Here is a 144,179-nt window from a genome sequence, read left to right as displayed (position 1 = left end):
TGTATATTTGGCATCTTAATCCTTAATTAAGGTATGTTCTTTGCTCGGTTTTTGATGATTTTTATGTTTTTGTGATCGTTGGTTTGAGTACTAGCTAGCCCGTGCCTTAATTTTTGAATTTTTTGATGAAATTGTGAGTTTTCGTTGATGAATGCTTGAGCTTTGTGATAGATGATGATGAAAAATGAATAATTGTTGATAGTTTTACATGTTTTGTAAAGTGATTTTGAGTAAAAATGTCAATTAGGGATTAAATTGAGAAAATGTGAAATGTTGTGGTTGAAAGTGTGAAATAAATAAAAATATGGGCTCTTATGAAGCTATAGAGAATTCATCTAAGTATGGACCATATTGAATTTTTGTGAATTTTGTGTATTTATGACATAGGGACTAAATTGTAAGAAATGTGAAACTTTAAGGGCTAAAGTGAAAAATGCCCAAATAGGTATTTTAGGTTAAATTGAATGTGTAGTTGAATAAACAAGTTGAATTTGATATTATATAGATCAAGAAAAGTGGAACTCGGACTTAGATCGAGGCAAGAACAAAGTACTCGATTAATTGGCTAGTTTTGTTGTTACTACGGCAAAGGTAAGTTCGTAGGTGTTAATTTCATTATAGATGGATGTTATATGCATATTGCATAAAATGTGTTTATGAGATTACGGATAATGTTTGAATTGTGAATACGACTATACGGAAGTGTTCGATGATGAAATGGATAAGCGAAACTTCCCGGTTAAACCTTAGGTACAGTTATGACGCTAATATAATGTCATTAAGTTAATGCATTGGGTTCAGGCCATGATATTGACACTTCGGGTGTGAATAATACCTTGATGTGGCTATGGGCTATGATATAGGTATTTTGAGAGGAGTTACCTTGATTTGGTTACGGGCCATAGTATAGGTACTTAGGGATAAGTTACCTTGATTTGGATACGGGTCATGGTATAGGTACTTATCAATTGCGATTCTTGAGTATCCGGCTTCTAACCCTAATGGTTCAACTGATAAATGAATGTCGTGGTTGAGAAAGAGGTTAGTACAAGGTGATATGGGTATGTACGGAACCTATTCAAGTACTACATTGAGAAAGTTTAATGAAATGGTATTTAATCATGTTTGAGACATGAATAAGATTTGTGTTAATGTAATGTTGATTCGATAATGTGCAAAAGGTTGAACTATATTATTTGATGAATTGAGTTATTTACTTACGAACTTACTAAGTTATGAAGTTTACTGTGTGTTATTTGTCTATGTTTTATAGATAGTCAAAGCTAGCTTGGACTCGGGGATCGTCAGGAGCATCATCACACTAACGATCAATTTGTTGGTACTTTTAAAGTTTGTATATATGGTATATAGCATGTATAGACTAGTGTCATTTTGGTATGTTTTGAGCAATGATGTTAGCCATGTGATATGGCTTGTTAATGATGTAAATGTTGGTATGTTTTTAGCCATTTAAGTTGGCTTAAGTTATGTGCTTGATAAGTGAAATATGTGGTGCATATAATGCCTTATATGATAGCTTGTTTTGGTATGTTTGCTATAGTTGTGGATATAGCTAAAGGATGTTGATTTGGTTAATTATCAATGTTGGAGAAATAGTAAATTCTGGTATGATTTGTGGATAATAAATTGGTATGTTTGAGAAGCATGAATTGGTTGATGATAGATGGCATGATATGTGTATGAAATAGTATAAGTATGGTAAGGAAAAATATGCATATTAATGTGCCATATGGTATATTAATTAAGGATATATGATATTATGTAATAGGTATTTGTGATGTTAAAGTAGAGACTATGTTCATAATATGACAGTGAAGGAAAATAAAAGGGAGTGATAGGAAATATTGTAGTGAAAGAAAATAAAGGTGTTATAAACTTAGTCAGTAATGGTATTGGTATGTTTTGGCTACCTATAAGTATTTGGAAATGGTACCATTTTGGTTGCTAGGTGTGTTTGTAAGAAGGGTGGCAAATTGGCTTTGCAAATGGCCTATTTTTTTCCATATGGGCAGAGACACGGGCGTGTGTCTTAACCGTGTGCGACACACGGTCATGTTACACTGCTGTGTGTCCCTTGGGGTACCCTTTCGAATTAAGACAGTGTACCTTACAAGTTTGACACAGCCTAGACACACGGGCATGTCTACTGGCTGTGCGTGCTACACAGACTCACACATGGGCATGTTACTGACTATGCTACATAAGTCAGTATTCCCCTAAATGGCACATGGCCTAGCACACGGGCGTGTTTGGCCACTTCGAAGGGTACACGGGCTAGACACACGGGCGTATGGTCGGCCATGTGACCCAAGTAAGTAACCCCTCCAGATTTTAGTGGCCAAGGCACATGGGCGTGTCTTCAGCTGTGTGGTACAAGTCAGTATGTATGCCCTGTTTTCACACGGCCTGTGACACGGGCATGCCTGGTGATTGTGTGAGGCACACAGCCTGTTCATAGGGGCGTGTGACCCTTTAATGTTGAAAAATTTTCTAAATTTCTCAAAGTTTGCAAATGTTATAGGTTTAGTCTCGAACCACTTCTAAGCATGTTTTAAGGTTTCATAGAGCCTTATAAGGGACATTATGAATGAATTTTTATTATGAATATATTAATGTATGTGAATGAGGTGTATTATCCGGAAATGCTTCGTAACCCTATTCCGGCATCGAATACGGGTTAGGGGTGTTACAAAAACAATCATCAACTATATTAGGAAATTGCATAGACTTAAAAACATTAAATGTTACTTGATCATCCTGAACACTCATAGTAAGCTCGCCCTTCTGCACATCAATAAGGGTCCTTCCAGTTGCTAGGAAAGGCCTTTCTAGGATGATTGGCACCTCTTTATCTACTTGAAAGTCTAGAATAACAAATTCAGCAGGGAAAATAAATTTATCTACACATACTAATACATCCTCAATTTTTCCTTCTGGATGTGCTAAAGATTGATCTACTAATTGAAGTGCAGTCGTAGTAGGTTTAACATCACCTATCCCCAACTTTCTGAATATGAACATGGGCATCAAGTTGATGGTTGCACCCAAATCGCATAGTGTCTTACCATAATACGTTGCTTCAATCTTGTAAGGTATGGTAAAACATCCAGGGTCCTTCATCTTTGGGGTAGTTTATTTTGAAGATATGCACTGCACTCTGTTGTGAGGGATATCATTTCAAATTCTCCAAGTCTTCGTTTCTTGAACAGGATATCCTTCATGAATTTGACGTAGTTTGGCATCTATTTAAGTGCTTTTACCAATGGGATGTTGATATGAAGTTGCTTGCGTACTTCTAGTGTAACACCCATAACCCGTATCCGTCGCCAGAACAGGGTTATAAGATGTTACCGAAGTTTACAGAATAATTACACATAATTTCAAAAATTTTCCTATGTTCAAAACAAAACTGTCCACCTGATTCATAGACATTAAATTATTTATATCTTGAGCTACAGAATTGAAAATTGAGAACCTCTAATTTTCCCTAAAACTAGACTCATATATATTCTTACCATAAAATTTTCAGAATTTTTGGTCTAGCCAATAAGTGCAGTTTATTCTTTAAATTCACCAATGTTTCACTATCCAACAGTACTAACCCCTCTTCACAAAAAATTAATTATCTCTTAGTAAAAGATTCGAATGATGTTCTTGTTTATTTATTTTGAAAATAGACTTATCAAGTATTCTAAGAATATAAATTATAACTCATAATTATTTTTGTACAGTTTTTAATGATTTTATAAAATCAGAATAGGGGATTTCAAAATCATTCTGACTCTGTCTTACACAAATTCAAATATATCCTAATATTAAACTCTTTTGCTTACAAAGTTTCATTTATATGTAAATAGACTCAATAGGATTTAATTTTATATTTAATTCAACCTCTAATTCAATTTCCACAATTTTTGGTGGATTTTCAAAATCAGACTACAGCTATTATATAAGATTGTTTTAGTGCAAAATATTACTGACTAAGTTTATAACACCTTTATTTTCTTTCACTACAATATTTCCTATCACTCCCTTTTATTTTCCTTCACTGTCATATTATGAACATAGTCTCTACTTTAACATCACAAATACCTATTACATAATATCATATATCCTTAATTAATATACCATATGGCACATTAATATGCATATTTTTCCTTACCATACTTATACTATTTCATCCATGTGTGTATGAGAACCATTTATAACCTTATGAATTCATATTTATATATATATATATATATCATTGCTACCCATACCAGTGGCTAACTTCCAAACATTGTGTAACATTTATTATTTCACTAATTTAGCTATACATGCCGTTTTCAAAATATGTAAACCATTATACCAAAATTGACAGGATGATAGTGTGATGAAGTCTCCGACCCGTCTTCCAGTTCTTCCGAGCTTTCAAGTACTATAAGACAAGGAAAATAAAATCTAATAAGCATATTTATGCTTAGTAAGTTCATATAACATGAATCAAACTTACCAATCATATTTAATATTTAACTCATATAAAAGCATAATTTTGCATTCATTTTGGTTATTTGCCTATTCATAAACATTTCAATCAAACACGTTAGTAACAAACGTACAATAGGCATGGATGAGCTCATCATGCTATTGTCTCATTCCATCTCATATTTCTCATGTTTAGTTTTACTATCTCATCCGTTTAATCATTGGAATTATCGATGGATTTTCTAGTAGTACATACAAAGTGTACATTTTCATATTTCGTCAATTCATATCCAGGATTTAGCCCTTAGGATATTAAATCATCAAGCATCCTCTCGAGTTACATATCAAGTAACCGTAGCAAATCAGGATTACCATTTTAGGGAAAATCCTATTCACCTTGAGTTACCATAGTGAATTAGGAACAAATCCTATCCACTTTATATATTTCTAGTGAATCAGGAATAAATCCTATTCACTTTAGTTTCTTTTAGTGAATCAAGAATAGATCCTATTCACTTTTAATTCTCGAGAAGGCTTTTGTTAGATTTTTCCATCCGAGCTCAATCCATTTCTGCAACACATGCAAAACCTCATATATTTCGGGAAATTTCCGTTATCCATCGATCACCAATATTCAAACGGAATTTCACCCATTTATTAATTTCCAAACTTGTATCATTTCTTTCATTTCACATCTATATAATTCATATATTCAATTTCATACATCATATATAATACAATACAACATTTAAATTAACATATTTACATACTCATTCAAGTTATACGAACTTACCTCGATAGCAACTTGTAATCAAAATTCTTTAATCCGATATCTTTTCTTTTCCACGATCACTTTTGAATAAATAAATTTAACATCAATTCAACATATCTCATACTCATTTGAATTCAACTCATGTTCTAGAAAAAATTACTATTTTGCCCCCAAACTTTTTATAAATTCCATTTTTGTCCCTAGGCTCGGAAATCAACATCTATTCAAATTAATCCTTGTTCCAAACCTATTTGATTTTTACATCTCACATTTACAGCACTTATATTTCATAAAATTTAGAATTTTTCTTTAAATTTCACAAGTTTACAAATTAGTCCCTTTTTACACAACTTTTAATTTATTCTTCAATTTAATCCTTTACCTAATTCTAACTTGAAATTCTATCAATTTAACCCCTAATTCATCAATTAATTCAACATAAACCTTGTCCAAAAATCTACTAACTTTCAAAATTTCAACATGTACTAAGTAGTATTTTATTCTAGGATTCCAAAAACATCAAAATTATAAGAAAATGAACTAAATTGGCTTACCAATTGAACTTGAACCCTTAAACCCTAATTTCTCCCTTTTCTTTCTTTCCCTTTTTCCTTTCTTTCTTTCTCCCCTGTTTTTTTTTCGTTTTCATTCTGTTCTTCCTTTTTTTTTCTTTTGTTTCTTTTGTTTATTATATTTTAGTTATATTATTATATTATAATATCTATAATAAATAAATACATATATGTATTACAAATGTACATATGTATTTATTACACATTTACATTATTATTACCACACAATTGTCATAATTTAATTTAATTTAATTTATTTACTTTATTTAATTAATATAATATAATAATATAATAATATTTACTTAAATTATAAGTAAATATATAATAATTACTAATATATGTATATTATTTATACACATGGAAATTATTTTACCACACACATGTCAATTTATGGTGTAATTTCTTATTTAGTCCCTTAAATTTTCTCTATTCTATAATTCAACTTTTACCTTATGTTCAATCTAGTCCATCCACTCAATTGCTCCTAATTTAACAAATTCACCTATCCAAAATCTAATTAACCACACAACTAACTTCGTAAACATTTATTAAAAATATTTACTAATCCGGTTTACCGGAAGGAGTCCCGAAAATGCTTTTTTTTTTCAATTAACTACAAAATCAATAAAATTTTCTTATCAAAATTTTCATGCAACCGTTCTATCATAATATAGACCATGCTATAATTTTAAAATAAAATTTTCTTTTTAGCTCGGATTTGTGGTCACGAAACCACTGTTCCGATTTCACTGAAAATAGGCTGTTACATCTAGTAGCTTCTTGAACTGAACTTCTTGCTTCTGCTTCTAAAGTCTTTGAAGGTAAGGTGGTGGAGGATTCTTTACTAGAACTGGTTGATTCATCTTCTGTGGAAATTCTACATCTAACGAAGTTGTCAGTTTATCATAATTGACTGGTTTGGAAACTACCTTATCGGGTTTTGTAGATTTTGGTTCTGGTGAAGTAGGAATTTCAACACTTGGTTGAACATCCACTGAATCTTGAGCATTAGCTAGCTCCTCTTTAACTTCGACAGTGTTGGGCTCTAATGTCTTTCCACTCTCCAATATCAATGCTTTACAATGCTCTTTCCCCAGATTTCTTGGATTCTCCGTGTCATTAGGCAAAGCACCTTGTGGACGATTTCTGAGTTCAGTGGCAAGCTAGCCCATTTGGTTTTCTAGGTTTTTCAATGTGGTTGCTTGGCTTAGGGTTAAAGCATCATTTTTGTAACACCCCTAACCCGTATTCATCACCGAACTAGGGTTAAAGGCGTTGCCAAACAAATCAAAACATTTTACAAACAATTCATATACATCATTATCAATCATAGTCAAACATTACCATAGAGTCCCTTATTTATGTCATCGAGACCTTAAACATGCATTAGAAAGGGGTTGGAACTAAATGAGCTCATACAAGATTTTTCAAAACTTCAATTTTTTTTTCCAAAGCTCTACAGGTCACACGCCCGTGTGAACGGGCCGTGTGCCTCACATGGCTTTAGACACGCCTGTGTGTCTAGACCGTGTCAAAACAGGGCATATATACTGACTTATCCATACGGCCACAAGACACACCCGTGTGAAAATTAAAGAGGTTACTGACTTGGGTCACACAGCTGACTACACGCCCGTATGTCTAGCCCATGGTCGAAACTGACTTGGCCACATGGCCTAACACATGCCCATGTGTGCGACCGTGTGGTTTGCTCAAGCTCATTTCAAAATGGCCCTCGAGCAACACGGCTGAGACACACACTCGTGCCCCTACCCGTGTGGGCAAAAATAAGCCATTTACAAGGCCAATTTGCCGCTCCTTTAAAGGTTCTCCCTGTAAGCATCAAAACCACATGATTTTATACCAAATTCTCGACCATTTCTCAACCAAAACATATACCATTCATGCCATAACATTATTCATCAATTTCATACTCAATATATAAATCGAAACATACCCAAACCCTAAGCTAAAATCATACCAAAACATAGGTTTCACAATCAAATCTCATGCCAAATTCTTACCAAATTCCCTAATAGGCACATATCAAAACTTACCAAATTGACCAATTCTTTTGGCCATTCAAGAACATATCATAAAGACAACATTGCATCACATAATTCATACCAAAAACTCATTCATATTCATTACCAAAACCAAGCCAAATCACATGGATAGATATACACATTACCAAAGCATATACAATTACTTCTAGCCTATACATGCCATACATCATTATAAACATTTTCAAAAGGTACCAAAATGAAGTTTGATAGTGTGTTGATGATCCTCTATGATTCCTGAGCTCCCGGTAGCTACGATATCTATAAAATAGTTGAAAGACACACAAAGTAAGCTTTCAAAAGCTTAGTAAGCCAAATACAAATAAACTTAACAATATAAACATATAAGCATCATAATATCCATATACTCCTTGGCCAAATGCTATCACAAACCACACAGTTCAAATACATTTCATATATTCCCCATTCATTTGTGATACTCAATTTTAAACGTACCTAAATCGGATACACATTTCATAGAATCATTCATTTCTCGGAATGCCCGTTGAACCGTTCGAAATCATAAAGATACGCAGATAACTCAGAAAGCTCATACAATGCCAACGTCCCAGACGTGATCTTACATGTAATCAAATATCGATGCCACTGTCCTAGACAAGGTCTTACATGAAATCAAATACGATGCCAATGTCCTAGACATGGTCTTACACTTAAATCATAAGTCGATGCCAATGTCTCAAACGTGGTCTTACACGATAACACATATCAGATTCTATGTCTTGACATATGTATCCTAACTATTCCTGTGGCTCATACAGGGCTTTTCAATCGTTGTCACATTATCAGAGATTTTTTGGATAACACTTATTGAGCTCGAATAGTCATCCATCACAATTCAATACCATATAAGTAATAATAATTCAATTCAAACACATTTATTTGTATATTAACTTACCTCATACAGATTTGGGCGAACGGAGTCGACTACTCGACGACTTTCGACTTTCCCCGATCTAAATCCATTTTCTTTGGTTCTTGATCTAAACACATTCAAATTTAACCATTTTATTCACCAAACCATTCAATTCAATCAAAAAACACACATTTAGGGCATTTTACAAATTAGCCCTCACATTTTCACATTTTGACACTTTAGTCCCTAATTCACAAAATCACAAAATACACAAAATTTTCTTACACATATATTTAGCCGATTTTTCATAGTATTTGTAGCGACGTAAAAATTTTTTTCTTTTTATCGCTAATTGAGGTGACTTATTGGAAGTTTGAAAAAAACGACTTTCGATTTTGTTAAAAAAAGGGAGTCGCCACAGATCTTTTTTCTAGGTGTGATCGGACACCTAATAAATCATCTTTTTTGAAAAGAAAATTTATTCTTGAACAAAAATGAAGGCCAAATTTAGGTCTACGTCAAAAAACCAAAGTAAAGTTAGGTTCGGGAGTCGGTTACACACGAGGAAGGTATTAGCACCCTCGCGATGCCCAAAATTGGTATCTTTATTAAACTCGTGTTGTCTTGATTTTAAAAAGTACGAATTCAATTTGACATTTACTCGTGATCCAATTGAAAAATGAGAATTTTTAGTTTTCAATTTTTTTAGAAAGGGTGTCCCGTTTTTAACACGAGCCGACGAATTTCAACCAGCATGGCGATGAAATCGATGGCTTAATGTTAAATCGGTACATTGCCTTATTTTTGAAGTTAATTAAAACATGACAAAAAATATTTCTAAAGTGAGAATTTAAAAATAGATAAACAACACAAACAATGATATCATTAATGAAAAATATTAACATGGAATACTAGAATATTAGAATAACAATAATAATGATATTTAAAAAAAAAGAAAATAAAACAAATCATGTACTAATAATAAAATAAGAAAAATTGTTATGAAATAATTATATGGATGTCATTATCAACCCCATAGGTTATAAAACTCTTCCTATACCCCATAAGTTATGGGACTTTTCCTATACCCCATTAATATAGGAGATAAAAGGTCATGACCCTTTAGATGCCCTATAATAATTAGAGAGTTACTTTTAACCCCTATATATATGGGGCTCATGTACTCATGAAAAATAATATATAATATATAAAAAAGGAGATACACTCTCTCTTCTACATTATCTCTACACTCTTTCTTCTATCACATTTTAGTTTATTCTTTCTTTATTATTTCACAACACGTTATCATCACAAATCTCTAATACAAGAAATCAAGGCCAACAAATTTTTCCTTAAAGATTGCCGAAGGACGCTTAGGTGAAGTAAGGGTAACAAGTTGATCTATTTCATTTGCATTTGTGTTATTTCATTTGCATATTAACATGCTTTATTTTACATTATTGACTTGTATATTTTGTCTTATAATTTATAATGTCAAATCTTACAAAACTCGAATTTGTGGCTCTGGACATCACTGGAAATAACTATTTATCATGGGTACTAGATGCTGAAATTCACTTAGATGCAAAAGGTCTTCGTGAGACTATTAAGGAGGGAAATGAAGAAAGTACACAAGATAAGGCCAAGGCCATGATTTTCCTTCACCATCACCTCCATGAAGGTCTAAAGACCGAATATTTGACTGTTAAGGACCCTCAAATTCTTTGGGCCAATCTAAAGGAAAGATATGACCACCAGAAAACTGTGATTTTGTCTAAAGCTCGTTATGAGTGGCTGAATTTAAGATTGCAAGACTTTAAGTCTGTTAGTGATTATAACTCGGCCATGTTCAGAATCACTTCACAATTGAATTTATGTGGAGAGAAGATTACTGATGCAGAAATGTTAGAAAAAATATACTCAACTTTCCATGCAAATAATGTTGTCCTACAGACACAATATCATGAAAAAGGCTTCCAAAAATATTCTGAATTAATTTATTGTCTCCTAGTGGCGGAGCAAAACAATGAGCTGCTAATGAAAAACCATGAATTACGCCCAACTGGCTCTGGTCCATTTCCTGAAGCGAATGTGAGTTTACACAATGGGCAAGAATTAAAAGAAACACACCATGCAAATAGTAGTGTGCGTGGCCATGGTCGTGGCCGAGGGCGTGGCCGCGGACATAGATATGGATATGGTCGAGGTGGTCGTTTTAAAAATTCACATTCTTACCAGAAGTGGGATTGGAAAAATTGTAACAGGGAAGAGAAAGAAAAAGGTGAAAATGTGACTAATGTATGCTATCGTTGTGGATGAAAAGGACATTGGTCTCGTGTGTGTCGCACACAAAAGCATCTAGTTGATCTTTATCAGCAATCCATAAAACAGAAGGGAAAAAAAGTAGAAACCAATCTTGTATATAAAGATGGCGAAGGTGATTTTGATGATGGCAATGCAACCCACTTAGAAGTGGCTGATTTTCTTTCTACCCCTGAAGGAAATTATTAAGGCCGCAAATTTCGATAAATAATAAAATAAACATCTACTATTCTATGTTTCATTTAGCAACTTTAATAATGATGTTATGACCTTTACTAGTGCTATGTTTTATGTGATAATTTTGTTTTATAGACCTTTTAGTAATTTGAACTTTGAATACCTGTTTTCACCATTATTTGTGACATTTTGTGGTTATTTTGTTTCTTTGAAGAACATTATCTCGCAAAGGCAATCAGCTATGAATGGTGAAAATATATGTCTAGCAGACAGTGCAACTACTCACACCATATTGAAAGACAAGAGATATTTTTCTCATTTAATAATGAAAAGAGAAAGTGTGAGCACTATATCTGGTAGTACAACTATTATAGAAGGCTCCGGAAGAGCAATTATTTTATTACCAAGGAGAACAAAAATTGAAATTATTAATGCATTATACTCCTCTAAGTCTCAAAGAAATTTATTGAGTTTTAAAGATATTCGCCAAAATGGATATCATATTAAGACTTTAAACGGAGGAAATTGTGAATTCCTTCAAATTACGAGTATTGCTCAAGGAAATAAACAAATTGTTGAGAAATTGCCTACATTCTTTACTGGTTTGTACTACACAAAGATCAGTTCTATAGAAACACATGCTATAGTAAACCAGAAGTTTACTAATGTCTTTGTTCTTTGGCATGATCGGTTAAGCCATCCCGGTTCAATAATGATGCAAAAAATAATTGAAAATTCATGTGGACATTCATGAAAGAGTCAACAGATTCTTCAAAACATTATATGTGCTGCATGTTCACTGGGAAATTAATAATCTGACCATCACCAGCTAAGATAAATAACGAACCACTTACTTTTCTTGAGCGAATTCAAGGGGATATATGTGGGCCTATACATCCCCCATGTGGACCATTTAGGTACTTTATGGTTTTAATCGATGCATCGAGTAGATGGTCTCATGTATCTTTGTTATCAATTCGCAACCTGGCGTTTGCGAGATTGCTTGCTCAATTGATTCGATTACGAGCCCATTTCCCAGATTTTCCTATTAAGACCATCCGTCTTGTTAATGCTGGTGAATTTACTTCTCAGTCTTTTAACAACTATTGCATGTCCATTGGAATAAGTGTTGAACATCCTGTAGCTCATGTTCACACACGAAATGGTCTAGCAGAATCTTTAATAAAATGACTTCAATTGATAGCAAGGCCATTACTTATGAAGTCAAAACTCCCAATCACTGTTTGGGGGCATGCAATTTTACATGCAGCTGCATTAATTTGCATCAGGCCAACATGTTATCATAAAGTCTCCCCCTTACAAATAGTTCATGGTCAAGAACCAAATATTTCCCATCTAAGAACATTTGGATGTGCCGTATATGTTCCAATTGCTCCACCACATAGAACTAAGATGGGACCTCAAAGAAGGTTGGGTATATATGTTGGATTTGAATCCTTATCCATAATTAAATATCTAGAACCATCTACAGGGAATCTATTTACGGCTCGTTTTACAGATTGTCATTTTGACGAGTCAATTTTTCCAACATTACGGGGAGAAATCAAACAGCTGGATAAAAAAATTAGTTGGAAAGATTTGTCATTAGCTCATCTTGATCCTCGAACTAAGCAATGTGATTTAGAAGTTCAAAATATTATTCATTTACAAAGTTTAGCTAATGAATTGCCAAACATATTTTCTGACCCAAAGAAAGTGACTAAGTCACATATACCAGTTGTGAATGCTCCAACAAAACTTGATGTCCCAGAAGGACAAAATCTAGTTGCTACTGAGTCTAATACACGCCTGAAGCATGGTAGACCAATTGGTTCTAAAGATAAGAATCCTCGAAAAAAGAAAGGAGCAAAGATTAATGATGGCAAAATCAAAGAAAAAATGATTATACTGGGATCTCCTGAAGAGACTATAGACATGACTGGAAGAATATTTTCAGAAGAAAATCAGGTACCTGACAATGAAGAGATCTCTATTGATTATGTCATGTCCGGTATAAAATGGAACCGAAATCAAATCGACGTCGATGATATTTTTACATACAATGTAGCACTAGATGTTATAAATAATAAAGAGGATTATGAACCAAAATAGATTGAGGAATGTAAACAAAGAGATGATTGGCAAAATGGAAAGAAGCAATTGAAAATGAATTGAAATCGCTAGTGAAAAGAGAAGTGTTTGGACCTGTAGTCCGTATACCTACAGGTGTGAAACCAGTGGGATACAAATGGGTTTTTGTGCGTAAAAGAAATGAAAAGAGAGAAATTGTAAGGTATAAAGCATGTTTAGTTGCACAAGGATTCTCACAAAGACCTGGAATTGATTATGAGGAGACATATTCTCCTGTGGTGGATGCAACTACATTTAGATTTTTGATAAGTCTGGCTATAAGAGAAGGGCTTGATTTACGCCTAATGGATGTAGTAATGACTTATTTGTATGGCCCATGGATACTAACATTTATATGAAACTCCACGAAGGATTTAAAGCGCTCAAGCGGTGAGTTCAGGTTCTAGAGAACATTATTCGATCAAATTGCACAAATCCCTTTATGGATTGAAACAATCCGGACTCATATGGTATAATCGCCTAAACGAGTATTTGTTGAAAGAAGGATACAAGAATGATCCAATTTGCCCATGCATTTTCATTAAGAAGTTTGGATCTGGATATGTAATTATTGCAGTATATGTTGATGATTTTAATATCATCGAAACTCTTGAAGAGATCCAAAAGACTGTTGAGTGCTTAAAGAAAGAATTTGAAAGAAACACATTGGAAGAACGAAATTTTGTTTAGGGTTACAAATTGAGCACTTAAAAGAATGAATCCTTGTGCATCAATCAACGTATATTGAAAATGTGCTAAAGAGATTTTATATGGATAAGGCACATCCAATAACTACCCTGATGGTTGTAAGATCACTTGATCCAAATAAAGACCCTTTCCGTCCTCGGGAAGATAGTGAAGATTTTCTTGGTCCTGAAGTGTCTTACCTCAGTGCAATTGGGGCATTAATGTATCTTGCTAGCCATACCCGACCTGATATATCTTTTTCTGTAAATTTGCTAGCAAGATTTAGCTCATGCCCAACTCGGAGACATTGGACTGGAGTAAAACAGATATTTCGTTATCTCCAAGGCACAAAGAATATGGGTCTATTTTTCCCTAATAAATCCAAGACAAAGTTGATTGGTTTTGCAGATGCAGGATTTATGTTAGATCCTCATAATAGAAAATCACAAACTGGATATGTTTTTACATATGGAGGTACTGCAATCTCTTGGCGCTCAATGAAGCAAACAATTGTAGCAACCTTGTCTAATCATGCAGAAATCTTAGCAATCCATGAAGCAAGTCGTGAATATGTATGGCTAAGATCTATGATCCAGCATATAAGGAATAATTGTGGTTTATCATCTAGAAAGGAAGCTACAATTGTCTTGTTTGAAGACAACACAGCATGCATTGATCAGCTCGATAGTGGATACATCAAAGGTGACAGAACAAAACACATTGCACCAAAATTCTTCTTCACTCATGACCTCCAGAAGATTAAGGAGATAAAAGTTAAGCGATCGGTTCAAGTGAGAATTTAGCGATTTATTCACTAAGGCGCTTCCTACATCGTGTTTGAAGTGGTTTACTACATTGGAATCGTCACCTTGAGATCTCAAGTGATGTAGCCATTAGGGAGTTAATACGTGCTGTACTCTTTTTCCCTTAACCTTGGTTTTATCTCACTGGGTTTTCCACGTAAGGTTTTTAATGAGGCAGCATATCAAGTGTATAATTATGTACTCGTTTTCCTTCACTAAGTTTTTGTCCTACTGGGTTTTTCTTAGTAAGGTTTTAACGAGGCATAATTAGATAATAAACATCCAAGGGGGAGTGTTATGAAATATTTATGTGGATGCCATTATCAACCCCATAAGTTATAAAACTCTTTCTATACCCCATAAGTTATGAGACTTTTCCTATACCCCATTAATATGGGAGATAAAAGGTCATGACCCTTTACATGTCCTATAATAATTAGAAAGTTACTTTTAACCCCTATATATATGGGGCTCATGTACTCATGAAAAATAATATATAATATATAAAAAAGGTTTTTCTCGTTATATTTATATTATATATATATATAGAACGTATAAAGGAATAAACTTTGAAAAAAATATAAAAATAAAAGGCTAAGATCACCTTAAGCCTTCGATATCTTCAGTTGCTTGATTCTTATGCTACGATTTTGCTAGAATCGTTCTCTGGTAACACTGAAATTACTGTTTTGTATTTTAATCTATTGGTATTCATCAAAGAAAAAAAATCCCCTTTTACAATAGTTTCCATTCGGCTTTATAGCCCATTTGTTACACTGTCTATTTCCCATTTTTTTTGTTGCTGTTGCGTGTTCTGCTTGCTGTGCAGGTGGTGGTTGAAAGGTGGAGCAGAGGCTAGTATGGGGGTTGACAGAGATGATGGGACAGAGGCGGCGGCTAGGGTTTTTTCCTGATTTGTTTTTTTCTTTTTTGATGTTGGGCTAGTTGAGTATTGGACTGGTGGTACTTGGGCTGGTGGTACTTGGTTTGTTGGTTTGGGTTTAATGGGTCTTGTGTATTGGGTAGGTGGGCTTATGTTGTAAATATAACTGGGCCAAAATTGGCATATAACAGCTGCCCCTCTTTGCTCATTGTCGTGTAACGGGAATAGAGCAAAGACACAAAGAAAGGCCAATTTTGCCTAGTCTTGCCAAGTATTGACTTCTTTTGGTGCTCTTCTTGTTCAGGTAGTCTCCTTTCAGTCCACTGCATCTTGTAGCTTTAGTTCAATCAACTGCATCTTCTGATATACGCCTTGTAGCTTCAATCTACTCCAGTGTAACTTCAAGGATATGAAATTTGTGGCTTTGATCTGCTTCACTGTAACTTTAGAAAGGTGAGATCTACAACTTCAATCTGCTCTTCTATCGCTTCAGTGAGATAAGGTTTGTGGTCTTTTCTTCTGCAACTTCAGAAAAGGCAAGATCTGATATTCTCGATCAGCTCCACTATAACTTCAGGGAGACAAAATCTGGTGTCTTCAATCAGCTCCAATCTTTATTCTTTGCTCGGCATGTGATCCTGAGCTCAACTCATTTCTCGCAATATGAATTGACTCTTTAAAACTAGACATTAAAAACAGAAATTGAAAATAGCTCAGCACGTGAGCTAAGGCTCAACTCACTTCTCGCAATATGAGTTGATTTTTGAAAGCAGAATTCGCAAAATAGATTTTGAAAATACCTCTACATGTGACTCGAGGTTCAACTCACCTCTCGTAATATGAGTTGATTTTTGAAAAGCATAAACTGAAAAAACATCAATTGAAAATACCTCAGCATGTGAGCCAAGGCTCAACTTGTGACAGCCCTAAATTGACCCTAGTCGGAAAGTGGTTTCGGGACCACGAAATCGAGTCTTATAAGTAATTAAAAGTTATATTCTGTGTTTATGATGTGAGTAAATGCATGTGTGAAAGTTTCATGCATTAATTTGATCATTTTTATGTGAATTTATTAAAATGGACTTATATGAAGCATTGTTGGAAAGTGATAGGATAATCTTACAATGGTCTATTAGTACATGCATTGAAAAGAGTGGTTTTGCATGTCAATTTACCCAAAATAAACATAGTGGCCGGCCAAGAAATGATAATGCTTCACTAATTCAAATTTAAAATAATTTTATATTAACAAATGATTTAATAATTGTAATAAAATGAATTAAATAAAAGAGAAGAAAGAGGATGGTGTTCATCTTCTTCTCCTACCTCTCTCAAAGCCGAAACAAAGATGAAAAATAAGGGAAAATTTACCTAGAGCAATTCCGCATTCATCTTTAGCTATTAGGAGGTAAGCTTTGAATTTGTTGATTTGGTTTTATAATATGCTAAGTTAAATTGTGGATGCACTCTTGGTAATGTCAAGAAAGTTGAGATTTCTTATGGTGATTTGGGCAATATGCCGAATGATTAAGTGTTAGAATTAGGGGTTATTTTCATGTTGTATGGAACAATAGGGGAATGACTAGAATGGGGTAAAGATTTTTGGATGAGTAGTTTAGAGGCACCTTGTACATTCGGTCAAAAATTGAGTTTATTTAGAATGTTAATTTCTTCCTCTATGATTATTTTCCTTGCATGTTAAATGGTTCTTGATAGGGGCGAATGAGTTATGAAAGTTTTTATAAATGTATGAAGTTCAAGGTGCAAAATTTTAGTCTTGATGTTATGAATAATTCGGTTGAAATATGGAGAATGGGAGTTGTCATTTAGGTTAAGATCAAAGGAATGATAAATAGGCACTAAAAGGTTAAATGTGTGAAATTTAAGGTATAAGAACCCATAGGTAATTACATAGGTAATGTTAAAAAAATTAATGTGGTATATTCGGCCATGTAGAGTATATCCTATATTTAATTCCCTATAATCGGCTAAATGGGTGATAATGGTTTATAATGTTGAATTGAATTATGATTATGTACATTAGAATTAGATATAACAAAAACTATGTGAATTTGGATGTAATATTACATTCGACCTAGAGGCATTAGATGAACATTTGTGGAAATTTCAAAGTCTTGAATAATGGTGATTGTAAGATGATGTAAAAATCATTGAATTATATGTATAAGTATTTAGCAAAGTGATTAAACTACCGAATTTAATTATCCTAGATCAAGAACCCAAAGGAGGGGAGTTAAGCAAAGGCAAAAACAAAGAATATTGAGTAGACGGTTGGAAATCATTTCGAACTATATAAGGTAAGTCCATAACCTTTCATGAGATTGATTATATATATATATATATATGCATTTATAATTGTGGCCGTATGTGCCAATTGAGTTAATTATATTGTCTTACTTTAAGGAATCGATACTAGCACTACGTGTGCGTAGTTGAAAGGCACTATGTGTGCTGATTTGAATGTTAAATTCGTGATTAAATTTTCGGGGCACTAAGTGTGCGGTGTATCTCGGTACTATGTGTGCGAAAATCCTTGTGCACTATGTGTGTGAATTCGGTTGATGGTTTAAGTAGCATATGGAAAGCATATAGTGTTTGTGCTATTAATTGAAATATCAAAATGAGGCCTGAAACGAATATGCATGAGTGTATATAATTTGACTTTGTTTTATACATTGAGAGAAGGTTTTAAAGCATTTGGTTGGTTGATAGTTGATTTGATAGTAAGCCTTGGCCTGTGGTTGGGTCAGTAAAATATGTGAATGTAACATAATTCGACATGAATGAAATTGGTTGATTTTATATTATTTTTCTTGTAATCTCATATCAACGGTATGTATATTATTGCTTATGACTTACTGGGTTGAATACTCATTTTTTTGTTTGTTTGTGTTTGTTTGTTTTCTATTTAGATTTCCTTGACCCATTTTGCGTGTTTGGATCAACGTCAAAGTCATCACACCAGCTTGCAACGCTTTGGTATCTTTTCTTAGTTATATAGGTGAACATTACGGCATGTATAGGCTATTATGTTTTGTTTGAACTTTAATATGTATACTTTTAGCCATGCGAATATGGCTTAAATGTTGAGTTTGGATTTGGCTTATGGGTGCTTAGTTATAAGGTTTAGTAAGTTTGGTCTTGATAATTTGGTTATGATTGATAGTGGTTTTAAATTCGTTTTGGTTAAAGTGATCAGTACTACGAATGAATGATGTCTGTGGTAAGTATTTCATGCATTGAAAATGACTTTAATCCTAGGTTCGAATTTGGTTTTGATTGAGTAATAGTCTAAGTCTATTTGATTATCATGCCGTATGTTATGGCTGATTAATTTTGGTGTTACATTTATGATATGGTTATGGAGTAGTATGGAAATTCTTGGTAATGACTAGCCATTGAAATGGCTAATCATGATCATATTCGGTGTTATGTAGGTCAAATTACTAGCTAATCCATGGAAACCATGAAATAGGTAAATTTTACCATAAAACAGATTCAGACAGCAGTAGTGTGGTGAATTTGAAAAATCACTCAAAATAGTAGAAATGGAATTAAATAATGAATAAATTATGTAATCGAAGCTTGATGAGTCTATTTTCATGTGGAAGAAGCGAAACAGGTATATGAGCTATATTTTAGGAGATGTTTAAATTTTTGTGAAACAGGGCCAGAACGATTTCTAGATCCCCTGTTCTGAATTTGGAAATTCACCATAAATTATACAAAAATAATTAGAAGTCATGCATTATATGTACAGATTTATTATTGAGTATAGTTTTATTTGAAAGAAACGATATAGGCATTGAAGCCCTTTACATGGAGATATCTGATTCGTAATGCACAGAGGTCAGAGTAGTCGAACCCTAATATAGGGGAGACTTTAACTAATAAACTGTACTAATTGGCCTGACCAAATATTCTACAAAAATTTTACTAGATAAATATATGAGTTTAGTTTCAGGAAAAATTTACAGAATTGGATTTCGAGTTTCGTAACTCGAGATATGATTTTTAAAGTGACTATGATGCAATTAGCCAGCTTGTCTAGAAAATTTTAAAATGAATTAAGCCCGTTAACACCTTGTGTTCGACTTCGGCAACGGTCTCGGGTACGGGGTGTTACATTTTATTGGTATCAGAGCTATGGTTTAGTCAGTTCTAGGACTACCATAGCGCGTATGAGTCTAGCTATACATGCCTTAATGTTAGTATTTGATAGTGTGATGACTTCTGACGGTTGAAATTATTGTTTTGATTAGTAAATGGAACCCAATCTAGAGAGAACCTTAGCGGATGACGTTGAAAGTGTAGCGGCTGCTCCTGCGCAAGGGACACCGCCTGTTGAACCTCAATCATCCGCGAATAAACAAGATGATGGGGCAAAATAAGCCTTCTTTACCATGATGAATGAGTGGGTCGCACAATAGTCCGAACTAACCCGGCTGCTCAACCATTTTCGAATTTAAATAATTCGCCTCAGGTGCCTATAATACCATCAGATGCTGATCCTGTAAGGCCGAGTAAACCTCCTGTGGATTTGATTAGGAAGCGCGGGGCCGAGGAATTCGAGCCATAACTATCGATGATCTTTGAAAGGGCCAAGTTTTGGCTTGATAACACCATCCGGGTTTTGATGAGTGCCTTGTACACGATGAGTGTTTAAAGTGTGCCATATCTTTGTTACGAGACTCAGCCTACTATTGGTGGAGAACCTTGATTGCTATAGTCCCGAAGGAACGAGTTACTTGGGATTTCTTCTAGACGGAATTTCGAAAAAAGTATATTAGTCAGCGGTTCGTTGATCAAAAGCGTAAAGAATTTTTGGAACTTAAGCAAGGCCGTATGACAAGATGTCTGAATCTTAACGTGAGTTTGTAAGACTCAGTCAATATGCTCGGGAGTGTGTAGCTGATGAAATTGCTATGTGTAAAAGATTTGAAGAAGGATTGAATGAAGATTTAAAGCTACTAATGGGTATTTTAGAGATAAAGGAATTTGTAACACTTTTTGAACGAGCTTGCAAAGCAGAAGAACTTGGAAAGGAGAAAAGGAAGGCTGAAGTTGAAGCCAGAGACTTTCGTAAAAGATTGGCGGGTAAAACTTCATTCTCGACTGTAAAGAAGTTTAGGGAAGATACTAATAAATCGAAGACGACTGTAGGGATTTCTATTAGAGAGCGACCCTCAACGGACTCTCAAGCTACTTCGGTTGCTAGTGTGGGTAACAATAGCCAAGAAAGACCTAAATTTCCACAATGTGGAAGACGACACGTAGGTGAATGTTGGGGTAAGTCTACTAACAGGTCCTGTTATAGATGCGATTCGAAGGATCACTTCATTAGAGATTGCACGGAACTCGATGAGAAAAATAAGATGCAAGGTGCAAGACCTAGTGGAACAATGACTAGAGGTAGACCACCGAGAATTTCAGGAGGTAGAGGTGGTAGTCAGAGAGGGACTTCTGATACGGCTGTTCGATCTGAGACTCGTGCTCCTGCTAGAGCTTATGCCATCCGCGCACGAGAGGAGGCATCCTCCCCTGATGTTATCACTGGTACTTTCACTCTCTTTAATACTGATGTGATTTCATTGATTGACCCTGGTTCTACTTATTCATATGTATGTGAGACTTTAGCATCCAGTAAGACTCTACCAGTTGAGTTCGTAATTCGAGTGTCAAATCCCTTGGGTCGATATGTACTTGTTGACAAAGTGTGTAAGAAATGTCCTCTGATAATCCGAGATTCCTGTTTTTCGGCTGATTTGATGCTCTTACCGTTTGATGAATTTGATGTTATTCTCGGTATGGATTGGTTAACCGTGCATGATGCAGTGGTGAATTGCAAAAGAAAGACCATTGATTTGAGGTATGCAAATAATGAGATAGTCCGAATTGAGTCTACTGACTTGAACGGAGTGCCAGAAATAATATCCTCGATGATCGCTCAGAGATATATGAGAAAAGGGAGTGAAGCATATCTTGCGTATGTAATTAGTCACAAAGAGTCGGAAAAGAAACTTGAAAAGGTACCAATGGTTCGTGAGTATCCAGATATTTTTCCTGAGGAGTTACCGGGATTACCACCCGTTCGAGAAGTAGAATTTGGCATCGAACTTGTACCTGGGACTACACCAATTTTGATAGCGCCGTACCGCATGGCACCAACCGAATTAAAAGAATTGAAAGCTCAGTTGCAAGAGTTGACGGATAGAGGTTTCGCTCGACTGAGTTTTTCACCATGGGGTGCACCAGTATTGTTTGTGAAAAAGAAGGATGGAACCATGAGGTTGTGCATCGACTATCGTCAGTTGAATAAAGTGACAATAAAGAATAAATATCTGTTACCGCGTATTGATGATTTGTTTGATCAATTGAAGGGAGCCTCAGTGTTTTCAAAGATAGATTTGAGATCGGGTTATTATCAGCTGCGAGTTCGAGACTCAGATATACCTAAAAGCGCTTTCGGGACGAGATCTGATCACTACGAGTTTTTAGTGATGCCGTTTGGGCTCACTAATGCCCCTGCGGTATTTATGGATTTGATGAATCGAATCTTCAGGCAGTATTTGGACCGGTTTGTAGTTGTGTTCATAGATGACGTCTTGATTTATTCACATGATGAAACTGCGCACGCTGAGCACCTGAGATTAGTGTTACAGATTTTACGGGATAAGCAGTTGTATGCTAAGTTCAGTAAATGTGAGTTCTGGTTGAGACAAGTTAGCTTTTTAGGGCATATAGTATCTGCATCGGGAATTCGAGTTGAACCGAGCAAAATTTCAGCCATACTTGATTGGAAACCCCCGAGAAATGTTACCGAAGTTCAAAGCTTTTTGGGGCTTGTTGGTTACTATAGACGGTTTGTAAAGGGTTTCTCGATGATAGCCACACCAATAACGAGGCTACTTCAGAAAGATGTTAGGTTTGAATGGTCAGAAAAATGTCAGAAAAGTTTCGATCAGTTGAAAACTTATTTGACTGAAGCTCCAGTACTAGTGCAACCCGAATCAGGCAAAGAGTTTGTCATTTACAGTGATGCATCCTTACTTGGGTTGGGTTGTGTATTGATGCAAAAAGGTCGAGTTGTAGCTTATGCGTCGAGGCAATTGAAGTCACATGAGAAAAATTATCCAACCCATGATCTCGAATTAGCTGCCATCGTATTCGCTTTGAAAATATGGCAACATTACTTATTTGGTGAGAAGTGCCATGTATTTTCGGATCACAAAAGTCTCAAATATTTGATGACTCAAAGAGATTTGAATCTGCGACAAAGACGTTGGCTTGAGTTGTTAAAAGATTATGAGCTTGTCATTGACTATTACCCGGGAAAGGCTAATGTGGTTGCGGATGCTTTAAGTCGTAAATCACTGTCTACTTTACGAGTGATGAATGTACATTTGTCTGTTCTATTCGATAAAGTGTTAGTAGCAGAATTAAAGGCCAAACCATTGTTGATTCATCAAATTCGTGAAGCTCAGAAAGTCGATGATGAATTGGTTGCAAAACGGGCTGAATGTGTTTCGAATATGGAATCAGAGTTTCAAATTGATGATGACGATTGTTTGAGGTTCAGAAGTCGTTTATGTGTTCCAAGAAATTCAGAACTTATTTCGATGATTTTGAACGAAGCTCATTGTGACCGAATGTCAATTCACCCGTGGAGTACGAAAATGTACAACGATCTGAGACGTCAGTTTTGGTGGCATGGTATGAAACGAGACATTTCCGATTTTGTTTGGAAGTGTTTAATATGTCAAAAAGTGAAAGCGGAACATCAAGTGCCTACAGGTTTACTCCAGCCGATCATGATACCTGAATGGAAATGGGATCGAGTCACGATGGATTTTGTATCTGGGTTGCCATTGTCGGCAAGTAAGAAAGATGCAATTTGGATTGTTGTTGATAGACTGACTAAATCGACTTATTTTATTCCCGTATGTACGGATTATTCACTGGATAAACTAGCTGAATTGTATGTTTCTCAGATTGTAAGATTACACGGGGTACCTATTTCTATTGTGTCGGATAGAGATCCGAGGTTCACCTCGCAATTTTGGAAGAAATTGCAAGAAGCTTTGGGTACCAAGTTACATTTTAGCATCGCTTTTCATCCCCAGACTGATGGTCAATCCGAGCGGATAATTCAGATACTCGAGGATATGTTGAGATGTTGCATCCTTGAGTTTGGTGGTTCATGGGAGCGGTATTTACCTTTGATTGAATTCGCTTACAACAATAGTTTTCAGTCAAGCATTAAGATGGCACCTTATGAGGCCTTATATGATCGTAAATGTCGTACACCGCTGTTTTGGACCGAACTTAGCGAAAGTAAAATCTTTGGAGTCGATTTGATTAAAGATGCTGAGCAAAAAGTAAAAGTAATCAGTGAATGTTTGAAGGTAACTTCAGATCGTCAGAAGTCTTACGCGGATTTGAAAAGAAAAGACATTGAATATCAGGTCAGAGACAAGGTGTTTCTTAAAGTCTCACCTTGGAGAAAGGTACTCAGATTTGGCCGTAAAGGCAAATTGAGTCCAAGGTTTATCGGACCGTATGAGATATCTGAACAAATTGGACCAGTCGCATACAGATTGATTTTACCCCCTGAACTTGAAAAGATTCACAATGTTTTTCATGTCTCGATGCTTCGACGTTATAGATCCGATCCATCACACATAATTAATCCAGCAGAGGTTGAAATTAAATCCGATTTGAGTTATGAAAAAGAACTGATTCGTATCCTAGCTCGCGAGGTGAAAGAGTTGCGAAACAAAAAGGTTCCGTTAGTAAAGGTATTATGGCTCAAACATGGGATTGAAGAAGCTACTTGAGAAACCGAGAACTCTATGAAAGAACGATACCCAAACATTTTCACTGGTAAGATTTTCGGGGACGAAAAATTCCTTAAGTGGGGGAGAGTTGTGACAACCCTAAATTGACCCTAGTCGGAAAGTGGTTTCGGGACCACGAAACCGAGTCTTATAAGTAATTAAAAGTTATATTCTGTGTTTATGATGTGAGTAAATGCATGTGTGAAAGTTTCATGCATTAATTTGATGATTTTTATGTGAATTTATTAAAATGGACTTATATGAAACATTGTTGGAAAGTGATAGGATAATCTTACAATGGTCTATTAGTACATGCATTGAAAAGGGTGGTTTTGCATGTCAGTTTACCCATAATAAACATAGTGGCCGGCCAAGAAATGATAATGCTTCACTAATTCAAATTTAAAATAATTTTATATTAACAAATGATTTAATAATTGTAATAAAATGAATTAAATAAAAGAGAAGAAAGAGGATGGTGTTCATCTTCTTCTCCTACCTCTCTCAAAGTCGAAACAAAGATGAAAAATAAGGGAAAATTTACCTAGAGCAATTCGGCATTCATCTTTAGCTATTAGGAGGTAAGCTTTGAATTTATTGATTTGGTTTTATAATATGCTAAGTTAAATTGTGGATGCACTCTTGGTAATGTCAAGAAAGTTGAGATTTCTTATGGTGATTTGGGCAATATGCCGAATGATTAAGTGTTAGAATTAGGGGTTATTTTCATGTTGTGTGGAACAATAGGAGAATGACTAGAATGGGGTAAAGATTTTTGGATAAGTAGTTTAGAGGCACCTTGTACATTCGGTCAAAAATTGAGTTTATTTAGAATGTTAATTTCTTCCTCTATGATTATTTTCCTTGCATGTTAAATGGTTCTTGATAGGGGCGAATGAGTTATGAAAGTTTTTATAAATGTATGAAGTTCAAGGTGCAAAATTTTAGTCTTGATGTTATGAATAATTTGGTTGAAATATGGAGAATGGGAGTTGTCATTTAGGTTAAGATCAAAGGAATGATAAATAGGCACTAAAAGGTTAAACGTGTGAAATTTAAGGTATAAGAACCCATAGGTAATTACATAGGTAATGTTAAAAAAATTAATGTGGTATATTCGGCCATGTAGAGTATATCCTAGAGATATTATATTTAATTCCCCATAATCGGCTAAATGGGTGATAATGGTTTATAATGTTGAATTGAATTATGATTATGTACATTAGAATTAGATATAACAAAAACTATGTGAATTTGGATGGAATATTACATTCGACCTAGAGGCATTAGATGAACATTTGTGGAAATTTCAAAGTCTTGAATAATGGTGATTGTAAGATGATGTAAATATCATTGAATTATATGTATAAGTATTTAGCAAAGTGATTAAACTACCGAATTTAATTATCCTAGATCAAGAACCCAAAGCAGGGGAGTCAAGCAAAGGCAAAAACAAAGAATATTGAGTAGACGGTTGGAAATCATTTCGAACTATATAAGGTAAGTCCATAAGCTTTCATGAGATTGATTATATATATATATATATATGCATTTATAATTGTGGCCGTATGTGCCAATTGAGTTAATTAAATTGTCTTACTATAAGGAATCGATGCTAGCACTACGTGTGCGTAGTTGAAAGGCACTATGTGTGCTGATTTGAATGTTAAATTCGTGATTGAATTTTCGGGGCACTAAGTGTGCAGTGTATCTTGGCACTATGTGTGCGAAAATCCTTGTGCACTATGTGTGCGAATTCGGTTGATGGTTTAAGTAGCATATGGAAAGCATATAGTGTTTGTGCTATTAATTGAAATATCAAAATAAGGCCTGAAACGAATATGCATGAGTGTATATAATTTGACATTGTTTTATACATTGAGAGAAGGTTTTAAAGCATTTGGTTGGTTGATAGTTGATTTGATAGTAAGCCTTGGCCTGTGGTTGGGTCAGTAAAATATGTGAATGTAACATAATTCAGCATGACTGAAATTGGTTGATTTTATATTATTTTTCTCGTAATCTCATATCAATGGTATGTATATTATTGCTTATGACTTACTGGGTTGAATACTCATTTTTTTGTTTGTTTGTGTTTGTTTGTTTTCTATTTAGATTTCCTTGACCCATTTTGCGTGTTTGGATCAGCGTCAAAGTCATCACACCAGCTTGCAACGCTTTGGTATCTTTTCTTAGTTATATAGGTGAACATTACGGCATGTATAGGCTATTATGTTTTGTTTGAACTTTAATATGTATACTTTTAGCCATGCGAATATGGCTTAAATGTTGAGTTTGGATTTGGCTTATGGGTGCTTAGTTATAAGGTTTAGTAAGTTTGGTCTTGATAATTTGGTTATGATTGATAGTGGTTTTAAATTCGTTTTGGTTAAAGTGATCGATTACGAATGAATGATGTCGTGGTAAGTATTTCATGCATTGAAAATGACTTTAATCCTAGGTTCGAATTTGGTTTTGATTGAGTAATAGTCTAAGTCTATTTGATTATCATGCCGTATGTCATAGCTGATTAATTTTGGTGTTACATTTATGATATGGTTATGGAGTAGTATGGAAATTCTTGGTAATGACTAGCCATTGGAATGGCTAATCATGATCATATTCGGTGTTATGTAGGTCAAATTACTAGCTAATCCATGGAAACCATGAAATAGGTAAATTTTACCATAAAACAGATTCAGACAGCAGTAGTATGGTGAATTTGAAAAATCACTAAAAATAGTAGAAATGGAATTAAATAATGAATAAATTATGGAATCGAAGCTTGATGAGTATATTTTCATGTGGAAGAAGCGAAACAGGTATATGAGCTATATTTTAGGAGATGTTTAAATTTTTGTGAAACAGGGCCAGAACGATTTCTAGATCCCCTATTCTGAATTTGGAAATTCACCATAAATTTTAAAAAAATAATTAGAAGTCATGCTTTATATATACAGATTCGTTATTGAGTCTAGTTTTATTTGAAACAAATGGAATAGGCATTGAAGCCCTGTACATGGAGATATCTGATTCGTAATACACATAGGTCAGAGTAGTCGAACCCTAATACAGGGGAGACTTTAACTAATAAACTGTACTAATTGGCCTGACCAAATATTCTACAAAAATTTTACTAGATAAATATATGAGTCTAGTTTCAGGAAAAATTTACGGAATTGGATTTCGAGTTTCATAACTCGAGATATGATTTTTAAAGTGACTATGATGCAATTAGCCAGCTTGTCTAGAAATTTTTAAAATGAATTAAGCCCGTTAACACCTTGTGTTCGACTCCGGCAACGGTCTCGGGTACGGGGTGTTACACAACTCACCTCTCGCAATATGAGTTGATTTTTGGAAGAAACAGAAATTGAAAAACGGAATTTTGAAAATACCTCGGCATGTGGCCCGAGGCTCAACTCATCTTTTACAATATGAGTTGATTTTTTTTTTTTTTGAAAAACAGAAATTGAAAATACCTCAGCGTGTCCCGAGGCTCAACTCACCTCTCACAATATGAGTTGATTTTTTTGAAACTTAAAAGAAGGTTTTGAAAATACCTCGACATGTGACCCGAGGCTCAACTCACCTCTCGCAACATGAGTTGATTTTTTTTTGAAAAATAGAAATTAAAACAGAATTTAAAAAGTCCTCGGCATGTGGCCTGAGCCTCAACTCACTTCTAGCAATATGAGTTGATTTCTTTTGACGAACAGAAATTGAAAACACCTCAGCACATGAGCCAAGGCTCAACTCACCTCTCGCAATATGAGTTGATTTTTTTGATGAGTAAAAATTAAAATTACCTCAGCGTGTCCTGGGGCTCAACTCACCTCTCGCAATATGAGTCGATTTTTTTTGAAAGACAAAAATTGAAAATACCTCAACGTGTCTTGAGGCTCAACTCACCTCTCATAATATGAGTTGATTTTTGAAAACAGAAATAAAAACATCAAAATACCAAAAGATGTCATCTGGTGGAACTCAGGTGTCTTTTCCTTTGATTCAGTACAGCTATCATCACATCCTCTTGCTCTACTGGAGTACTTGTATATGTCATGCATGATGTTATCATGATATGCACATGTTTGTCTTAAATGTCTTTATGCCTACATGATTATGCTATGTGCCTTAGGCATGTTTGTCGTATGTCCTTTTTCGTCACGATTTTTTTTTGTGATGATCTGCATTCATTACTTCGACTCTTGACTTTCTCTTTAGGCCTTGTACCCGTCCTTAAGCTTCACGAACAATCTGCGTTTCTCAGTTATCGCTCTTTTGCCCCTGGTTGAACTTTGTCCTTGCTTTGAGGCTCTTGTACTTATCGAATTCTTATCTGGGTAATGCTTAACATTTCTTTTGTTTAGAGTATGTCATTTCACTATTTATCATGTAAATAAATGACATAGTAAGATGCATGAAAATGGTCAGGTATGGACAAAAGGATACCTCACATTTATTTATTTCAAATGTAGCAAACAAAGAAAGTTAACCAATGATAGTGAAAAAGTGTCATAAAGAGAAAATGGATCGCATTCAACGGATACAAATGCTCTAGATATTCAACGCATGAACTCTTCCACGTTCCTTAATTAAGAATCTTTTCGAGCATGGCTTCTTGCGTAGAAGATTTCTAGCTGTTGAAATGCTTCAAATATTGTAGTCTCGTTGTTTGACCCACCCTGCAAAATGCCTTAATTTTTAATTCAGTGCTTGCTTCATTAGAACGCCCTTTCGGGTTTTCATCCTAATCCTTTTTGTTCATCAAGACGCCCTTTTCGGGTTTTCACCTTGATCTCTTTTTTTTTTAGGCATAATATTTCTTCACAGCATCTGAATTCACTGGATTAGGTAACTCTTTCCTATCCATCTCAGTGAGAATCAAAGCTCCACCTGAGAATGCCTTCTTTACGACGTATGGTCCTTCCCAATTTGGTGCCCATTTTCCTCGTAGGTCTTTTTGTATTGGGAGAATCTTTCTCAGCATGAGTTCTCTTTCGTGGAATTCTCTTGGCCGTACTTTCTTGTCATGGGCCGCGATCATTCTCTTCTGGTACATCTGTCTGTGACAAATTGCCTTTAGACGTTTTTCCTCAATGAGGTTTAACTAGTCATATCGAGCTCGAACCCATTCTGCTTCCTCTAGTTTCGACTCCATTAAGACTCGTAGAGAGGGGATCTCAACTTTGATAGGTAGCAGAGCTTCCATTCCATAGACCAGAGGGAACGGAGTTGCTCCCGTAGATGTCCGCATAGATGTGCGATATTCATACGAAGCAAATGGTAGCTTCTCGTGCCAGTCTTTATATACCTCGGTCATTTTCCCAATAATCTTCTTAATATTTTTGTTGGCTGCTTCAACAGCTCCGTTCATTTTCGGGCGATAGGGTGATGAGTTATGATGCTTTATTTGAAATTGCTCACACACTTCCTTCATCATCTTGTTGTTCAGATTCAAGGCGTTATCTGAAATGATTCTTTCAGGCCAACCATATCGACAAATGATTTTCTTTTTCAAAAACCTGCAAACTGCAGTCTTCGTGACATTAGCAAACAAAGCGGCTTCTATCCATTTTGTGAAGTAATCAATGACCACAAAAATGAATCGGTGTCCATTAGAAGCTTTTGGGAAAATTGGCCCTATAACATCCATGCCCCACATAGAAAAAGGCCACGGAGAAGTCATGACGTGAAGGGGCGAAGGGGCTGCATGAATTTTATCGCTGTAAATTTGGCATTTGTGGCATTTTCTTGCAAAACTAATGCAGTCACTTTCCATCCTCAGCCAGTAGTAACCGAGTCTTATAATCTTCCTGGCCATAGTGAAACCATTTGCATGTGTTCCAAAAATTCCTTCATGGACATCTTCAAGTATTTTTCTGCCTTCAACATCATCAACGCACCTCAAGAGCACTTGATCTTTTCCTCTTTTGTACAGGATGTCCCCATCAAGAACAAATCCCATTGCCATTCTTCTGATTGTTCTTTTGTCGTTCTCATTTGCTTGTTCGGGATACTTTTGATTCTTGACATATTCTAAGATATCATGGAACCATGGCCATCCATCTGGCTCTTTTTCATTGCTGAAACAATGTGCCGGTACTTCATATATGCTCATTTGAAGAGGCATTATTTATGTTTCTCTATTATCTTTGAACATTGAAGCCAAAATGGCCAGGCCATCAGCCAATTGGTTTTCTTCTCGTGGGAAATAATTAAAAGTTACTTCCTCGAATTCTTTAATTAGTTCTGCCACTAGATCACTGTATTTAACCAATTTCGGATCCCTCACTTCTCAATCTCCACGGATTTGGTAAATCACCAATGTTGAGTCTCCATATACCTCTAAAGTTTTGACGTTTCGTTCCATAGCTGCACGAAGTCCCATGATACAGGCCTCATATTCTGCTATGTTATTGGTACAAAAGAAGTTTAATCTGGCAGTGAATGGATAATAGTTCTCTTCTGGTGATATTAAGACTGCTTCAATCCCATGCCCAACACATTTGATGCACCATCAACACTCATCTTCCACGACTTTTCTTTTGACGACTCGTATTCTTTTCCCGTAATGCACATCAGGTCTTCATCTGGGAAATCAAATCTCAATGGCTCGTATTCCTCTGTTGTTTGAGTTGCTAAGAAGTTAGCTATTGCGCTCCCTTTTATCAACTTTTGGCTCACATAGACGATGTCAAACTCTGACAGTAGGATTTGCCATCGTGCCATTCTTCCTGAGAGTACAGGTGATTCCATCATATACTTTATTAGGTCCAACTTTGAAATTAACCATGTCGTATGATACAACATATACTGCCTAAGCCTCCGAACTGCCCAAACCAAAGCGCAACAAAATTTTTCAATTGACGAATACTTTGCCTCATACTCTGTGAACTTTTTGCTTAGATAGTAAATCGCCTTTTCTCTCTTCCCTGACTCATCATGTTGCCCCAGTACGCAACCCATTGAATTTTCGAATGCAGTCAGATACAATATTAAGGTTTTCCTAGAGTTGGCGGTACTAGCACCGGAGGACTAGACAAATACTGTTTTATCTTGTCAAAAGCCACTTAGCAATCTTCGTTCCATTCTTCCAGATTATGTTTTCGAAGGAGTCAAAAAATTAGGTCACACTGGTTGGTAAGTTGAGCAATGAACCGAGCGATGTAGTTTAACCTCCCTAAAAATCCTCTTACTTCTTTTTGCGTGCGTGGAGGTGGTAGTTCTTGTATGGCCTTTATCTTATCTGGATCAACTTCAATGCCTCTTTCGCTAACGATAAAGCCTAGTAATTTTCCTGAGGTAGCCCCAAACGTACATTTGGCTGGATTAAGCTTCAGCTGGAACTTTCTCAGTCTTTCGAACAACTTTCTGAGGTTCCCAACATGCTCTCTTTCCCCCTTGGATTTGGCGATCATATCATCGACGTAGACTTCTATTTCTTTGTGCATCATGTCATGAAACAACATCACCATGGCCCTCTGATATGTTGCCCCAGCGTTCTTTAATCTGAACGGCATCACCTTATAACAGAATGCTCCCCATATCGTTACAAAAGTAGTTTTCTCCATGTCCTCAGAAGCCATCTTTATCTGATTATAACCCGAGAATCCATCCATGAACGAAAATAATGAATGTTTGGCTGTGTTATCCACCAATGTATCAATGTGTGGCAAAGGAAAATTATCTTTAGGACTTGCTCGATTCAAATCGCGATAATCTACACACATTCGCACCTTGCCGTCTTTTTTCGGTACTGGGACTATGTTAGCTACCCATTGTGGATACTTGGAGACTTGTAGGAAGCCAGCATCGAATTGTTTCTTGACTTCTTCTTTTATCTTTAACAGCATTTCAGGTCTCATTCATCTTAGCTTCTGTTGAATGGGTTTGCATTCTGGTTTCAGTGGGAGTCTATGGACCACTACATCCTCATCCAATCCTGGCATGTCCTGATACGACCATGCAAATACATCTTTATACTCATCAAGCAAAGCGATCAAATCACATCTAGTGTCATCTGAAATGGAGGTCCCAATCTTCACTTCTTGCCTCTTTTCTTCATTTCCCAAGTTTACTATCTCAACAGATTCTTGATGAGGTAGAATCTGTTTATCTTCTTGTTCTACCATTCTTAGCAAGTCAGGAGACAAGACATAGTCTTCAACATTTTCCTCAGCTTTGAACTCTCCTAAACAAACAGCCTTCTCGAAATCGATTTTAATATTTGTAACGAGTTTGCTCATATCGTTGATATCTGAACACCTGAAAGTTGAATGGAAAAGAAAACTATAGAGGAGCATCAAAGTATTGAGACCAACAAGCATAATGGCATGATGTGGGATATATGCAATGACAAGTTGTGAAAAGAGGGAAAAATTATGAAATTAATGAGAATGAAAAGATCATGACAAAATGCATCTCCATTGATGTTCATTTAAATGATAAATAGCAAATCACAAGCTCTTACAAAAGAATCCCAACTATCACTTAGGGGCACACAAAATGAAGAGTGTTAACATTGAGCATTACTCTGGAGAAGACTTAGAAACTACAAGGAGATCCACAGCAGTCCAATTTTTCAAAACGAATCTAGGAGGACAATAGCGTATCATTGAAACATCCTTAATTACATCATTTCCTTTGTCAATGACATTTATACTGACATTCTGAAGACCCCTTTCAATTAATAACAGTGTGCTTCTTGGATTATCTTGCCCGGGGTATATCATTCCTGCAGATGTAAATGTTTTTGACAAATGATGGTACGTTATGGACTCCCATTCTAATTCTCGGCCTAAGGTTCTTGCGATCCTTCTTTCTTGATCTTTCTTCCATTGTTTTCTTCTTTGACGCATGTCCGGCTGGAACCCCAAACCGTATCGGGCCTTGTGGTGCACTGGCTTTAAAGCCCTGACTATTCCTTGCAGATATCTCCCTAAACCTTTTCTCGCTCGAGCTCCCCTTCCTACAGTCAGCTTGATTCCCATCATGGTATTTCTTGACAGCCTAGGCACTGGAATTCTGTTTCCCCTGGGAACAATGTGGCATTGACAAATTCAAGAGATCGAAACGAACATTCCACTGCGTCTTTGCTTACTTTAAGGTACGGCGCATCAGCAGAGATAGATGCGACAATGTCATCTTCGCCCTCGACTGTGACCAAACAGCCATCCATGATAAATTTCATTTTTTGGTGGAGGGATGACGAGACTGCTCTAGCGGAATGGATCTAAGGTATTCCTAAGAGGCAATTGTATGATGGTGTAATGTCCATGACTTGAAATTCAACATCGTATATATAAGGGCCCACTTCCAGAGGGATCTCAATCTTTCCCATGACTTCTCGTCTTGTCCCATCGAATGCCCTTACTGTGGAATGACAAGACCTTAGATAGGACAGATCCATAGGAATCCTAGAAAGCGTGGCCAAAGGCATGACATTGAGTGCCGACCCATTATCGATGAGCAAATTCGATATTATGTAGCCCTTGCAGCGAGTCGTAATATGCAATGCTTTCATTGAGCCTCTACCATTTGGCGGTATCTCATCATTACTAAAAGAGATGAAATTGTTAGCGTTCAGATTATTCACCCACCTATCAAGCTTCTCAACAGATATGTTGTTTGCTACGTAAGCTTGATTTAACACCTTCAACAAAGTATTCCGGTGTAGCTCTGAATTTAACAGTAGAGATAAAACCGAGATTCGTGCTGGTTGCTTATTCAATTGTTCCACCACATTATATTTACTGTGCTTGATAAATTTCAAAAACTCCTGTGCTTCCTCCTCATCCACAGGCTTTTTAGTTTCTTGCACGGGTGGAGTTTCCTGCTCGACTTCGACCTCATACATCACTGCCTTTCCTTTTTGCTTCTAGTCACTGTTCTTCTTTATCGGCTCAATCTCTTTAGAATAACACCGCCCACTGTGGGTAAAATGGCCTACCTCCCCAATATCTCCAGTTGTGGCTTCGGATTTTTCACTTTCAGGTGTGACGATGTTGATGTCGTATTTCCACGGAACCGCCTTGTCATCCTTGTAAGGGAGAGGAGATGGTACTTCAATGATTATCTTTGGTTTCACCGATTCCTTCCTTGCATCATAATAAATTACGAATGGTCGATTGGCGCTATACGGGGGACCTAACGATTGATTGTCAGAGGCGCATACTTCTCCTTCATCGGCTTTTTCCCTTTTATTAAAGATCCTAATCTCCTTATTATCCATCATGGCTTGTAATAATTTTCTAAATTCTTCATAGGATTGAATGTTATGCCCTTCAAGACCATGGAAATTACAAAAAACTTGACCTCTTTCTCCGAGCATTTTGTCGGTGTGACAGAGTAATCCCTTCTCAACCAAAACCTCCCAGATTTTCTGCAGAGGCGTCCTTATTTCAAAAACACAGCTTTTTGTTTGCCACTTACCCTCCTCCGTTACCACGTTCACATTCCCTTCAGCATGGTCAGGGAATGGGTTCCCAGTTGCATTACTAGCACTATCGAATCGCAGGATGCCCGCATCAATGAGTCCTTGAACTCTCCTCTTAAAGGCAAGGCAATTCTCTGTAGAATGCCCCTGGTTTCCAGCATGGTATACACAACTAGTGTTAGGATCGTACCATTTCGGGTACGGGGGCTTCAGGGGTGCCATATAATGGGAAGATATTAATTGTTTCTCCAAAAGTTTTAGGTACAATTCCTCATACAACACAGGGATAGGAGTAAATTGCGGTCTCTCGAGATTGGGCCTTGCTGGTCTTGGTTCGTTTCTGGGTTGGCTTTGAGCGGGTACAGTGTTTTGTGGGAATGTGGCGACGGGTCTGTGATTGTTCATGGCGTATACGGGGTAGGAAGGCAGTGGTGCTTGGTAGTAAGGGTTTTGGGGAGGAAAATAGATGTTTGGGGATGAGTGATATCGCGGTCGTGGTTGGTTTGAGTATGGGTTTGGAGTATAGCGGCTTCCAGCTCCCACCATATGGGTTTCTGGCTTTCTTTTCTTTATGGGTGCTGCCCTTCTTGAACTGTCAGAACCTTTCATCCTTCCACTTTTGATGGCATTCTCAATAAGTTCCCCAGATATCACAATATTCACAAAGTTCTTTGTGGCACTTCCTACCAACTTGTTATAGAATGGCGCTTTCAACGTGTTGATGAAAAGGACCGTTATCTCAGTCTTAGTGAAGGCTCCACTTGGGCTGAGATATCTCTCTACCTTTGGGCGTATTGCTTGAAGGTCTCCGTTAGTTTCTTCTTCATCATTTGCAGAGTCATTCGATCATGCACCATATCAGATACGTGTTTGTACTGTTCACAGAACGTTGACGCTAAATCCTTCTATGATCGAATCCTTTCTCTATTAAGCTGATTATACCATTGAAGAGCTGATCTGACTAAGCTATCCTGAAAACAGTGTATGATCAGCTTATCTTCATTCACATAGCCGGTCATCTTCTGGCAAAACATGATGAGATGCGCTTTTGGGCATCTTGTCCCATCGTACTTTTCAGAATCCGGTACCTTAAACTTTGGAGGCAAAACTAAATCGGGTACCAAACTGAGCTCTTTAGCGCTCAGTGCAGAGAAGACTTCAGTGCCTTCTATCGCCTTGAGCCTTTCCTCTAGGCTCCTATATTTTTCCTTTGCATCGTGATCATTCAATTTCAACCTGGCTATCTCTGCTGGATCGTCCAAATTTGGAATGAGTGGATCAGCAGGACTAGCCCCCGGGTTTGATATGAACACTCCTTGCCCTAGATTAGCAGGTGGCGCAGGTCGTTCCTCCATGCCTGTAGGTTCCCATTGAGCGTACCCTCTTTGTGTTGCGTGGGCGTGCGGTGGAGTAAATCCTGGAGGGTAGGGTGGATCCTGATCGAGGTTAACCCTTGACTGTGGTCCCACAATGTCAGGGTTCATAGGTCCCTTTCCTTTTACCAGAGCCGACATCATTTCCATCATCTTGGCCATTTGATCCTTCTGTTCGAGTGATTCTTCTCGAGATCTCACCATTAAGTCTCTTGTCTCTTGCTGTGACTTGGCCAACTGCACTTGCAATTTCCTTTGGATTCTTTCCATCCTTTCAATCCTTTCATTGAATTCAGCCTCCATTACTCTAGCTTGTCAGCGTGTCCTATACAAATGATGTGGTTCTAGTCTTGTGGTATTACAACTGCGAATTGTATATTTTAACCTCAGCGAACGATTATGGGATATGCAATGAATAAATGAATGAATGCATAAATGTTAAATGAATGTTAGTCATGAATGCATATGCAAGAATTTGGTGTTGATTTCAAGATAGCCCCTATTTAGGCATTTCATTTATCAAAAGAGTCCATTACAAAACATTTTGCTATTTTCGATTCAGCCATTACACAAACTTCCTAGCTATATCGCCATATTTCTTTACTCGTGCTAAGAATTCTGATATGTTTGATCTTCAGCTTGGAGGGACTTGGCACATGAGAATTTCAGCTTCTTCCGATAGTTGTACCACGTGCATGGCTACCCCACGAATTTCATTGATTAAATAGCTAAGTTGCATTTCTTTTTCTTGGAGGCCCTCTTCGTAAGCACGAATGTCTCTATCATATTGACTATTCTTTTCTTCCAAAACTTTCAAGAGAGTATCTAGCTGTTGTTGACGATCTTGCAGTATGTCTTCTAAATCCCGTATCCTCTCTTTTAGTTCTTGACGTTTAGATCAACTAGTCATTACCTCAGCAGACACAGCTTCATATTTGGCGTTCTTCTTTCTTAGCTCCATCATAGCCCGCGTAGCCTTTTCTTCTTCTTTTTTCACTTTTCCTTTCCAAAATTCCATTCCTCCTCTGATATTGTTTAGTTCTTCTTTCCATTCTACCGATGACTTGCCAAACCCATTATTCTTGATAGTGACTCTTAACTTCTTTTTTTCCAAATGAAGGTCCCTTAAGTCATTTCTTATGACTTCAACTTCTCTTTGCACTTTCTCGGTTTTGGATCTTTCAATTTGAACATCAATCTTTAGCTGGTAATTTTCCTCTTGAAGAGCACTAAGGTCACGTGACATCTTGGCTTTTTCTTGTTCAAATTCCAGTCTTGCCATTTCTAGCTCGGATGGCATTTCTTCCGAGAAAGGATTCTAGAAGGTATAATTCGTTGACAAGACTTTCTGACTATTCACTTGTTATTTTCTCCATACGTCATAATCCTGGGTGAAAGTATCAGCGTATAGAGCCAATTCCATCAGATGAATTTTCTTCCAAGACTTCGCCGTATCTCGAACCCTTTTCATATAACCCTTGCCTGCGAAAGCAAATTTGGACTGTGCTAATCCTCTAGTGGGGGGCCAATAACAGAGCATAACCTACTCCCCCCCATAATCCGAGCAGTGGCACCCAATCTTGGTTTCTAACCTTGTATAATAGAACCGAAGGGCGGATCCACAGTGCTCTCTGGGTTACATCTTCAACTCGAAGGTTCTGAAAAACTAAAACCTAATACTCTTCGGTGACATCCTTTGGCCATTCTTTCTCAAGATAGGCTTCCAACGGGGCGAAGGTTGAAAACATGTGGTACGGTGTGCGCTCTACTTTCCAGAAATGGCTCAATATCCAAACATTAAGCAATTGCGCACATCCGACAAAGCGTCTTTCCCCTTTTCTCCTACAACTGCTTAGGGATCTGAAGGTCTCGGCCAAAATAGTTGGGATAGGGTTGATTCCTTGTTTTAACTTTTCAAAGAAGTCCACTACTGCAACCTCTATATGTCCCAGAACTTTTGGGAAGACGACCAATTCGTAAATGGCCAAAGCGAACAGATTCACTCTCTTTAAAATATCGGGATGATTTAGGACTAAATTTCGCAGGGAAAACCACGGAATACAGTTGATTTCATTCTTTTTCTTTATTTATTTCTCAGCCTGTGTCAGTCAAGCCAGTCAACTTTACCAGCTTTTTCTTGAAAGTCATCGGCTTGGGCTCCTTCACATAAATCTTGTAGAATTGCACATTATCAACACGAAGTAAAGTAGCGTACTCTTCCACGGTTGGGGTCATATCTTCTAGATTGAAAATGAAACACTGGTAAGCCGGATCCCAGAATTTGATCATGGCCTGAATCAATCTTTCATCTATGTTGACAGCGATCAGGCTGGCTATATCCCTGTACCTTTCAATGAAGATGCCTCTAGTGCCCGAATCCCACTGTCTCCAAATCCGCACCAAATCTTCAAGGTCATTCTGCCGAACATTCACAGTTACGTGCTCGGGCAGATTGGCAATACATCCCTCCACTAGACTATCCCTTTTTTTTCTAAGTTTTTAGAGACCAGTCCCGAACCACAGCATTCTTCTCGGTTGTTTGTATAATTGACTCTTCCATTAGAAACCCTTTTTTTTGGCAACCAATCTCTAGTCAACACCTTCCTAATATGATGCCTATAATGCATGATGAAAAATAAAAATAAAGACAAACAACCTTGGTTAGTAATCACAACAAATATAAATTACGGAAAATCCAAATAAAAAGTGTAAATGTCAACGAAATAAAAGGTAAGAGGCGTTTATTCCATGTACTTATTTTGGTGACTATTAACGGACAGATGTTCGGCATGGCTCTAATTAGGTGGCTCATACGGTTCACTATATGCGATTTCGGTTCTAGACAGGTACTCGAATTGTTTGCACTATCGTCTACTAAGACTAGTACGAAGTCTCGGTCGTAGCCCATCACAGGCTCACGAGTTCAATTCGAGGGATTACATTTACTTATGCCTATGCGGAGGGACAAGTTAACTCACGAAAGCATAAGTCATATGTAACCCGGAAGTATTCACTAGCCTATGCAAAGGGACGAGTTAACTCACGAAGGCATAGCGTTTACTTCCACTTAAGTGAACGGAGCCTCTGTAGAGAGCTCATGTGATGCAAAAATGCAAGTGCACGGTGTGTGGAGAGAAACTCACAAACCTTTACGTTTTATTTAAAAACTAAACCAAAACTAAAACCATAGAAAATTAAAGCTGAAAAACAACCAAATAAAACAAGTTAGAAGAATATATACAACACGATGCAAATGCATGATTTTTCAAAAACACAATTTTGTGATCACGACTAAATATTAATTTGTACAAGGAATTTTGAAAATTTTGACAGCACGCGTTTAATTCGAATCGACTCTCAAAAATGCGATCCCCAGCGGAGTCGCCAGCTGTAGCGACGTAAAAAATTTTTGCTTTCTATCACTAATTGAGGTGACTTATTGGAAGTTTGAAAAAAACGAATTTCGATTTTGTTAAAAAAAGGGAGTCGCCACCGATCTTTTTTCTAGGTGTGATCAGACACCTAATAAATCATCTTTTTTGAAAAGAAAATTTATTCTTGAACAAAAATGAAGGCCAAATTTAGGTCTACGTCAAAAAACCAAAGTAAAGTTGGGTTCGGGAGTCAGTTACGCACGAGGAAGGTATTAGCACCCTCGCGGCGCCCAAAATTGGTATCTTTATTAAACTCGTGTTGTCTTGATTTTCAAAAGTACGAATTCAATTTGACATTTACTCGTGATCCAATTGAAAAATGAGAATTTTAGTTTTCGATTTTTTAGAAAGGGTGTCCTGTTTTAACACGAGCCATTTAATTTCACCCAACATAGCGATGAAATCGATGGCTTAATGTTAAATTGGTACATTGCCTTATTTTTGAAATTAATTAAAACATGAGAAAAATATTTCTAAAGTGAGAATTTAAAAATAGATAAACGACAAAAACAATAATATCATTAATGAAAAATATTAACATGGAATACTAGAATATTACAATAACAATAATAATGATATTTACAAAAACAAAAGAAAATAAAACAAATCATGTACTAATAATAAAATAAGAAAAATGATATATTTGGTAATAATAATATAAAATAATAATATGTACATAAAAATACGTGCATATATGCATATAATAAAAGTATGTAATAATAATAATAATAATATCTACAATAAAAGAAAATATTAGGACTTACATAAAATATATATATAAAAATATTTACAACAATAATATAAAATAATGATATGTACAAATATATATATATATGTATATATAAGTTAATAATGATAATAATAATAATAATAAAAATATAAAAATATAACTTAATAATATTAAAAATAAAATAATAGGTAATAATAGTAAAAGGGTAAATATATATAGTAAACACAATATTAAAATAATACTATAAATATAAACGACATATATATAATGAAAACACCCAATAATACTAATATTGATAATGATAGCAATAATAATACTAATATAATAAATGTAATAGTGGTAATAATATAATAATGATAGTATGAATAATATATACAAATAATAATAATAAATAATAATAATATAATAATATTAATATTAAAATACAAAAGCTACTATAATAAAAATATTAAAATAAAGTAAAAAAAAAACATTGCTACATATATATATATATATATATATATATATATATATATACCTTAAGCCTTCGATATCTTTGGTTGCTTGATTCTTATGCTACGATTTTGCTAGAATCGTTCTCTGGTAACACTGAAATTATTGTTTTGTGTTTTAATCTATTGGTATTCATCAAAGAAAAAAAAATCCCTTTTTACAATAGTTTCCATTCGGCTTTATAGCCCATTTGTTACACTGTCTATTTCCCCTTTTTTTGTTGCTGTTGCGTGTTCTGCTTGCTATGCAGGTGGTGGTTAAACGGTGGAGCAGAGGCTGGTATGAGGGTTGACAGAGATGATGGGACAGAGGCAGCGGCTAGGGTTTTTTCCTGATTTGTTTTTTTCTTTTTTGATGTTGGGCTAGTTGAGTATTGGGTTGGTGGTACTTGGGCTAGGGTATTTGGTTTGTTGGTGTGGGTTTAATGGGTCTTGTGTATTGGGTAGGTGGGCTTATGTTGTAAATATAACTGGGCCTAAATTGGCCTATAACAATATTCATATAAGTTCATATATTTCATTTATTTCTCATTTTAGTCCCTTAATTTACAAATTTCACAATCTAGCCCAAATTACTCAAATTCATCAAAAATTCAAAGACAAAACTTAGTAATCTAACACATATCTTTAATTTACCATCACCAACTTCATAAAGCTCACATTATCAACAATGGCATAACTCAAAATAGTCAACAAAATCAGTAATTAGGGCATAGGCTTGATTAATTACTAAGCAACGATTACAAAAACGTAAAAATTATCAAAAATTGATCAAAACACATACCTCAATCAAACAAAACCATAGCCGAAACCCTAAGCTTGAATTTCTTTCTTTTTCTTTGATGAATTCAGCAATATAAGGTGCTAATGGCCTTAATTTATGCTTTGTTTTATTAATATTAACTTAAATTACTAAATACCAATTTTGCCCTTGATTAATAACATTATAAAATTACATATATTAAGGCCTTTAATGTCCACTCATATGTTCAATGGTCAAATAACAACATAAGGACCTTTCAATTATAAGGACATAGCAAATAGGCACCTTAGCAAATAGAACACATCATTTACATTTTTCAGCGATTAGGTCCTTTTTCAAAATTAAGCACACCAACGATCAAATTTTCATACAAAAATTTCACACACGTCAACTCACATATTATAAGCACAGAAAATAATATTAAAATATTTTTTAACTCAAATTTCTAGTCCCAAAACCACTATTCCAACTAGGGTCTAAACTGGACTGTTCAACTCTCCCTCTTTAGGGATTTTCGTCCCCGAAAATCTTACCGTTGAACAGATTCGGATATTGCTGTCTCATAGCATCTTCGGGCTCCAACATAGCCTCTTCAACACCGTGTCAATGCCACAATACTTTTACTAATGCTATTCTCTTATTTCACAATTCTTTAACCTCACTAGCTAAGATACGGATTGGTTCTTCTTTATAGGTCATATCGGACTGAATCTAAATCTCCGACAAAGAAATCACATGCAAGGGATCGGATCTGTATCGTCGAAGCATTGGTACATGAAATACATTATGAATATTTTCTAGCTCAAGTGGCAACAACAATCTATAAGCAACCGGCCCCATACGCTTGGTAATCTCATATAGACCGATAAACCTTGGACTTAATTTGCCTTTTCTTCCAAATCGGAGTTCTTTCTTCCACGAGGATACTTTCAAAAACACTTTGTTGCCAATCTCAAATTCAATATCTTTTCGTTTCAAATCTGCGTAATATTTCTGACGATCAGAAGCTACTTTCAAACTATCTCGAATCACTTTTACTTTATGTTCAGTCTCTTTTATCAAATCGACCCAGTGTATCTTATTCTCACTGAGCTTAGTCCAATACAAAGGTTTATAGCATTTGCGACTATATAAGGCTTCGTACGGTGTCATTTTAATACTCTATTGAAAACTGTTATTATAAGTGAATTCAATCAAAGGAAAATATTGTTGCCACGTACCTTCAAACTCAAGAATGCAACATCTCAACATATCTTCAAGAATCTGAATAATCCACTCGGATTGACCATCCGTTTGTGGGTGAAAAGTAGTACTGAAGTGCAATTTCATACCCAAAGCGTCTTGCAATTTCTTCCAAAATCGCGATGTGAATCTCGGATCTCTATCTAACACATTAGATAATGACACATCGTGCAATCTCACAAAATTGAAAATGTATAACTCAGCTAACTTATCAAGCGAGTAATCGGATCGTACTGGAATAAAATGAGCTGATTTTGTCAATCGATCAACCACAACCCAGATAACATCTTTCTTTCGAGGAGATAGGGGCAAACCCGAAACAAAATCCATTGTCACTCTATCCCATTTCCATTCCGGAATCATAATCGGTTGTAACAAACCGGAAGGCACCTGATATTCAACTTTAACTTGCTGACAAATTAAACATTTAGAAACAAAGTCGGAGATATCTTTTTTCATTCCAGACCACCACTAATGTTGTTTCAAATCATTATACATTTTTGTACTACCTGGATGAACAGATAAATGACTATTGTGAGCTTCATTCAAAATCATCTGAATCAACTCTAAATTTCTCAAAACAAAAATCTGATCTCGGAATCTCAGACAATCATCTTTATCAACTATGAATTCTGACTCAGAATCTAAATCACCCTGAGCTCATTTTGCTATTATCTCATTATCAACTTTCTGAACATTAATAAGTTGTTGTAAAAATAATGGTCTCGCTTTCATTCCGCTAAAATCGAACCATCATCAAACAAAGCTAAATGATTATTCATGGTATGTAATGCAAACAGTGATTTTTGACTCAAAACATCAACAACAACATTTTTTTTTCCCGAATGATAGTCAATCAAAAGCTCATAGTCTTTTAGCAGTTTTAGCCACCTTCTTTGTTGCAGATTCAGATTTTTCTGAGTCATCAGATATTTCAAAATCTTATGATCAGAATATACGTGACATTTCTCACCAAACAGATAGTGACGCCAAATCTTCAAAGCAAATACAATAGCAGCTAACTCAAGGTCGTACGTTGAATAGTTCTTTTCATGTGGCTTTAACTTTCTCAAAGCATAAGCAATGACTTTGCCTTCCTGCATCAAAACACATCCCAGACCGTTTAACGAAGCATCACTGTAGATCACAAATTCTTCACCCGATTTGGGTTGTACGAACACTGGAGCTGCAGCCAATAGGGCTTTCAACTGATCAAAGCTTTTCTGACACTTTTCAGACCAATCAAATTTCACATCTTTCTGAAGTAATTTCGTTAACAGAGTTACAATCTAGAAAAGCCTTTTACAAATCATCTATAATACCTGACAAGTCCCAGAAAACTACGGCTTCCAATCCAAAATAGCTAAAATTTTGCTCGGATCAACTCGGATACCTGATACTGACATAATATGGCACAGAAAACCAACTTCGCGCAGCCAAAACTCACATTTGCTAAACTTCGCATACAATTGCTTATCACGTAAAGTCTATTGTACTTTTCTCAGATGCTCGGCATGTTTAGATTCATCACACAAATAAATCAATATGTCATCAATGAACACGACAACAAATCAATCTAAATACGGTCTGAAAATTCTGTTCATCAAATCCATAAAGATAGCAGATGCATTAGTTAATCTGAAAGGCATAACTAAAGATTCATAGTGGTTGTGCCTCATTCTAAATGCAGTTTTCAAAATGTCAGAGTCTTTTACTCGCAACTAATAATAGCCTGATCTCAAATCTATCTTCAAAAACACGATAGCTCCTTTCAACTGATCAAACAAATCATCAATTCGAGGCAGAGGGTATTTATTCTTGATAGTCACTTTGTTCAACTGACGATAATCGATGCACATTCTTATTGTACCATTTTTCTTTTTCACAAACAGAACAAGAGCACCCCAATGTGAGAAACTTGACCTTGCGAATCCTCTATCTATCAACTCTTGCAACTGAGATTTTAACTATTTTAACTCGGTCGGAGCCATTCTATACAAAGCTATCGAAATCGGAGTAGTTCTCGGTACTAACTCAATACCAAATTCAACTTCTCGAATCAGAGGTAATCCCGGAAGTTCTTCAGGAAACACATCAGGAAATTCACAGACAACAGGCACTGATTCCACTCTCTTTTCAGTTATTTTTTAATCAACCACATATGCAAAGTAGGTTTCACAACCCTTTCTCATTATATCAGAGCTTTTATCAAAGACATCACATCCGGTAATCCATTCAAATCACTAGATTCAATTCAGACTATTTCATCATTCTTGCCTCTCAAATCAATAGTTTTTCGTTTGCAATTCACAACAGCATCGTGCAAAGTTAACCAATCCATACCTAAAATTATATCAAACTCATCAAAAGGTAATAACATCAGATGGACCGGAAAACAAATGTCTCGAAACATTAACAGACAATTCTTGCAGACTTTGTCAACTAAAACACTTTTTCCTAGGAGGTTCGATACTCTAATCACAAATTCAGTAGACTCTACTGGCAAAGTCTTACTAGAGACTAATTTCATGCATATATGCATTAATCTAGGATCTATCAATGCAATCACAAAAGTATCATAGAGAGTTAAAGTACCAGTTATAACATCTGGAGACGAAAGTTCCTCACGAGCTCGAATGGCATAGGCTTTGGTAGGTGCGCGAGCCTCGGATCAAACAACAGTGTTTTTAGTCCCTCTTTGACTACCACTCATATTTCTCGTATTTCTAGGAGGTCTACCTCTAGCTGAACTGTTACTCGGTCTCGTATTTTGCATAATTTCTTGTTCAACAGACTCGGGACAATCATGAATAAAGTGATCTAATAATCCACACTTGAAACAAGCCCGATCATACATTCTACAATTACCATGACGTCTTTTACCATAGTGTTTCCACTCAGGTTGATCAGATCGAACATTTCTAACACTAGCAATAGAAGTAGTTGGAGCTTTGAAGCTCGAATGTAATCTAGCATGATCTCTACCCGAATGTCCCACATCAGCCTTTGAATGGCTAAAATCATCTCGGAACTTCTTTGACACAGGCTGAAATGATTTACTTGCAGATCTCTTTCTCACATCTCTAGCTTTTGAATCAGCTTTTCTTTTCTCTTTCCCGAGCTCTTCGGCTTTACATGCTCACTCAACAAGCATAACAAACTCTTTGATTTCTAAAACCCAACTAATAATTTGATGTCTTCATTCAAGCCATCCTCGAATCTTTTGCACATAATTGCTTCAGTCGAAACACATTCTCTTGCATACTGGCTCGTCTCACAAATTCTTGCTCGTATTCTGTAACAGACATACGGCCTTATTTCAAATCAAGAACTCCTTACATTTCCGGTCGATAAATCCCTGACTGATGTATTTCTTTCAGAACTCAGCTTGGAAGAAATCCTAGGTGAGTCGCTCTCTCAGAACCACCGATATCAATGTCTTCCACCAGTGATATGTCGTATCTCTCAAAAGTGAAATGGCACATTTTATGCATTAATCTGAAGTCAAAGACAATTCATCAAACACTCGTATTGTATTTTCTAACTAGAACTCGACTCTTTTAGCATCACCATTAGTTTGAGCACGAAATTCTTCAGCTCCATACTTTCTCATCTTATCAACCGGAGGCTTATTTAACTAAATCAGATTCGTTTGTGGCATGACAGGAATTTACGAAGGATTAGTCGAGGTTGGGTGTTGTTGAACAGCCAGATTAATTCGAATATATTGGGTGAACCAATCATTCATCATCTGATAAAAGGCTTGTCTTGCCTCTCCATCATGGGTACTCGTAGCCGTTCTAGAGTCGAATGGCGCTGTCCCTTGTGCGAGAGTAGGCGCATTACTCTCAACATCTTCAACTATAGCTGTTCGGGATCCATTTGCTATATAAAAACACATTTTCATTGTCAGGATCCATCACACTATCGCAGTTCATAAATATGGCATGTATAGCTAGACTCACATACGCTACGTTAGTCTTAGAATCGACTAAATCGTAGCTCTGATACCAATCAAATGTAACACCCCTAACCCGTATACATCGCTGAACTAAGGTTAAAGGCGTTACCAGAAAAATTGAAACATTTACGAACAATTCATATACATCATTATCAATCATACTCAAACATTACCATAGAGTCCCTTATTTAGGTCATCGAGACCTTAAACATGCATTAGAAAGGGATTGGGATTAAACTGAGCTCATACAAAATTTTTCAAAACTTAAACATTTTTTTCAAAGTTGTACAGGTCACATACCCGTGTGAACAGGCCATGTGCCTCACACGGCTTTAGACACGCCCGTGTGTGTAGGCCATGTCAAAACAGGGCATATATACTGACTTATCCACATAGCCACAAGACACGCCCGTATGCCAGGCCATGTGAAAATTAGGGAAGCTACTGACTTGGGTCACACGGCTGACCACACGCCCGTATGTTTAGCCCATGGTCGAAACTGACTTGGCCACACGGCCTAGCACACTCTTATGTGTACGACCTTGTGGTCCATCCAGGCTCATTTCGAAATGGCCCTCGAGCAACACGGTTGAGACACATGTCCGTGTCCCTACCCGTGTGGGCAAAAATAGGCCATTTACAAGGCCAATCTGCTACCTTTTTAAGGGTCCTCCCTACAGGCATCAAAACCACATCATTTTATACCAAATTCTCAATCATTTCTCAACCAAAACATATACCATTCATGCCATAAAATTATTCATCAATTTCATACTCAATATATAAATCGAAACATACCCAAACCCTAGGCAAAAATCATACCAAAACATAGGTTTCATAATCTCTAATCACATAATCAAATCTCATGCCAAATTCTTACCAAATTCCATAATAGGCACATATCAAAACTTACCAAATTGACCAATTCTTTTGGCCATTCAAGAACATATCATAAAGACAACATTGCATCACATAATTCATACCAAAAACTCATTCATATTCATTACCAAAACCAAGCCAAATCACATGGCTAGATATGCACATTGCCAAAACATATACAATTACTTCTAGCCTATACATGCCATACTTCAATGTACACATTTTCAAAAGGTACCAAAATGAAGTTTGATAGTGTGGTGATAATTCTCGATAATCCCCGAGCTCCCGGTAGCTACGATATCTATAAAAGAGATGAAAGACACACAAAGTAAGCTTTCAAAAGCTTAGTAAGCCATATACAAATAAACTTAACAATATAAACATATAAGCATCATAATATCCATATACTCCTTATCCAAATGCTATCATATACCACATAGTTCAAATACATTTCATATATTCCCCATTCATTTGCACATATAACATATTTTCTCATACTTTTGTCACATATAATCACTTGATCACAAAGATACATATACTTACCTTTCAACATAAAATGTGATACTCAATTTCAAACGTACCTGAATCGGTTACACATTTCATATAATCATTCGTGTCTCGGAATGCTCGTTGTACCATTCGAAATCATAAGGATACACAGATAGCTCGGAAAGCTCATACAATGCCAACATCTTAGACGTGGTCTTACATGTAATCAAATATTGATGCCACTGTCCCAAACAGGGTCTTAGACGAAATCAAATATGATGCCAATGTCCCTAATCGCATGATTTCTTGATAGGTTTTAAATATTTATAATTACTCGTTCTTGAACTAACTATTAGTGCGATGTAGGCAAGTGTACCTATCGAACAGTAGTATAGTTTTAGCAAGATCGGATTGTAAAACCCGAAGGAACTAAAAGTACTAGTAATGACTGTCTTTTTATTATCTAGCCTAAGAGTAAAGAGGTTTTGTTTTAATTAACTAATTATCTAAACTAAGAACTCACAAAGAAAATAATTAGGGAATTGCTTTTGGGGAAAATTGATTGACTTAAGACAATACCTAAGGAAAAATCCACCTAGACTTTATTTGTTATTCTGGCTCCGAATCGGACGATTTATTCATTCAAATTGTTCCGTAGAGATCCCTAAGTTATGTAATTATCCCTATTCAAGACTAATAACATCTAATCCCTAGATTGAATAACCGAGACTTTTCTCTAATTAACACTCTAGGGTTGCATTAACTCGATCTATGGATTCTTTTATTAGGTTTCACCCTAATCCGGCAAAATCTTGTCACCCTATGTCTAGGCGCGCAATCAACTCCGCTTAATTATGACAAATGTACTCTTAGATAGGGTCTATTCCTCCTCTGAATAAGAGCTTGTCTTGAATCAGTATCCTGAGATATCAAAACAAGAATTAAGAACACATAAATAAGAACAAGTTAAATATTTATCATACGTTTCAGAAAATAATAACAAGATTCGTCTTAGGTTTCATTCCCCTTAGGTATTTAGGGGTTTTAGTTCATAACTAAATAAGAAAGCATCTCAGAAGAATAAAGAATACAAAACATAAAGAAAACCCAAAACTCCTGAAGGGAAATTGAGGAGAGATCTTCAGTCTTGATGATGAATCCAGCTTCTAAGATGGATCAATCGGCTTCCTTGGAGTAATTCCTTACTCCCTATTCTTCGTCCCCTCTTCTTCCTTCTCTAGGGTGTATTTATAGGCTTTGGAATGCCTAAAAGCCCTCAAAATTAGCCTTTTCTGAATTGGACTCAACTTGGGCTCGGCAGGGACACTCCCGTGGCACACGCCTGTGTTTGATTACTTTAGGCCGTGTTCGAGCCTACCAAATTGACACAGCCGTGTGGTCTGCTCGTGGTGAGGAGGTCCAGGCCGTGTTGATTTCGTACTTTTTCCAATTTTCTCCGTTTTTGGCCCGTTTCTAGTTCCTTTCGCTCTCCTATGCTCTCCTAAGTATAAAACATGAAATTAAAGCATTAGGAGCATTGAATTCACCAATTCTAATGGGAAATCATCCATAAAATGCATTAAACGTGGGGTAAAAATATGTATAATTTACGATTTATCAGTCCCAAACATGGTCTTACACGTAAATCATAAGTCGATGCCAACGTCCCAGATGTGGTCTTACACGATAACACATATCGGATCCTATGTCATGACATATGTATCCTAACTATTCCTATGGGTCATACAGGGCTTTTCGGACGTTGTCACATTATCGAAGATTTCTCAGATAACACTTATTGAGCTCTAATATTCATTCATCACAATTCAATACCATATAAGCAATAATAATTCAATTCAAACATATTTATTTGTATATTGACTTACCTCGTACAGATTCAGGCGAACGGAGTCGAGTACTCGACGACTTTCGACTTTCCCCGATCTAAATCTGTTTTCTTTAGTTCTTGATCTAAACACATTCAAATTTAACCCTTTTATTCACCAAATCATTCAATTCAATACACAAACACACATTTAGAAAATTTTACAAATTAGCCCTCACATTTTCACATTTTGACACTTTAGTCCCTAATTCACAAAATCACAAAATACACAAAATTTCTTACACATATACTTAGCAGAATTTTCATAGTATTCATATAAGTTCATATATTTCATTTATTTCTCATTTTAGTCCCTTAATTTACAAATTTCACAATCTAGCCCAAATTACTCAAATTCATCAAAAATTCAAAAACAAAACTTAGTAATCTAACACATATATTTAATTTACCATCATCAACTTCATAAAGCTCACATTATCAACAATGGAATAACTCAAAATCATTAAAAAAAAATCAGAAATTAGGGCATGGGCTTGATAGATTACTAAGCAACAATTATAAAAATGTAAAAATTATCAAAAACTTATCAAAACACATACCTCAATCAAACAAAACCATAGTCGAAACCCTAAGCTTGAATTGCTTTCTTTTTCTTTGATGAATCGGCAATATAAGTGTTAATGGCCTTAATTTATGCTTTGTTTTATTAATATTAACTTAAATTACTAAATACCAATTTTGCCCTTTATTAATAACATTATAAAATCACATATATTTAAGGCTTTTAATGTCCACTCATATTTTCAATGTTCAAATAACAACATAAGGACCTCTCAATTATAAAGACATAGCAAATAGGCACTTTAGCAAATAAAACACATCTTCTACATTTTTGGCGATTAGGTCCTTTTTCAAAATTAAGCACACAAATTATCAAATTTTCATACGAAACTTTCACACGTCAACTCACATATTATAAGCATGAAAAATAATATTAAAATATTTTTTACTTCAATTTGTGGTCCCAAAACTAGTATTCCGACTAGGGTCTAAACCGAACTGTTACAATTTTTGGCTATATATGCCTTCAACAAGTTTTCTAAGTCATTGGAAGATTCAGCTTGAGTTTTCTTCTGAACTTGTTGAGTAAAAACAGGTGGTTGGGTCAGTCTAGGTTGGGCATAATTGTTATTGGGTCCAACCCCTTAGTTACTCCAAGAGAAATTAGGGTGGTTTTGCCAAGATGGGTTATAGAAATTAGATTGCAGTCCTTGCCTTCCTCGATCCTGGTTCTGATTACCTATGTAATACATGGATTCTAGGTTTGATGGATATTCTTCAAACAAATGTCCTTCCCCACAATAAACATAAGTTATATTTTCAAATTAATTGGGTGGTTGTGCTGTAACACTATTAAACCCATTAATGGAAAAAAATTTAAGCATCGATGATATTGAGGATACTTGAGATGCAAGTGAAGTGAGAGCGTCCACTTCATATACTCCAGTGACACATCTTCCCGAGACTAATTGATTGGTCGGCCATTGATAATTGTTGCTGGCAATCCTCTCAATGATTTCATAAGCCTCGTTATAAGACTTAAAAAGGAGAGCACCATTAGTAGAAGCATCCACTACCATCCTCGTATGGGCATTTAGATCGTTATAAAATGTCTCTAATTGGATGCAATGAGGGATTCTATAATGAGGGTATCTTCGTAATAGTTCTTTAAACCTTTCCCACAGCTCACACAAGGACTCTTCATCCATTTGTTGAAAGGTAGTAACCTCGTTCATAAACTTAACATTCCTGCTAGGTGAGAAGTACTTCACAAGAAATCTTTCTGCTAACTCTTTCCATGTAGAAATGGAATTCAATGGTAATGAGTTCAACTAGGCTCAAGCTCTGTCCCTTAGTGTAATAGTTTGGTTTAGACCCTAGTCGAAATAGTGGTTTTGGGACCACAAATTTAAGTCAAAAAACATTTAAATATTATTTTTGGGCTTATAATATGTGAATTAGCATGTGTGAAAGTTTCGTATGAAAATTTAATCGTTTGTATGCTCAATTTGATAAAAGGACCTAATCGCTTAAATTGTAAAAGTGGCCTTCTATTTGTTAAAGTGCTTATTTGATGTGTCTTATTAAATGTGAAGTCCTTAAGATGAAAATAGACCATTAGCTTAATGGATGGACATAAATGGTCATATTTTTGATGATTAAATGTTTTTATATCAAAGGGTAAAATTGGTATTTAGTTATTAAAGTTATTATTAATAAAACAAAACATAATTTTAGTCATATATTCACCCATGCTTGCTGAAAATCAAAGAAATAAGAAAGAAAAAGATTGAGTTAGGGATCGGCTAGGAAATTTGAGAATTACGATATGTGTTTTAGTTTGTTTTTGATAATTTCTACGTTTTTGTAATCGTTGCTTAGTAATCTATCAAGCCTATGCTTTAATTTTTGATTTTGTTGATGATTTTGAGTGGAGCCATTGATGAAACTATGAGTTTTATGAAGTTTGATATTAGTAAATGGAAGATATGCGGTAGATTACTAAGTTTTCTCTTTGAATTTTTGATGAATTTGAGTAATTTGGACTAAATTGTGAAATTTGTAAATTGAGGGACTAAAATGTGAAATAAATGAAGTATGTGGACTTGTATGAGTGCTATGAATATTTGGATAAGCATAAGTATATGCAAAGTTTTGTGATTAGGGCTAAATTATCAAAATATGAAAATATAAGGGCTAATTTGTAAAATGCCCTAAAGTGTGTTTGTGGATTGATTTGAATGATTTGGTGAATAAAAGAGTTAAATTTGAATTTATATAGATCAAGAATTAAAGAAAACAGATTTAGATTGGAGAAAGTTGAAAGTCGTCGAGTAGCCGATTCCGTCTATCCAAATTTGTATGAGGTAAGTCTATATACAAATAAATGTGTTATGAATTGAATTACTATCGATTATATGCTATTGAACTATGATGAATGAATATATGAGTTGAGAAAAATGAGACATTCGAGAAAGTATCAACAAAGTTCCGATGTCCGAAAAGCCCCGTATGAACCTTAGGAATAGTTATGATACATATGTCATGCCATAGGATCCGATATGTGTTATCATGTAAGACCACGTCTGGGACGTTGGCATCAACTTATGATTTACGTGTAAGACCATGTCTGGGACATCAGCATCATATTTGATTTCGTGTAAGACCCTGTCTGGGATAGTGGCATTGATATTTGATTACATGTAAGACCACGTCTGGGACTTTGGCATTGTACGAGCTTTCCAAGCTATCCACGTATCCTTATGATTCTGAACGGTTCAACAGACATTTTGAGAAATGAATGATTATATATGATGTGTATCCGATTCGGGTACGTTTGAAATGTATACTATGTTTGAGAATAAAAGGTAAGTATAAGTACAAGCGATGATATATGTGTTATAAATATGAGAAAATATGCTATATATACAAATGAATTGGGAATATGTTAAATGTATACGAACTATGTGGTTTAAGATAGTATTTGGCCATGGAATATATGTAATTTGATGATATTTTCATGTTTTGAATGTTAAGTTATTTGTATATGGCTTACTAAACTTTTGAAAGTTACTTTGGGTGTGTTTGCATTGTTTTTTAGATATCGCACCTATCGGGAGCTCGGGGATCATCAATGATCATCACCACACTATCAAACTCTATTTTGGTACATTTTGAATGTCTAAATATTGGAGTATGGCATGTATAAGCTAGAGGCAGTTGAACATGTTTTGTGAAGTGTAAATTTAGCTATGTGATATGGCTTAATTATGGTTGAACTTATGGTTTGATTTTGGTATATGATATGTGATGCAAATTATGCTTATGTGATGTGTTTATGAATGACCAAATGAAATGGTCAATTTTGGTAAGTTTTGGTATGTGCATATTTGAGAAATTGGTAAGTTTATAGCATGTGATTGAATGAAGTAAAAATGAGGTTATGAAACAAATGTTTAGATATGATTTTGTCTTATGTTTTGGCATAATTTGATATGACAATTAAGTATGAAATTGGTTGATAATGTTATGGCATGATTTGGATGTGAAATGGTTAAGAATTTGGTATAAAATGTTGTGGTTTTGATGTTTTTAGGGAGGACTCTTAATGGATGGCAAATTGGCCTTGTAAATGGCCTATTTTTGCCCACACGGGCAGAGACACGGGCATGTGTCTCAGCCGTGTTTCTCGAGGGCCATTTTGAAATGAGCCTGGGCAAACTACACGGTCGCACACACAAGCGTGTGCTAGGCCGTGTGGCCAAGTCAGTTTTGACCACGGGTTAGACACATGGACGTGTGATCAGCCGTGTGGCCAGCCGTGTGGCCAAGTTAGTAGCCTCCCTAATTTTCACACAGCCTGGCACATGAGCGTGTCTAATGCCGTGTAAGGCACACGGCCTGTTCACACAGGCGTGTCACCTCTGTAACTTTGAAAAATGTTTAAGTTTAGAAAAATTGTATATGAGCTTGGTTTAGTCCTAACCCCTTTCTAATGCATGTTTAAGGTATCGACGACCTATATAAGGGACTCTATTGTGATGTTTGATTATGATTTTGGATGAAGTTTATGAATTGCTCATTAAATGTTTTGATTTTTCCTATAACGCCTTTAATCCTAGTCCAGCGACAGATACGGGTTAGGCGTGTTACACTTAGTGAATATGGGAACAACTTAAATCGTAATGCATCTTCGGGTACTCCAGCTAACTTGAAAGAATCGATCACCTCCATAAACAATCTTAAGTGAAGGTGAGGATCTTTAGTAGGTATTCCACTGAATTGGCCCACTGTCTGAAGAATCTGGAACATAATCCACTTCAGCTCAAATTATTATGCCTCAATTTCGGGTCTCCTAATACCCAAATTAAAACAATGAAACACTGGCACGACATGCTGTCTTAGAGCTGTATCCTTATCATCAACAATAAGGATAGGATTTTGAGCAGCGTTTGTTCTGTTTCCTTAATTCGAATTTTTGTAGTTCATCTCTTTGGTCATTCTTTGAGTTGCTTGTCTTCTTCTTTGTCAAAAAGTTTTTTCAATCTCAGGGTCAACGGGGAGTGAATTGATAATATGATCAATACTCATAAACACCTGAAACAAACACAAAAAAATTAATTAAGTTAAAGTTGAACAGAAAAATAAACCAAAATGCAAAATTAACAAATTCACAAAATAATGACTTTTAAAACATTCCTCTGCAACGGCGCCAAATACTTGGAATGATGGAAATGTGGAAATGTACACAATTGTATCAAGTAACAAATTACAAATTACCAAGTTGCCGTGAATTTATTCATAACAACATGAACATTATTTTAATAATATTAAGTTAAGAAATGTAATTGATCTAACACAATTATGTCATCTTGATTAAAACCATCTTTTGAAATCGTGCATTGAAACTTTTATTTTTATTTTTATTTTATTTTACTTACTTAAATTTTAGTTTTTAATCACTTCCTCAAAATCAAAATATTTTTAATCACCAAAGTGTTTGATTTTCATTTCATAAATATTTTTCTTTCACAATCTTTGTGGGTATGATAACTTGACATTTACTTGTCACTTTATTACTTGATACAATTGTCTACACTTGCACATTTCCATCATTCTAGCTACATCAACAGGTCGTTCATAGGACGAGCGAACCACCATCGGCGCTGGTGGACCATCATAGTTCTGATTGAAGTGATAAAAGCACCTTTGCACCAGGTGACCAAAACGGCCACAGATCTGGCACTGTACATGACCCTGAAACCTCACCCACGACCACCATGCGAGGAACAAACAGTTCTTGAAGAGTTCACCATTGCCAATCCAGAAAAAGGTGCTTTAAGGAGATTTGAATGGTAGGGTGTCTCCAACACCATGTGTCGTTGCCGGCTTTCAAATTCAAGGAGAATGTTCAGTAACCTTCTCATTGGAAGCAGCTCGGAGGAGAAAGATGCAAGAGTAATGACTGCATCATAATCCGAACATAACCCGCAAAATGATGTCCACCCTCTTAGGCTCCAAGATCTGATAACCTGAAGCTTCAATCAAAGCATAGGTATTTTGAATTTTATCAGTGTATTATTTAATGGTTAGGGTACCTTTCTTGATGGAATGTAAATCATGTTTGATGTGAGACAACTTGGCACCAATTATGGCGGCAAATTGACGATTAGCAATGGTCCACACATCAGAAGAGGTTTGCACATAAGTGAAACATAAGAGTAAAGGGCCGTCAATTGTGGATAGCAACGACGCAATGAGCTTATCTTGTTGATGAAACACTAAGGCTTCAGGATTCAACACCATCTGGCCGTCTTGAGTTGACACAAAACGAGGTAGAGATGAAAAAGATCCATCGACAAAATCGGTAAGTTCATATTCTTCTAGGATGAACTAATGTGTTGGCTACCACTGGATGAAATTATTTTCATCAAGCTTAACAGTATTATGTTTAGGAAAACATTGCACTAAACGAATCTTACCATATTCAGAATGAACCGAAGGTGCCAGATCATGCATAGGTAGAGGATTGGTATTAGTGGCAGAGAAAAATTTTGTGGACTGAGCCATGAGAATGTAGCAAGAATACACAACTAGGATCTAGGCGAATGATACCATGAAAGTGAATGGAATAATATGAAAAAACTAAAACTGGTAAAATGAATATTTTTACATTTTAAACTCGAGTGCATATTTCATACCTTTGATTGTTGTTAATATACATATTTTTACTAAGCTATAGAACTCAACTACTAATTGAATGTTAACAACCTACTAACAATCTGAACAACCTAACTAACTTACAACTTCTTGATACACTCTAACACAGAGAGGCAACCTAGTGTCCTTTCAGTTTAAAAGATGCTACAAATGCTATCACATTGACATAAATTCTCCATATCCATGTAACTATAAATTCTACCCAAAACATTTCATGTGTCACGGGCCGAGACTTTAGCTCCAATTATATGTCACATACTAGCTTAGGTTTAGTTCCAATGACTATAATCTTAAGTCAACCTTCGATCCTTACTTGGGAGAGGCATTGGTACATTTGACCTAGACAAGCACTTAGAAAGCACAAGAGAAATATGGGAGAATGAGGAAGTACCTTTATTACTCTCAAAGTTAACCTATACTAAATAAAGGAAGAGAGCCTTATATAGGCAAGCCTCTTTGGATCTAACAGTTACAATACATCTTAATGGATGGCCTAGATCTATCATCTAAAGCTTTCTCAACTACCTTGTTAAATGTTTTACAAGTGTAGAGAGTTCTAAAGCTTCTGGAAAATTCTACAAGGATTCAGTCCCTTCTTCAAACTTCTAGTGTCTTCTAGGGAACTTCAACAACCTCTTGACTTGAGTTTCTCATGCTCGCATCGTTTCAAACTTGATCTTGTAACGTCCCAAAATTGGCATAGACGTTATAACCGAATTTGGAAGGTTATTTTGATATGTTGAAATTTTGGTTATTTATTTTCCTAAAACGTCTCTCATTACGAAATCAAAATTCGAGGATTTATAAAAACTCGCCAAAACTTCTTGGTAGGAGAATTTATCATCCTTAAAAAGTTTATGTGAAATTATTAATTGTTTACTTACAAAACCCAATTTTGTAAAATCATAACACTTAATACACTTACTTTGTAAAACTCTTAATTCTGAATAAAACTTTGTAGCAGGAAAATTCTTAGCTTGTTTAATTTTGGAAACCAAGCATTGGGTTTTAATTGACATAAATCATGCAGAAGCCTTAACTAAATAACAAAAACCACTACAAAAACCTGAAACCAAAATTAAATTTGAAAATTAGTCCAAAAATCAAAAGTCCCGAAATTTTAATTATTAGTAATTCAAACCGTCATATGCAAGAAAACCAATCCGAGTTCCCAAACGCTGCACAATCCTAATTCTATTGATTACCTAAAATAGTAACTTGAAAGGGGTGAGCCATAAAGCTCAGTGTATAACTAAACTCAAATAGAAACATAAATAACATAATAAACATATCAAAACATTGCAAAGAATCAAATCAAATCAAATTCAAATGGAAAAATTGTGCATGCATGATTATGACAATGCATTATTTTCGAAAAATAAAATATAGATTTTTCAGAAAACTTCCTACCTAACTTTGCTACACACCAAATTAGAGTCCCCAAAACTCATCCTTCCAAAAACACACCAACAAAATTGTAGACAATGCCACCAGAGTTGCGATTAAACTACCATATCAGATATACATAGTTGAGCCACTATATTTGCAGTCAAACTGCTATAATAGATATGTGGTTAAACCGCCAGATAGTGCATATCATTAAACTGTCAAAACTTCCTCCTTTCCAAATTATCCCAACCCCATGCAATAAGACATGACATGAAAATACAGAATCAAAACAGTAAGTATGTTGAACATACATTCGTTTTTTTAACAGAAACCAGTAAGTATGTGATTTCATGCTTTACAAAACAAATATATCAGGTTTTAATAATTACGAATCATTTTAATCAGAATGATCATAATGTCACATTCTATGAGAATTGAACAAAATATAACATATCAATAATTGTATATACTTAACCAATTAGAAACATGTCAATGATGTTCATTAATTTACATATCAGAATCACATTGTATAAGGCAACATACCTCTAAAATTTTGCAATCATATCAGGACAACAGTTTTCCATTAACATACATCATACATATCACTTTTTAAACCTACAGAATCATTGACCTCGCACTTCAAAACACGATCCTAACTAAAATTTGCTGAAAATGGGTCCACACGACCCAACTAGCCCAGTCCATGTGCCCCATACGACCTACTTAACCCAGCTTGTGTGGCCTACATGATCGTATGGCATCAACAATGAATTTTTGGCACCACGTCATTCGCTATTTTTCAAGATTATTGTTACACACCTTATTTTTTTTCTAGAAAATGATGATACGACACACTTCTAGACCCTAAAAATAACATTTAAAAAGACTAATTAGCAACAATATGCAAAAAAATCCAAACACTATATCTACCACACACACTAAACATTCGGCCTTAGTCCCAAAAATCAGCCCGTTACAAACATTTGGTCACTTACCCCTATTGAAGCAATAGATCCTAATGCTCACTAATCGCCAGAGGAATATTCGCCACTTGATCTTCACGTAATTAAAACTGAAATCTCTTAGTTTAAAACTCACACATTAACCCAAATATTTTCTCACCTTTTCTGAAAAAGAGAAAAGAGTAACTAAACAATATATTTACAAGAATACAGTATCACTTACCTAAACGAGAACAAACTAACTACAATTGAATCCAAAAGGGGCAACGACTCTAGGTCAAAACATCAGAGTGGCAACAAGAAAATAAGAAGGACGACAATGAAGAACAAGGGCTGTTAATCATGCAAAATAGGAAAAAAAAAAGACAAAAGAAAAGGGACGAAGTAGAGAGGAGAAAATGACAGAAAAAATTTTAGTAGAAAACAATAAAAATAGAAAAGAACAAAAAATGGGGAAGTTAGAAGAGAGGAAAGTCCAAGTGAGGGAGAAATTTTAGGGGATATTTTGGGATAATTTACAAAAAGAAAATTACCCATATCCCATTAAATCCCCTAACTAACTTCCATCAGATAAATAAAAATATTTCCACTTTACACACACACAGGATTCAAACACAAGATGTCTGGGTAAGCTAAAGCCTTACTACTGAACCAACAAGCTTATTTTTGTTAACAAATTAACAAAAATTAAAGATAATAGATAAGCTAGATGTTCTAAATCAATGGTTGGGAGAAAAATTAATAAAGATTCAAGGGAAGGGATTTGAACACAAGAACTCTCACACACAACTACTACACTTAACCTCTGAACCAGATCAATTCACTTAACATGATTCCTACAACAATTATTCTAAAACAAGGTGTAACCCCTTTTGGTTTAACAACCTAATTTCTACTAAACTATTTTTTAGGATGTGACAGATTTAATGCTTCAAGAAGCTTTGCTCATGGGCAGATTGACATTCGACCCACTCAATTTAGCAATACCCTTGTTGCTAGAGGAGTTTTATGCTCAATCCTTCGATCAACGCCTTTTATGTGAACGACTCCTTTGGGACCTCAACTCTAAGTTTTCTACCCTTACCTTTTGTTAACTATCACTTCTTTTAAAACAATCACTCTTGGTTCCTTTACTTCAATTTCCCTGACGCTATACCCACTCCTTTCATTGCACTCTTATATTGGAGGGGTCTGGCTATCACGCCCAAATTTTTTTTTGTATTCTCTATGAGACTATTTTGATAATTTTATCCATATATTCTATGAGAAATTTCATTTTTAGTTGATTTAACTATTTTGAATTAGTGGAAAGTCATCAAATATGATAATAAGCCATTTTTAAAGTTTTGGGCTTGATCGTGTAAAAACTGATATTAGAGGAAAAATTAAGTTTGGTCATTTGGGATCTAAAGATGAATAAATATTCATGTTGGGAAAATGTATGGTGATGAAATGATTTTTGGATTTTCAAATGAATAGATTTGGCCTTTGAAGTTAAGTTTAACTATATGTTTCTTTTACCCTTTGACCATTTGACCACCCTTGTATTTTTAACCATAATAAAACATCAAAAAGGGGAACAAGAACCGTTAAAACTCAGTATATCAGTCAATCATAGTAGGGGAACAAGAAAAAATAAACTGATTGAAAGACTAATATGTTTTCTATAAAGTCCAATTAAGGAGATACATTGTCTTGGGTATTGGAGTAGATGACTCCTAGAAAATAAAGACATAGATGTGATTGATTAGACTGACATAAATGTGAATGATTAGACTGATAGTACATCGAACATGACCCAAGTAGAATAGATCCTAGATTCATTTATAGATTTATTCACTTATGACGTTCATAGTGTATCATACCTTAATCTTGAGTGGATGATGGATCTAAGTAAAAGCCTAGGTTTAAATAGATAAGGAATCAAAAGCCGGTGTGTTGGGTATATGACTTTTGCATTATGTAGCATCATTCCACAATAGTGGGATTCATAGCCCAACTAAAGGGTAAATGATATCCTTTCATCGGCATTACATGATAGATGAAAAGTAAAAAATGTGATAAATTATTTAATTACTATTTGATAGTAAATAACTTTTCATAAAGGAAGATGTAATTATTACCATGACATAAAATATAATCACATTGGGAGAACGGGTTTATCCCAATAAGATTGAGGATATCCTATGAGAATAAACACTTATGACAAAGTCATTGGATGAACACTTATTAAGTAGCTTTTATAATGATATATATATTAAGGGAAAGCTCGGTCATGATACTTTAGTGGAATGACTTCGTGACTAAATAAGTTTATAATTAATAGAAAAAAAGACGAAACTTAATTGTAAATTATTTGAGCTCTAATTATATATGTTCAATTGATGTAAAACCCTTTGAAGCAAAAAAATGAATTGCATGTAAAACCAAATGAATGGAAATGATGAAGTAAGAGAAATAAATCACATTCGCAATGAATGTATTTTCTCGCTAAGTACTTGAGAATTAATTTAAGGTTTTTGAATTATTATTTAATAAATTATAATTAAATAATTGAAGTTTGAAAATGATATTAAATTAATTAGCCATTAAGAATTAGTTGAATAAAGAAATTAAATATATATTTCATATATTATTTTATGGTAAAATTATCATGGCTTTAATTTAATTAGATTTGGGTTAAAATATTATTTAATTGAGAAATTAATTTAGTTAAATTAATTAAATTAATTGAATAAGTAATATTTATTTTAAGAAATTGAAAGTAAACATTGGGTTGGATTAAATTATAATGTGTTGGGCCAAAAGTCTAGAAAGCATATATAATTGGACCAATACATGAGAAACCCAACTTGCCCTCATATAGCAGGTGAGGGGCGACAACCCTAGTACAATACACTTGGGTGTGCCGCTCATCCCTATCTCACTTAGAGTGAGATTGTGTTTTCTATTTAAATAATATTATTTATGTAACACCCCCTACTCAGTCCAATCGCCAGACCTGAGCTACAATATATTACAACAATAAATCAGAACATTTGTTAGTAACTTGATCAATAACATTCAATAAATCAATGTATATATATAAGTTAAGTCAATGTTAAACATGCATTACAATCTAATCCGAGTTTCAACCGAGCTTACGAAAGCCCTTAAAACAACTTAGAACCAAATTAGGACCATTTTGAAACATTTACAAAATAATAGGTACAAAGGTTAAACAGAGGTCACACGGTCGTGTGGTGCAATATAGCATAGTTCTGTCCCCAAACCGTGTAATAGACTGATGTCGTGTAATCAAGGGTCACACGGCCTTGTCACTAGGCTGTGTAACTCATTGAGGTCGTGTGAACTAAAAACTACGCTGAACGTGTTGAACACATGGCTGTGTCATCCAACCATGTGTGACACACGACTGTGTGGTAGCCAATATGAAGAAAAATGACCTATTTGAGTCAGCTTTCATACCATTTCTTCAAGTGACCTATAATGCCATTTCATGCTATTCAAGTTAACACCAAAACATGCATAATTCAAAACCAAAACACCAATTTACCTAAACATTTTAGCATAAAGCCAATATGCCCTCATCCGCACCAACAATTCAATAAACTAATTTAAATACAATTCATATCAAAGCTTTTAACCATTCCATGTCACAACCTATTTCAAAAGCATAATACCATTCAAGTATTTGCTATTATCATCAACCTACTAAGTATTAAATTGGTACCAAACTCTTATCACAACAAAATTACACATATAAGCTTATATACAAAACAAATATGCCAAAATATGATCACTATCTTGCAAAGATTAACCATCCTACATACATGCCACAAGTAACCAACTTTAAACATCAAAAGATTACTGAATCAAGTGACGGTAGGTGTGAGATTCTCACTAATCCGATCCACACATTTTGAACATCCAAAATCTACAAAAAAAAAAGTAGTAACACAAGTAAGTATTTAAAATACTTAGTAAGCTCATACAATGTAAACATTTACTTACCTCAATCACTTAAGACCATACACAATTCATTATGTATTTCAAATATACCTATAAAGATTCAAACAACAACATCAACTTATAAGATTTTGAGCTCAATCACATATATAACCTCAAATGTTCTCAATTTCATTTCAATCTAACTTATCTCTTGTATCCAACTCATATGCATAACTTAGCCAACATGCAATGACACAACGTCACTTTTTTATTCCCAATAATACCCGATGAAACTTCGTAAAAGAACTCTGTATATAGGTAAAAGTAATAGTGTCTGGTTACCCATTTGGGTTAAACCTAAACAAATAATGAATCATAATTCTTGGTCACACGTAAGGGTTGAACCTACATGAATCGAATAATACTGTCTAGTCACCCATAAGGGTTAAACCTACACAAATAATAAATCATAGTCCCTGGTCAACTGTAAGGGTTGAACCTACACAAATCGGATAATAGTGTCTAATCACTCGTAAGGGTTGAACCTACAAAACAATTAGCATGGCCAGGGCTTTATATACCTGTATTCTCGAGTCCGAAACACGTGCTAGAGCTCAAAACTTGTGGGCAATAACTCGTAACCTCGTATACGAGACTTTTATTAATTTAATCAAGATTAATCTCACATTATAGCACAATTCCAATCAATGATAATCACTATCACCAGATCAAGTATAGCACATTAGAATTAGAAATTTAAATTATATTGTATGAACTTTCTTGAAAAAACTGTAGCGGTTTAGTTAACAATGATTAATCGACAAGTTTTCTTTTTCTTTGTACATCCTCCAATTGTTGTAATTCTTGATCTAAAGCATAATTTAAGTCAATTTACTATTCTAAATAATATTTAAAAGTACAATACAATCTTGCCTTAGCTTAATTTCATCTATACAATAATTCTCTAAGTTTTGCCTTTATTTTAATTTAGTCCCTAAAACCGAAAATATTATAACTTTGACATTTGAGTTTCGATTTCAAAATTGATCTCAATTTCAAAATTGATCTCAATTTCATCCCCCAACGGTCCATTAGAACACATATTTTCAAAATTTTTAAACACGTTTTAAATTTATTTCATTTTATTCCCTAAGTTCAAAACTAACAACTTTTACTTTACAAACTAGTCCTTTAACATGTCTAATCTTCAACACTAACCAAATAGCCACAAAAGCTTCAAGAAAACATAAATGGCATCTTCAACAAACTTGAACAATTTAGCAAAATAGTTTCTAAGTTAACTAAATCAAGCTCCCAGGATTCCAAAAATATAAAAATTACAAGAAATGAATTTGAAAGACTCACCAAATGGGAGACTTGAAGCTCAAACCTTAATGACCGATTCTTCCTCTAGCTAAAATGGTGTTTTTGAATGGAGAAAAAGATGAGAGTGCCTTTTCTCTTTCTTTCCATGTTCTTATCATATTTTCCTATTATTTTTTTAATGTTTTAATCTAAATATAAATTTTAATTGGACAATTGAATTTATATTTAAGAAGGTCTCCTCTTAGTTTTCCTTATCTAAATTTTTGCTTAGAGTGTTAATTTTAGGTTTTTATTTTTTATTCAATTTAGTCTAATTATTTCATTTAATCCCTAAATCCTAAATTAATTGCCCCCACTTTAATTAACAAATTTTCGAATGAATTTAGTTCCTATTCGTTTTAATCCCACAACACCCACTCAATTTCCAATTCATTTAAACAATTAAATAAATAAAAATTGAGAGTTTAGAGACGCTCAGTGTATAAACATCGAAGTCTTGGTTGTGCTGATTGTAATGAAGAGGAAGGAAAATTCACAATGATAGATTCGATTAAGCACTTTTGAAGAAGAAAAGAAATAGCCACGAATAATGTACTTGTACTTAGAATTGTAAAAGTTTGCTAGATTAGAACTAAAAATTGAAATTACAGAAAAAAATATTGAAAACCTAAGACAACTATAGCAGCCACTTTAGAAAAGCTTTAATCTAAAACCTAAAAATTAATTATGAACCAAAAAGATTCTTAAAAACCTAAATTAGACAATTATACCTTGAGTTTACACAACCTTTTAAGCTTGTGTTAACAAAAAAGGCCCTTCATAATTAAGCTCGTCCAGCCTCAATGTGGCGACATCAGAATTTTAATGTCACGCCTTTTCACACACTTTGCTCGAACATCTATATGGTGGCTTTGGTGTTGCGACTTTGCTCCTTATGTCACTACTTTGTTACACCATTGTTAAGAACCTTCAACCTTGGTGACAGTCGTCGATGTCTCAACTTTAGCAACATGTTGTTGCGACTTGGACACTTGGTGTTGCGACTTCCAACCTTCGATGTTGCGACTTTGGCTACAATCCACACGCTGTGTTGTTGTTGCTCGAAATGCAGTCCCAAGTGATTGTCCAGTTTCAATGTCTTGACTTTACAGATGTGGTGTTTGATTGTCCAGTTTCAATGTCATGACTTTACAGATGTGGTGTTGCGACATGGATGTAGCCTCATTGTTCCTTTGTAATTTGTCCCAAGTCACCTCCTACACTAGCTAAAAATAATTGTTAGAACTCATTAGGCAAGATTTTGCCTAATTGGTTACTAAACACACTTTAAAAACATAATTTAACTAACAAAATGGAAATTAAATAGAAATTAAAACAATCAAAATAAAACATAAAAATGATTGGTTAAAAGCTCTTTAAGTGTTTAAAAGAAGTCAATTTTTCATATCGAATTATGGCAGATCACTATTTTTATTAATTGCTTGTCCAATGACCATATCTTAAGTGTGTTACCCTCATAGAATATTTTTAATCTCTTTAGGATAAAGTTCATTCTTCAATATGATCCGATTTATCTCATGGTTTACGTTACATCTTCCGATATGAAAAAGGCAATTACTAACACATAGTAATTAAATCATTTGTCTTATTACAAATGACCCATGGCCATGTTCTTTTTTCATCAATCATGTAATGTCAATGAAAGGATATCGTTTACTCTTATAAGGCTATGATTCCACTTTTGTGGAATTATGCTATATCATGCAGAAGCCATATATCTAACGTACCAGCTTTCGGTTCCTTATCTATTTGAACTTTAGCTTTCATTTACATCAAAGTATACTGGTCACGCATACATAACCTATCATCCACTCAAGATTAAGGTATGTCACATGATGAACGTCACAAGTGAATAAATTCATAAATGAATCTAAGATAAATTCAACTTAGGTCCTATCCAATGTATTATCAGTCCGGACAATGGAATCTATGTCTCTATCTTTTGAGAGTCATCCACTCTGATGCTCAAGACAAGGTATCTCCCCAATTGGACTTGATAGACGACATAATTGTCTTTCAATTAATTTGCTTAGTTTCAATTTGACTTCAGATTGTTTAGATTATCTACTAATATAATTTGTCTTCTTGCTTTTGATTCAACGACATAATGCAACTTAATATTAGTTAAGCATTAGATAATCAATCAACCAATATTTACTTACATTTTGCTTCGCATGCAAAAATCCGTTGAGAACATATATATATTATATTAATGTATAATTGAATTTTATTTGAACTAATCTAGTCGAAAAATTACAAATATAAGTTGATGAATATACTAAGCTTAAGATAGTCCATCCTAACACATTGCTCCCTGGTTTCTTTGGACTTCTTTGAGCCTTCCAATTCGAGTGATCCAATGGGGAGAAACTTGATTGGTGGTAGGCATTTCCTGCAAGGCGAGATGTTGAAGCATTGGAAATGGTCATTGATGAAGCTTTTTGGTTCTCAATAGAACTTTTGCTTGGAGTAATGGATTTGGATGCTGAATCTTTAACAAAAAAAGTGACAAAACTTGCATGTCCAACATGTGCAGGAAAAAGAAAGAGTAAAGTCAAGTCAATAAGTGGAGGAGTTGACTTCAAAATCGACACATCCAGAAACCAAATCAGAGGCTTGAAATGCTTACTTCGACGCCGAGTCCTCTCCAACTTCTAGCTTTACAAAGTAGTAAGCTACCTATTTTGCTAAATGATTAGTGAAGACATACACTTTCCTAAATAAATTTTGAATTCAATATCTATGAAAAAAATTAAATGCAAGAATCATATTTTGGGAATTAAAATTAATATATAGATTAAAAAAATTGCCATTTGAATTTGAAATTAAAAGTAAAAATATTAGATTGAAGTAAAAGTACTAAATTTTGTAAGAAACAACGACTATTCACAAAATTTTAACTTTTCGGTTATTTAATCTAAATAATATAAAAATAAAATAATTTTCGAACTAATACATCTTTTCAAATAATTACCAAACTTGTACACATTTTTACAATGGAGAGGGAAATCGATTTTCCAAAAACTAATTTTAATATATTTTATTTTTTAACCATAAATCACTTCATCATTCAGTCAATTATTATCATTTAAAAGTTAATAAATATAAAAAGCAAATATTTTTATTATTACATTTTTAATTATAAAATTTGAGTGGGCCCATATAAGCTAACAAGCATAATTTTAATTAAATATTTTTTCCCCGTTCAATTTTGATATAACTTGTAATGTTATACATTAATTTTAATTTAATGTATTGTATAGATTAAATTTTAATTTTAGTTTGATTTTCACATTTTCATTAAGTCATGTGTAAAGTATTGACATGATATTTTATTAGGTTTACAAATAAATAAATTTAAATTATTTTCACTTAGATTAAAAATAATCATACTTGAGAAAAAGGATTTTTTATTTTCTCTAGGAAATTTAATTTCTTATTCTACCGAAAATAATTTCAATTTGTTTGTTTGTTTATTAACCTAATAAAATGACATGTCGATAATTTACACATGATTTAACGGAAAATTATGTCACATAGGTAATAGAGTTAGTGAAATATGAAAATTGAACCGAATTAAAATTTGATGTATACAAATGCACCAAACTAAAATTGATGTATAACATTGCAAATTATATTAAAGTTTATGTATAATTTTGATATTTAAAAAGTTTTCAAAGCTAATTAAATATTTATAAATTGACTTTTTTAATAATATTTAAATAAATCTTATTATTTTAAGTTTTATATATATGTTTTAATTTATAATTAAAGTAAGTTTAGCATTTCAATTTTAAAATGCAATTTTTATTTATGAAGTTATTCAACAATTTATAATTTATAATATTATTTTCAAGTAATTTATAATTTATAAACTGAAATAAGTTTATATTTTAATTAAGTTTAATAAACTGAATTAAGTTCCATATTATAATTGATCATTTATTTCATAAATTATAAGTTACTTAAAATAATATTAGAAATTATAAATTTCTTCAATAAATTTATAAATAAAAATTATATTTTAAATTTAAATATTAAATTAAATTAAATTTTATGATAAATTAAAAATAATTTTAAAATTTTAAAATAATAAAATTAATTTACATATTATAAAAAATTCTACAATTAATTAAAATCGGTTTCTGTCACCTACTCTTTTCCATTTTCAAGCTTTGTATCTAGTTTTAAATGTATGTGAGAATATGGAGCAAGGGAGAAGAGAATGTATGTGAGAGACCCATTTTCCATTATTTGAAAATTGTAATGTTATTTTTTTAATATTTAAATTAATTTTGTTATTAGGGTTTTTAATATATATAAAATAAAAGATTAATTAACAAAATAGATAGGGTTGTTGATTAATTAGTGAAATAGTTGAAGTTAGCAGTTGGAGCACCCAACTTCAAAGTCCGCACCTTCTGTGTGTATATCTTTTCAGCTCAAATAAAAAATGGGAAAATATCATAAATAGTCCCCATATTTTATCAAACTTTCATAATAATTAATTTTAGTTGGTTTCAATTCTTTTTCAGTTTCAATACAATATTAATAGGTTTCAAGCCAAAAACTAGGTGAGAGCTACAAATAAATATGGCTTTACTAATTTTCTTTTTAAAAGAATTTATCTTGAATATTTGATAAAATAATGAGGGACCATTTGTGATCTTATTTCACTGTTAGTCCAAAGCATAGAAACAAGTTGTTCTTACTCTCAACTAAAAGAAAAGAATAATATCAAAATATTCCCTCATAATTTTATTTCAATTTCAAGATAATTTTTTAAAATAAGAAATTAATAAAATTAATGTCATATTTACTTGTAGTTCCTACCAAAATCTTGACTTTAACTTATCAATATTGTATTGAAACTAGGAAAAAATAATTGAAACTAACTAAAATTAGTTATTATGAAAGTTTGATAAAATATGAGAACCATTTATAATATTTTCCCATTATATATATATATATAAGACGCCAACATTGAAGTTGGGTTCTTCAAGTGCCTACTTTAATTATTTTACTAATTAATCTACAATCCCATCTATATTGATAATTAATCTTTTTATTTCATGAAAAAAGGTAAATAATATTATTTAATTTGTGCATTTAATTTATAATATTATTTAAGTAAGTTCAATTTATAAAAATAAAAAATTCATTGGAGCTGATTTCACATTACCTTAGAAATTATAAAATCAATATTAGTAAAGCGACTTTATTTTTATTTTTATTATTTTTCAACTGATTTGACAGGTATTAATTGAATGATGAAATGATTGATGGTTAAGATTATGTCTATTAGTTTAAAAATTAGAGATTTTATCAAAAACATATAAAATAAGAAATCATTTTCGAAAATAATATGGGTTAAAGATTGTTTTTAATGTGTTATCTTTTATTTAAAGTTGAAAATGAATTATAAATAATTATAAATATTGTGTTAAAAAATAAATAATAAACTCAAAAAAATTGCTGGAAAAATTGAGAAAGAAAACACTTTAATTCTATGTTTAAGTCGTGCATATTAAGAAAACATATTTAGATGCATCCAATGTTTTTAAATTCAAGGAAGAGTCAAAACTGTTAAATTATTGGTCGGTCAATTAAAATAATTCATCGATTCAATTGATGCAGTTATAAATAAAAATTAAAAGTTTAAATTTTTTAAAAAATATTTAGTTCAATTTTTATTCAATTAATTTTTAGTCAATTTAATCTGTTAATATTAGTTCCCAATTTAATAGGATCAAAATCTTTCTCTGAACTAATACCTCGACTAGTTTAGTCCGATTCTAATATCTTTGAATGCATCTTCAACTCTAATTGACTGTTTTATATGACAAATTGAAACATGTTAATTTTTTTAATTTTATTCTTTTTACTTTATTAAAATTGAGAAGTTAGCCCTCTTATTTTATAGATGAATCAATCATCTTGCTCTAATTTATCAAATTTTGATTTTATACTTTATAAAAGTAAAAAATTAATCTAGTTATTGGTAAACATAATAACTTGAATTGTTATTTTATATTAATTTATTACATAGAAATTACTAAATTGTTAATTTCTTACTTATAAATTGCTTTTAATTTATTTTCAAAGTCAACAATTTAATAATAAGGTTAAAAATTTCATAAAATATAAAGATAAACTTATAATAATTTAAAACAGTTAAATTAATTTATTGATTTCGTAAGGTAGAGAGATAAAATTAAAATTATTGTAAATAAAAGTCATAATCACTTACCAAACTCCAAAACCACACCCACTTTAGTGAAAAGAGTTCCTTCTTGCTCAAATTTTCTAGATATGTTAATATTTTGTTTATTTTAATAAAAATACAAATTAAATTGTTAAGATGGAATGAATATCATTTGCGTCTCGTCTTGTCATAAGTTGGGCACTTAATTTTTTTTCTTTTAAATTCTATCATTATGCCACGCCGACTTTTACTTTGGAAAACATATTAATTTGATTATTTTAGAAATATTTTCTTATTTTGAAAAAAAAATCCCTTGGAAATTATTTATATTGTTTGGATAGAAGAACCTAAGTTACCTAACCCCTCTTAAAGTACAGAACAGACAAAAAAGACTCTTATAGAAGAACGTTTTAACTATCCTCAAAGTAGAGATAGACTAAGGACTAAACAAAGAAGAGATTAAAAGAAGATTGCTGCAATAATTATAAAGGAAAGGTAGCTTTCCAGGATCACAAATACAAAATTCCCTGTGAACTATTTCACAGTACACAGAGATACCTCCAAATCAACCTCGAGTGACGAACCTGCCTGCCTGCCTGCCTGCCTGCCACGCTCCCTTCGCTCAACCTGCTCATCTTCACCCTCCACGTTTCATCCCATCCCTCTCTCACGCTTTTACTTTGCTTTCCTAATCTCACCTCTCTTTCCTTTCTGCTGCTGCTTCAGCTGTTTGCATTTGAAAAACTCTGTTTTCCTTTTTTTTCCTTTTCATCAAAAGCTTGGGTTTCTTTTTCTTCTTTTTTGCGCCATGTTGCTGAAAGCTGCTCCAGCTTTTTCTTCGTTAAATCCTCAACTGGAAAATCAGGGTGCCCTGTTTTCCCCTTTTTCTTCTTCGTTTAATCATCAGCTATCTTCTCCAAGAAATGGACCTGGGTCTCTTGTAGTTTGTGCAGCCAAAGGAGCCAACCACAAGCCACTAACTGGTGTTGTTTTCCAGCCCTTTGTGGAAGTGAAAAAGGAACTCGATCTTGTCCCCTCCGTGCCTCAACTTTCTCTGGCTCGCCAAAAGTTCACTGATGACTGTGAAGCTTCCATCAACGAACAAATCAAGTGGGATCTTTTCTTTTTAGATTTTTAAGAATGAATTCTGAATGATTTCGTGATTGTGTCGATATTTACTAATGTCTGGTGCATTTGACAGTGTCGAATACAATGTTTCCTATGTGTATCATGCTATGTTTGCTTACTTCGATAGGGACAACGTTGCACTCAAGGGTCTTGCCAAGTAATTCTTGTTGAAAATTCTTGATTTTGCTGAGCCCTTTTAGCTCCCCTTTTCGGTGTTAAGCTCACATCAGCCTTCCTCGTAATAGGTTCTTCAAGGAATCGAGTTTAGAAGAGAGAGAACATGCTGAGAAATTTATGGAATACCAGGTTTTCTATTCATTTTGCTTAGATCACAGTATGTGATTTTACTTTTGAAATTGTATGTATTATCATCATCATAATTATGTATTCTATTTATGTACCTCGGTAAAAAAAAAAAATTAGAGTTACAATTTATTTAGAAATTTTCTATTTTGGATTATAAGAAAACTGTCATGAAAGGGTTTTCCGTTTTTATTTATTTTTTGTTTTTGCTTATTTTTGCTATTTTTTTGTTTATGGCATTGTTTCCCAAATTGGTTTTTTTTTTTTTCTATTGTTATCAGAACAAACGAGGTGGAAAAGTGAAGCTGCAGTCCATAGTGATGCCCCTCTCTGAGTTTGATCATGCAGAGAAAGGAGATGCATTATACGGTAAGTTGATATTACCAAAGCTACGTTTGTGTTTGGTTTGGTAAACAGTGCTTTCATTTCTTATTTGGTTGCCTTCTTTTTCTACCTTCAGATACTACATATCCACGTGTAACAATACAATGAGATATATAGTAACCATGGTAGTACGTTTGTAAATTTGTATGGTTGGTGGGAAGAGATATTTCTTGAACATTCACTTGGAAGTATTGTGAATTTTGTTCATTAATCACCCCGTTGTCTTTCTTCATGCTGAATTGTACTGCATGACAATGTGATATTAGTCAAATTAGCATGGTATATGTGATTGAAGCTAATTGTATCTAATTCTTTGGTTCAGCAATGGAGCTTGCCTTGTCCCTGGAGAAACTAACAAGTGAAAAGCTCTTTAACCTACGTAATGTGAGACTCTCTCTGTCTATATATATACATAGATGATAAATTATTTTGTCCTGTTTTCTATTTGCACTTATGAATTTTGATTTAAACATATTAATAGGGTCTAGGGTCTCATTAATTAGGTTTACGAAATTATTGGACAAAAACGTTGTTTAACAGACTGTTGCTTTTACATTTTGCATGTTTCTAAGATGATGGTAAACAGTTTTGTTTGAAGTGCTAATAGTGAAGGCTTTGGTAAACAGGTAGCCGTGCGGAACCATGATGTGCAGTTAACGGATTTCATTGAAGGCGAATTCTTAGCTGAGCAGGTATAATACAATTTTTGGTCTCCATAAAATTTGCTTTTACTGATGAATGATAAAAAAAAATAATGGGTAATTCCTGGTTTGCTTTCTATTTAGGTGGAGGCCATCAAGAAAATATCAGAATATGTAGCTCAATTGAGAAGAGTTGGAAAAGGACACGGTATGAATTTAAACTTCTCCATTGTCATCAAAATATAGAGAAGTTCCATCTTTAACTCTATGCTACCATGGTTTTCATCGCAGGGGTGTGGCACTTCGATCAAATGCTTCTTCGTGAGGGAGAGGAAGCTATTGCATGAAGCCCCAACTTGCTGCTTCGTTCCATGTCAAAAGTTTGTGCATAAGGTCTTATTTCAGTAGTTCTTTGTTTATATATTTTGGCTGTACGTTGAAAGAGAGTGCCGGATCTTTGGTTTGATGATAAAAGCTCGTAAGGGATATATTTTTAGTAGTCCTTTTAATCGAAGTAGTTATAGATTCGTGGATTTCCTATATAGGTATTTTTCTTCTCCAAGATCCTTCCTTCTGTGTTTTTTCTTTTAAATTTGCCCTAGCGACGTTTATGACAGTTTGTCAGTTTTCTTCGGTTTATATCCTGCAGCAACGGCAGATTGCCAATAGGAAAAGTTTTGATGATTTGAAGTTTCCTTTTGATTTTTAAGGGGAAAGTAAAAAGGGTCAATGACCATTTACCTGTAAAAGGTCAGTAACACAGTACGCGGTCTTCGTCTCATCCATGAAAACATCATCTTATAGCTGCTAAGCAAAATCCAATCATTATCAGTGGCTTTCTTCAATCAATGGGTGAAGGTTTTGTGCTGAGGGTTACAGCTACTAAGTAAAAAAGTAAAACTATAATCGGTCTGATGTAGATGTTTTTCGTTGGTGTATTTACTTGTCAGTCCCGTTCCAAAGCCAGATGGAAACAAAAATAATTACTACCAAAAAATACAATTATTTACTCGTGAAAACGTCCCCAAAAATACCCTCTTCTTTTAACAAATACAACACTACGGCACATATCGCACCCGACTCATTGAATAGTATCATTCCAACTTGGTAGAAAAGGAAAGGGCGAAAGAAACTTCTGAAGACGCCTAAGACTTCTAATTGAACTAGGATGTCCTTCCCCTTTTCCCTCATAGCAACATGTATCCCTCCAACTAAAATGTACAACCAAACCTGATACCGACTGACTTAATAGCTTCCCATTGGTGGCATGCCAAAAGGTGGCATTGGGGGCATCCCCATTCCTCCCATGGGTGGTGGAGATGCAAATCCACCTCTCATGCCTGGCATTGGCAGTGCAGGTAGTGCAAGAGGTAGTAACTGAGCATACATGTTCTGCAACACAATGCATTTTAATCGCTTAGAAAAGGTTTGAAATTATACAAGATCTAGATGTAGACTAGCAACTCCCCAGATGTAGAATCTATTTTCAAGAAAATAGAGCGAAGTTTTTTCAAGTTACTTACCTGTTGTGCAATCACTTCCTTCTCTTCCTGCTCTTTAGCCTTTACCTCCTTTTGAGTCTCAATCTTGTCCTTGATAAGTTCATCAACTTTCCCAGTGCATTCACGGATAAACTGGAAAAATACACACTCAAATAAGGTTCCAACGCTAATCTCCGAATGAAGAAGTATCTTCATAGCAAATTTAAATCATAGTAAAGTGGGATAGTGCACTAAGATCAACCGTCCAAGCCTTTTAGCGAGGCAGTATGAGACAGAAAAAAGTATAGCTAATAAAGCCCCACTTAAATGAAAGATGAAACGAAAAGAAATCACCTGCAACAGACACGGGAATGTGAAGTCAATCATATCGTTAATCCAGGCTAGCTCAAGAACAACGTCAGCTCGAATTAAGTCATAACAAACAAAGAGGCACGATGCAAAGCATTCCTTCTTTCCCTGTACAAAGAAACAGCAACATTGAGATTATGTCCATTATTGTTATGGTACCAGAGAGAGGCCATCACAGGGAAAAACAGTGTACGTTAAAGCTTCACTTCCATGTTCTATACCTATAGTAAGGTTACCAACTACTACGGTTTTATACTTGCACCCTTAAAGGAACAAGTGGAAGAGAGCAAACTAATATAATCAGCAGCACTGGTTGACCAGGAAGGTATGGATATTTATAGTTTATACCCCAAAGAGATAGTCATCTCGCTATTAACCATTTAACACTCGGCATATATTTTTCTACATGTTCAGGAATGACTTCTGTACCTGTTCAATGAAGTAAACAAGCAACTCCTCAGCAAGTTCACGGTCACCAGACTGTGAAGCAGTTTCCATTGCATCTTTGTAAATCTTGTCCTTTGACAAGACAATGGAATGCTTCCATTTTCCTTCCTTTTTGTAAATATATGCACCTACACGCCTCATCTCAAGCAGCTCATGCTTCTCAATCTACTCAAGCAACTCAAAAATAACATCAGAAACCAACCTAACAGCAAACAAAAATGTAAGAGCAACAGTACTTCACCTTTTGTGCGAGGCCAATCTGATCAAAATTATGATGCAAGTCAATAGATTCTCTTAATCTATCATAATCTTCTTCCTCAACATAAATTCCATTCAACGCCAACAGCAACCATGTATGGCTTCACAAGACGCAGATGATCAGCGTGATATTCCTGAAGGAAATAATTGTCAAACCAAAATGAATTGAAGAAATACTAAAGCAAGTCAGTGGTATTTTTTTTTATATTTGATCTGCCAAATCAAACCTTTCTCATGATGTCAACAATACGAGTGTGATCCACACGAGTGCAAGCACATTTAACAAATCATTGATGAGATCAGGATATTCTTGCAAGTAGAAGTGGACGGCCTTGTAATATAGCTCAACATTAGCAACTTTGACAACAATATCTTTAAACTGCATATGATCCCATGCTTCAGGAGAGTGGTTCATCACAGTAGTCGCAGCATTATCAAACTCCTCATATTGGATATACAAATAGGTAAGTTCCTTCAAATGCTTTTGCTCGTCACAAGCTCTTATCAGCTTGGGAATATTAAGACGAGTAGAGAACAATTTAATATGCTCCATGAGCTTCTCTGGACGATATCTGGCATACAGAACTCCCAACTCAGTAAAAATACCCATGTGTGCACACGTTCCAATCCTAAACCACTCTCCATGAGAGAAATCAACTCATTAAAGCATCCTCTATTTTGATAGTATTTTCTGACTTCTTCCAAGTCAACCACCTACAAAATCAACAAACATAATGACCAAATTATCATGGACAAATAGCCTCCAACAGACAAACATGAGAAAAGAAAAAACAGGGAACTGAATATGCACACATATGAACAACTTTACAATTCTCAAAATTTATAATTCAACTTGGAAGCAAATTCACCTGTACAATAATGTTAAGACCATGTATCTGTGGCAGTCGGAATTCCTCTGCATCAACGCAAGCAAAGCAAACCTCCTTCCATGTCTTGTCACTGTTGGCTTTTCGTGCTGCATCAACAGCACCCTGGAATTGTTTAAGCCTCACCAGAGTAACAGTCAACTTAGCCCAGTTAGATATAAATGCAAATATTATTTTTGCAGCTTCATATAGGGTTTCATCAAATAAGCGATCACCAACATTTTGAAGACTAGCAACATTTGGCATGAGAATAAATTCTTCAATTTCACCCAATCTATCAATCTTTTCATAGGCATAAATGAGTTCACCGTCCACCTTGGGCTCCTTGACCTTCTGCCTAACCATCAGAAGGTACCTCACCAGATCAGGGTAGACATCAGCATCCTCAGAAGCTCGGATAACGTCAAGGAACTAAGTAGCATCATCTGCACGAATAAATGATTCAATTGCATGAAAGTTTTTAAGAGTGTATTTGATAAAACTGTTCTGTATTTTATTAATTGACGAACTTGATACTCTATATGGTAAAATATTTTCCTTATTCTAGTAAACTACAAAAACAAAAAATAAAATATTCCTACAAAATCTCAATTGATTTATTCAAAGATTTATCTACCTAAATACTTCTCGTATTTCAACACCTTCCCTCAAGTTGGTGCATATATATCAATTATGCCCAACTTGTTTACAAGAAAATCAAAACTTGTCTTAAAATGACCTTTGGTGAGTATGTCAGTAATCTGTTTTTTTGAAGGAACAAACAACATGCACACTTGACCTTCTTCAATCTTCTGCTTGATAAAGTGTCTATCAATCTGAACATGTTTAGTTCTGTTATGCTAGACTAGGTTGTGAGCAATACTAATAGCAGTTTTGCTATCACAGTACAACTTCATTGGTGAAATTAAGTTTCCTCAGCTCTTCCATAATTCTTTTTAACCACATCATTTAACAAATTTCTTGAGTCATTGATCTAAACTAAACCTCTACACTACTTCTGGCTACAACACTTTGTTTTTTGCTTCGCCAAGTCATAAGGTTTCCCCAAACAAATGTACAGTATCCTGATGCAGATCTTCTATCTGTTATTGAGTCTACCCAATCTACATCTATATAAGCTTCAATTCCTATTTGCTCGAATTTCTTGAAGAATAAGCCATTGACCGGTGAACTTTTCAAGTATCTCAAAATCCGAAATACTGCTTCTTCATGTTCCTCCATTGGGGAGTGCATAAATTGACCCACTAAACTCACTGTAAAAGCTATGTCTAGAATTGTTTGTGATAAGTAAATTAACTTACCAGCTAATCCCTGGTATTGCTCTTTATCTACTAATCGTCTTTCTTTATTTCTGAATTTTGCATTTGAATCAATTGGTGTGTCAGCTGGGTGGCAACCACTCATCCCAGCCTCTTTTAAAAAATCAATCACATATTTTTTCTGAGAGACCACAAGACCCTTCTTTGATCAAACAACTTCCATTCCAAGAAAATATTTTAAAGGACCCAAGTCGTTGATCTTAAACTCCAATGTTATATGCTCCTTGAGACACCTTATTTCATCCACATCATCTCCTGTAAGAATGATATCATCGACATAAACTATAATAACTGCTATTCTACCTCTTTGTGAGTGTCGATAGTAACCTTATTTTTTAACAACTTGAGTGAATCATTTGAACCAAGCTTAAGGAGACTACTTTAGACTATACAAAGATTTCTTGAGCTTACATACTCGAGTTTGAAATTTTTCTTTAAAACCTAAAGGAGGATCCATGTAAACTTCTTCTTCAAGTTTCCTATTTAGGAAAACATTCTTCACATCTATATGCTGTAAAGACCAATCAAGATTAACAGCAATTGGTAAAAGAACTCTAACAAAATTTAACTTGGCTACTGGAGTAAATATTTCAAGATAGTCTATCCCATATGTTTGAGTGTACCCTTTAGCCACCAGTCGAGCTTTATATCTATCTAAAGATCCATCTGGTTTGAATTTGGTTGTGAACACTTATTTACAGCCCACTGTTTTTTCCCTACGGGTAATTCCACTGTTTCCCATGTGCCTGTTTTTTCAAGAGTGCACATATCCTCTAAAGCAGTCTCCTTCCATTCAGGAATTTGTAAAGCATATTTCACATTTTTGGGTATTTTCACAGTATCAAAACACAAAACAAAGGTTGAGAATGTCAAAGACAAGGCTTTATAGGACACAAGTTAGACATGAGATATTTGATAACATTTCTAACACCTTTTCTTTTAGCAATTGGAATATCTAGATTACAAAATTCATTAGTTGGATTAAGAGTTTTACCTGGACTTTTGAAAAGATCTTGCGAGTCAGATTCTTGGTGATGAATCTAGTGGATTCCACTTTCTTGATTTTGATTTCTTCTTGAGTAAACCAATAACTCCTTTGTTTGTTCTTTATTCTCATGATTAGACTCTACACCTTCTACTTCTTTTTATTAACAACATTAACATCATTAATTTCTGTGTTGATCATAAATTTTCCTTCCCCGTTATTAGAATCCCTATGTTGTATATTCCTTGTCTTTTCTTAATCAATTATTGATCTTCCTTACTATAATTCCCTCACTGAAGATTAGAATCAAAGTAAGATTGTATTTCAACAAATGTGACATCCATGCTAGCAATAATCTTCCTATAAATTGGATCATAACATTTGTAACCCTTATTATTATAAGCATATCCAACAAAGAGACATTTTTTTTGCTCTAGGATCTAATTTACCTTGGTTGTGAAGATGTACAAAAACACTACACCTAAAAACTCGGAAGGATAATTCTATGATTAATTTAGAGCTAGGAATGTTATCTTTAAAAGACTGAAAGGAGTTCTATAGTTTAGAGTTTTATTAGGCATTCTATTAACAAGATATATAGCTGTTAACAAGGCTTCGCCCCAAAAATAACGTGGCACTTGACTAGTGAACATCAAGGCTCTAATTACTTCCAAAAGATGGCGGTTTTTTCTTTTTGCAATCCTATTCTATTGTGGTGTATTTGTACAAAAGCTTTGGTGGACTATTCCATGTTTGGTTAAGAAAACGCCTAATTGGTCACTAAAAATTCCCCACCATTGTCACTTTGAAATACTTCTATTTTCACACCAAATTGTGTTTTCACCATAATATAAAAAGATTGAAACACATTTTAGCTTCAGACTTATCTTTGAATAAAAACACCCAACAAATGCGAGTATGATCATCGATAAATGTGACAAACCAACATTTTCTTAAAAAATTTGAGACTATTGAAGGTCCCAAAATATCACCATGAATTAACAAAAAAGGTTTGGAAGCTTTATATTTTTGAGGTGGAAAGAATGATTGATGATGTTTAGCTAATTCACAAAATTCACTATGATATGTAGAATGACTTTTATTTTTAAATAGATCAGGTAACAAATATCTTAAATAGTAAAAATTAGGGTGCCTAAGCTTATAATGTCAAATCACAACCTTATGAAAACTAGAAACATAATTTAAACATAAAGTAGTAGTTGGTCAATTTCGATGCTGGTCATCAAGAAAGTAAATTCCACCAGATTCTTTAGTATTGCCAATCATCCCCCCAAGACCATGTCCTGAAATTTACACATAGAGGAGTTAAATATAACATGACAATTCGAGGACTGAGATAATTTACTAACTGATATGAGATTACAAGCTAGATTTTGCACATGTAAAACATCATGTAAAACCAAGGAAGTTGAAATTTTAATAGTGCCTTTTCTCAGCTATTGCCAAGAACGACCTATCTGCTACTTTGATCTTTTTGTTTCCTGCACAAGGTGTGTAAGTTGAGAAAAGAAAATGACTACTGCTCATGTGATCACTAGCTACAGAATTAATGATCCACGTGTTTTTTTACTAGGCTTGACACTAAAAAAAAAATCAGTACCTGATTGGGCAAAGGAGGAAGAAGGATTATTGGATGAGTTAGGAACAAAAGAATTCATCTGAAATTGTGGTGATTGAAAAAGCTTGTGTAGATGCTCTAATTGTTCCTAGTGAATAGAGACCCTTCCAAAGAACTTTGCTGCTCATGATTTTCTTTAGTCATTTGGAAAGCTCTACTATCCCCTGATTGTGAACCACGACCATTACCACTCTTTTTTTCCCTATTCGCTGATTTTTCATAGAGCTTCCAACATGCTTCTTGAGTGTGCCAATATTTTTTGCAGTGGCCGCACCATGGTTTTTTTTTTGCCTCACCATGGTTTTTTTTTCTTTTTTCACTATCATCATTATTTTTAAAAATTACAAGAGCAAAATTATCATCATTAGCTTCAAATCCTGACCTTAACATTACTTTTCTCCTTGTCTCCTCTCTTCTAACCTCAGAAATAATATCAAGGAGTGTTGGAAGCGTTTTTTTTCCTAGGATTCGAGATCTCACTTCATCAAATTCTTTATTTAAACCAGCCAGAAATAAATATGCCCGTTCATTCTCTTCTTTTGTCATAGCTTTTTTACTATCTCAGATACACTCCCATTCATCATTATAACACTGATCCAATTTTTTCCAAAAAGACATCATCTCGTTATAATAAAAATTAACTTTCTTTTCCCCTTACCTAGCCTTCCAGAGTTCTATTTTTAACTAAAAAATATGTGAAACATTTTCTAAATTTGGATAGGTGTCTTTCGTAGCGTATCAAACATCTTTAACAGTTGGGAGAAAAAGAAAAGGTTTACCTATAGATGCTTCCATGGAATTAATAAGCCACAAAATTATTATAGAATTTTCTGACCTCCACTTGCTCATCTTTGGATCACCCACCTCTGGTTTCTTGACTTCTCCAATTAAATGACCTAGCTTGCCACACCCATCAATTGCTAACTTTAAGGACTGCGACCATTCGAGATAATTCTTTCTATTCAACTTGTGAGATGTCAACTGAAAAGAGAGGTGAGATGCCACTGTCCCTTGAGTCATTGCACTCTCAGTAGTTATTTTAACAGTAGAACTTTCTACCTCCATTTGATTGCTGGATCTCTTATCTCCAGTGAAGGCTATTTTAATCATGATGTTACTGGAGATTTAACCTAGCTCAGATGTCATGAAAGTTTTCAAGAGAGTATTTGGTAAAACTATTTTATATTTTATTAACTGAAGAATTGGATTTAAATAGAGAAAAGACTCCTAATTTAACTCGAAAAATAATTCTCTTATTCTAATAAACTGCTAATAGATAAAATAAAATATTTCTAACAAATCTCAATTTATTTATTATAAGATTTATCTTTAACTTTAAAAATATCAAAAAAAAAAAAGAGAAAAAAGAAAAAAAGAAAAGAGGTTTCACATATTTCAACTTCGCTAATCAGCTCCTTCCTAAGTTGTGCCTTTGCCACTTGACTCCAAACAGCATCTTCCTCAACTCGAAATGCAAATTCCACAGCCTGAACATTTAAGTTCTGGACTCTAAAACAGTCATGAAAGCTTTAACAGCTGCAGAGACTTGTTCTGGACTTTTGCTTTCTGGTAAAGCGGTTGACACAACCTGATCGATTAGCTGCCTTTTATATTCATTTTCAGGATTTAGAACCTTCTCCCAGAGATCACCATCCATCCTCTCAACAACATACCTGCATCAAGGGATGATATACAGATAATCCACTTAAAAAAAAAAATCCAACTAAATAATTACATACCTGGCTTGCAATTTGAACAACGAATTCTTATTTGTGACATTTATGAGTTCATCATCGCATTGTCCTCTCCGGTAAACCACAACTGCAAGGGTGGGATCACGTTTCCCATAGTACTTAGCAACAACTCGGGAATCATAGTAAGGGTTGGTTGTGAGGAAGTGCTCTGGATTGTTATTGCTGTCAATGATGATTTTACCCAAAGCATTGTGGACATGCACATCTTGACTTCCCTCACTTACAAGATGCTCCAAGAACTGTGTAAGTAAATGAAGTCGATTTCTGGAAACCATATGCTGAAAATGAGAATCACATAGTAATGATTGGAAGAAACAAGGACAGAAGACGAAGAAAATTTGACCTTTTCTCGCATTCATCTACAAGGACTCAACTGGAAGCAAAGAACGGACAGAGAGAATGAGACCCTTTATAAAATCTTCAGGGCATTCATCATCTAGCAACTGCCCCACTACTAAAGGTGCATTCCCGGGGTCCACCTATCAAAAGAGGCAAATAAGCTCTCAATAACTCAAATTTAAATTCAATTTATGCACTATACCAGTAAACAATGATGGAAAATATCACACACCTTCTGAACATAACCTTCAATGTAACGGAGGATGTTATTTGTGTAGAGGTAGTGAGTGAGAGCAGGAAAAAATCCAAATCTATCACAAACGTTAATCAGGGGCCTAGCATCAGGAAGCTTGGCCTCCATCAGAAAGTTCTTTGTCTTTTCTGGGTCATAAAAGTTTGATTCCCTTGTCACACACTCAACCTCCTTTATTTCTCAAAGTTTTAACAGCTTCCTCAACGTACTTGTAGTGTATATCAGGGTCCTCACTGTCCCACGATTGGAAGTAAACATCACAGTTAGTATCATATTAGAAATGGCTGTGCGGTCATCCTGTAAGCAACCAAACAAAGGAATTTTATTGTTTGCTAAACAGCTTACCTTGAGCTTAAATAAGAGCCAAGGAAAAAGTACAATCCTTCATAAGAATTAAACTGCTCAAAAAGTTTTATGCAGGCATTAACACCCAACTACTCGTAATACTCCTTGGCAACCTGCACAGACACAATTTAGCCTACGGTGTTTTCTAAGCATTATTAGCACACCACTATACAACATCTTTTACCTGAACAATTATTTGAAGGTTGCCTCCTAGATTAACAAGCAGAAGGTCTATCATGCACTCCAAAGCCCATTCTCGTGAAAGAGTACCAAAAAACTTAACAAGTGCCTGAAAATAGTATTATAAAAAAAATGTCAGAGGATTCTACAGTCTAAAATTTTACCAAGAGATAAAGATGGTGGACAACATGTACCTGAGGCTCAATAGCGTGTGTATTCACAATCACACATTTAATATCTGGCAACTCAGTGTAATGCTGCAAAAAGAAAATGTTACGTAATCAAGGAGATACTATTAATACAGTGCAGAGAATCACACACAATGCAACAGTATTACCCTTAATAAGATAATTACCTGCAGAGCTCACACATAAAGACCAACTTTCTCACAAAGTGTGCAATCCGGAAATGATCATAGTGACTAAACATGCCATTTGCTAACATGGCATCAGCAACATTTGGAAAGGTCACTAGATTGATTTCTAGGACCTCAAAAAAAAAAAAAAAATTGTAAAACTATGAGTATTCTTTTTTTTTAAAAAAAAAAAGACACCTCTTAAATTAGCTTAAGCAACACACAAAAGAAATAACCTTCGTTTGTAGAAAAGCATGCTCTTGTTGGTGTTTTGACAGAAATACAAAAGAGAAAAGAAACAAAGAAACGGATGCAAAGAGAATTGAACAAAAACTGAAACATGAAAAATTGATGAGTTTTATTAACTTTCATTAAGATAAAACATATTGGTTACATGGCAGTTTCCTAATACATAACTGCTCCCACTAATTCATGACTAAACATAGCTTGAATTACACACAAAATACAATTGACTTTTCAGCTATTACATTACATTGCAAATCAACGACTAATCCTACTAACTTTAAATACAAATTACAAAAGAACTAAAGCTAGTTACATATGAACAAAATGTTGCTGTACTGATTGAGCTTCAGTGCTTCTCTGTTGTTGCATTGTAGGCCAAAGTTCAACACTCCTCCTTGGACTGTATGCAGCAAACACCAATACTTCTTCTTAAGTTCTCAAATCTTGTAGCACTGAGAAACTTAGTTAGAATATCAGCAAGTTGGTTTTTTGAGCTGCAATGAATCAAATTAACTTCCTTTGATTGTCCAGCCTCTCTAACAAAATGAAATTTAATCTTAAAATGCTTGGTTTTGCCATGAAATACTGGATTTTTGGCTATGGCAATAGCTGACTGATTGTCAATCTCAGTTGCTTCAGCTTGATTTTCATTCAAATCACATAAAAGTTTCCTAACCCAAATGGCTTGATTAGCGGTATGCAATGTGCAATGTACTCTATACGCTATAGATTGAGCAACAGTTTGTTGTTTCTTTGAACTCCATCAAAAGACCCTTGAGCCAAGAGTGAAGAAATAACCAGATGTACTCTTCATATCATCAATGGATCCTGCCCAATCACTATCAAAATACCTTATCAACTTGAGTTCTTCTGCTTTCTCAAATTTTACTCCATAATTCAAGATCCCTTTCACATAACTAAGAACTCTTTTGGCTGCCTTAAAATGAACAACATCACAACAATGCATAAATCTAGAAAGAAGACTAACAACAAACATGATATTAGGCCTAGTAGTTGTCAAGTAAAGTAGATAACCTACAAGGCTTCTATACTCTTTCTCATCAACTCTTTCATGGTTGCCATTGTTGGTTAGTTTTTCACCTTGAGCCACTGGTGTGCTAACTATTTTGCAGTTTGACATGAAAAATTTGTTTAAGATTTTCAAGGTAAAGGCCTGCTGACTTATGAAGATGGCACGATCAGACTAATTCACTTCCATGCTAAGAAAGTAAGTCATTTCCCCTAAGTCAGTCATTTAAAAAACATCTTGCATCTGAACTTCAAATTCTGCAATCAGCCCCTTTTTGCTTCCAATTACCAACAAATCATTTACATATAGTGACACAATCAGCAGGGTTTCATTCTCTGATTTCTTCACATAGAGAGTAGGCTCACTGATACTCTTCTCAAACCTAAGCCTAAATAGATATGTATCAACTCTTTCATACCAGGCCCTTGGTGCCTGCTTCAGACCATACAAGGCCTTTTTTTAGCTTGTAGACCTTATCCTCTTCATCAGGAACCTTGAACTCATCTAGTTGTTCAATGAAGATTTCTTCCTTGAGGAATCCATTCAAGAAAGCAGAGTTAACATCCAATTGATGCACTCTCTACTTATTTTGAGCAGCCAAGGCAAACAAAAGCCTTATTGTATCTAACCTTGCAATAGGGGCAAAGGTTTCTAAGAAGTCAATGTTATACTGTTGGCTATATCCCTTCACTACAACTCTTGCCTTGTGTTTGTTTAGAGACCCATGAGCATTGTACTTGACCCTAAACACCCATTTCGCACTAATAACTCTCTTCTGGTCTGGTCTGTCAACCAATTCCCAAGTATTATTCTTGTGTATCATTTCCATTTCAGCTTCTATGGCTCCTTTCCAACACTTTTCTTTAGTAGCCTCATCAAAACTTGAAGGCTCCAGTATTGCCACATCACATCTTTGATAGACGTCAGCGATGGTTATTGTGCCTCTCATAGGTACATCATCAAAATCATCACCAATTGGCTCTTCTTCTTCAGTCCGTTGTAGATCACTATCTTGTTGACCTTGTTCACACAAGCTTGCATCTGTACCATTCCATTTCCATACACTTCCCTCATCAAATGTTACATCCCTGTTTACTATGATCTTTTTGGTGGTGGGATCAAAAACTCTATAGCCTTTCTTTTGCTGCTGTAACCAACAAAGATCCCTGGTACAGATATTCTCTCCAATTTGGTTCTTTTCTCAGTTGGAATAAGTGTATAGCAGACACAAACCAAACATCTTTAGGTGTGAAACTGTTAGCTTAAGTTCAAACCAAGCTTCAAAAGGAGTTTTTTCTTTGACAGTATTGGTTGGCAATCTGTTAAGCAGGTATACTAAGGTGTTCACAGCCTCTGCCCAAAACTTACTTGGTAAATTACTTTCAAACAGGAAGCATCTAGACATGTCAAGTATTGTCCAATTATTTCTTTCACTAACTCCGTTTTGTTGAGGAGTATAGATGGTTGTTAGCTGATGTTGAATTCTAGCCTGCTCACACAACTTTTGAAACCTTTCTGATAGGTACTCAGTGTCATTGTTTGATCTCAGGACTTTAAGCTTACAACCTGATTGATTCTCAGCTAAGGCTTTGAACTTGTTGAATACTCCAGGTACCTCAGACTTTTGTTTCAGAAAATTGACCCGACAGAACCTTGTATAATCATCTATGAACAGCATAAAGTATCTATTGTCGTTCAATGAAAAAATCTCCATTGGCCTACAAATGTCAGTATGGACCAATTGAAGCTTGTCTCGAGCCCTCCATGCTTTGTTAACTGGAAATGGCAGTTTCACTTGCTTCCCAAGTTGAAAAATTTCACAAACTCTATCTTTGATTTCAACCTTAGACATGTCTTCAACTAAATTCAGCAAGACTAGTATAGGCCTTCATTTCCAACTGATTCACATCCAACATAAAACATCTCTCAGTCATGGCTACTGTGACTAGTTCTTGACGAAATGTGTCCTCAATAACATAGAAGTTATTCTTGAAAACAAGTGAATAACCCTTCTCTATTAACTGACCAACACTAAGAAAATTTTGGTCTATACCAGGTACAAAAAGGAAATTTGAAATTGTTTTGTTACTTGACTGTGTGTTGATCACAACATTGCCTCTGCCTCTAGCCTCAATAAGATTTCCATTTCCAATCCTGACTTTGGAAACAAAGTTTCTATCAAGATCTCTAAACAGCCCTTTATCCGATGCCATATGATGAGTGCAGCCACTGTCTACTAACCAGTCCCTTCTGACTTTGCTTGAAGTTGCAAAACAGGGTGCAGTGAAAACATGCTCCTCCTGAGCTTGAATTGTGATATCCCGAATTAGGGCCTAATCAGAATAGTGGTTTCGGGACCACAAATCTGAGATAGAAATAATTATTTTATGATTATTTTGAGGCCTATGATATGATTGCATGATTGTGTAAAAATTTTGTGAAGAAATTCTATGCATAAAGTGCTTAATTTGAAGTTAGGGACTAAATTGAATAAGTTACAAAACTTGCATTCTAGAAGTTTCTAGTATGAAATTGCTTTGAAATATTAATTAGGAGGTCTTCAATAGAATTTGGCAAATTTCTAAGTTTATGGAAAAAAATTGGACATGGATGGAATTTTTGAAAGTTTAGTAAGGAAGGGCATTTTGGTCATTTGAATATTAAATGAAATAAAATGGGAAAAATAACACAAAAATGATCATCTTCTCCATAAGTTGCTGCCAAACTTTTCTCTCCACCATATCTAGGGTTTCAACACTTTTAAGCCTTGATTGTAAGTAATTTCTATGCCTGTTTTTAATGTTCTTTACATTTTTGAAATCCTCGTAGCTCGGTTTAACTATTTCTACCAATATTTTGAGCTAGGGTTTATATTTAAAATTTTACCCATGGATGATATGTATGAATTTTGATGTTTTATGGTAGAATATGAAGTTTGAGATTGTGTTAAACAACTTTTGCTAAGTGATTTTTCGTAAAAACGAGTAAAATGACATAATCGGTAAAAATACCTAATATTCATAAGTACATGTTAGAGTGTGAATTTGATGTTGCTATAGAAGAGAAAAATGATCAGCATGTCATAAAGCATAAGAAAATAGGATGAGGATTAATTTACGAGCCTTGGGGAAAAAGTAGAAATATGTGAAAGTTTAGGGGCAAAATAGTAATTTTGCCAAAGTTTGTATTAGGGGCTGTTTTGATGAATGTGTGTATTAAATAAATTAATTTGGTATTATTGATCAAGAGAAAAGAGATTCGAGTCGAGATCGGGGGAAAAATAAAGTTTACGAGGAATAGGCTCGACTATTCTCATTTTGTATCGAGGTAAGTTCATATGTAAATATTGTAATTTAACCGTTATTTTAAATCATTTAATGCTATTTATACAATATTATGATTGTTATCTTGCAATTCTATGCTTTGTTATTATTATTGGACAACATGCAAAAATTTTATGAATTATGTGAAAAATGTGAAAGACTACCGAAATATCGTCATTAGTATTCCAAGGAGAATGGTAAAGAAGTACGAACGAGGAAAGTCCCGTTGAACCTTAGGAATAGATTCGGATATTTGGGCATCCAAACTCGTTGAGTTGAGTCCGAGTTCACTTATGGATGCGAACGTCCGAACTTGTTAAGTTGAGTCCGAGTTCGTGAAATGTAACTAGGCATCCGAACTCGTTGAGTTGAGTCCGAGTTCACTTATGGATGCGAATGTCCGAACTCATTGAGTTGAGTTCGAATTTGTGAAATGTAACTAGGCATCCGAACTCGTTGAGTTGAGTCTGAGTTCACTTATGGATGCGAACGTCTGAACTTGTTGAGTTGAGTCCAAGTTCGTGAAATGTAACTAGGCATCCGAACTCGTTGAGTTGAGTCCGAGTTCACTTATGGATACGAATGCCCAAGCTCATTGAGTTGAGTCCGAGTTCGCTTATGGGCGGGTTACATGGTAGCTTGGCTACATATGTGGCACTTATGTGCAAACTTTCCATTTATCCGAGTTATATTTCGATGTGTTCAACTGGTAAAATTCTAGTGAAATGGAAGAATACTCAAGATGCAAGTGACGTATTGGTAAGTGTTGTGGAATGGGCACTTTGGACAGGTATGTACTTAACCCTCAGGTTGAGACTTGATACGACAACAATAATGTAGTAAGACGATGAATGATGAAGAGAAATGTGATACATATTTTGGTGATATTATGCTAATGTTGGTTGGTATAATTGCTTTGTTAAGTTATTTGTTATTTGCATGTGAACTTACTAAGCATTTATGCTTACTCCCTCTCTTTCATTCCTTGTAGTTTTGACAAGCCGGTTTGGAGTTCAGGACGGTCGGAGGCACGCTCACACTATCAACGGACCATCTCGGTATGGTGGCTTTCATATTTTGGGAATATGACATGTATATCATTATAATCCTTTTGTGTATATAATCTTATGATATAGCTCATGGATGGCATGAAAATGTTTGAGAATGATTAGCTATTGGAGTGGCTAATCGAGATTATATTTGATAACATGTACGCTTTATGTGCTAACTAATCTATGGAAATCCATAAAATGGTGAAATTGACTATAAAATAGAATCACACAGCAGCAGTGACGTGAGTTTGAAAAATCACTAAAAATAGTATAGATAGAATTAGATGATGAATAAAATGGAATTGAAGCTAAATGAACCTATTTTCATGTGAAAGAAACAAAATATGTAAAAGAGTTGTATTTTATGAAATATTTACGTTTTTCTGAAACAGGGTCAGAGCAATTTCTAAATCCCCTTTTCTAAATTTAAAAATTCACCATAAATTGTACAAAAACAATTAGGAGTTTTACCTTACATGTATGAAATCCTTATTGAGTCTAGTTTTATGAGAAACAAATAGCATAGTCATTGAAATTTGTACAGGGATATATCTTATCCGTAATACACAGGGGTTAGAGTAGCCGAACCCTGAAATAAGGGAGACTTTAACTAATAAAATGTACTAATTGGCCTAACCAAAAATTCTAGAAAAACTTTAGTAAGTATATATATGAGTCTACTTTCAGGGAAAATTTACGGAATTGGATTTTGAGTTTCGTAACTCAAGATATGGATTTTTTAGCGACTATGACTCAGTTAGTCAGCTTGTCTGGAAATTCTAAAATAAATTGTTTGAGCTGCTTAATTAATGAATTAAGTCCGTTAACACCTCGTGCTCGACTCCGGCGATGGTCTCGGGTACGGGGGCGTTACATGAATATCCTCAGCAATCTGAGCTTGATTTTGCTACTGAGTTTGTGCCCTTCCTTTGTTCTTGCGAACCTTTTCAATGTGACCAAACTACTTACAGCTCCTACACTGAATATTAGGCTTGTACCAACAGTACCTCTCCAAATGTATGGACCTTTTGTAGTGAATGCATGGTGGAAAATTTTTTCTTTCTTGCATCTCTCTTTAGTTTCTCCCTTTTGTCAAGCCATGGTTTCTTTCCTTTGTAGCTTGAACCTAAGCTTTCTTTGACTTTTGCTTGGAAAGCTCCTTCAGGATGCCACTTCAGCCTATTGGCCCTTCTTTGCTCTAGTGCATACAGAGCATTTATCAACTCAGAAAATGATATGGTTGACAAGTCTCTCGAGTCCTCCAATGAAGAGATTTTTTACTCAAAATTTTCAAAAAGGGTTGTAATGACCTTCTCAACAACTCTGCTCTCACTGAAATCATCTCCAAGGAGCCTGATGTTTTTGACTATGGCCATTATTCTATAAGAGTACTACTTAATGGTTTTAGACTCTTTCATCTTCAAGTTCTCAAAGTCCTTCCTGAGGTTGATTAGCTACTACTGCCTGGTCTTGTCTGACCTCCAAAACTCTTCCTTCAGCTTCTTTCAAGCTTGCTTTGGAGTGTCACATGTAACACCCCCTACCCGTATTTGTTGCTGGAATAGGGTACGAGGCATTACTGGAGTTTATGAATTAATTTTTTTTAACTCAATATAACCCCTTTATAGATATCTAACCTTCCCTGCAATTTTAAACCAAGACTAATCCACATCAACCAATCCAATTAAACATATTTTCAAGATAGATTCATGCATATTTATAAGATAACCTCATTACATACCAAAACCAAGATTTGTTAGTGATACCAATGGTTGACCTTATAATCATTTCACATTAACATTTACTTTATTAGCTTATACATGCCATTTATTTCCAAAATAAAGTTTTTTTATATACCGAAATCTTGAGGTTGATAGTGTGATGTGTTGTAACACCCCGAATTTGGGCCTAGAAGTATTGGGCCTTGAGTGGGGGTCCGTAAGGAGGTTGTATATAGGTATTTAATTGTGCAATGAAATGAAACAATTAAATGTTTGCTATTAGTGGTTAATGGCTTTGAGAAGTGTTGGAGAAATCTTGGGTTCAAACTTGGGCTTTAGCAAAAATTTTGGTATTAAGTGAAAAAAAAAACCTGGATGCTTGGATGAGGGTTTTTAAATTATTGTGTTAAATAAATGACACAATGAAGTTTGTAGTCTAGTGGTTGTGGTGTCATTAAGGTTGTATGGGAGCGCCTGGGTTCAAGCCTTGGCTCTTGCAATTTATTTTGTTTTTTTTAAAGGGAACCTGGACTTTGGCCTTTAGACCTTATAATTAATTGGGGATAAAATATGACACAAAAAGCCTTGTGGCTTAGGGGCAAGTAGCGTGTGGAGCATTTAAGGGAGGCATAGGTTGAATCCCATGGCAAGCAAAGAGCATTTATTTTGCTAAAAGGGGGTGGCAAGAGTTGGTGTTGAATTTAAACTCTGATGTTGGAGGGATCCCACATCGGGAAGCTAACATAAGAGTGGATACAAAGCTGGCTTTAAATAGAGGGAACCATTAGGAGAGTAAATGTACCTTTCTTGGCTGATCCCTTTCGCTGTATGGCGTGCTCGTTTGGGTTGGGCGTCGGCTAAGAGTGCTCGGATCGTGGATTAACTCCAGTCTCCTATCAGGTGTGTATTTCTCACTACTCTAGCTGTAGGATGGCTACTTTGGGCCTTGATGGGCCGAAAGGGGCCATGTAGGCCCAATGGGCCTACGGGCCCAATTGGATAAGTTGTTTGATTGTGTAGTAAATATTGGACTAGGCTAGGTGAATCGCATATCTGTGGCTAGGTTTGGGCTAAAAGGGCCACACGAGTGTGGGCCCATTTGGGTGAGAATAGGCTTTAGGCCTATTCGTATTGTTATCCATGTTTAGAATACTTTAGTTTACCAATTACTAAAATGCCCTCGACTTGTAAAATTACCAAAGTACTCCCGATTTACAGAATTACCATTTTACCCTCAGGTTATAGAATTACTGTTTTACCCTCGATTTGTAAAATTACCGTTTTACCCTCAATTTACGTAATTACTGTTTTACCCTCGGTTCTGTAATTACTATTTTACCCTCGATTTCGTAATTACCATTTTACCCCAATTTACATAATTACCGTTTTACCTCCGATTTACATAATTATCGTTTTACCTCGATTCTGTAATTATCATTTTACCTCGATTCTGTAATTACCATTTTACCTCGATTTATAGAATTCTTGTTTCACCCTTGATTTACGTAATTCTTGTTTTACCATCGATTTACAAAATTACTAAAATACCCTTGGTTTGTAAAATTACAGAAATACCCTTAATTTGTAAAATTACCAAAACACCCTTGTAGGATGAAATGACTAAAATACCCCTATTAGGTAAAAAGACCGTAAAGCCCCTGTAGGGTAAAGTGACCGTAATACCCTCGTATGGTAAAATGACGAATATGCCCTTATGTTCCGTATGGTGATGTGCTTAGGATTTACATATATTGATATTGGAATAGTTGAGTTTGAGTGGATGTGGTGGTTATCGTAGGTGATTGATTATGGAAACGTTTCAACTTCAACCCGTAACAGGTGTGTACTAACCCTCATAATAGCTTAGATTAATATTTGATGAAAAGCCGAAAGCTTCATATTTTAGTGATTCGGAATTAATATTTAGATCTATTTTCACGCACGTTTAAGTTGGATTCACAACGGATATGGGGTAGGAAGGTATTTGGAACGTTCTTCAACGAGTAGATCTCTTGGTAAGTATTGAACCTTCTTTCCATTTGTATCTTGTGGTTTAAGAAAAGTGAAAACCCTCTGTCGACTAAGGCTAAAAGGTTTTTGGTGTTATTTGGTTTGTTGGTAATAGTGAGGATTAAAGGCTACCGATCGAGGAGTGTGTGAAAAGCTTGGATCATCGGAGTGACTAAATCTAGTCATCAACTTGCAAAGGTATGAACCCAAGGGCCATTGTGAATGGTGGCGAATGTGTAAGTGATGATAATAGGTAGTTTTCGATTTGGTTTAATATTAACATGGTCTAATCTATAAGTGGTTGATTATAGGAGAAATCGCATAGGAGATCTCGTCAAGGAATATCGCAAATTAGGTGTGTAACGAACCCTTTTCATAGCTTAAAGCGATAAAATGTCGAAAAGTCGAAATGCCAAAATTCGGCATTTCGAGGACTTGTGAGCAAGTTTAACGCTCACTAGTTAGTTAGAATCGATGAGACGATGATCGAGAACGATGGAAACAGTAAGAATGTGATTTTGGCGTTCTTGGTAAGTTGGGCCTCGAGTAGAAGTGGGGCCCATTGGGCTTTCGGGCCCATTTGGGTAAAATTGGTAGAAAACGGAAATATGTTAAATTGCATGTTAAGACATTATATCTGTTATGGATATAGGCTAAATGGGCCTAGATGACAAAATCGGTGAGTAGGGCCCATCAAGGGTTTTTGGCCCAATAACTCGTTTTTGCTAAAAGTGGGCCGGAATCACTTGTATGCACCCATGAATTGTTTGTAATTGTTAATGAACATGGAAACCCTAATTTTGGTAAAATTACAAGATTACCCTTATAATATGAAAATGACCATTATACCCCTAGGGTTTATATATGAACTTAATGCATGGGATTTTGATAAACATGATATGTATGATATGCACATGACATGTATGATATGCACATGATATGTATGATATGCACACGAGATGTTCATAAATGCATTGGGTTGGGTTTTTTATATGAATGGAGGAAGTGAAAAAGGGCTTATGCCCCAGTTATTAAAGGGCTTATGCCCCAGTTATCAAAAGGGCTTATGCCCCAGATATCAAAAGGGCTTACGCCCCAGTTATTAAAGGGCTTATGCCCCAGTTATCAAAAGGGCTTATGCCCCAGTTATCAAAAGGGCTTACGCCCAGATTATTAAAGGGCTTATGCCCGATTATAAAAAGGGCTTTTGCCCTAGTTATTAAAAGAGGCTAGGCCTCCGGTTATATGATAAAGCACTAAAGTCGCCGGTGGAGAGTTATGGCGGGGTGGGTCGAGTTAATCCCCACATGGTGTGTTGGTTGGTACGGTGGAGAGTAGCGGATGGTGGGTTGAGTAGTCTCCCAGATGGGTTTGCATTCTTTCATTGACATTATATGTGATATTGAAATGGGCCTATGGGCCATACTGATTTCTGTAAAGGCTTCGCCCAAGAATATGAAATTTGAAAAGGCTTTGCCCGGTGTTATGAAATATGAAATATGAAAAGGGCTATGGCCCAAGACATGTTTGAGATTGGATTTGGGCCTAGACCCAACAGTGTCATTGTTTTGGGCTCGAAAGGGCTTGTTGCACTGAGTTTCCAAACTCACCCTTTTCCTTAACCTTGCGGTGAGCCTTGATGTGGGGACTTGGTAGGGGGATTGAGTAGCCACGGTGATTGTCTTTGGACTTTTAAATAAGCGTTGGTTTTCATTAGTTTCCTTTAATTATTATTTATTTTTGGGTTGTAATAAGGCCATTTTCACTTTCCTTTTATTTCTTTTTGGGATTATTTTAATTTTAATAACTTCAAACACGGTTGATAATTATTCAAATGGGCTAGACTTAGGACGTGTTTTCAAAACGATACTTGTTTTCAAAAGAGTTCAACACCACGATTAATCGATTTATCAAAGTCGTTCACTTAAACAAATTTAAACTCGATATAACAAAGTGTGGCTATGGTTGTGAGCATGTCTAGGATTGGATCCAATCAAAGAGCTTGGTACTTAAGCGACCTTCATGGCTCACCTCCTCTGTCTCGGATACCTACCGGTGCCCACTTCTATACACTTTGTTAACTCAACAAAATATATGGTTTTAAAACACTAAAACGGAACGTGGGTTTTCAACTCCAATGTGGCACGCCGATTCTACCATAACGTCAATTTGGGTTTGGGTTGTTACATGTGTCTCCGACCGAATTCGACCTCTGAGCTCTTAACACTATAAAACAGGGGAAAATGAAACAGGGTAAGCACTTTGTGCTTAGTAAGCTCATGTAACAAGAATTATACTTACCTAATATTTTCAATACAATGCAATAAACATTCAAACATTCATTCAATGCATTATTACCCTAACATGCACAAACTCAACATTCAAGTTAGTCCAATAATTTCCATGTATCAATAATATATAACATGATTGATGAGCTCATCAATACCATGATTTCCATTCCCTTGTTATTTTTCCATAATTATCCTGTTGAATTTCTCAAAATTTCGATGGATTTTTAGAGATACACTTTTAGTGTACAATTCTGGGTCCGTCAATTCATATTCATGTGCACACATTTCCATTTCAAATAGCACACTCCCGCGAACCTCATTCTTACAACGGGATTACCAGTCCAAGCTAAATCCCCTGTAATATAAACTCATAGATTATTGTCGGGATTACCAGTCTAGGCTAAATCCCTTGCAACGACAATTGTTCTAATGAGCTTGGATCTGAATTACTAGTCTAGGCTAAATTCAGACCCTAATTCGGATTACCCGTCCGGGCTAAATCTATTTTACACATATTCTTCGGGAGAGCTATATCAAGATAGGATCACCAGTCCGGGCTAGATCCTTTTTACTGTCAATTTCTTTTCAGAGATCCGTCGAATTTTCCTTTTATTCAACCGGGATTTCTTCCCCTTTTATCAAACATATCAATGTTTCGTCAATTTTCATACAATGAACATTCAAATCATATTCACATCAATAACATACATTTCAAGCATTTAAAAATATAATTCAAGTTACACGAACTTATCTCAATACTTGTTCGTATACAAAAATCTACTAATTCCCGAACTTTTTCTTTTCCTCGGTCTAGCTTCTAATTTTAATTTTATGGATCTAAATAAATAAATTTAATCATCAATTTAATACATTTCATGTTCATATGTAACATTCTCTATAATTCCACTATTATTTATAGTTCATTCAAAGCTGTCTACTTGAGTCATAGTCACTAAATTATTTATATCTCAAGCTGAAAAAATTCCAAATTAAACACCATTTGATTTTTATGAAACTAGACTCAAAACCCTTTCTACCATAAAATTTTAAGAATTTTTAGTTCAGGCAATAAGTACAGTAAAATCTTCAAACTTACCCTTTTTCTGCTGTCTAATAGCTTTGACCTTTCTTTGCTAAAAATTAATTTTCTCTTAGTAAAAAAATTGGATGATGTTTCTGTTAGTTTCTATTGAAAATAGACTCATTAATAATTTATACATATAAACTTTAACCCCTAATTATTTTTATTCAATTTTTGATGATTTTTCAAAGTTAGAACAGGGGAACCCGAATTCATTGTGACCTTGTCTCACAAAATTTATTATATCTCATGATTTATAATTCCATTGCTTACACCGTTTCTTCTATGAGAAACTAGATTCAATAAGCTTTATTTCAAAATTTTGTTCATCTTCTAAATCGATTTCCAAAATTTATGGTGATTTTTCAAATCTAGTCTACTGCTGCTGTCCAAAACTGTTTTAGTGCAAGATGTTGATTACCATTTTTCCCCTAAGCTTTTAATGAATGATAATTTCATCCCTACTCAATTAGCCTCTCAATTGAGCTAATTTTTCTCAATTAACACTTAATTCTATCACTTTAAACTACTTTATAACCTTTGGGAATCAGAATTTTAGCACTAGACTTTAATTCTAAACTTTTTCACAATTAGGTCCTAAAAATCACTATTGAAATTACCTAATAAAATCATCTCATAAACAAATTAAAGCTTCAATTTGATGCTATTTCATCATAAACTTATAGCACTCAACCATGGTGACTTTCAAATTCATCTATGAAATCAAAAACTAATGAATTTAATAGTAGGACTTAGTTGTAAAAGTCTTAAAAACATAGAAATTATAAGAAAAAAGGCAAGAATTAAATCACTTGGTGCAAAAATTATGAAATACCAGCTTTAATAAACCCTTAGGATGTTTTTGGCTGATGATAATGAAGAAATATGAAGAGAATTCTAGATATTCCAATTTGGTCCCATTTTTATTTTAGTAAATTCTCCTGATTTTTCTCAGCTTATGCCGCCCAAAATATCTCCTTTTGGGCTTATTTACAATTTATGTCCTTCCTCATTTTACAATTGAGCTATTTAATTCTTTTAGTAACTTTTACACCCTTTTCAATTTAGTCCTTTTTACTTAATTAACTACCCAAACATAAAGATTTTCTAACGAAATTTGAATACCACATTACTAACATTTCATAAATATTTATAGAAATATTTTTGACTTAGTTTTACGAGATCGAGGTCTCGATACCTTATTTTTACCCAATTTCTTCAATAATTTCTTTTTCTAACTAACCACTAATTTGGTAAAAAAAATTTATCGATATTTTCATACGATTTTCCTATCATATCATATTCATGAAAAAATATTAAAATAAATTTCTCTTTAAACCGGATTTGTGGTTATGAAACCACTATTCCGATAACTTTGAATTTAGGCCATTACATCACAAGCCATTATCCGAGTAAAAATCATATCAGACAATCCATTTTGTAAGCATGACATTGCTTTGTGCTTCTTAGCACACTCTTCACTATGTTGTTTGATTTGTGCAATAGTAGAATTGTAACACCCCCTTACCCGAGATTGTCGTCGGAGTAGAGCATGAGACATTACTAAACTTATTTTAGTACTTAAACAATTCTCGTATTAAACTATCCATCTGCGTCATGGTTGCTAAAAAAATCATATCTTGAGTTACAAAACTTGAAATCCAATTCCGTAAATTTTTCCTAAAACTAGACTCATATATCTACTTACTAATTTTTTTCTAGAATTCTTGGCCAGGCCAATTAGTACAGTTTATTAGTAAAAGTCTCCCCTGTTTCAGGGTTTGGCTACTCTGACCCCTGTGCACTACGAATCAAATTTCTTCCTGTACAAAAATCCAATAACTATTTCGTTTGTTTCAGTAAAAAATAGACTCAATAAGGAATCCATACATATAAAGTATGAGTCCTAATTATTTATACATAATTTATGGTGAATTTATAAATTAAGAATAGGGAATCTAGAAATTGCTCTAACCCTATTTCACCAAAACATAAATATCTCATAAAATACAACTCTTTTACATATTTTGTTTCTTCCATATAAAAATAGATTCATTAAGATTCAATTACATATTTTATTCATCATATAATTCACTTTCTACTATTTTTGGTGTATTTTCAAAGTTGGACTACTGCTACTGTCCAAATCTGTTTTAGTATAAAATATTGATATCTAAGTTTATAACATCTTCATTTCTTCTCTCCACAATATTTACCATCACTTCCTCTTATTTCTCTTCACTAGCATATCAAAAACATACCATACTTAAGGTTTTGGTAACATTTACAAAACATACCAAAATATCACTTAACAACTTAAGTACTTTCAAAATGAACAAAAAACATCCTAGGTACAATGCCATTTTCCAAAAAGATAGAAACTTCACCAATTTGAGTTCGGGGATCGGCTTGTATGCTGAGTCCTTATACTTTTGTACCTAGCCTGCGCACAGAAATAAACCGTACGCTGAGAATACTCTCAGTGGTATTTCTATAAACAATAGCTTAATCAACTTTAAAACATGGTAATTCAAACACATTATTGCTATTATTCAATATCAATCATCATTTCAATAACAGTCAATCAATCAGTACTTTAATAATCTTTACTTTATTTACCCTTATTAACATAACTTGGACACTGACGGATACACGGATCCAACCCACACTCCGAGATAAGCACATAGTGTTTCATTGGAACAAATCCGGAACTTTAACATTATAGTACACAAAGTACTTCATCGGAACAAATCCGGAACTTTAACAGTAGTCGATACATAGTGTCTCATCGACTCAATGTCGGAATATCCCAATACTTCCAATTCCTATGACATGTCAACTATATCCGACTAGCCCGACACTGTTAATAGGGTATTCAAAATCACATTCATTTCAATATGGTAAGAATACTTACCTCATTCACATTTTCATACAATATAAATATCAAATATAGCAATAACGATTAAGCTCGGTTTATAGAAATACAAACCACTATTTATCGAATTTAATCGATATTTTTGTTCACTTTCTCTTTTCCCTTCTTTGATGACGTATCCTGTACTACGTTAGCTACGAACAATCATACAATTAAAAATCATCAATATACTAATTCATTAAACACATTTTCACTTTCTATCAAACTTTTACAAAAATTCCAATTTCGTCCTTTTCCCATTACTAATCTTTTTCTTTTTTTTTTTAACTAAATCATCATATTTTCATTTAATCAAGTCATTAACAATTTCAAGCTCATAAAAAAAAATCATCATAAAACATAAATTTTGACTCATAAAACATAAAACATAAACAACTTAGTCCCTAGTTAAACCTAACTTAAAAATTCCTTTAACAAATCACTTCTAACTTAAAATTCTATCATTTTAACCCATAATCCTCAATTTAATCAACTTAATAAACATCTAAAAATTCACTATTTTTCTTCATTTTAACCTCATACATGTAGAACTTTGAATTAGGCATCCATAAACATAAAAATCACAAGAAAATGAGCTAAAACAACTTACCAATCAAGCTTTAGGGCCTTAATCCTCAAAATTTCCCTTTTCCTTTTCTTTCTTTCTTTCTCACGTTTACTCTCTGTAACTCTTTCTATCTTTCTTTCTTTTTTTTTATTCATAAATCTATATTCAATATAATAATATTAATAATTTAATATTATTCTAAAAAATAACTTAATCTATAAGAAAAACTACTTTAACACATTTAATATTTTTACCAACTATTACACATGTTATACAATATTAACACGCACATGTCACTTAGGGTCTAATTGCTAGATTAGTCCCTTTACTAATCTTTAATCTATAATTAAACTTTTATTCCTTATGCAATTTAGTCCTTATTCTAAATTCAAGCTACTTAACTTAATCAAACATTAATCAACCACTCAACTATAATTCAAAAATATTTCTAATAAATATTCATGAATTAATTTCACGGAAACAGTACTCAAGACTCGATTTTTGATACCGTAACTTTCGATTCATTACAGATTGACCCTCAATGGAGCTTGTTCGATGTCATTCTCCACCACATTCCATAATTCATGTGCTTGCAGGTAAGTTTTCATCTTCATTACCCAGATGTGGTAGTTTTCACCAGCAAAGACAGTTGGTGGTGGTGGTGGTGTAAAACTCATATTGCAGCAACAATAAAGCCAACAACTTCAGTTTCTTTTTCTTCAAGGTTTCTTACAAAAAGGCTACCAACAACGAAGGCCCTTAAAGATGACATGCTCTGTATACCATTTGTTGGTGTTTTGATAGAAAAAGAAAAGAGAAAAGAAACAAAGAAACGGATGCAAAAAGAATTGAACAAAAATTGAAACCTGAAAAACTGATGATTTTTATTAACTTTCATTAAGATAAAACATATAGGTTACATGACAGTTTCCTAATACATAACTGCTCCCACTAATTCATGATTAAAACATAGCTTGAATTACATTCAAAATACAATTGACTTATCAGCTATTACATCATATTGCAAATCAGCAACTAATCTTACTAACTTTAAATACAAATTACAAAAGAACTAAAGCTTATTACATATGAACAAAATGTTGTTGTACTGGTTGAGCTTCAATGCTTCTCCACTGTTGCATTGCAGGCCAAAGTTCAACATTTGGGCAGGTTTGACTTCAAAACATCTAATAGAAATGCGGTAGCCTCCCGTATCAAGTTTCCCTAAAAATAAGAGGTGGATATCTAGAGTAAAAAAACCACATGAATTTTGTATAGAAAATAAAGCTTTTTTATTTTGGCAACCTATTCCACAAGAACAAACCTGAAGAAAAAGATCAGTAATGGTGTTGTAATCAACCGGGCAACCTCCCTCCATTTGAGACATCATTAATGCAAAATTAATAGCTCCCTTGTTAGGAAATGGTTTACATGCAGCTTGGTTTTGTCGTGGCATGCATGTTGCAGTAGGATAGCATGCTGCTAATGTTTGTATTTTGTTTTTTTCTACTTGGTTACATTTGAACTAAGTTGACAATGTATTTGTTTTGATTAGGTGCTAATTGACTTGATTAAATCAGCTTATCTATGTGTATAAGTTAAGTTTTATAAGTTTCTAAGACAAATTAGTGGGGTTAGGTATGTTTAGGTGGCAGTTTTTGTTTTTAGTCAAGCTATTTAGCTTGTTTCAAAGTTATGTAAACTTCAGCTATCATGATAATGAATCCTTTTAGCATTTCTTCTTCTCATTTTTGGTCTTTGTTAAGCAATTTGTTTCAAGTTCACAACCTATTTTCCTTGTTGTGTGTTGCAAGTCATTGAAGCTTGTTGCTCAAGACTCTGCTTTGTTTTCATTTCTGTTTCATAACACCAACAATTGGTAACTAGAGTAAACTTCTTAGAGGGAATTTTTTTTTTCTGTTCTCAAATCAACATATCTTCATCCAGTTTCTCTCTAACTCCACCACCAGTGTTTAATGGTAAAAAAACTACCACATTTAGGTAGTAAAAATGAAGACCTACCTACAAGAATTTGACTTATGGGAGATTGTCAATGCTGATCTTAAACGGTCACCCTTGAGAGCTAATCTCACAGCAGCTCAGATTAGGCAACACTATGATGATAGAGCTAAGAGGTGTCCTGCCTCCAAAATAATGTGTTAGACTTGATTAAAGTGTGAAAATTATATACTCATAGTACTAAAGTGAGCATTAAGCCTATTTTTAATTAAATGATTCATTTATTTAGAAATAACTTTTAAGTAAACTGTCCAAAAATACCTAGTTGGTACCTTAAAATTTTTTTGACCTAATTGGTACTTGAACTTGTATTCTGTTACTCAAGTTGGTACTTTTGCACTAGCATCATTAGTTTATACTGATATGACATTGATAGTCAATCTGATGGTGACTCATGGTAGCCTATCAGTATGCCACATGAGAAACATATATTTAAAAATTTTAAAAAATTTAAAATATATAAATTAATAATAAAAATGATGTAATGTAATAAAAGAACTTTAGGATAAATTATTAGTTATTTACAGAAATTCCATGTAGGATTTCTATCAAATATTTTAACAGAAGATGATTTGTGAATTTTTTTTTTCAATGATCAAAATAAAATTTTTTTATAGTTAAGTGATTAACAGTGTAATTTATTTATTTTATTAATTCTAATAGGTACTCAAAATAAATACTTACTCCCTACTAAAACCCAAAATACTAAACTGAGAGAATAATAGCTATAGTCGTTGTTTCAAAAACACAGGAGAACAAATGCTCCAAAGTCCAAATTCATTGTAAAAACAGCTAATTGGTAAATTAAGTGTCAACAGATCATCTGGTCTATACTATCAGCTTTAGTTTCAGAATCCATTTCTGACCAATGAGTCAATATCCTTTCTTCTTTCTACTCATCTTTCCAATATGCATGACATGCAATACCATGGTGGTTTGGATCCACTGGCCCTCGAATTAGAAACCAGTAGAACAAAATACTGCGGTTTTGTTTTCCCTTTTTTTTTTATGTAGGTGAAAAATGGTGATTTCTGATCTGTATGATAGGTGTTGAAAAAACTCATTTTATCTCTCTCGTCGTCTCTTGCGGCAGGAGCTGGTGTCTAGTTTCATTTCTGAAAATAAAATGCTTGCACCGCACGAGGTAAAAAAAGTTTCTATTTTAAGTCATTGCTGTAACTGCAAGCAGGAAAAAATTCAAGGCAACTAATTAGGAAAAAATAACTTTACTTTCGGTTTTTCCTAAGATGGAGATGCGGGGTATCGATCCTCGTACCTCTCGCATGCTAAGAGAGCGCTCCACCATCGGAACTACATCCCCACTGCGCTTTTATTCAACAAAAGTTGACAATTTTAGTATATTACATAAAATGTTTTCCCGTTAAAAGCATAAAATTTCTACTACTTGCTTGCATCAGGCCCCTCTCTACATAATTGTCTGGTTTTTGGCAAGGTACAAAACAGAGAAACACAATAACAAGCTACGGTGACCATGGTTTGACAAGATCTGAGAATACTGCTGATTTCGCCAACCATTTGACCTTTGCACTTAATGGGGATCCTTCCAAAATGAGTTGTAGTTCAAGTCCTTGCTGTAAGTGTCAGATATCTGTGCGCAGCGGGGTTAATTTCCTGTGAACCTGTAGTTTGCCAAGGATATACTTAGTCCATGTTTTGTTCGGTAAAACTATGGTGCAGAGTCGGATATGGAAGACAAGTTGACGGATTAAGAGTAATCTGCTGTGGGGTTTGGTGATATGTTGAAAGGAGGTTGCAAAGATTAAAGGTTGACAGTTGACTCCAACGATCGCTGCTGCTGCTCCATTCTTTGAGCTGGAAGGGTTGTATATGAACGCAAAGGTTAATTGGTGATGGCTGTGGTGTTGGTGTGTGGAGGTCTGGGGTTGCTTTGATTGTGAGTTGAGGCCTCCGTCGACCGCTCGGTCTCTGTAGTTCCACTTACGTGTAATGCCTAGTTGTATTCATAGTAGTTGTATTCATAGTAATTTGTGATAGTACGTCGGATTACTTCCATGGGATTCACTTGTGATAGTACGTCGGTTTTTCCAGATTTGCCAAAGGGTAAATATCCATCTCGTGATTGCCGCTTGACTGTTCTTCTCAGCAGTGTGATAGTTATTTATCCAAGAAGTCAGCCATTCTCGGATATAAGATATCTGAAGTGTGTCACTATGAACTGCCCAAGGAACGTCAAACCAGATGGATCTGACGATAGGGCATAGTCGAAAAAGATGGCCGACTGTTTCGTTCTGGTTATGGCTGAAGGCACAGTGTATATCAACTGAAATTTGTCGTTTTTGTAGCTACGCTCGGACTGGTAGTAAATTACGATTAATTTTCCATAAGAAATTTTGTAGTTTGTGAGTGTTCGAGCTTGAACATAACAGCAAAGAGAAAGAGAAGAGAAGAGAATAGAGAAAATGGTCTACTTGTTTTACTACTATAGCTCTACTAATCCAAAGGATCGAACCATTAAATTTATACGAGATTATTAATGAACTTACTATAGTATTCAGTGCTAATAATCAATCTTAACTGAATCTTAGTTCATTCACTAACCGAATTGAATACAGGTATAACAGAAACACAGTTACAAAACTAACAATTAACTTCCTAACAACAAATTGAAATAGTTATACAGCTTTGGCACAACACCAACCGTTAACCACCAGCTTAACGATGGTTTACTACTATACCTTAATATTCCTCCAACTGTCTGCTCCTGCTTGTTTCTGTTTTGTAACTTTTCCATACCTGCTAACAACTTGAAGCCTGGATCGAAACTTAGTGAAGAATTAGCTGACAAAGGCTTAGCGAGCACATCTGCTATCTAATACTGTTCTGGAACATGACCAACAAATTAACCTTCCAGCTGTTACCTTCTCTCAAACAAAAAACAAATCAAGTTCTGCATGTTTGAACTTAGAATGCATAACTGGAATTCTTGAAACTACCACAGCTCTTGGGTTATCACACCATACAATAGCTTTATTTGCAACCTTGATCTTTAAATCAGATAACAAAGGCTCCAGCCATATAATCTTTGCAGTGGCATTACCTAAGCTTCTATACTCTGCCTTTACAGTTGAACGAGTGACCACTTGGTGCTTCTTAAAGCACCAAGACACAAGATTCCCTCTAGGAATACAGAAAAACTAGTGGTAGAATGCCTGTCATCTGGATCAATATTGTAATTTGCATTAGAGTATCAAACTAGAGACAACTGAGGTGCTACTTTGAAAGATATACCATAATCCACAGTAGCTTGTAAGTACCTTAAAATATGCTTGACAGCTTTAAAATAATGATCAAGAGGACTTTGCATGAATTGACACACCATGTTGACAACAAAAGCAATCTCAAATCTAATAATGACAATGTACTGCAGTACTCCTATAATGCTCCTATATTCTGAGTCATTTTCAACAGGACTTCCAACATGAGTAGACAAAGTGCATGAGCTAACCATAGGATTAGGAGTTCCATTTGATTGACCCATATGATACTTCTTCAACAAGTCTAAAATGTATTTTCTCTGGCTTGGAAACAATCCATCAGGTGTATAAGACACCTCAATGCCTAAGAAGAAATTCAACTTCCCCAAGTCTTTAAGGGAAAAATTCAAGTCCAAAGACTTAACAAACTTATCCAGACATGCATCTCTATTCCCAGTAACAATTATGTCATCAACATACACTAAGACATAAAGCATCACTTCACCAACAATTTTGATAAAAGGGAAACATTAGACTTGGACAACACAAAATCTGTAGCTACCAAGTGTTCTCTCAACATTTCTCTTGAGCTTGAAACTCCATCTACAGCCCACAACTTTTTTATTGGCAGGTAAATGCTCTAGCTCCCATGTCTTGTTCTTCATAAGGGCATCAAACTCTTGTTGAAAAGCTTTGGTCCACTCAATATTAGTGAGTGCTTCTTCAATGGTCATAAGTTCACGATCACAAAATTTAGCTTTGGTACACTTTTGGAATGTGTTTGCATTGGATGAACATTGGGATAGATAGGTGATGATGATGAACTAACCTTTTGAACCAAGTCAGGGGCATTGTTAAAAGCAAAACCATCTTGGTCCAAAAAGACAGGGAGAGAATTACTGAAACCTGAGACAGGCCAGAAGGATACATTTTTGCTAGTCTTGAGAAATTAGCAGTTGTTGACATAACAAAGGTCACAGGAGAACCATCTGATAAACCATAAAAGTAACATGTTTTAATCCCATGCTTGGCATGTTTTTGGATGATTTATTATGTGAATTAGTGAATTTGATGCTCTTAATCCTTTAAATTTATGTTTCTATACTTAGGTGAGCATAGGGAAGTGAAAGGAGCGAAAAACGAATCAAAATCGGACAAAAAGAGTTGTTTTCAAGAACCACATGGTTTGGGAATTTTCATATGGGCTGGGCACATGCTTGTGTGAGCCACACGGGCTAGCCACACACTTATATGCCAGCCCGTGTTAATTTTGAACCTTTCTTTTTCTTTTACGTGAAAAAACCCCATTTTTAGGGTTTCTGAGCATTCTAAAGTTTATAAATACATTTTAGAAGAGGCCTAAAAAGAGCACGCAGTATAGAATGAATAAATTACTAGAAGAACGCCACCAGAATCAACTCAGAAGCAGACCTCCTTCAAGATTGAAGATCTCCATTCAAATTTCCTTCTAAGTTTTATTGGGTTTCTTATGTCTTATTGTTATTCTAATTTTGAGATGTTTCCATCCCAAATTATAAACTAAATTCCCTAGATACCTAGGGAAGATGAAACCTATTATGGATCTTATTATTTGATTTTCTGAATTATATGATAAACATTTGATTCTTGTTTTCAATTATGTATGCTTATTTCTTACTTTAATATTTTCAGAATATTAATTCAAGTGTGATGTGATTATTTCAGTGGAGCAAAAGTCTCTGTTTAAGAGTAGATCTGGCATAATTGAGTGGAGTTGCATGCAATCCTAAAAATAGGATGACAAAAATCTACCGGATTAGAGTCAAATCTAATAGGGGAATCCATAGATCAAGTTAATGCGACAATATGAGTTTTAATTAGAAAGAGACTTCAATTAATCAACCTAGAGTCAATTGTTCTTACTCTCGAAAGAGATATTATTTAGGGATTTCTATAGATCAAGGCACAAGTGAATAAATCGTATAATTCAGATTCAGAATAATAAGTGAAGTCTAGGTGAATTCTTTTTTAGGTATTGTGTACTTCTTGGGTATTGTCTATCTCATTGGTTTTCTTCAAATATTTTCCCAATTCGCTTTCTATTGCATTTTTATAATTAGTTTAGTTAATTTTAGGTTAAACAATTCCTTCAATTTATCGGCTATATAATAAAAAGATAGTAATTACTAGTACTTTTAGTCATCATGGATACAATATTCCCAACTCACCATAGCTATACTACCATAGCTATACCACGAGGTTCTATCACTACATGGGATCAAATGACCGAAAAGTTCTTATTGAAGTATTTTCCATAAGCTAAGACAACTAACTTGAGGAATGATATCTCTTCCTTCGTGCAAATGGATTTAGATACTTTACATGATGCATGGTAGAGGTATAAGGATTTATTGAGAAGGTACCCTCACCATGGGTTACCTCTATGGCTACAAGTTTAAACATTCTGCAATGGTTTGAATCCCTCAACTAGGCAATTGATCGATGCAGCCACCGGTGGGACTCAGAATAATAAAACACCTGAAGCGGCTTATGACTTTATAGAGGAAATGTCACTAAATAATTATCAGTGACAAGTTATGAAGACAAAGCCGATGAAAGCAGCCGGTGTTTTTAACATAGATGCGGTCACCATGTTATTGAATCAAGTAGAAATTTTAAGTAAGAAAATTGATGGTTTATATGGTTCTAACTAGGTACATCCAGCGATGCAATGTGATACGAATGAAGGAGGGATGAACAATACAGCCCTAGAACAAAAAACTAAGAAATCAACTATATGGGTAATAATTCTAGACCTCAGAATAATCCCTATAGTAACACTTACAATGCAGGTTGGAGGAACCATCCCAATTTCTCTTGGGGTGGTCAAGGAAACCAGAGACCATAACCCCCTCCAGGCTTTCAATACCAACCTTACTAGCAAGAGAAGAAGCCGAACCTCGAGAAGATGTTGACAAAGTTTGTTTCGGTGTCAGAAGCCTGATTCCAAAACATCTAAACCGCACTTAAAAATCAACAAGCATCAATTCAATGGCTCAAGAAGTAGATAGGTCAGCTTGCTAAGTTGATTTCAGAAAGACCACAAGGTAGCTTGCCTGGCAACACCGAAATTAACCAAGAGAGCAACTTCATGCAATCACTGTGCAATATGAAGAAGAGTTAGTTGAATCTGAACTAGAACCAGGGCAAGAAAGCATGGTAAGTAAAGGTAAGGTTGAGGTAAGCCAAAAAGAGCAACAACCAGTCGGTAAAGAATATAAACCTTGTGTACCAGATCTCAACGCCACAAAGAAAGACCACACAAATGAACAATTTGGTAAATTTCTTAAACATCTAAAAAAGTTACATATTAACTTATCGTTTATTGAAGCTCTTTCGTAGATGCCCAATTTCGTAAAATTTTTAAAGGAGCTTTTGGAAAACAAACGGAAGATAGATGATTCGTCGCATGTGAAGGTAAATGCAGTTTGCTCGGCCATTTTGCAGAATAAACTACCCAACAAATTGAAAGATCTAGTGTGACATCCCTAAATTGACCCTAGTCGGAAAGTGGTTTCGGGACCACTAAACCGAGTCATAATAATAATTAACCATCATAATTGATGCTCATTATATGTATATATGCATGTGTGAAAATTTCATGTTTGGATTTTGTTAATTGTAAGTGAATTTTTATGAAATAGGACTTATGTGAGAAAATTTAGAAATGTGCTAGGCAAATGTAAGGTGGCCTATTAATACATGTGGGAAAGTGTTGTCCTTGCATGTCAAATTAGCCAAAATGAAGCATGATGGCTGGCCATGCTATGGGTGGAAACATGTCTCCAACATGTTAGACTAGTGATGCATGTAGGAAACAATAAAATAAGAAAGTTAGCATTAAAGAAATGGAAAAAGAAAATGATGATAACAAAAAAAAAAGTGTTCATTCTCTCATTTTCTCCTTGCTTGGCCGAATGTACTAAGAAGAAAGGGGGGGAAAGCTTGAGAAAATCAGTCATGGGAGTTTGCTAGACTAAGGTATGTTGATGTTATCCATGAGATTTATGCATGTTTTTAGTTGATAGTTTGAGTTCCACCTAACCCATGGTCTAAACCTTTACCATGAAATGGGGATGATATTCGGCCATGGGTGTTGTCTTCTTGGTATCATTGATGTTTGATGTTTGATGTTGTGGTGGTGAGGCATGAAGATGAGTTAAGGTTCAACTAAGGTGGATTTGTGGATGTTATTTGCATGCTAAAAGTAAAGCTTGTAATGATGCATGGTATGGTGTTGTATGGCATTTGGCCATGGTAGGAAATAAAAGGAAACTATGTTCGTTGTTCATGTCATTTGAATGAGAAGTGCTAGTAAGGTGAAGTACAAATGTTAGTGTTTGATTTACTAGTGTATATATGCATACTAGCCTAGTTGTGAACTTGAATCAAATTGGTGTTAAGTCGATACAAGCGACCTTACTTGTTGAATGTATCAAGTGTGGAAATCGGCCTTAACATGGATGTGTATGTTCGGCCACATGAACGAATACATATGTTGATGTGTATATTCGCCTTAGGTAGCCTATTGATGGCCTTAGCTTTTCCTTGATGCTTGAATGAATTGTATTGAATTGCTTGATGTAATATAAAATGTGCATGACCAATGTGTATCCAAGCAAAAGGGTGGCCATATGACCATTTAAACTCCTTGTCATATTCGGCCATAAGCTAGCATAATGAGGTTTTAATAAGTTAAATTTGTGTGAACTAGCTCAAGAACTCAAAGGACCAAAGTTGGACAAGGGAAAGACAAAGTAATTGAATAGCCATTGAAAACGATGCGACAACATCCGAGGTAAGTCATTAAGCATATATTTGGTATTGATTTAAATGATCATAATATATATGCAATTGTGTTTAATGAATTGATGTGTAAATGAAAATGTATGTGTATGGAATGATGCCATTGTTGAATGTATAAAGGCAGCAAAATGCATAAGGTATTGGTCACGGCACTAAGTGTGCGGGTATAAATGGACACGGTGACAAGATTGGCACTAAGTGTGCGGGTTTAAAATTGTACAGCACTAAGTGTGCGAGTTTGATTCTATAGCACTAAGTGTGCGAGCTGAAAATATATAGCACTAAGTGTGCGGATTCACTATATGCTCTTGTATTACAATTGGCACTGAGTGTGCGACATTATCGAGTTAATCCCGGACAGCGAATCGGGTAAGTACCTTGAGCTCATGACGAATAGGCAATATGTTCATGCTCGGGGTTGAGCTTGGTAAGCTTTAAATCTATGTGATGATTGCAATTGTGTGATTGTGGTGAAAATGAGTTAGTGTGTGAAAATGCCTCAAATATCTTATCGTATAAATATGAAATGTGGATGTATGGCTTGGTATGAGATTGAACCGAAAGGTCCGAGGAATTATGGTATAGTTCGATATGGATGAAGTACCTAGCCTTGTTTCATTGTTTCACTTTGTGATGAATTTAGCTAATGGATAATTGTAAAGTGCTTATGACTTACTGAGTTATAAACTCACTCGGTGTTTTCTTGTCACCCATTTTAGGTCTCTTGGACTCGTCTCTTGTGTACTCGGAACCGTCGTCGAAGTCATCACACCGCGAACAATCTTTTGGTATTGTCTCCTTAGTCGATCTAGGAGAACATTTGGCATGTATAGGCTATTTTGTTTTGTTGAATTTTGGGTTGTAAACTTTAAGCCATGCGAAAATGGCCTATGTGGTCGGTTGAGTGTGATTCTAAAACCTATAGTCACAAGTCTTAGAAACCTTAATTTTGATAAGGTGGCCATAGCTTGTGTTATGTATGATGAATTATAGTTGGCCATGGAAGAATTATGAAATAGTCATTGTTTGCTTTAGTAACAGATGCTGCCAGCAGCAGTGAGGTGAGATTGAAAAATCACTAAAAATAGTAGAAGTAGAATTAAATAGTGAATAAATTATGAAATTGAACCTTGATGAATCTATTTTTATATGGATGAAACAAAACGACCATATGAGCAGTATACTGAGAGATATTAAAGTTCTCGTGAGACAGGGCCGGAACGGTTTCTGGGTCCCCTGTCGCGACTTTGAAAATTTACTATAAATTATCCAGAAAGAATTAGAAGTCATGCCTTATATGTGCAGATTCCATTTTGAGTCTAGTTTCATTAGAAAGAACTGGCACCAGTATTAAAGCCCTGTAAAGAGAGATATTCAAGTTGTAACGCATGAAGGTCAGTGTAGTCGACCCCTGTAACATGGGTGACTTTAACTAATAAACTGTACCAATTGGCCCGACCAAAAATTCTAGAAATAAATCCATGGATGGATATATGAGTCTAAATTCAGGGAAAATTTACGGAATCAGTTTCCGAGTTTTGGAACTCGAGATATGATTTTTAAGGCGACAGTGATGCAGTTTTCCAGCCTGTCTGGAAATGCCAAATTGGTTGGTACTTTGAGAGGATTTGGCCCGTTAACCCCTCGTGTCCGACACCGGCGACGGTCACGGGTTCGGGGTGTTACATCTAGGGAGTTTTACTATTCCTTGTTTAATTGGTAGTTTAAATGTTAATAATGTTTTGGCTGATTTAGGGGCTAGTATTAATGACATGCCCTATAAAATGTTTAAGTAACTAAGTCTTGGGAAACCCAAACAAACTAGGATGAGTATTCAATTAGCAGATAGAACCATCAGATTTCCTAGGGGTATTGTTGAAGATGTACTTGTGAAAATTGATAAATTTATATTCCCAGTTGATTTTGTTGTTTTAGACATGGATGAGGATAATGACGTACCCTTAATTTTAGGACAACCCTTTTTAGCAACTGCTAGAACTATTATTGATGTTGGTACAGGTGAACTAATACTTCGTGTAGGAGATGACACAAATACTCTCCAAGCTCGTGATTCTGCTAAGATATCTAGTAATCGAGATGATTTAGAAAGTAACCTTGTGGTTTAACCTTCTTTGCAAGAAATCCCTAGGAAAAATGTGATGGAGCCATGTTCTAGCTTATGCGACAAAAACAGAATGACTCATAAAGAACGAATGCTACAAATCAATGAACTAGACAAATGGCGAACATATGTCGAGGAGAAACTGAGAATACATGCAGAACCGAAGCAACACCATGATGAGCATAAGGATGAAACAAATCAATTTAAGGTTGGGGATCAGGTATTATTAGATAAAACGGACCTTCTAATTGCCACTTCAGAGCTTAATGCAAATGGAGCAACTCTTTTTACGATATTGAATGTCTTCTCATACGGTATAGTCGAGGTAACACATTCTGAATTCGGCACTTTCAAGGTAAATAGTACTCGACTCAAACCTTATTTTGATTATAGAATTGACAGTGAGAAAGAGGAGTTTCAACTTCGCGAATCACCGTGACCGTGAGAATATGAGGTAAGTCGAGCTTAAACTTTAAATAAGCGCTTCTCGGGAGGCAACCCGAGTGCTAACACTACTAATTTTCTTAATTTTATTTCATGATATTTTTAAAATTAATTAATTTTCAAAATAAAAAAAATTGAGTTTTTAAAACCCACACAGCCAGGACACACGGGCATGTCTTTAGCCGTGCTGTGTGGAATTTTCAGACTTAGTTTTAAATTTTTAAAGAAATCGACAGTGAGTTACAAGATCTGACGACACGGCTGTGTAACCCACATGGCTGGGACACATGGATGTGTCCTTGGCTGTGTGGATCCTGGGACTTAGTTTTTCAAAAAATCGATAGAGACACAGCCTAAAGTAGTCCACACGGACAAGTGAAACCTAGAGCTAATTTTTCAATTTTAAAACAAGTTAGAGAGTTACAAGGGAAAGACACACAACCATGTACGAGACACGGCTGAGCCATACGGACATGTGGGAAGTCACACTGGCATGGGAGAAGCGAAGGAGATTGCACACGGCTTGGACACACGGGCATGTGACACGATCGTATGGCCTAACACGAGCCTTACACGACTGTGTCACCATTTAAAAAACCTAATTCCCTTTTCATTCTTTTTCTCTTTTGTCTTCTTCCTCCTAAATCCCCAAGCACCCTAGTTGTCATTCACCTTTCTTGCCATTCCGGAAGGCCAACTCTCCCCTACCGTCACTCGCACCAACCGACCTTTCCCCTCTCCTTTCCCTATTCTCTTCTTCCATCGCTACACCTACCTTCTCCTCTTGCACCTCTCTTCCATCACTGTCACATCAACCCTACTCCACACTCTCCTTACCAATCGCCCCTTTCAGCCCAGACTGACCAGCCACCCAAATGACCACCCCTACCTCTCGTTCTAGACCAGCCCCAATCAACCCCCAACCTCGTGCCGACCAATCCTTCCCCTTTCTATTTTTCTCCTTTCTTCCCTTTCTTTCCTCCCATCTCTCACTCGACCAGCCTCACTTCATCGACCACCCTATAACCCCTACCTTGCATGCACCACCACCACTGAACCACTACTGATCCGTCGCTGTTCATAACTCCGGCCATACCAACCGCCGTCGGTTGCATTTTCCTTTCCTTTTCTCATTATTATTATTATTTATTTTTATTTTTATTTTTATTTTATTTTCTCTTTATTAGTTTTACTAGTTTTACTTTATTGCTTTATTTGTTCTTGTTAGTTAGCTCTTTAGTGATAATTTTATGGCTATGCTTAATCTGATTTTGGACATCAACAGTCATTTGCATTTATTTTACTTTATGATAATTTTCTTTTTGATTTTATTCATATTCTGCTTGCCCATTCAATTTTATATTGCTCATCTATTTAGCTTTATACTGTGTAGTAGCATTCTTATAAGTCAATTTTCTATTGCTGAGCTGAACGTGGCTATTTTTTTATTATTGGCTTGCCTATTATGTTGATTCGTCAATTTGATTTATTTAATCACTTTATTGTAGGCATATTATGACGAACACTCGTGGCAAGTCCAAGGTCGTGATCACCACTTTGAAAAAGCAACAGACCTCTAGTGTGACCTCCTCCTAGAGCATTTCTGCCGAGGCCTGCCACCCTTGTCTCTAATTTTCGATGGGCCCCCAAGAGGATTTATATCAGCTCCCTCGTGTATGACCACTCGACCTAGGTCGCTGTATTGATTGGGCCACGTTGGAGCAAGTCTGACTAGCTGATGATGTTCGTGCCTTTGTTGCCACAGCTCTGTGGGACAAATTCTTCTCCATCATCGAGCCCACCTACATGGAGCTTACCTTGGAGTTCAGTGCGACATTTCTTGTACAACAGGTCATGACGACTCATGACAAGCAAGGAAACATCACTTTTCAACTTGGTGGTTTGGTGCGCCACATGAGCGTCCCTAAGTTTGGTATTGCTATGGGACTTTACATAGAGGAATTTATGAGTGCCGAGACTTTCTTTTGACTTCATCGGCACATTCATCATAAACCATCATGTTGTTGGACCGATCTTACAGTGAGCCAGACACTCTATGATACAAGTCACTCTAAGGCGACTTCTCTTTCTCTAAGTTTACGGTACCTTCATGCACTTTTAGCTCACACTTTGACAGATAGGAGAGAGCACCGGAGTCGTTAGCACTCATAATGCTTATTTTTTATGGAGCATGGCACACGGACATATATTTGATTTGGCATACTTCATCGCTCTAGCCTTCTGCCATCAGATTGACCACCACAAGAAGGGCCCCATTTGTTTAGACCTTTATGTGACTTGCCTTGCTTGACACTTCAGTCTCCTAGACACACCGGAGCAGTCTTTCACACTCACACTTGTCAGCTAGATGTCCCTATAGGGAATCTCGAGCATAATACACATGAGGATGATTAAGCGGCATCATGGAGTGGACCCTCCTCAATATCGATTGTTTCTTTTTGACACTCAAAATGAACCTGAGGACTTCACTGATGATGTTCCTCTCGATCACGAGGACCCGCCATAGCATCCAACTTCGAGTCACTGCCCTATTCCTACTGCTCCTACTTCAGAGGACATCTCCGAGCGGTTCATTTGCTTCGAGCAATACTACACTCAGAGGTTTGACAGTCTTGACGTGACATTGCAGAGGATCTGTCAGCATTTCCATATCTCCTCTCCAGCATCGACGACTCACGACACCAATGTGTCTGATGATGAGGACCATTAAGTCCATTTATTTTATTTTATTTTTATTTTTATGATTATTTTTATTTTCTTAGACTTCTTTTTCTTTTATATTTTGAACTATATTTTTATTTCTTATGCTTGTTTCTAATCGAGTATAATCCTTTAATCTTCTGTACTACTGGTGTTTATTTTCTTAATAGCTTGTTCAGAATCATGCACTACATTTAAGATTTGTCTACAATTCCACTTTTCACTATTCTGGGGATTTCATCCAATATTCAGGGCAGTTTCAATTCTCTCCCTCTCTTATGATATTTTGTTTCTATTGTGATTATTTTTGTTTGTACATTGAGGACAATGTACATCTTAAGTGTGGGGAGGGTATTTATATGATTATTAGAAAATCCCTGAATTATGTCTTGTGTTCAAGTAATTCTCTCTTATTACTATTAGAATGAATTCTTACCGATTTGTGATCTTCATTGATATGTTTTAGAATAAATTCATAAATATTTGTGCATTGATTGTTTAAACTCTAAGACATGAGAGAACCAAGCATGATAATTCTATTTTAATAATTAAATTTTTTTAGGTTGTTTCCTTGAATTGATGTATTACCTGAAGTTTGAGATTTACAAGATTGATATCAAAAACTATAATTTTTTATAAGATTTTTAGCCTTTAGAGCATGCACTTTTCTTTCTCACTTTATTATTGGTTATGAGTGTGTCAGTACTGATTTATTATTCTAGAACTTGCTTTAATTATGCACGTTGAGACCACACCTTTGATATGATATACTGAGATGATAAAGACACTTAGGTTTTAACCCACTTTTCCCATAAAAGCCTACCTTAATAATTAATCCTTAGAGAACCCCTTTGAGCCTAACACACCGTTTCTTGACTTACCCATTAATGATAACTCAGAACTTATTTTTTATTGTTCTTCCCATTTTATTGACTTCATTTTTATCGAGATTTGATTTGGTTAATTGCCTAATTAAGCCTTTTGATTAAGTTGCTGAATTATTTCTTCCTATTTACATAAAAAAAAGAAAGAAAAAAAATACATATATAGTTATTTAGTTCTTTGTTAATTGAGCTTGAATAGTTAAATTCATATTTTGAGAAGAAGCTTGTGTTATTCTGAATAGTTTTGACTGATGTAATTATTTGTAATTCAGCATTTTTTATTTTTCTAGTTTGATAATTTATCAATTCGATCTCGATTCTAACCCTCTCTTTCAGCCTTTCTCCACACCTTTAACCTAATCCCCATTACAACCTCTTAAAGACATTTTGATTTGTGTATCATTTCATTTTATAGTGGTGGAGATTTGATTTTCATGCAAGCCTATGGTAATGACTTTTCATGTTTGACTATTGAGTGCTTATTTTTTAACCTTAAACACTTTGAGTAATTTGAGTGAATCTTTAGTGAGGATGTCAATTCTTGTCAATTTTGAATTAAAGGTAATTACTTAGATAAGGGGAAATACCTATGTTTCCATGACTTAAAAATGCTCGACTTGGATTGTTTGAATCTTTAATGCTCTTTTAGCTGAATTATCAACGTATGATTATTTGTGAATTGTGACAAAACATTATTGATGAGAATTATGAGTTGAGAAAGTTTAATTTCAATTGTGAGTTGAGGATTTTGCTTGAGGACAAGCAAACGCTTAAGTGTGGGGATATTTCATAAACCATAAAAGTAACATGTTTTTGTAACAGCACGTTTTTAGTCAAATCGGAACAGCGGTTTCGAGACCACAAATTTGAATTCAAAGTAATTATTTTATTATTATTTTAATGTCTACAGTATGATAATATAATGGTGTGAAATTTTCGTTAAGAAAATTTATTGTTTGACTGCTTAATTTGATAAAAAGGACTAAATCGCTTAAAATGTAAAATCTATGTTCTATTAGTTAAAGGTCTCTAATAGCTATGGAATATTAAAGTAAAGGTCCTTATTTGGTAAATATACTATTGCTAATGTTAGTGGATTTTTATGGACATGTATTAAGTGATTTTTAATGTTTAATTAAAGGTTATAATAGTAAATAATTAAATAAAGACTAAATAAATAAAATAAAAAATATATTATCATCTTTTTTTTCATCATCTTCAATCGAATATTGAAGAAAAAGAAACCATTTTTGTCCATTTTTGGGTTCCATCATTTTGAAGTTTGATTGGTAAGTGATTTTTGTCCCCTTTTAATGATTTTTATGTTTTTGAGATCGTTGCAACTTAATCTAGCTAGCCTAGAGGCTAATTTGCAAAACTGTTAAAGGTTTAAGGTTTTCTCATTGATGAATCTATGTGTGTTTTGATGTTTAATGGTAGAAAATGCATGCTTGTTGTTAGATAAACAACATTTGTTAAGTGATTTTTAGTAAAATGTCCAATTAGAGATTAAATTGTGAAATGTGTAAATTTTATGGTTAAATTGTGAAATAAATGAAAAATATGGATTGCTAGAGACCTAACTAAAATTCAGCTAGCATGGGTTTTGGTTGAATTGCATGAATTCATGATTGTATGAAATAAGGACTAAATTGTAAAAATGTTGAAATGTTAGGGGCAAAAGTGTAATTTTTATTAATGTGTATTTTGGACTAAATTGAATAGAGTGATAATTAAATAAACTAAATTTGATTTTATTTAGATCAAGAAAGGCAAAATATAGATTTAGATCGGGGAAAGAACAAGGTTTCAAATTAATCGACTTATTACGCTGTTTTTGCATTCGAGGTAAGTTCGTATGTGTTAAACATTATTACACTTGTGTCTTAATGCTTTGATATTGCATAAATTATGTATACGACACTGCGAACATGTTCAACGATGATTCGACAAGTGAGAAAGCCCCGGTTGAACCTTAGGAATAGATTAGGATACGAATGACATGTCATTAGGGGTTGTGTGATTTGGGTGCTAGTTTGTACGTCCTACCGATGGCTGAGTTATTTGGCATGTGTTGCGAATACTCGTTAGCTTGTGTGAGCAACAGCGTGTAGCTTTGTAATGATCGTCAGCTTGTGTGAGCAGACCAGTTGATAGCTTTAGTGTGAGCATTATATGTGATAAGAGATTGAGATAGCTTTGGCTATATTTGTGGCACTTAGGGTGCGAGATTCCCGAGTATCCGATAGTATTCTGAATGGTTCAATGGGTATATCAGAGAGGTGGTTGTGTATAAGTTGATACAATGTGGTATAGGTATGTACATGAACCGTACAAGTATTGAAATGAGGAAATTATGAAAGTTATATATAATTTTGTGAATGAATATGTGGTAGGTTGATGATTCAATATGAATTATGTTATGTTATGTATTATTTGCTTAAGTTGTGCAACACCCCAAATTTTATGTTTTGGCTTTTGTGATTAATTGACACAAATCTGTATCTACTTCAGTGGTTAAGTGTTCTAGGTGTGTGTGAAAGGTCCTGAGTTCAAACCTTAGCTTGGGATTTGGTTTTTATATGTATGAAGCCTTGTCTTGGGTTATAGGGCTTATAAGTGATTGGTTGGGAAAGCTTAGAAGAATGGGCCTGCTGGTCTAGTGGATAAGGGGAGTATGGATGTGAAGGAGGTCTTGGGTTCGAGTCTGAATGAAGGCATTATTTTTGCTACTAATGCCATAAGAGTGTTTAAGTTGGCTTAGGATACTGAGTGTTTGCAATAACTGAGGTTTAGTGGGAGTAAAACAAGGGATTTGGGAGTAACCCAAATCATTCCACTCTCTCCCTGCTGAATTTTCCCTACAAATCTCCCCTCTCCATATTTTCCCTATTTTCTTTTTCTTTCCAGCCGAAAATCCCCTGTTGCTGCCAATTTTTTCTTTATTTTAATAATAGTTTTTGGTCCTTTTTCGTTATCATTACTTATACCTGCATTTGGAGCGAATACCGTAAATGTTGGGGTACTTTTTGTCTCGTTTTTATGTTTGTTGAGTGGTTAAGAGACTCTTTTCTGTTTAGGAGACAATCTAGGTGCTGTGGATTGCTAAAACGGCACTTAAGACAGCAAGGAACTGTCGTAATCGTTAGAGGTATGGACATAGTTAACTTTCAGGATTTGCCATTCTTAGAAACTTAGTTTAAGTGACTAACTAAGGGACGTGTTGTTTGATATTAGGTTCTAAAGTGTTCGTGGTCGCATTAGTTTCTAATCGATACTAGGTGTGTACTCCGATTACACAGAAAATGAGATTCGACGAAAGCTGAAAAGAAAACTATCGTCACCACATAGGCTTATAGACTGCCCGTGTGGTAGGCCGTGTGGCTATAGATGACCGTGTGGTCGACGAATCAGGCAGTGTTGCATGCATGACACCACCGTGTGATGACCGGCCAGGTCGTGTGCGAGGAATAGGCTCGACCGATTAGGTCGTGTGGGCTCACACACGAACCACATGGGCGTGTGGAAATTTGGGTCAGGCCATGTGATCCACCCGGCCAAGGTTGATTTGGGCCGTGTGGGCCCACATGCCCATGTGACATGGGCATGTGGGCCCATTTTTTTGAAATGTTCTGTAAGGTTGCACGGGTCGCCTAAGTCGACTATGACCGGTTATAGGGTCGGTAAGCATTACTTAGACTTCTAATTTCTGTAGATCTGATCTGATTATGTGATGTATGATTAACGCATGTGCTAGTTAGCATGTATATCTGTTCTGTTCTGTATATGGGTATATGTCTGTTAATCTATTTATTAGCATGCCATGTTTGTATGCTGAATTGCATTGGGGTGGTTTGATGAAGTGAAGGAAGTATCTGAAAGGCTTCATAAGCCTATTGTCTGGCAGTTAAGCTGCATATTTATGACGTGTGCTGCATTGCGGTACCTTATAGTGTGTTGGGTTGGATGGGTCGATATTATCCCCATATTTGGTGTGCAGGGATGGTGGGTCGATTTTATCCCCACATGGTGTGTTCGGTTAGACGGAGTTGGCGTGTAGGGTTGGTGGGCATATTTTTCTGTATATCTGATCTGTTGCATGCTATATCTGACTTCGTGGGCTAAGGCCCAACTTTATATATACATCTGATTCTGTTTCTGAGTGGGCTAAAGCTCACACTGATTCTTTAAAGGGCTCAGGCCTGTAGTATGACTATTTTCTGATATATGTCTGTATGCATGTTGAATGTGGGGATGTACACACTGAGTTGCGAAACTTACCCTTTTCTGTTTTATCTGTCCGAGTAATCCCCAGCAGTAGTTGGATTGGTGCAGCGGAGGACTTGATGGTGACCCTAGCTTTCCACTTATGGGTTTTATAGTTTAAACATTTTATTTCGTTCATTCTTAATTATTTTAGGAATTTTGGATGTAATCTTGGACTTGGACTTTCATTTTTGATTTGGGATTTGAACTGTGAATTTGGATTTTAGAACTGCAATGCTAGAGAATGGTTTTCTCGAAATAACTAAGGTTTTTCGTAAATTAAATTGGTTTTGAAAGCTTCCGCAATTTGAAATATGACTCTAAACTAAATTAAAGATAATAACTGGAACGGTTTTCACGTAGCGAAAAGGGTTTTCCAAAAAAACTCTCATGTGACATCGCCAGTTTCGGCCATAACGTCTAGGCCGGGTTGGGGTGTTACATTTAGTGGTATCGGAGCCAGGTTTGTAAAAACTCAAATGTGGATTTGGGCGGTAAAAAGAATGATTTTTTTTAAAAAATGATTTGTAAAATGTTTTGAAATGTTTTTGATAAATAAGTGGTACATCCAGTCTCTAGCACCGATCTTGTAAGTTTCTAAAACTCTATTTAGAATTATATAAAAACATGCTTAGAATATATTGAAATTCTGTTTGGATCTGTCTGAAATAACTGTTAACATGCTATGAAACTACTATAGGTAGTAAACCTTACTGAAACACTCTAGGTAGTGTAAACTGAAAACTGTAGCAAACTGCGACTTTGCGACAACAAACCATGAATACTCTGATAACTTTACTGCATAAAATATTTGTTAATAATTATTAGAACTGTAAATTGATTTGCATAAAACTGTTAATACAGATTAATCTGAATATATGATGAGCGCACGTGGTACTCGTAGACGGGTACTAGAGGCCGTGGTAAGGGCCTTAGAGGGGCTCGAGTTGAGTCCTTCGCATCTGATATGATTCTAAATTTGGATACTTGCATGACGCCAATATCCCCTATTACGGAGACTAAGTCTGGGACTGGGTCTCATAATCATGCGGCTGGGGACGACGCACTGTCCCAAGGCATGTTACGGATTTTGGAGAGGGTCGCTAGGCCCAACACTGGTTCGGGGGGTCGTGGGTTAGTTACGGAATGACTCTGGTCTAATGGGGCTGAGGTATTTAGGGGCATCGTTGGAGTGGCTCCTAACGTGGCCAAGTACTGGATGGAAGCCACGGAACGCATTATGGATGATTTGGATTTCACTGCCGAGCAAAAGCTTAAGGGGGGCTGTATCTCTGCTTTGTGATGAAGCGTATCAGTGGTGGTTGAAGGTTAAGGAGGGCACTCAACTCGATAGACTAACATGGGATTTGTTTAAGACTGCTTTCTAGAGTAAGTATGTGGGAGCTAGTTATATTGATGCTAGACGACGTGAGTTCCTGAATCTCACTCAAGGAGATCGTTCAGTGGCCAAGTATGAGGCTAAGTTTCTGAAGTTGAGCCGTTAAGCGCGAGTCATGGTGGCAACTGAGTATCAACGCTGTGTCCTGTTTGAGGATGGTCTTTGAGATAGTCTTTGGGTTCAAATAGCTCCTTAGAGGGAGCGAGATTTCTCCATATTTGTGGAGAAAGCTAAGATTGCTGAGGAGGTTAAGCGCGCTGAGCGCCAAAACTGAGACATAGGGAAGGCTAAAAGAGATGCTGAGCCTTTGAATACTGGGATGAGGCATAGAAAAAAGGTCAAGTCTGATGGGCCCATGAGAGTTGGGCCTACTGTTGTACCAATGAGGGTGGAGATCTGCCAGCTCTGTAATAGGCGTCATCCGGGTGAGTGTTGGAGGACTACTCGGGCTTGTCTTAGATATGGGTCTGCTGAGAATCGAGTTAAGGACTGTCTTTTGAGAGCTAATCAGATGCAAGCTCCGGTTAATAAGACTGTACAGCCGCCAAGAGTGGTTCAGCAACCACTAGGGGCTGAAGACAGGCTAGGGGTGGTAATGAGATGGGTTGAGGGCAGAGAACACTGGGTAGAGGTGCTGGGTCGATTATGGCGAGGCAGCCTACTTTGGTTTACGCTGCTCGTCGCCTTGAAGATGGAGATGCTCCGGACATCATCAAGGGTACGTTTTTAATTTTTAATGTACCTTACTTTGCATTGATAGACATAGGTTCTACACACTCTTATGTAGCTAGTACCATGTCTGAGACCTTGGGATTGTTGTCTGAGAGCACTTCGAGTGAGATAACTGTGGTGAGTCTATTGGGGCAGTCTATTGGAGTTAGTAAATTGTTTAAAGATGTCCTGTTGGAAGTCCAAGGGACGATATTTCTGGCTGATCTGATGGAGCTTTCGTTTGGAGAATTCAACATAATTCTAGGCATGAACTAGTTAGTTAATTGTCAAGTGAGTCTGGACTGTACGACGAAAAGGGTGGTTTTGAGGACCAAGGAGGATAACGAAGTAGTTGTAATTGGAGAATGACGAGATTATCTAACTAATGTGATTTCTGCGCTTGTAGCAGAAAAGTTAGTGAGAAAAGGATGTGAGGAATATCTGGCTTATATCAGTGTTTTTGATTTTGTGTATTCTTTGGTTATGGATATCAAAACTGTGAGGGACTTTTCAGATGTATTTCCAGAGGAACTATCGGGATTGCCTCCGAGCCAGGAGGTAGAATTTGGTATCGAGTTGATTCCTGATACAGCTCCGGTGTCTATCGCCCCTTCTCGTATGGCACCAAAGGAGCTGATTGAACTTAAGGCCCAAATACAAGAGTTGTTGGATCGTGGATTTGTTCGGCCCAGTGTGTTTTCGTGGGGAGCACCTATTCTGTTCGTAAAGAAAATGGACAATAAAATGAGGATGTGTATCGATTACCGTCAGTTGAATAAATTAACGATCAAGAATAAGTATCCACTTCTGAGGATAAACGACATATTCGATCAGTTAAAAAAGGCTTCAGTGTTCTCTAAGATCGATCTGCGATCAGGTTACCATTAGTTGAGAGTAAAGAAGGCTGATGTGTATAAGACGACATTTAGGACTCGGTATGGACATTACGAGTTCCTAGTTATGCCCTTTGGGCTGCCTAATGCACCAGCGGCATTCATGGACTTGACGAATCGAGTGTTCCAGCCTTACTTAGATCAATTTGTGGTAGTGTTCATTGACGACATCTTGGTATATTCTAAGACCGAGGATGAGCACGATATGCATCTGCGAGTGGTACTGCAGATTCTTCATGAGAAGTAGTTGTATATGAAGTTCAGTAAGTGTGAATTCTGGCTTCGAGAAGTGACATTTCTGGGACATGTAGTTTCTGCAGAGGGGATTAGAGTGGACGCTTATAAGGTTGAGGCTGTGTCGGTTTGGAAATAGCCGAAGAATGTGTCTGAGGTTGTAACAGTCCGGTTTTGACCCTAGTCAGAATAGTGGTTTTGGGACCACAAATTCGAGTTATAAAAATATTTTAATATTAATTTTCGTGTATATGATAAGTGAATTGACATGTGTGAAAGTCTCTTGTAAAAATTTAACTGTTTGTGTGCTTAATTTGCAAAAAGGACCTAATCGCATAAAATATAAAAGCTATGTGCTAGATGTTTAAGTGCTTATTTGAGTTGGTTTTCTAGAGTAAAGGTCCTTATGTGGTTATTTGACCATTGGAGATTTGAATAGACATAAAATGGCATGTGTTAGGTGAATTTTTAATGGTTGAATGAAAGGGCAAAATGGTCATTTAGATTTTATGTTAATAATAATAAAACAAATGCATGTAAATGGATCATTTTATGTTCATTCTTAACCAAAAATATAAAGAAAATAAAATAAAAAGAACACCTAGGGTTCAGCCATTGTATTCCTTGATAGAGGTATGGTTTTGCTTCAGTTTTTGATAATTTTTACGTTTTTGTGATCGTTGCTAAGTGTACTATAAAGCCCATGCCTCAATTTCTAATTTTTTTGATGATTTGAAAATGTGTCATGGATGAATTCATGAGTTTTGTGTTGCTAAATGGTGAAATATGAAAGCTTGATGTTGAGTTTACATGTTTTGTCTTTGGATTTTAGTTGGATTTGAGTAAATTAAGCTAATTTGTGAAAATGTTATTTTGAAGGACTAAAATGTAAAATAAATTAAATGTGTGGACTTGTATGAGAGCCATGAAAATTTAGTTAAGCTTGTGTACAAACAAATTATGTGTATTTTGTGATTTTGTAAAAGAGGGACTAAAGTGTCGAAATGTGAAAACATGAGGGCTAGTTTGCAAATTGCGCTAAATATGTGTTTATGGATTGAATTGAATTAATTGATGAATGAAAGGGTTAATTTTGAAAACATATAGATCAAGAAAGGAGGAATTCAGACTTAGATCGAGGAAAGTCGAAGGTTATCGAGTAGATAGTCCGAGTCGACAAATTTCGAGTACGAGGTAAGTTCGTACTTAAAATATGATGTTAAGTATGTTTTGATATATGTATTATACATCGGTTGTATATAATTGAATTGAATGTTATGGTGATGAAATGGAAGTTTTGGCACTAAGTGTGTGATTTAAACTAGCTTTGGCACTAAGTATGCGATTTAACTAGCTTCGACTACTTAAGGCACTAAGTGTGCGATACCAACTTAGTCTCGGTTATTTGAGATGGCACTTAAGTGTGCAGAAATATTTAGCTTCGAATAACCTTATAGCACGAAGTGTGCTGAGGTATAAAATACGATTAACTTATGGAAAGTCTTATAACATTCAACATGTGGTAAGTACAAAAGTGAATAGGTACGGGAAACTTTAGGTATGTACTGTGACAACCCGAATTAGGGCCTAATCGGAATAGTGGTTTCATGACCACAAATCCGAGATAGAAATAATTGTTTTATAATTATTTTGGGGTTTATGATATGATTGCATGATTTTGTGAAAATTTCGTGATGAAATTCTATGCCTAAAGTGCTTAAATTGAAAATAGGGACTAAATCGAATAAGTTGCAAAATTTACATCCGGAAGTTTTAGTATGAAATTGTTTTGGAATATTAATTAGGAGGTCTTAAATAGCAATTTGACCAATTTTAAATTCATGGACAAAATTAGGACATGGAAGGAATTTTTGAAAGTTTAGTAAGGAGGGGCATTTTGGTCATTTGGATATTAAATGAAATAAAATGGGAAAAATAACACAAAATTGATCATCATCCTCCTTAGTTGCTGCCGAATTCTCCCTCTCTCCATAGCTAGGGTTTCTTCAAATTTCAAGCTCCATAGTAAGTGATTCCAAGCCCCGTTTTTAATGTTCTTTACGTTTTGGAATCCGGAAGCTCGATTAAGCTTATGCTAGTAATAATTTAACCTAGGGTTCACATTTGGAAAAATACCCATAGGTGAAATTTGTGTATTTTGATGTTTTATGATAGAATATGAGGTTTTAAATTATGTTAAATAACTTGTGCTACTCGGTTTTAAGTGAAAGCGAGTAAAACGGCATAATCGGTAAAAATACCTATTGTTCATAACTATATGATAGAGTGAGAATTTGATGTTGTTGTAGAAGAGAAAAATGTTCAGCATATCATAAAACATAAGAATAAGGGCTGAAATTAAATTCCCGAGCCTAGGGGCAAAAATGTAATTTTGTAAAAGTTAGGGGGCAAAATGTAATTTTTCCATAATGTGATTTTTGGATTGAAATAAATAGTATGAGTATTAAATGAGCTAAATGTGTTATTATAGATCAAGAAAGACGCGGAATTGATCTCGAACGGGGGAAGGAAAAAGTTTTGGACTAAATTGCAAAATTTCCATATTTTGCACCAAGGTAAGTTTGTATGTAAATATTACAATAATTTCATGTACATTCTTATATTTCAGCCTATTATATAAACATACTAGCTGATGTTAAAATGTAAATCGACTATTGGAAGAATGGAAATAAATATAGAGAGAGATCCGGTTGAACAATTGGAGAGATCGAATGAAATAGAGGGCGTAGCTAGGTCACATGTATGATGCTGAGTGCACATCATGTGTACAAGAAAGCTACGAGACACCCTGTAGTAGCTAGGTCACATGTGTGATACGAGATGTATCCCATGTAGACAACAGAGCTACGTGAAAGATAAATGTAGCTAGGTCGCATGCGTGATTCCAAGTGAAGGACACCATGTAGACAAGAGAGCTACGTGAAAGATAAATGTAGCTAGGTGCATGCGTGATTCCAAGTGAAGGACACCATGTAGACAAGAGAGCTACTGAGACAAATCGGTTAGGTTGCATGAGTGGTACTAAGTGTTCACCATGTGTACAAGAGAGCCGAACTAAGCGAAGTATGATGGTGGAGTGTGTCTTTGAAACCATTAAATATCGAGGATTGATCCGAATTGTTCAACGGGATGGTTTTGTGGTGATATTGTGGTTTGGACCTACACTTATGGTGAATGAAATGTGGTGAAAATGATTTGTGGTATATACATATATAAGATAAAATGAGGTTAGCATAAAGAATGTGTGAAAGAGTGAAACTAGCATTAACACTGTTTTTAAATGGTATCAGTGACGTGATTTTGAAAAATCACCAAAATATGAGGAATATAATTAGAGGTTGAATGAGATGTAAAATTAAAGCTTAATGAGTCTACTTTCATATAAAAGAAACAGAGGAAGCAAAGGAATTCTATATTTTGAGATATTTACAATTGTATGTGACTTGCTCAGGATGAATACGTGATCCCTGTTCCAACTTTGAAAAATCATTAAAAATTGTACAAAGAAAATTAAGAAATATAGTTTACATGCCTAAATTCCTTATTGAGACTAGTTTTAAATGAAACAGACTTCAGGGTTGTTTGAATTGTGTACTGAGAGATATTCAATTCGTAGTGAACAGAGGTCAGATCAGTCGAGCTGTGTAACAGGGGAAACTTTAACTAATAAACTGTACTAATCGGCTGAACCAAAAATTATAGAAAAAATTAGCAAAAATCTTTATGAGTCTAGATTCAGGAAATTTTACGGATTTGAATTTCGAGTTTTGTAACCCGAGTTATGATTTATTTAGTGAATATGATGCAGTAGAGACAGCTAAATCAAAGTGGAATGAATAGTGAAGTTAAAGTAGATAAACTTGAATTGTTGTGTAAATATGTTAGATTCTTTAATTAGTATTTACATACTTACTTACTAAGCTATAAGCTTACTTTGTTTCTCTCTTTTGTCTTATAGTGTTCTTGACTTGCTCGGGAGTTAAGGATCGTGAAGACCTACCCGCACTATCATACTTTAGGGTATTTGAACTAAACGTTTTGAATTATGGCATGTATAGTAGGCTTAATTATTTTGTTACGTGTCATATTTGTCTAGGTTAAAATATTAGTTCTGATACTCGACCGGATACTTTGTACAAGCCATTAAAGTGGGCTAATATTGTTCAAGACATATGTTATACGATGCACTATCAAATTGGATGACATATTTATATCTCGATTATGTTTAATGGTATGTGTTATGTTCGGTAATACCTTATATCTGTTCCTGACGATAGCGGGTAAGGGTGTTACATTTAGTGGTATCGAGCTATGGTTTAGTCGGTTCTCGGACTAATAAAGTGTGTGTAAAGGTCTAGCTATACATGCCATAAAAATATTGTGATAGTGTGGTGACTCTGATTATTCTAAAGCGTGTTTTGTTTTAATATAGTAATGGATCTGAAGGAAGCTGCGGTGATGATCTTTGCTAATGTCGCCGGTTCCCGCACAAGGACCGCGCTGTGGGAAGTAGACACGAGACATTGAGACAAGGAGATGAGGCTCGGGACGCCTTTCTCCAAATGATGAACAATTGGTATCTTGAATTTATTCGAGCAAATCCAAATTCTCAACCTCCTCCACCCCTCCTATACCTCGGACGATTCTCAGCTGCTCAAGGTATAGATTTGGTAAGAATGAACAAGCCTCCGGTTGACAAGATTTGAAAACAAGGGGTCAAGAGTTTAGAGCAAAGGTCGATGATGATCCCGAGAAAGCGGAATTACGGCTTGAAAATTCTACCGTGTATTTGATGAGCTCTCATGTACACGAGGAATGCTTAAAGTGTGTCAGTATCACTTTTGAGAGATTCGACACCACGGTGGAAGACTTTGGTTGTAGTGGTGCCAAAAGAAAAAGTTACTTGGGATTTCTTCCGGGAAGAATTTAGAAAGAAATACATAAGTCGGCGATTTATTGATCAAAAGCGGAAGGAGTTCCTTGAATTGAAGCAGGGAAAATGTGCGTAGCGAGTATGAACGCGAATTTGTAAGACTCAGCAAGTATGCTCGAGAATGTGTGTCTACCGAGGCCATTATGTGTAGAAGATTTGAAGATGGACTGAATGAGGACATTAAAATGCTTGTAGGAATTTTGGAGTTGAAAGAATTTGTAGTATTGGTTGATCGAGCTCTTAAAGCCAAGAATTGAACAAAGAAAGAAGAAAAGTCGCTATTGAGGCCCGAGGCGTCGAAAAAAGGCAGATAAGGAAGCCATTTCAATCTCAACCAAAGAGGTCCAAAGAGACAAACCCTCGAATGACAGTTTCAATTGGGGATTCACAGAGATCGTGGTAGAGCATATTCGGGTCTAAAGCTCAAGCTACTTGATGGCAAGTGTGGGTAATGTGCGACCTAGAAAGCCCGAGTGTCGACAATGTGGCGAGCAACATTATGGTGAGTGTTGGGGGACCGAAGCGAGCTTGTTTTAGTCTTGGTTCTCGTGAGCATTTTATTAGAGATTGTCCGGAGAAAATTAAAGAAGAAAGATTTGAGTGCTAGGCGAATACCACCGCTAGTAGAGGTAGACCACGAGAAATCTTGGAGGTGGGACTAGTAGTAAAACGTGATGAAAGATTTAACGGCAAGATCGAAGCTAGAGCACTGCTAGAGCTTATGCTATACGTGCTCGAGAAGATGCATCATCTCCGATGTCATTCTTGGTACATTTCTCTCTATGATACTATTGTTATTGCATTGATTGATCCGGGTCCACTCATTCCTATATTTGCATGAATTTAGTATCCAATAAAAAGTTGCTGTTGAATTTCTTGAGTTTACGATTAAAGTGTCGAACCCTTAGGCCAATATGTGTTAGTTGACAAGGTTTGCAAGAATTGCCCATTAATGATTCAAGGTCACTGTTTTTCGCCAACTTGATGTTGTTACCATTTGGTGAGTTTGACGTTATCTTGGGAATGGACCTGGTTAACATTGTATGATGCTAAGGTAGATTGTAAACAAAAGACACTAGAGTTGAAATGTGAAAATGGAGAAATTCGTGGGTTGAAACAGATGAATCAAATAAATTGCCTATGGTGATTTCGCACATGTCCGCACGTAAATACATGAGAAAAGGGTGTGAAGCTTATCCGCTTATGTAATGAATATTGAGTTGCCCTAACTGAAATTTGAATCGATCCGATAGTCTGTGAGTTTCGGATGTATTTCGGAGGAATTGCCCAGGTTGCCTCCGAATAGAGATAGATTTTGCTATTGATTTGTTGCCGAACCGCACCGATCTCGATTGCTCCATATAGAATGGCTCATTGAATTAAAAGAATTGAAGGCTCGATTCAGGGAGTTAACGGACAAGGGATTTGTGAGACCGAGTTTCTCTCCCTGGGTGCTCTGTATTATTCAGAAGAAGAAGGATGGTTCAATGAGACTTTGCATTGATTACCGTCGACAATAAGGTGACTATAAAGAACAAGTACCCATTGCCGAGGATTGATGATTTATTCGATCGGTTAAAGGGGGCCTGAGTGTTTTTAAAGATTGATTTGAGGTCCGGTTACTACCGGTGAGAGTTAAGGAGTCGGATGTGCAAAAGCGCCTTTAGGACAAGGTATGGACATTATGAGTTTCTTGTGATGCCTTTCGCTTAACAAATGCTCCACTATATTTATGGACTTAATGAATCGGATCTTAGGCCATATTTGGATAAGTTTGTAGTAGTGTTTATAGATGACATTTTAATTTATTCTCGAGATGAGTGCGAACATGCGAACACTTGAGAATTATATTGCAAATCTTGAGAGAAAAGAAACTGTTTGCCAAGTTTAGTAAAAGTGAGTTACGGCTTCGTGAAGTCGAATTTTGGGGCATATAGTCTCGGTGATGGTATTCGGTGGATCCAAGTAAGATTTCTGCGATCGTTGATTGGAAACCGCCCAAGAATGTATCCGAGGTTAGAAGCTTTTTAGGCTTAGTCGGGTATTATAGGCGTTTTGTTGAAGGATTTTCGATGATTGCCTCTCCTATGACTAAGTTGTTGCAAAAGAATGTTAAGTTTGAATGGGTGATAAATGTCAACAAAGTTTTGAAAAGTTGAAAGCACGATTGATGAAGCACCAATTTTAGTACTGACTGAGTCGGGGAAGGAGTTAAGTAATTTATAGTGATGCATCATTGATGTGCCTTGGATGTGTGTTGATGCAAGAGGGTAAAGTGGTAGCTTATGCTTGAGACAGTTAAAACCGCATGAGAAGAACTATCCTACACATGATTTGGAATCGGCATTGTTGTTTTTGCCTTGAAGATTTGGCGACATTATTTGTGCGGTGAAAAATGCGAATTTTACCGATCACAAAAGTTTGAAGTACTTGATGAATCAAAAGGATCTGAATCTGCGGACAATAAGATGGCTTGAATTATTAAAGGATTATGATATAGTGATTGATTATCATCCGGAAAAGCAAATGTAGTTCTTGACGCCTTGAGCGAAAATTTCTTTTTACTTTGAGAGCCATGAACACGGGTTAGCATTGTCGATGATGGGTCAATCTTAGCGAAATGAGAGCTAAACCGTTATTTCTCCGTTGATTTGTGATGCTCAAAAGAATGATAGTGAGTTACGAATCAAGAGAACTCAATGCGAATCGAGTTACGACTTCGATTTTCGAGTTGGACGGATGATTGTTTGATGTTTCGAGACAGGATATGTGTGCCGAAAAGCGATAAATTGATTCGAAAATATTACATGAGGCGCACAATGGTCATTTATCGGTTCATCTGGTAGCACAAAATGTATAATGATTTAAAGAAGTTGTATTGGTGGCGGTATGAAAAGGGACATTTCGAATTTGTAACCAAGTGTTTGATCATCAACAAGTAAAAATTGAACATCAAGTGCCTTGAGATTACTTCAACCGGTAATGGTGCACGAGTGGAAATGGGACAAGATTACCATGGATTTTGTAACCGGTTTGCCTTTAACTCCTAAAAAGAAGGATCTTTGTTTGGGTAGTGGTTGATAGATTAACAAAGTCAGCCCACTTTATACCAAGACGTCTCGATTACTCACTTGATAAATTAGCGAATTATATGTTGCTGAAATTGTGAAGTTGCACGGAGTACCTATGTCTATAATATCGGATAGAGATCCAAGATTTACCTCGAGATTTTGGAAAAAGTTACAAGAAGCTTTGGGTACAAAATTGAACTTTAGTACCGCATTTCATCCACAAACAGATGGTCAAGCGAAAGAGTAATCCGGTACTCGAAGATATGCTTAGATCTTGTGTTTTAGAATTTGGAGGTAGTTGGGAGAAATATCTATCTTTGATTGAGTTTGCCTACAATAACAGTTATCAATCAAGTATACAAATGGCACCGTCTGAAGCCTTGTATGGTCGTAAGTGTCGGACTCCTTTGTATTGGACCGAGCTTAGTGAGAAAGCAGATTCATGGAGTTGATCTAGTTAAAGAAACCGAAGAGAAAATAAAAGTAATTGAATTGCTTAAAAGTCGCTTCAGATCGACAAAAGTCATATCTGATTTAAAAAGAAAAGAGATTGAATTTCGGTGGGTGATAAAGTGTTCTTGAAGGTCTCACCATGGAAAAAGATTCGAGATTTAGTCGGAAGGCAAGTTGAGTCCGCGTTTTATTGGGCGTCTGAGAGATTGAGAGAATTGGACCATGGCATATCGGTTGGCCTTACCGGCAGAGTTAGAAAGAATTCATAACGTGTTTCATGTATCAATGTTGCGACGTTATCGTTCGATCCTTCACATGTGATTTCTCCAATGAAATTGAGATTCGATCGGATATGACCTATGAGGAGGAACCAATAAAGATTTTGGCTCGAGAGGTTAAGCAGTTAAGAAATAAAAGTATAGCTTTAGTGAAAGTATTGTGGCACGACATGGGATTGAAGAGGCTACGTGGGAACTGAAGAAGCTATGAGGAAAGCAGTACCCAAACCTCTTTACGGTAAGATTTTCGAGGACGAAAATCTCAAAAGGGGAGAATTGTGACAACCCGAATTAGGGCCTAATCGGAATAGTGGTTTCATGACCACAAATCCGAGATAGAAATAATTGTTTTATAATTATTTTGGGGTTTATGATATGATTGCATGATTTTGTGACAATTTCGTGATGAAATTCTATGCCTAAAGTGCTTAAATTGAAAATAGGGACTAAATCGAATAAGTTGCAAAATTTACATCCCGGAAGTTTTAGTATGAAATTGTTTTGGAATATTAATTAGGAGGTCTTAAATAGCAATTTGACCAATTTTAAATTCATGGACAAAATTAGGACATGGAAGGAATTTTGAAAGTTTAGTAAGGAGGGCATTTTGGTCATTTGGATATTAAATGAAATAAAATGGGAAAAATAACACAAAATTGATCATCATCTTCCTTAGTTGCTGCGAATTCTCCTCTCTCCATAGCTAGGGTTTCTTCAAATTTCAAGCTCCATAGTAAGTGATTCCAAGCCCGCTTTTAATGTTCTTTACGCTTTTGGAATCCTAAGCTCGATTAAGCTTATGCTAGTAATAATTTAACCTAGGGTTCACATTTGGAAAAATACCCATAGGTGAAATTTGTGTATTTTGATGTTTTATGATAGAATATGAGGTTTTAAATTATGTTAAATAACTTGTGCTACTCGGTTTTAAGTGAAAGCGAGTAAAAGCAGCATAATCGGTAAAAATACCTATTGTTCATAACTATATGATAGAGTGAGAATTTGATGTTGTTGTAGAAGAGAAAATGTTCAGCATATCATAAAACATAAGAATAAGGGCTGAAATTAAATTCCGAGCCTAGGGGCAAAAATGTAATTTTGTAAAAGTTAGGGGCAAAATGTAATTTTTCCATAATGTGATTTTGGATTGAAATAAATAGTATGAGTATTAAATGAGCTAAATGTGTTATTATAGATCAAGAAAGACGCGAATTGATCTCGAGCAGGGGAAGGAAAAAGTTTTGGACTAAATTGCAAAATTTCCATATTTTGCACCAAGGTAAGTTTGTATGTAAATATTACAATAATTTCATGTACATTCTTATATTTCAGCCTATTATATAAACATACTAGCTGATGTTAAAATGTAAATCGACTATTGGAAGAATGGAAATAAATATAGAGAGAGATCCGGTTGAACAATTGGAGAGATCGAATGAAATAGAGGGCGTAGCTAGGTCACATGTATGATCTTTGAGTGCACATCATGTGTACAAGAAAGATCTGAGACACCTGTAGTAGCTAGGTCACATGTGTGATACGAGATGTATCCCATGTAGACAAGAGAGCTACGTGAAAGATAAATGTAGCTAGGTCGCATGCGTGATTCCAAGTGAAGGACACCATGTAGACAAGAGAGCTACGTGAAAGATAAATGTAGCTAGGTCGCATGCGTGATTCCAAGTGAAGGACACCATGTAGACAAGAGAGCTACGAGACAAATCGGTTAGGTCGCATGAGTGGTACTAAGTGTTCACCATGTGTACAAGAGAGCCGAACTAAGCGAAGTATGATGGTGGAGTGTGTCTTTGAAACCATTAAATATCGAGGATTGATCCGAATTGTTCAACGGGATGGTTTTGTGGTGATATTGTGGTTTGGACCTACACTTATGGTGAATGAAATGTGGTGAAAATGATTTGTGGTATATACATATATAAGATAAAATGAGGTTAGCATAAAGAATGTGTGAAAGAGTGAAACTAGCATTAACACTGTTTTTAAATGGTATCAGTGACGTGATTTTGAAAAATCACCAAAAATAGGAGGAATATAATTAGAGGTTGAATGAGATGTAAAATTAAAGCTTAATGAGTCTACTTTCATATAAAAGAAACAGAGCAAGCAAAGGAATTCTATATTTTAGATATTTACAATTGTATGTGACTTGCTCAGGATGAATACGTGATCCCCTGTTCTAACTTTGAAAAATCATTAAAATTGTACAAATAAAATTAAGAAATATAGTTTACATGCCTAAATTCCTTATTGAGACTAGTTTTAAATGAAACAGACTTCAGGGTTGTTTGAATTGTGTACTGAGAGATATTCAATTCGTAGTGAACAGAGGTCAGATCAGTCGAGCTGTGTAACAGGGGAAACTTTAACTAATAAACTGTACTAATCGGCTGAACCAAAATTATAGAAAAAATTAGCAAAAAGCTTTATGAGTCTAGATTCAGGAAATTTTACGGATTTGAATTTCGAGTTTTGTAACCCGAGTTATGATTTATTTAGTGAATATGATGCAGTAGAGACAGCTAAATCAAAGTGGAATGAATAGTGAAGTTAAAGTAGATAAACTTGAATTGTTGTGTAAATATGTTAGATTCTTTAATTAGTATTTACATACTTACTTACTAAGCTATAAGCTTACTTTGTTTCTCTCTTTTGTCTTATAGTGTTCTTGACTTGCTCGGGAGTTAAGGATCGTGAAGACCTACCGCACTATCATACTTTAGGGTATTTGAACTAAACGTTTTGAATTATGGCATGTATAGTAGGCTTAATTATTTTGTTACATGTCATATTTGTCTAGGTTAAAATATTAGTTCTGATGCTCGACCGGATACTTTGTACAAGCCATTAAAGTGGGCTAATATTGTTCAAGACATATGTTATACGATGCACTATCAAATTGGATGACATATTTATATCTCGATTATGTTTAATGGTATGTGTTATGTTCTGGTAATACCTTATATCCTGTTCCGGCGACGGTAACGGGTAAGGGGTGTTACATGTACATTGTCTAAGTGGTAGATGATGTTATGTATATGAATATCATTGAGCTGATATAGTTATATGGATTGAAATTGTGCGAATACTCATAGGTTATCATTTTATGTTCATATATTATGAATATTTTGAGTACGAGCTTGCTAAGCTTTTGAAAGCTTACTTTGTCTGTTTAATGTCTGTTTTACAGTTATCGTAGCTACTGAAGGCTCGGGGTGTAACACCCCGAATTTGGGCCTAGAAGTATTGGGCCTTAAGTGCGGGTCCGTAAGGAGGTTGTATATAGGTATTTAATTGTGCAATGAAATAACACAATTAAATGTTTGCTTTAGTGGTTAGTGGCTTTGAGAAGTGTTGGAGAAATCTTGGGTTCAAACTTGGGCTTTAGCAAAAATTTTGGTATTAAGAGAAAAAAAACCTGGATGCTTGGATGAGGGCTTTTAAATTATTGTGTTAAATAAATGACACAAGGAAGCTTGTAGTCTAGTGGTTGTGGCGTCATTAAGGTTGTATGAGAGCATGGGTTCAAGCCTTGGCTCTTGTAATTTATTCTCGTTTTTTTTAAGGGAACCTGGACTTTGGCCTTTAGACCTTATAATTAATTGGGGATAAAATATGACACAAAAGAGCACGTGGTGAAGTGGCAAGGTGGCGTCATTGAGTTGGCAAGGAGGTCCGAGGTTGAAACTCATGGCAATCAAAGAGCATTTATTTTGGTAACAGGGGGCAAGAGTTGGTGTTGAATTTAAACTCGATGTTGGAGGGATCCCACATTGGGAAGCTAATATAAGAGGGATCTGGTGGCTTTAAATAGAGAGAACCATGAGGAGAGTAGAGGTACCTTTCTTGGCTAATCCCTTTCGCTTTATGGCGTGCTCGTTTGGGTTGGGCGTCAGCTAAGAGTGCTCGGAGCGTGGATTAACTCCAGTCGCCAATCAGGTGTGTATTTCTTACTACTCTGGCTATAGGATGGCTACTTCGGGCCGCGATGGACCGAAAGGGGTCATGTGGGCCCATTTGGGCCGAGAATAGGCTTTAGGCCCATTCGTATTGTTATCCCTGTTTAGAATACTTTAGTTTACCAAATTACTGAAATGCCCTCAAATTGTAAAATTACCAAAGTACCCTCGATTTATAGAATTACTATTTTACCCTCGACTTACAGAATTACCGTTTTACCCTCGATTTATAGAATTACCATTTTACCCTCGACTTACAGAATTACCATTTTACCCTCAATTTATAGAATTACTGTTTTACCCTCAATTTATAGAATTACTGTTTTACCCTTGATTTACAGAATTACTGTTTTACCCTCGATTTACAAAACTACTAAAATACCCTCGGTTTACAAAATTACCAAAATACCCTCGATCAGTAAAATTACCAAAATACCCTGGTCTGTAAAATTGCTAAAATACCCCTGGTTTGTAAAATTACCAAAATACCCCTAGTTTGTAAAATTACCAAAATACCACTAGTTTGTGAAATTACCGAAATACCCTCAATTTGTAAAATTACCAAAATACCCCTGATTTACAAAGTTATAGAAATACCCTTGACTTTCTAAAAATTATAGAAATACCATTGGTTTACAAAATTACTGAAATACCCTTGGTTTGTAGATTTACCAAAACACCCTTGTAGGATGAAATGACTAAAATACCCCTATTAGGTAAAAAGACCATAAAGACCCTGTAGGGTGAAGTGATCGTAAAGCCCCTATAGGGTAAAGTGACCGTAATACCCCTGTATGGTAAAATTACGAATATGCCCTTATGTTCCGTATGACTGATGTGTTTAGGATTTACATATATTGATATTGGATTAGTTAAGTTTGAGTGATAGGTGGTGGTTATCGTAGGCGATTGATTTTCTCTTTAGGAACGACCAGTAAGCGTAAACATCCGAAGACGATTAATGGTTATTAGTCGTATCATTTTCACCTTAGCTGATAACCTTGCTTCGCCACTTATGCTAGCCGAAAGAAAGGCCTATGAAAGTCAGTATTAAGTTAAGGCTCTTCAAGACCTTCTTTCCTTTACTAAAGCGAGGTTCAATCTCTCCTTCCTCCTGCTCTCAGTTATACGGAAAAGCTAGTTTTAAGTCTTTCCTCTCTGTTTCCTTCCGTGTCGTTCCGGTCTCTTTTCCCTTTTCTAAGCTATATCAACATAGCCAACTATAAAACTCAACTTCAACTTTGGTGTGTACTAACCCTCGTAATAGCTTAGATTAATATTTGCTGAGAAGCTGAAATGCTAAAATACCGGTATTTCGAGAACTTGTAATGTTGCGTTTGGGTATAGATGCGATAAATATGATAAGATCGGTGTTTGGATCGATGGAACATGTAAGAACTCAATTTTGTGCTCGATGGTAAGTTGGGCCTCAATGGGCTGGAATCGGACCCAATGGGCTTCGGGCCCATTTGGGTAAAACTAATAGAAAATGGAATCTGGAAAAGTTGCATGTTAACACGGTTAGTACTGTTGTAAAATTTGGATTATGTGGGCTTAATGGGCTTAATCGGCATTCGTAGGGCCCATTAGAGGTTTTGGGCCTAAAAGCCTGAGTTTGATAAAGTGGGTTAAAGATCATTGTTTAAACACTCGAAAATATTGATAATTGTTGATGAACATGGAAAACCCTGATATTGGGTAAAATTATGAAATTACCCTTATAATGTGAAAAATGACTGTTTTGCCCTTGTAGGCAAGTGACTGACTTGGACTGTGTGGTTGACGGATTTGATTGTGAACATATATTGGTGATATGAATAACTTGACTGTGATTATTTGATTCAAATATGGGCATGACATTCTACATACATGACATGTTGCATGGGTTGGGTTTTATAAATGGAGGAAGTGCTAAAAGGGCTATGCCCCCGCCATTAAAAGGGCTTTGCCCGGTTTCAAAAGGGCTTTGCCCGGTTTATCAAAAGGGCTTTGCCCGATTATTAAAGAGGCTAGGCCTCCGGTTATATGATAAAGACTATCTTGCCATTGGAGAATATGGTTGGGTGGGTTGAGTTATTCGCCACATGGAGAGCTTGGTTGGTGCAGTGGAGAGTAGCGGATGGTGGGTTGAGTAGTCTCCCCAAATGGGCTTGCATACATTCATTGACATTACATGTGATATTGAAATAGGCCTAAAGGCCATACCATTTACAATAAAAGCTTCGGCCCAATGATATCATTTATGAAAAGGCTTTGGCCCAGTGATATGATTTATGATAAGGCTTCGGTCCAGTGATATGATTTATGAAAAGGCTTCGGCCCAGTATATGTCAAGACTAAATAGGGCTTTAGCCCAGATTGTACTGATACTGTGTTTTCACTGTTTGTTTGTTATTGGGATTACACACAGAGTTTTCGTAAACTCACCCCGTTTCTAACTGTGCAGGTAATCCCTAAGCCTAGATGGTTTAGAGCTACGAGGGACTCGGAGATCGCCACACTACTGTTTCTGTTTCTTTTAATTGCAATAATTAGCCGATTTATTTCTTTATAAGTTTTATCTTATTAATATTATTATTTGGTTTTGGGTTGTAATAAGGCCATTTTAATTATTTTTCTGGGATTATTTTATTTTATACCCTATATTTTTCTAATAACAATATGAGTTAGACCTAGGGCGCATTTCCAAAATGATAATTGTTTTCAAAATAATGTAACGATACAATTAATCGATTTATTAAAAATATCGACTTAAATGAATTGCAACTCGTTTTTTTTTTCAAAACTAACCTAGCACCAAAGTGTGGCAATAGTTGTGGGCATGTCTAGGATTGGATCCAATCAAGAGCTTGGTACTTAAGCAGCCTTCATGGCTCACCTCCTCTGTTTCGGATACCTACCTGGTGCACAGCTTTCATTCACTTTATTAACTTAGCAAAGACTATCTTTTAAAACACTAAGAAGGACATTGAAAGAGGCATGGGTTTTCTTAAAAACTTCAATGTGACACATCGGATCCGGCCATAACGTCTGGGCCAAGTTTGGGGTGTTACATTTAGTGGTATGAGAGCCAAGTTACAAAACTCGGCTGTGGTATGGGTAGCAGAAAATTATTGTTGTTTTTCTTTTTTCCGAAATTGGGGTTTGAAAAGGGTTTTTCTAAAATTTTGTTTTGAAATCTCTCAACGAAACTTAACTTGTTTCTGAAAAGATGTTACTGAAGGTGTGGCACACCGAGTCTCCGGCACCAAATCTGTAAGTTCTCTAACTCTGTTTACTGTTATAGATTGAAAGGCTATATTGAGAAACTACTATAGATAGTAGCACTATACTGGAACTCTCTAGTTAGAGTAAACTGTAATGCTTCAATTTAGATTTAGTATTTATTTGGTGTGCATTCTGGAAATGTAGAAATTGTTTGCATGTGAAATCTATCCGCTCCGATGGACAAATGTTTTGGGTGAATGTTAGTATTAATAGTATCAGAGTGCGCAGCAAAAGTGTGGTGGTGTAGTCTGAGAGTGGAAAATTTCGAGGATGAAATTTCTTTAAGGGGGTAGAATTGTAACACCCCGAATTTGGGCCTAGAAGTATTGGGCCTTGAGTGCGAGTCCGTAAGGAGGTTGTATATAGGTATTTAATTGTGCAATGAAATAACACAATTAAATGTTTGCTTTAGTGGTTAATGGCTTTGAGAAGTGTTGGAGAAATCTTGGGTTCAAACTTGGGCTTTAGCAAAAATTTTGGTATTAAGAGAAAAAAAAAAACCCTGGATGCTTGGATGAGGGCTTTTAAATTATTATGTTAAATAAATGACACAAGGAAGCTTGTAGTCTAGTGGTTGTGGCGTCATTAAGGATGTATGGGAGCCTAGGTTCAAGCCTTGGCTCTTGCAATTTATTCTCGTTTTTTTTAAGGGAACCTGGACTTTGGCCTTTAGACCTTATAATTAATTGGGGATAAAATATGACACAAAAAGAGCCTGTGGTGAAGTGGCAAGGTGGCGTCATTGAGTTGGCAAGGAGGTCCAGGGTTCGAAACTCATGGCAATCAAAGAGCATTTATTTTGGTAACAGGGGGCGGCAAGAGTTGGTGTTGAATTTAAACTCTGATGTTGGAGGGATCCCACATTGGGAAGCTAACATAAGAGGGGATGCGAAGCTGGCTTTAAATAGAGAAAACTATGAGGAGAGTAGAGGTACCTTTCTTGGCTAATCCCTTTCGCTTTATGGCGTGCTCGTTTGGGTTGGGCGTCGGCTAAGAGTTCTCGGAGCATGGATTAACTCCAGTCGCCAATCAGGTGTGTATTTCTTACTACTCTAGCTATAGGATGGCTACTTCGGGCCGCGATGGACCGAAAGGGGTCATGTGGGCCTAATGGGCCGACGGGCCCAATTGGATAAGTTGTTTGATTGTGTAGTAAATATTGGGCTAGGCTAGGTGAATCTCATATTTGTGGCTAGATTTGGGCTAAAAGGGCCACATGAGCATGTGGGTCCATTTGGGCCGAGAATAGGCTTTAGGCCCATTCGTATTGTTATCCCTGTTTAGAATACTTTAGTTTACCAAATTACTGAAATGCCCTCAAATTGTAAAATTACCAAAGTACCCTCGATTTATAGAATTACCGTTTTACCCTCGATTTACAGAATTATCGTTTTACCCTCGATTTATAGAATTACCATTTTACCCTCGACTTACAGAATTACTATTTTACCCTCAATTTACAGAATTACCGTTTTACCCTTAATTTATAGAATTACTATTTTACCCTTGATTTATAGAATTACTGTTTTACCCTTGATTTACAAAACTACTAAAATACCCTTGGTTTACAAAATTACCAAAATACCCTCAATCAGTAAAATTACCAAAATACCCTGGTCTGTAAAATTGCTAAAATACCCCTGGTTTGTAAAATTACCAAAATACCCTAGTTTGTAAAATTACCAAAATACCTTTGGTTTGTGAAATTCTTGAAATACCTCAATTTGTAAAATTACCAAAATACCCACGATTTACAAAGTTACAAAAATACCCTTGCCTTTCTAAAATTATAGAAATACCATTGGTTTACAAAATTACTGAAATACCCTTGGTTTGTAGATTTACCAAAACACCCTTGTAGGATGAAATGACTAAAATACCCCTATTAGGTAAAAAGACCGTAAAGCCCCTGTAGGGTGAAGTGACCGTAAAGCCCCTGTAGGGTAAAGTGACCGTAATACCCCTGTATGGTAAAATGGTGAATATGCCCTTATGTTCTGTATAATTGATGTGTTTAGGATTTACATATATTGATATTAGATTAGTTAAGTTTGAGTGACAGGTGGTGGTTATCGTAGGCGATTGATTTTGGAAACGTTTCAACTTTAACCCGTAACAGGTGTGTACTAACCCTCGTAATAGCTTAGATTAATATTTGCTGAGAAGCCAAAATGCTAAAATACTGGTATTTCGGGAACTTGTAATGTTGCATTTGGGTATAGATGCGATAAATACGATAAGATCGATGTTTGGATCGATGGAACAGGTAAGAACTCAATTTTGTGCACGATGGTAAGTTGGGCCTCAATGGGCTGGAATCGGGCCCAATGGGCATCGGGCCTATTTGGGTAAAACTGATAGAAAATGGAATCTAGAAAAGTTGCATGTTAACACGATTAGTACTGTTGTAAAATTGGATTATGTGGGCTTAATGGGCTTAATCGACATTCGTAGGGCCCATTAGAGGTTTTGGGCCCAAAAGCCCGAGTTTGATAAAGTGGGTTAAAGATCATTGTTTAAACACTCGAAAATATTGATAATTTTTTATGAGCATGGAAAACCCTGATATTTGGTAAAATTACAAAATTACCCTTATAATGTGAAAAATGACTGTTTTGCCCTTGTGGGTAAGTGAATAACTTGGACTGTGTGGTTGACGAATTTGATTGTGAACATATATTGGTGATATGAATAACTTGACTGTGATTGTTTGGTTCAAATATGGGCATGACATTCTGCATACATGACATGTTGCATGGGTTGGGTTTTATAAATGGAGGAAGTGCTAAAAGGGCTATGCCCGGTTTCAAAAGGGCTTTGCCCGGTTTATCAAAAAGGGCTTTTCCCAGTTATTAAAAGAGGCTAGGCCTCGGTTATATGATAAAGCGACTATCTTTGCCGATGGAAATATAGTTGGGTGGGTTGAGTTATTCCCCACATGGAGAGCTTGGTTGGTAAGGGTGGAGAATAGCGGATGGTGGGTTGAGTAGTCTCCCCAAATGGGCTTGCATACATTCATTGACATTACATGTGATATTGAAATGGGCCTAAGGGCCATACCGTTTACAGTAAAGGCTTCGGTCCAATGATATGATTTATGAGAAGGCTTTGGCCTAGTGATATGATTTATGATAAGGCTTCGGCCCAGTGATATGATTTATTAAAAGGATTCGCCCGAGAATAGTTAAGCGAAAGGCTTGACCAAAGATATGTCAAGACTAAATAGGGCTTTGGCCGATTGTCTTGATCTTGTATTTTCTTTGTTTGTTTGTTATTGGGATTACACATTGAGTTTTCGTAAACTCACCCCGTTTCTAATTGTGCAGGTAATTCCTAAGCTTAGATGGTTTGGAGCTGCGAGGGACTCGGAGATCGCCACACTACTGTTTCTGTTTCTTTTAATTGCAATAAGTAGCTGATTTATTTCTTTATAAGTTTTATCTTATTAATATTATTATTTGGTTTTGGGTTGTAATAAGGCCATTTTAATTATTTTTCTGGGATTATTTTATTTTATACCCTATATTTTTTTGATAACAATATGAGTTAGACCTAGGGCGCATTTCCAAAATGATAATTATTTTCAAAATAACGCAACGATACAATTAATCGGTTTATCAAAAATATCGACTTAAATAAATTGTAACTCATTTTTTTTCAAAACTAACCTAGCACCAAAGTGTGGCAATGGTTGTGGGCATGTCTAGGATTGGATCCAATCAAGAGCTTGGTACTTAAGCAGCCTTCATGGCTCACCTCATCTGTTTCGGATACCTACCTGGTGCACAACTTCCATTCACTTTATTAACTTAGCAAAGACTATCTTTTAAAACACTAAGAAGGAGTTGAAAGAGGCATGGGTTTTCTTAAAAACTTCAATGTGACACATCGGATCCAGCCATAACGTCTGGGCCGAGTTTGGGGTGTTACACGGAGATAGTCGAAGATCGTCACCACACTATCGATCTTATTTTGGTACTTTTGAAAGTGTATATATTTTAAAGTTTGGCATGTATAGGCTAGAAGAACTATGTTTATAAATTTTGATGTGCATATGTTATGCCATGGGAGTTGGCTAGCAAATGAAATGTAGTATATAGTTTTGGTATTTGGTTAATGGTGCCAAAATGATGCCTGGTTGTAGTGTATTATGAGCT

The 144,179-nt window shown here is 35.3% G+C and overlaps 2 protein-coding genes, 2 non-coding genes and 1 pseudogene across 4 annotated transcripts; 3 read left to right on the top strand and 2 right to left on the bottom strand.

Moving 5' to 3' along the window:
* Positions 1-10,257: 10,257 nt before the first annotated feature.
* LOC108451420 (uncharacterized) lies at positions 10,258-11,085 on the top strand. Its single transcript, XM_017749113.1, has one exon. It carries the CDS (start codon positions 10,258-10,260, stop codon positions 11,083-11,085), a length of 828 nt encoding a protein of 275 aa, XP_017604602.1.
* Positions 11,086-51,967: 40,882 nt separating this feature from the next.
* On the top strand, positions 51,968-52,074 carry LOC128293595 (small nucleolar RNA R71). Its single transcript, XR_008283776.1, has one exon. It is a non-coding gene; the product is annotated as a small nucleolar RNA R71 (small nucleolar RNA).
* Positions 52,075-71,325: 19,251 nt separating this feature from the next.
* On the top strand, positions 71,326-73,963 carry LOC108450252 (ferritin-3, chloroplastic-like). Its single transcript, XM_017747787.2, has 8 exons — positions 71,326-72,055; positions 72,147-72,230; positions 72,319-72,379; positions 72,658-72,745; positions 73,083-73,144; positions 73,387-73,452; positions 73,546-73,609; positions 73,693-73,963. The coding sequence occupies exons 1-8, from the start codon at positions 71,754-71,756 to the stop codon at positions 73,746-73,748; spliced, it is 783 nt and encodes a 260-aa protein (XP_017603276.1). The 5' UTR covers positions 71,326-71,753; the 3' UTR covers positions 73,749-73,963.
* A 683-nt stretch (positions 73,964-74,646) lies between these two features.
* Positions 74,647-101,704, bottom strand: LOC108451421 (clathrin heavy chain 1-like; annotated as a pseudogene).
* A 6,108-nt stretch (positions 101,705-107,812) lies between these two features.
* LOC128293396 (small nucleolar RNA R71) lies at positions 107,813-107,919 on the bottom strand. Its single transcript, XR_008283579.1, has one exon. It is a non-coding gene; the product is annotated as a small nucleolar RNA R71 (small nucleolar RNA).
* Between the last annotated feature and the right edge of the window lie 36,260 nt (positions 107,920-144,179).

Source organism: Gossypium arboreum, chromosome 5 (genome assembly GCF_025698485.1).
Source record: "Gossypium arboreum isolate Shixiya-1 chromosome 5, ASM2569848v2, whole genome shotgun sequence".
NCBI classification, from domain to species: Eukaryota; Viridiplantae; Streptophyta; class Magnoliopsida; order Malvales; family Malvaceae; genus Gossypium; species Gossypium arboreum.
The sequence above is the reverse complement of the archived record's forward strand: the minus strand, read 5'-3'. Positions and strand labels throughout refer to the sequence as shown.

Excerpts from the sequence above, each read along its gene's own strand:
- LOC108450252 (XM_017747787.2), top strand. The coding sequence starts at position 71,754 with ATGTTGCTGAAAGCTGCTCCAGCTTTTTCTTCGTTAAATCCTCAACTG. Across the intron at positions 72,746-73,082 it reads GAAAGGAGATGCATTATACG|CAATGGAGCTTGCCTTGTCC; the intron begins GTAAGTTGATAT and ends TCTTTGGTTCAG. Across the intron at positions 73,145-73,386 it reads AGCTCTTTAACCTACGTAAT|GTAGCCGTGCGGAACCATGA; the intron begins GTGAGACTCTCT and ends TTTGGTAAACAG.
- LOC108451420 (XM_017749113.1), top strand. The coding sequence starts at position 10,258 with ATGTCAAATCTTACAAAACTCGAATTTGTGGCTCTGGACATCACTGGA.